Source organism: Manacus candei, unplaced genomic scaffold (genome assembly GCF_025592945.1).
Source record: "Manacus candei isolate 608988 ecotype Guabito, Panama unplaced genomic scaffold, ASM2559294v1 h1tg000008l, whole genome shotgun sequence".
NCBI classification, from domain to species: domain Eukaryota; kingdom Metazoa; phylum Chordata; class Aves; order Passeriformes; family Pipridae; genus Manacus; species Manacus candei.
This window is the reverse complement of record NW_026138056.1, coordinates 18762133-18906311: the sequence shown is the minus strand read 5'-3', so window position 1 is coordinate 18906311 and position 144179 is coordinate 18762133. Positions and strand designations below refer to the sequence as shown.

The following is a 144179-nucleotide window of genomic DNA, read 5'->3' as shown; positions in this document are numbered from 1 at the left end:
GAGAACTATCTCCTGTGGGAGAGACCCCATGCTGGAGCAGGGGAAGAGTGTGGAGTCCTCCTCCTGAAGAGGAAGGAGAGTCAGAGACAACATGTGATGAACTGACCGCAAACCCCATTTCCTGTTCCCCTGAAAAGCTGGATAGGAGAAGATGGAGAAAACTAGGAGTGAAGTTTAGCCCAGGAAGGAGAAGGGTAAGGTGTTTTTAGATCTGGTTTTGGTTCTCATTATCCTACTCTTATTTGACTGGTAATAAATTCAGCTAATTTCCCCAAGTCGAGTCTGTTTGGCCTGTGACAGTAATTCCTGAGTCTGTCTTATCTTAACCCACAAGTATTTTGTTGTGTTTTTTCTGTCCTGTCCAGCTGAGGAAGGGAATGATGAGTGGCCTAGATAGGCATCTGGCATCCAGCCAGGTTCAACCCAACACAAAGAGTTCTATGCTAAAAATTTATTCTTTCTTTGTTTCTTTCTCAGAAATCTCTTAATTCTCTCAGAATGGCATTAATAGACTGCTGAAACCCATCTATTTTTATGACAACTTTGCTAGCTTAAATAACACTTCTCCCTCCTTGATGTATAAACCACCATTAATTTTATAAATCATGACTGTGTCCATTTTGAGCATTTAATTTGTCACTCTGAATCTGTCAAGTTTTTTCAAGACTCTTTCACAACAAAGAATTGCCATATTCTCAGTTATCATAACCTCTTTAGAGCTATTCCAGCTTGAACCAGTCCTTCTGGACACAGATGGCCACAATTGCACATAGCATTCCTGGTGAAATATCATGGTTTCTCTCTAGAGGTAGTAAATCACTTAGATTTGAACTGATAATGCCTCCATATGTTACCGGGTGAGAGTAACCCCATTGCTGCATCATATTACTGCCTCAAAAATTATCCTGTGATCGTATAACAAGCCCAGATATTTCTTGTAGTCCTCCTGCTGAGGAACGTGTGTAGCAGAAATCATTACAAAACATGATGACACAGGTCAAATACAGTTTTTAGACTACAAGGTACTACTTATTTCCTCATTCAAAAAAACCCAACAACAACAATAACAGAAAAAAAAACATGCACACCACAATGGAAATTAGGAATGTGTATCAGAATTAAGAGTTGGGTTTACACCTAATTGTATACAAGCTTTTTGCCACAGAATTCAGTACCATTGTTTTCCTCCAGTTCTCAGTTTATCACACAACCTCTTTATCTCCTGATAGTACTGATAGCAGCTTTGTAGCACCAACAGATTTCATTAGCATATTCATTGTCTCTTCTCCAGGCCTTTACAATTCTTCCTTTACTACTACTTTTCACTTTCTTATGATTACCTAATAATTTCCCATAAAGCAAATAAAATTAAGTATTGAAATTTAGACAGATTAGATGTTATTACATTTGTCTTACTGCACAATATTTCTGGAGTATCATCTTGTTTTACATCCTATCTTTAGTAAAGTCATGGTTCATTCTTTCTCATTTCCTATTTGCATCTATTATCTTAACTATTCTTTTCTTTAAAGTGTGTTATAAAGCTTTTCATGTGAACAATTACTAATTCTGTATTCACCTACATTATGCTTTCCATGTTTTAGAGGGAGGTATTACCTTTATTATTGTCAAGTCATACCTTTTGTCTTCATCAAATTGTTTTAAATCCTTGCTATTAGTCCTGCTACTTCGTTTCCCAATTCCTTTAGTATTCTGGACTAATGACTGTTCTGGTTGTCACTGACTACATGAAACTGGAAGTTCTCTTTGCATTTCAGATTTGGTGATTGTCAATAACCTCATTCCCATTTGTAGTTATATTTTTGATCCTCTGGCCAACATTACAGTTCCCTAATGAAAAGAGAGATAAAGTACTCTATTTCTTTAGAGATTTTACCTACATCATCTTCAGTGTGAACTCTATTGTTCCTGTATATTTACACATCTTTCTAGGTTCTTTTCTTAAGTAAATGGTTGAAGAACTTTTATTATTTCTTTTAATTCTTTTATAAAATATTACTCAATTTGGAATTTAATAATTTTCTGATCCCTAAGGTCATTCTTTGCTGATCAGCCTTTTTTTTCTCCATTTCTCAGAGGCTCTCTGCTTACTTATCATATTATTTCTGGAGTTTTATACACCCAGATCAGAAATGATTTTCAATAGATACAGATCTGAGTATTGATAACCACAGACTTGAAATTATTAGCAAGTCTGCACTTAGATTATTGAGGAGTATGTGTATGTGGGAAACCAAGGAAAGAAAATGGTTTTACATTTAAGATAACAATTACATTCAGACACTAATCAAGGTGCATAAACAAGGATGCAAGATTTCTCTCACTTTTCACATTATCAGTGAAGAAAGATGTAGCAGACTTTGACCAACCTTGGGTTTCTGCTCTGAATTAGCCTCAGAAGACGCCTGCCTTGCTCTGTGGATTATGTAGGACACCTGTGGGATCTACTTATTAGGGACCTAGAGTACTTACAGTGGTGCAATACAGCTATTTCTTATTCTGTAGTTGACACTACTCTAACTGCTTATCCTATGCCTATATTTCCATGGTATCCTGTTCTGTTGTCTCAGTGACATCATTTTTCTGTTTCCTTAGCTGATATGAGATATTCACTAGTGGACTAACTACAGGTGGCTATATGTGAACTAATTTTGTCTGCAACTATGTGTAATATAAAACTCTCTGAACATAAAAAGAAATATCCAGGAGTACAGAAATTAATAAAGATCAGTTTAAAAAATGGCTGATACAGAATGCAAATTCACACCTTCAGATTAAACTTTACATAGCTTGGTCTACCAGTTCTGATTCAGACTTCATAAATGGACTCAAACCAACATTTTACACCTCTTCAAAAAAGACATGTGAGAGTGCTAAGAAATCCTATACTCTGGCAAAGCATAAAAGACTTATCATGTTTTCACCGTCTAATTTGTTTCTGAATTTTCATAGCTTTTTAAATAAACAATTAGAATAGGATATTGAGTTCAGGTCAACTAGCTGTTTGCAAGAACTTGTGCCACTGATATAAGTAAAAGAGAAAACTGCAAATAAAAGCAAATGCTTTCTGCAAATATAAGAACATACGGAAAAATCTCATTCTGCTAAAAGCATTTTTGTATCTCTTCTTCTGATTTCATCACTTGCAGGAGCCTTCTGCTCTGCATTGACTGCCATATGGAACAACCTACCTCTTTCTGCTTCAGCTTTTTTTCTAGCTTCAACTGAAAACATAGTTCCTTCATTGCCTCCACCACTTAATATCTCCCTTCTGCGTCTTTCTTCCCTGAATATTGTAATTGTATTTACCAGCTCAGGAAAGTGTTTAGAGAGACAATTTGTGTGAGAGATGCAATTCACATTCAAACTATATTGTTTCTGTAGTTTGGTTTTAGTCTCAAAAATAACCAAAATATATTATAAATTACAATTAAAACAAAAGTTGAAAGGAGTTTTGAGGATTTTGGACCTTACCATAAATCTTTCCTGTCAACATTCCATTCCCAACTTTTCCAAGTTTCAATGTTCTTTTCATCTGTGCATCACCAACTCCACTGTCTAACCATTGCTGGCAAAGAAATACATATTGGTCGTCAGTCTTGCCTGATTCATGGATGACAATTTGGTCCAGGTACCATCCAGCTCCATAACCCACATTATGGTGCTCAACAAGGACTTTGCTTAACTGTCCAAGGTCTACTGCTCTCATTTCAGAAATACAAACCTGAGAAAGTAGAGGTAAAAAGAATAGCAAACTGATTAAACCATATATTTTATCTTCCATCTTTGAGAAGATTGTGTTTGAAAAGGCAGACTTGTTTCAATGCTGAAGTATTTTTTCCTTTCTGAGAGTAAGGGAAGGCATTATAGGCTGACATTCATATTTGGAGACCTTGTTCGGAAACTATGTGGATGTTTGAATATGTACATTTTTAATTTTTCATGATCACTGCAGCCCAGGCTTTATTATGAAAAACATCCAACATTTTTGGGTGGAAAAAACTTACAGAAATCTCATGAAAATGGAAGTTCAACCACTTCCTCATAACTGAAACAAAGCAAGTGCTTCAAGTATCAGAAGAGACCTGGTAAATTAAATCTTGATTTAGATAACGCATTTTATTTTTAAATATTTCAAAGTATTTTACATTCTAAGACATCCTATTTTTCAAATGGGAAGCGTCGTATTATTCAACTCTGAACAGCAATACTGACACTGTTGATGACTGTGCAAACAAAGGAAGATACTGACAGTAGAAACTATAACTAAGGCTGTGCACGCATACAGGCAAGAATTGATGTGCTCTTCAGATGTAAATAGACATCTGTTTAAATATTGCTGCGGCTACCAGTAAACAAAAGCTAAATGGCAACTGCACTAGTGCATGTTGGGATGAATAAATTGTGTGAGTGAGAGAATGAATGTGTTCTGTGTGAGAGATAATATGAGTGGGTGGGTAGATACATGGGCATGTGTGTGGGTGACATTAAAAAAACCCAGATGGATAGTAGAAACAGACGCTATAATTTTTATTTGTTGCCAACCAGTTTGCCACCAGGCAGGAAAAAGCATGAGGACCAGAAAGCAACAAAGGAAGAGATGATTTTTAGAAAGAATTATGTCATCTGGTCCATTCTACTGCCTGTGTCAGACTATTCTCTACAATGTGATCAGAAAAAGAAAACATCGGAGTTATTATTCCTATCACAGTCTTAGGACTTCCAGCATTCTTACCTTGTTATATCTACAATCTCATCAAACAGTTACCATGGCAAGTTATACTCCTGCATGTAATGTATATGTAGACCAAAATAAGATCTATCTGTGAGGAACATCTTGCAAACAACTTTTTGGGTGCACTCATTGCTCTCTAATTTTATTCTTTGTAGTTCCAAGCCAAATATAATTTTCTTGTCAGTCTACATGACCCTTGACTTAGAGGAAATAGCCTGTATTGCTAATATTCATGTTCCTTCACAGCTAACTCTGTCCGAGAAAGGGACCTATCATTAGTTTCGTTCTTTGTGATAATAATTAACATTCATTAGACAACAGTGGTCATAATTGCCCATTGTTATCAATGAATTCTCATAATAATATATTAAATTGCCTACTCCCTCAGCATTAGCAAGAATGTACTTTTGGTTGATGTCATTGCATTTCTTTTTTTTCCTTCAGTATAAAGACATTACATTGAACACATTACTGGAAGTATAATTAATGAAAGTCAAAATGATTTCATTTAAACTGTTTCGCAAACCCACTTCACACTTTTTTCTTACACTGTGTTGCAATTTTCTGCCCTCTTAGCTTTTCCTTATATTCCTGTCCTTTATCAGTCAAGAAAGATCCTTTTTTTTTGATGTCTCAAGTTTCCTTAACTGTTTTCTTTGCCTGTCCATTCCGTATTTTCCAGGCATATTGCTGACATAATCTTGTCTTTCAAGACAGCTTGCCCTTTACATTCCTTCCTTTCACCTTCTATTCTTAGATACTCTCACTAAAACCTCATTCCAACTTTTTTATTGATGTACTTCTATGTATAAAGAACGTAAGACCAGCAGTAGTATTTTAGATTGCAGATCCATCTAATCCAATACAGTGTTGTCAACAGCTACCACTAACAGATTTCTTAGGAAGAGTTGAAAAACAGGGCAAATATATAGAGATGCTTCTTGAATATAAAGTCTCTCAGGCTTTAGCAATTTGTGATTCAGAGATTGCCTGAGCCAGAGATAGCGTCTTTGCACTTAACAGCCCTCAGTGGAAAGTTGTCTTCCATGACAATGTGCAACGGCTTTTTGCACCAATATGGATTTTATCATCTGCAACATCTTGTGCCAGAAAGTAAAATGTATTAATTACACACTGTGTAAAAAGCCACGTCCTTTTGTTTTGAGTCTGCCACCTGCAAGTGTCATTGAATGCTCTTGAGCCCTGGTATTTCATGAGAAAATAGAAATGCTCATTTTCTCTATGCCATTTTATATTTCTTATCCCCCTCATCCTTCCTCTCATCAGCTCTTTTCCAGGCCAAACAGTACTTGTTTGCTTCATTGTTCCTTGTATGGAAGATATTTCATATCACTTGACATTCTTCTTGCACTTTTTTAAGACAAGTGAATCAGAACAAAACACAGCATCTATTATACATCTGCACCAGAGAACTTACTTGGAGGCATGACTGTCTTTTCTGCCTTGAAGTGGCTGGGTTTTTCCTTTTTGTAATAATTTCTAAAAATTTTATCTGTTCTATTTTCCTTTTGTTTTGCTTCTACTGGGCACTGGGCTGACATAGTCACAAAGCTACCCTAATGGTAAGGTCACTTTCCTATTTCACAGCCCATCATTTTGCATGAAAATTTAAGGGGTTTTCCACTCACGGCCACTGCTTTTCATTTAGTTACAATGATTTAATCTACCATTTTATTACACATTCACTCTGCATGAGGTTCTTCTTCAATCTCTGCCACCAACTTTCATATTTATTAGCTTAGTATCATCAGAACATTTTGCCATCTCGCTGCTCAACTCTTTCCCAAGAACCTATCGCACAATGAAGAGCACGAATACACAAAATACCTAAGCTGAAGAGCACTTTCATTGTCTACAGCACAAAAACTGCTCCCCTAAAACAACGGATCTCTTTGTGAAGATACAGCACTCTGCTGCTTAACTCAATGCAGTGGCTCTGATTTCTTTAACACAAACAGCTGTGCCACTGACTCTGTATTAACGACCACCTTGAAAGTGCCGAGTAAATTATTTCTTTTTAGATCTCTTTTCCAGATTATGTCACCAGCTATATGTCTTTATGTCTTTTATTAACTCTTCTTATTGCCTCTAGACATTTGCCCTCAAAAATGCCAAGGATTATCCTATATTTTTAATTATATAATCCAGAAAATCAATATCACAAACCTTTTCCTATTTTTTTTGGACTAGGAGAACAGGATTCTGCAAAAATAACATCTTTAAAAAAAAAAAAAAAGGTTTCAAGAGACTATAAGAAAAGGAAAAGAAAAACATGCCTAAATATTTTGGGGGGGAAGACCATGGGCAAATTATTAAATATCTCCCAATGCAGAGTAATTTCACTAGACACCAGGATGCTAAATACTGCTATGAATCTAGCAGTAGGTTATTGCTATGAAAAGAGATTAAGCATATTTTTAAAAGATATATTTAATTTCCTCAGTAGTAAATGAAAGTGGAATTAAACTTCCTTGAAATATATATATGTTTCCCTCTTTTCATTCTTGCCTAAACTATTGACGATCTTCATTTTACAGTGAGAAATAAGGAATACAAGGAAAGTAAAATCATACATTCAGATCACCAGGTAAACTAGTGACTGAGCTTGGAAATGAATATAGGTGTTCTGCCTAGGTGTGCTTTGTACATTATATCACAGAGTCCACTTAGAACAAATGTCTGAAGATGGTACCTAGAGCTAAGCTCATAGAAATTAGACACAGAAAAAAAAAGAGAAGCAGAGAAGGTGATGGCAAACTTTTAAGGAGATTGTAAATGTATTATTGGAGTCAGAAAAACATGCAGGAATGTCTAAGTAGGATGATTAAAGAAACATACTTCTACACTAGGCACAATGCAGCAACAAGACAGTTGAGCAGAAGAGGGAGGTCTATAAAAGAAGGAGAGAAGCAAAGAGAAAAAAGGCTTACACCAATTCATGGAAAAAAATATCAACTACTCTGGAACACAAAGATGACATGTCTGGTTTCTAAGTTTCTAAGCTCAATAATATATTTTGACATTATAAAGGAAGTGAAGGAAGAATTGTTAAGGGTAAGGCAGTGGAACAACATTCCAAAACAGTGGAACATGTTGCCTAGGAAAGTTATGGCATCTCAGCCATGAGAGAGCATATGAAGTGGTATGAAATATAGAGGATCCTGCTTTGTTGTACAGGATAAATTGATCTTGAAATTCTATCTAGTCATACCTGATCTGAGTCCAGGGTATGTGTGAACATGTTGTATAGATGCAATCATTACTATGGTAATTAGCGAAGGTTGACCAGAAAATCTCTCCTAGGATATATCTTGACAAGACAAAGTATGTTTAAAAGCATCTTTATCTGTTTGCAATTCTATATATAAATGGATTAATTAACATATAGTAGCTAACACATTTAAAATCTTTCTTTCATCTCTGTCTGAACAGATCTTTTGAAAAAAATGCATTTTAAAGGAGCAGTCACGGGAAATAGCCCTGATATTTCTATATCATCTTCACAAAGAGCTGAAAATTAAGCCACAGAATTTTATATATCATTGGATTCAGTTCCAGATTCTAAGAACTGTTACTGATAGTTTTTGGATTTTAAATTTCTTGGTAATTAAACTATTCTTAAACTGTAATGCCAATTCAGGTTACTTAGTAAGCAACACATTCTTTCGACAGGTTACCAGAGTGTAACATAAATGCTTATATTTCATAATTAAAAAGAAATATGGTATTGGAAAAAAATAACATAAAAAACAAGTAAGGAAAATAACTTAGTACTAACCTGTCCTCTCTCAAACTTCGAGTGCCTTAGTCGCCTTTTACAGGTATCTCCCTGCTCTCCAAATACTGTAATAAATACATTTGCATCAGTCCCTGATGCGGGCAATGTTCCCGTATGAACACTGATCGAGTAAAGGACTTCTGCCATGAAAAAACAGTGATAAAAGACATTACCAAATCAGACTATTAGCAACATAATTATCAAACATTATAAACCAATTTATTTTAGGTACAAGATCAATTTCAAGACCAAGGAATTGACATCAATTTTCTGAGTTTCATATAGATTGCTAGCTACCTCACAGCACACAGCACAGCATCAGAGCTGAAATGTCCTTTATGAACCAATGCAGCAATCCATGCTTGCATGACAGAAGAAGATGTCCTAATTCTAGACTTATCCAGTGGTCACTGAAATCACCTGAAAGAATCACACTGATTCTATCAGGCATTGTAAAAAACCTAGAGTTCTTGTGGGAATTCAAGTTATTAAATTGAGTTAGGATTTATCAACTTTAACATTTTACCAAGAAAAAAAACACAGACATAAAAGATGAAATCCACTTTCTGTTCTGGATCAGTTGAATTATGTTTTGATCTCACATTTTGAGAATTATGGCCAATATCAGTTTAATATGTCCAGGAGAAATGGCTCAGTTATTTATACAAATATGCACTGTTATTATTATTCTTCACCACAAAGGATAGCTTGCCATGACTTTTGGCTGATGAGTTATACAGTACATATTCCTTGAGGCAGCATGACAGAGGACTTTTTATGGGTTCAGTGAAGAATTAAATGTTATAACAGATTCTTTAGATATATTTCCATTTGCAGTCTAGCCTTTGGTTAGATATTAGATGCGAAAAGTTTTAAATATTTTAACCAAGTCTTCTGTTCATAGAGTATAATAAATGAGAACTCTTTTCTAAATATTTTATAAAATGTAATCAGAACAAAGGAACATGTTATCATATTTTAAACACAATGATGAAATGAAACAGGGCTTCTGGGTCAGGAATGGGCCTTGAAGAAAACCTCAAAAAAGATTGTATTTTCTCTTTGTGATACATGCCATTATGACTTGGCATCTGCCTTTTTTTAATCTGTGATTTGGTCCCTCACCAAGTGTAAATCAGTCATTTTCTCAAAATTGCAACAGAAATATACTAATTCAGCTTTGTACATTTTTCAGACTTTCGAATTGGTACTTAGTCTGGTGAAAACAATATGTCAGTTGTTTTAAAACAAAAAAGTGCTTTGACTACACGCCTATATAGACCTCAACATGGTTTATGCCACTTTATTGAATGAATCTTCAAAAATGATTTTGATTGTTTTTTTAAAGTATATAAAATGCTTTGCAATCTGTCCATTGTGTTCATCCCATTAGGCAGTTTACAATTTTGTGTATGTGCATGCATTTGCTCATGTATTTACTTTTTATTTAAGCAGCATACCCTTGAGTGGTGGCTTGTCTGGCCTGACTGCTGCTAGCTCTGTCACAGTCTCAGATCCATCTTCTCCAAACAGATATGGGGCTTCAGTATGGAAGCCCAACTCTTGTTTAGTATCCAGGTCTTTTAGTCGAAGCTGCAGACAGAATCAGAGTAGGAAATTCATTTATCTGAATTGCTTAATTTTTTTATTTCTATCCCAATAGAAACTTACATTTCTTCCTATTTCTAACTCCTGCACACGTTTCATAAAAGCTACTGGATTTTGTATAAGAGTTACAGCAGCTGCTGCAAGCTGCTAATTCTGCAGCCTGATGTTTATAGGTGTATTCTTCATTGCATATTGACACAAGCATAAGACCCATTTGTAGAGAGCCAATGAAGGATACAGATTAAATTGACCTGTATGTGTTTGCAATTTAGAATGTCAAATGAATGAATACAGTTACATCAATCTTAATAGCATATGCTCATTTTGCAAAAACAGTTGCTTTGCTACTTTTTATTTATTTAAATGTGACTTGCTACATCTCAGTTAGGATTTTCAAAGTTGGAAGAAATTAGGTGTCCAGTGGCCTTCAGGGCTCCCTGTGGAAATGTGTTATCTGAAGAATGAATTTCAGTAGAAGGTGCAAGCCTTAGGTCCAGCTTCATTCTGCTTGGATTTAAATATTCATTGGAGACTGAACAAATTAGGCACCAATTCTGTGAACTTGGAGTCTCCAAACCAACTGAGGATGCATAGCCTTAGGAGCCTCCATATCCCAGCTACTAAGATGGTCAATGTGGAAATTAGATTAACAGGAGGACAACTCAGATCATAAACTCTATCCTACGTCAGGTTATAAAACACAGAATGAAAATCTATCAAGCATATGAAGAAACATTTCTGGTAATTATTACATGCAGTATTGAACTTTAATACATAGCTAATGACTGCAAGTTTACAGGAATGGTTTCTTCAGCCTTTAAAATCTCTATGTATAGAAATAGAAATCCAAGACATTTAAAACAAAACAAAATTAAACAAAAACTTAATTTCATCAAGACAGTAAGTAATTGACAGTAATTGAAATACTTAGGCAGGGATTCCCAAAATTAGTGAGGTGACTTGCCAGTACTGACACCAGTGACAAAAACAAAACTTTGAGCTCGTTGTACAGAACACACATACCAGTTTGGAAATCCTGAGTACAGATTTCCTCACATGGATTTCAATTGCAAGCTTTGAAATGCATAAATATTTATATAATTGAATTTTATAATTTAAATTATTGGGAATCTGACAGGTCCACTCAAAAATTTTGTCAGACTGTCTTGCTCTTGAGTTCCTAGAAATGTAATGACTGATCATTTTCATTATTGCTTATGCATTGTGTCCAGTGCTTCACAAGATCAGTCACAGGGCTTCAAGATGAAAATAAACAATTCTCCATGACCATTTCCAGAATTAAACCATTAATTAATCAAATAAGAGATGTTTTTATTTAGATAGCATCAAATTCCACTAAAAATGCAGCCCATTGTTTACTCATATTTTGTATTTGCAAAAACTGAATTTTCTTACACTAAATGTATAAATTCTTCTTATACAAAAATATTCCCCCTACACAACCCTAATTAAATATCAATTACATATCAAAACTCTTATGTGTATTAAAATTGCACTAAGGGTTACCTGCATATGGAGGCAGACAACCTGCTGAAACTGGACTCATAAAAATGAGGTGTGTAAATTTATGCAGACTTTGGCCTTAAAATGAAAGGAACCTGACAAATTCTTGTTAATTGTAAGATTACATTTAAGTGTGAACTTTGTCTCCAAATCATATAGTGTTTCTATATTCTATACAAAAGTGAAAAATAGTTTTGTATTTCATTTTGGAAAGGGCCAGAAAATATTTTTGCGCAAGAAAAAGCTACTCATTCTATAGTACATAAATCTTCAAAATTTACAGAAAATACATACATAAGGTTACATAATTTTCTACAGAAATGCTCAGAAGACTCTAGGACATAACAGGAAAAACTCTTAGTTTTTATAGTACCTCTGGAAAAACCAAAATAGGGAAAACAGAGACTGGCAAAAGGAACACAAGGATTTTGTCTCCTTTTTAGCCTTTGCAGTTTCATCTGTAATCCATGTTTCTGAGAAATTTCTGAAACTTTGGATATTACTTTTTTTCACTTAAGAAGAAATCAAGGATGGGTCTGCACATCAGTGAACCGCTATAGCTATGTGCACTTGAGCAGGTGCAAACAAGGTGGATCTGCCCACAAAGACATCTGGAAGTTGTAGGCAGTCATCTGTTGATACCAGGTAACAGAGACAAAAAATGACTGGCTTTGCTAGTGTGATGCAAAACATCACATGAAAGACCATCTGTCTTTCAACAAAAGTTATTTGTTGGTATGTTGAAGAATATTGCAAGTGTATATGTAGTGTATTTGGAATACCTTATGAAGTTTAATTCCTCTTCTCAGGGACGGACCGGACAATATAAAGGAAAGTTTTGTTATATCTCCAATATCACCAACAGTCAACTGTTAGGAAAAAAATAAACTAAACATTGTATGTAATAGTTTGCATTACTCTTAAACCCAGGTAAAAAGATAAATACAATAGGTAAAAACGCTAGTCAATTATATTAATATTGGAGTGAGGAAGTCCTATTAAGATAGCAAGTTAATTTGGACTTATATTTGTATCATAATTTATGTTTATTTTTAACTGAGAGAATTGGCTGCAGAGCCTAGACCAACACATCATAAGCAAGAAAATGCATGATCGATTCTGTATTTTCAAGCCAAATTCATATTACTATCCTTTTCTCCTGGTTTTCTTATTTACAACCTCTCCATCATATCTTTATTCTCAAATTTGAAATGAAATTTTGAACTCGTGATGATTCTTATCCTTGGGTATTGGTTCTGTTCTCAGCTATTCTAGTGCTCAAAAGAAAGGATGGCTGATATCCGTAAGTCCTATTATATGCTGCTGCTTGTATCTTTTCCTTTTGCATCAGTTAAGCAAGTGATGTTTATATTCCACAAAAGATGGGTAATGAGGTTTATTTCCTCATGTTTAAGAATAAAAACCTTTTGAAAGGGGTGACCCAGGTGTGTGGGTGTGCAGAAGCTGCCATTAACTTTGTATGCAAACTACAGATTTGACATTTGCCCAGGCACAAGCTCATTTTAAAAAGACACAGCTTCTAAGCAGTGAAAACAGATTAATTGAGGTTTGAGAAGCAGAATGTAAAGGAAGTGTGGAACAGCTTCATCATTCATTGCCTTACTTTTAAGGCCTACTAGTCTTAATTCAAAGTTAAAGAGTTTTCTCACATCAAATTTGGTTTTTGCTAAAGAGAGATTTAATAAGAAATATGTATTAGCCCACAAGTGATAAGTTCTCCAAGCACTTTTTATATAAGACATGGAGGTATAAACATTAACACTGACAAAAAAATCATTCCACACAACTTCACACGTATTGGTTGCAACTCTTATTTTACTGGAACTATTTGGTAAGACTTCTCTGAAATAAAAAAGAAACCAACCAAAAAAGGATTATCACTCAGATTTTGAACTTTCTGTGCAGGGGATTTCCCTTTTCTTCCAAATGCAACAACTTGAATGTCAGGAACATCTTCTGGTACTTGTGTACAGTGCACCCATGTTTGCCATCGTCCTCTGCTTTTCATATCAAAATTTTTCACAAGAAGAGACGTCACAGATGTTTCTGCAATGAAAAAAAAAAGTATGTTTAGAACCTGTGTCTAAGTTATAAGGTAGCATAAACCAAAAGATACAAGATTATATTGCCTGGTAGTGCTGGATTTAGCACAGGCAAGTTAGGCAACAAAGATGCAAAACCCTCATTATTCATGTGGAGTGGTAGAAAATCGGGCCAGCTGCTGCATAAATCCATGTCACACTCACATAGGAGCCACGCCTATTTTCTTTGTATCACTCCAAGGACAGGAAATGTACTTCCAGAGGAGATTCTTTCAATATAGCCATTTCCATATTCTAAATCCCAGACATAATTTCTTCCTTCTTGTTTACAGAAGGCATGATTCACCTTGGTCCAGGCCCACATCCCTCACCACTGGGGTTCCAATGTTCAGTTCTGCCTACAGTGTGAAGTAGCCTTGTACCCATTGTGTTCTGCTCTGCCACACAGGAGTGATTCATGCAAATAAAGGACACTTCTGTTAGCATTACCTTTGAGTGGAATTGCCACTTCTACAAAATCTTTCTTGGAGTGCTTATTTATCCAGTCATTGTGAACAAAAACATGCACAGAAAAAGGGTAGAAATCTTCTTTTATAACAATTTTTTCCAGGAACCACTCATCTGATGGAAAATAAATGGGACATTATTCATTTATACCTTTTAAGAACAAAATATTCTGTGTACACAGTTTCTATCTTTGGCAAATCAGCAAAGTGTGGTTTTTTGATGAACTTCTTAAGGAAATAAGACTTCTGAAAATATATGTCGGCAGTGTGTATATGTATTTCTGTCTGTTCCACTATGCTCCAAAATATTCAACAAAGTGAAGAAGTCTTTACATTTTTACAGATCTTGTGAAATTAAATGTAGGGGTAGATTTGTTTCTATTACCATCTCAAAGTATGGAAAGGCTTCTGTCTGAGATTTTTAGATACAAGAAGTCCCCCATAGGAAATTATATTATCAGTATCCTAAAGGAAAAAGGATCAGGATTTCTGTGACATAAGACATCAAAAAATTCACTCAACACACAACTTTCTTTCTGGTGAGGCACTAATAAGGCACAAACTTCAGCTTAAAGTTTTATCTTGATTGAGACCATTGTGTTGATTCTTTGGAAACAAAGCATTTGAAGAGTCATATCTCTGAGTAAATTTGGTTACACTCCAAGTCTTGGTGAAGTGAATGAAAGTTTTAATGTTACCATCTAGGAAATACATGGGAAATAGTCTCCCAATCAGTTTGTCTGAGTCTAACACACAGAGTCAGTTTATAATCTTGGGTTTTTTTAAAAATATGAAAGAACTAGAGATTCATTTTATCATACTCTGGAGGAATCTTGTCTCCATTATCAACATTATCTACACAACTAGAATATCTGTAGAATCTCTGTTCTGTTACCTGTAAAAACAATGGGCCTAAATTGTAGCCAAAGGATTGAATAAAATACCAATTCATGATGCTCCTTGCTGTTGCTATTCATTTTTAAGAAATAAGCTATTTTCTTTATCTCCAACAGCTGCCATGGAGTTGGAAGGAGAACGAGAAAAAATGCTGCAAAAATGCAGTCTTTTATCTGCCACTCAACCTCACATATGCAGTATCCCTTAAAAAAAAATATATATTTTGCATGGATTAGAAGAAAAAAAGCTATGAGACCAGAAGAGCCTTTCTTCCCTCTTCCACTTACCAATCTAATGAAGCAATTTTATCTTCTTATCTATATTAGAAGTATTTAGACCTGAAATTAATTTTTTTTTTTTTTAAATTATCCACAATGTAAAAATGGAGAGGAAGACAAAAATTACAAAAGCTGCAAAAGCATGGTGTCATATTGCTTCCTGGAAAAAAAAAAAAACCACTTTGTTGACTGTAATTCTTAAAACATAGTAACTATGGAGAAGAGTTTCACATATAATTTTACCATTTTGCATTTTCACAACATTTCCTAGGATGCCTTTGCACATTTTAGTAAAACCAATCTGGATCTGGATACTTGACATGTATAATCCACAGAAATAATGAACAGTAGAAAATGGAGTGCAATTTCATATTTTTAGAACTTTTTTTAGAAAAAAAACCACTTCTGATTTTTAATACTAAATTTAAGACATTTCTGAAGTTCTAGAATCTCCTAAATCTAACAATTTACATTATCATTACCTTACATTAACTGGAAAAATTGCTGACCTTTTTTTAGACTTTTAAATCCAACCAGAACTTGATTCAATTTGCCAAGGTATACTGATTTGATTTTGAAAATATCCACCTGCAATATGAAAATAATGAAAATTATATTTTAGTAAAACTCAATATGTATCTGCTTTTGAATATTTATCAGTTTAGCCTTGTGTCTGGTCACTGATTTGTATCTCAACAGAATAAAATTTATCTCGTTTATGCTGTTTCATTGCCTTTGAGCTCATAATTAAATATTACATGCTATAACTGATCTTTTCTGATCCAGTTAATACTATGAATTGTGCATTTCAGAATGCTGCCTTATTTGATAGGAAGCAATTTTGGAAACACTTTTTTCTAGTACCTTCATGGACTGAAATAACTGAATCAGATCAAGTACTAGTATGTTGAAAGTTACTTTGATCCAGAACCTAACTTGCAATAAAACTAATGAATAGGTGTCTAATAATTCTGAAAATCTGACGCAATTTCATCTTCACTAAAATTTAGTAGTTAATTTAGTAGGAATTAGGAATTAGGCAAGTAAATGAGAATTAAGTGAATGGTATCTGTGAAGGTTTCAACCACTGTGCTGTTAGGGTAAGGATTCCTCATTGAAATCATCTCTGTAACAGGTCAAATTTTCTGCATACAACAGGCTTGAATGATAAATAGACTTCATGGAAACTTTCCTTTTTTCCCTACTGTAAATCTTTATAGTGTATTCACCTTCTTGTATAAACATGTTAATCTACTTCCTTGTGCAGTCATCTTAATAATCAATGGGAAAGCTCACATAAGCATGCACACTGACACTGGGAACACATATTACTTAGTGTTTTTTGTTGAATCTTTTGAACTGGGCCTGGAGAAGTGAGGTTTGGAAACATTATTCATTAATGGATTCATCTACTCTTTTGGCAAACCAGTTGTGAAATTAAATCTCCGTAGCTAAGACTTTTATTTTGTGTGACTTTATGAGCTATTCTGCTGTAGACAGAAGTTGCCTTGGAAAGGTTGCGTTAAAAATGCAAGTTGAATACAACAATGGGGACTAGTTTGAAAACAAACAGTAAAACCCTTGTATTGTTCCCATAGTTGTATAGGCCCCAAAATTCACACTATCTGTGAGAATCATATTGATGACAAGAATCATCTAGGAAAAAAGAGCAATTACTAAGAATGTAGCATTAGTCATTTGAGGGAAAATTGGAGTAAAGAAAACTGTGACGGAATGAACCCAAACAGTTGTTACTTGAAATCTTTTCTATAAGAAAAAGACTAAGGTGCTATGGCCCAGGATATAGAAAAACCCTTTAAAGTTTCAGAGGAAGGATTTAGCCTCTTGAACAAGCCCGTTCAAAAACTGACACAGAATCTGGATTATACAGAAAAATCTATGTGAATTTGCAGATAAGTTGCACTTCCACAAAACTGAGTATTCACAGAAGTCAAGAACTATTGTCAAGAACTATTGTTCACATACTTTTCTCTACAAATTTTATTCTTGGCAAAAATGTAACACATTCTTACAAATGCAGAATTTTTTAAAAAGGTCAGGATAGTTTAGTTTTCTAAAAGAAACAGGAATCAGTCTTTCTTTCAGTCTATACTCATACCTTATCCATTGTAGCAGTCTTGTTGTTTAGATTTCTCTAAGGTACTATCCTTAGGACATATTATAAAGGACTATTATCTATATCACCAAAAAGAGTAATCTATAAAATTTCCTCCATTAAAAGCAAGATGAGCCCTACTATTCTGTCATCATTAATTTCAGATTTTTCTTGTGAAGTCTGAGCTACCAGTTTGATCAGTTCTTGATGAACATGACATTGGGCACACATATTCTCTTCCAGAACGGAGAAAGAAAATACAGGAATACAGAGGGTATAATGACTAAGGTTTGGTTTTGTTTTCATACAACAATACTGTATCTTCCAGAATCTTTCAAAATAGTAAGAAAAGTAGATAAAATAAACAGAGGCATGTATAAAGAATAAATGAAGCATATTGCAAGCAGTTTTCTCCAGATTTATGCACCAGAAAAGACACTACTCTAGACTGGCTGGCAACAGTGAAATACTCTCTCCTACCCTCCCCAAAAGAAGATTCCTATGAACTTCACAATGATTTTATGAATTCTTTAAAACAAAAAAATTTTCCAAGCTTAAATTCAAAACAAACAGTAGGGTCTCGAAAAGTATCAACTAGACATTTCCTTTTGATATGAAATAGATATTTCCTTTTGATCTGAAATTTTAGTTACTTTTTTCTTATGCCGATAATCACTCCAGGAATTACTCTTCTAGGAAAAGCCATTTAATCTCAAAAAGCAGCAATATGTTTACCATGTTGAAAGCAATAGGTGAGTAGATCAATTGGAAACATGAAATGATAAGACTCTACTTGAAATACTGACAGTGTTCAGGAAAGTTAACAAGAAAAGGTCATGGACTAGTTTAGATTGAGTGGTTACAAATGCAAGATATCCTAACAAATGGCATCAGTTCTACCAATCAGGTATGTTTTAACAAAGCAGTGATGCCTTCCTAGACTTAAAAGTCTGAAATATTAAAACAGAACTCTCAGAGAACCTTTAGTCCAACTCATTATTACTTCATCAATTGAACTGTTTTACTGTTGCACAATGCTGAAGATGCTTTAAAACAATGTCATCTATAGAAACAATCACCTCTAAGTTACAAGAGAAAGTTATGTCTATATGGAATATAAAACCTAAGTATTTTTGATACTCTGTCCATGAAAGGCTTTCCGTATACATAAGTTTTAACAAAAAGACACTCACAGATTCGGTTACATTTTCCCTCATTGTTTTACCTGCCCTCTTGCCAAAGTGATCAGGCTCTTTTTCGAGTTAAGCCATCGTTTCCCGGAGTAACTTTTTTCTCCTTGTATACAAAGATAAACCTCACCAGTGGTATCTGCTTTCTTCAAGTCTCCCGTGTGCAAATGGATTGTGTATTCCACAACTTCAATAAAAATAGACATAAAAACTCAAAAAGTCAGTAGGAGAAAATATTCATTCTCTTCTTGCCCAGAATCTGCATTATGTAACAATTCCCAGTAGAAAGCATTGCAAATTTTATCCAAATCCCATACTGTACCGCCAAACAAGGAGTACAGGTTTCTTCAGTCCTGGTAACACACATAACCCAAACATATTCCCCCTGTATATCTCCCTGTATGGCAATCTGCAGAATACAGATTGGTTCTGCTCTGATACCACTCCCAGAAAATCAGCACCCCTGGATGCTATTTGAGGCACAGGATCTCCTGTGTACTGTCTCTTTCCCCCAAGGTAAAAAATTCCTTTTTTAGAAAAATGTCTTGTTTACATCCTCTTTGGAAATCTGAGTTCTTCTTTCTAAGACTATTTACTGATTTTTCTTTGTAACTTCCTTCCCTGTCTTTATTTCTATTTATCACTAGTCAGACTATCACAATAATCTTAAATTAAAATCCATTAATGTGAAACAGAAATGATGACATAAAAATGCTTTCAATATCAGCTTTAGCACATAAATATAAAAGCCTCCCCATATTTTGTATCAGACTCCAAAGAACCTTCCATTTACTGCACAATAACACATAAATCCAGGTCGCTAAGTGAACTTTGAGTTTAAGGGAAAGCATTCATGATTTTCTCATCTGTGGTCATAGTACAGCGATTAGAAGAGACACCTATGACCCCTATAGGAAGCTTCTGCTTCCTTGCCTTTTTCTAACACAATACATAGGGAAGTGATGCAGATGAGACAAGATTGCATTAATACTAAAGAAACTTCATGGAAAACTCCTATGTCGCTTTTTAAATGACCTCTTTTACCTTCGGAGTTTTTCATGGAAACAAGGAACAAGAAAACACAGAAACAGGTCACAATCTCAATATTTATTGTTATTTGCATCATTTTAACAAGAAGGAGTCCAGGAAAAAACAAGAAGGGGTTTTTGGGGGTTGGTTTTTTTTTTTTCATCTGGTGTTGTGTGTTCTTATTCAAGTTATAATAAATCTCATTTGTATAGCGTGTTCATTTATGCTCATTTGTGTAATGAGCTGGTGCTGTCCATTTAGGAATCTAACTTTGGTGGCTATATTAGGAATAAGGTCCTTATGCAGTCAGCAGGGAAAGGCAGGTGCCATAGAAAACACCTATAATAAGTTCTCATATATTCTAGAGATAGACACTAGAAGTTAGGAGTCAGATGGTCTAAATGTTCATCTGCTTCCAAACACAAGCATCATTTCTTCAGCCTAAGAAAAAAAGCTATTATCTTGCAGCAACACAGGTTTGTAAAACACACCTTTCTAGTATTTTTAATAAGGAGGAAAACATTTTTATCCACTGTAAAATGCAAAGTCACATTCAGTATATGGGTAATGAGCAATGCATATGTACCAAGAATGTATTCAAGAATGCTTATATTACCTCCTGAACAAGCACCAAGACAGATTTTTTTTAAGGACTGAGCAGCCTTAAAATCCAACATTTTACAAGTAGAGCTATCTTTGACTACCACTATCAGCCCAAACTCCCACAACCTTCATCACTGGAGCAGTAAAGCATAGACAACATCTAGACTGTGTGACATTTACATGCAGCACAAAGTCTTCCAGCCTCACTCCACCACTTGTTCCTACCTGGAACCTGGCTGGCTCTACAACAGCTGCTTTCCCAGAAGAGTCATGTGTGCAAAGAAGGAGAGTGATGCTTTAGACAGACATGAAACCAAGGAGAAACTAAGAAGCACTTTCAGTTTCACAATTGACAGTACAAGCCAGAGAGCACTAAATACGCATTATTTAAGTCTGAAACACATATTTCAGTGTAAAGCACCTCATAGGATACATGAATATCTAAGTATACATCCTAGAAACATCTGATATTTTCAGGACATTTTGCTTCTTCAATCAAATTTATTCCAAGTTAGAAACGGCCCAATTTAACCAAAGCGCACATTCTTTAAAAAGATATAATTATAAGAAATTTCTAGTAGGTTTGAGAATGATTCCCTGCACCCAGAAGCTAAAGCTGTCATTTTTTTTCCTGCGTAGGTGATAGGAAAACAGGGAGAAAAAAAATGTTCTGAGGATATTTATTTTTAAGCTTTTCTTACAGCTCTTTTCACAAGTTGGTGCTATTCATATTGAGCGTTATAATCAAAAGGCCTGAATTCAAATATTGTGACATCTTATATAGGTATTTCTTTATACATCTAAAATGAAGAGATCACATAACTGGATTAAGCGTATTAAAGGGTGGGTTTGCATACTGACTGTAAAATAAATATCTAAAAGTATTCATTAAATAATAAGGGCTGTTATCAATCTGCTAATAAAAGTGTGCTCATTGCAATAAACTTCTGAAATATCTTTGTTTCTCTTTATCTTTTACTACATGGGGAAGAAGGTTGGGAAAATCTGTTTGCTGAAAAGTAGCTTTATTCCACTGCAGCACTATTCACTTCAGGGACTTCCCCTGGGATTTTTTTTTTTTAATAATTTAAACTAAGGGCTGGGAAAGTACTTATAATTGATAGTATCACTCATGTTTGATGACAAGAAGTAAAACAAGAGTTTTCTGAAACTGGGGCCCTAATGTATCTCATTCCTTTCTTTGAGGCAGTTAAATGTGCACTGCCAGGTGAGAGGCAACATAGCTGCATTAAAGTCAACGTAGCTACACAGACGTGCTCTTGCTGGAGTTCCAGATAATTGAAAGCACATGAGCTGTCCAGGTGACACCTTAGCATTTAGCCAATGGCATTTTTGCTTTCAGGGGAGTTAGGATATGAAGGTAGGATTCTGTATTATTCATTTAGAGTGTTGTCTTTTCTGTATAACTGGGCCATATGAGCACATTCATTGGAGTCAAAAGTATACTTGAGTGAATAAGATCAAAAGAATTTGGTCCACAGGTGTGATCACTCATTTGGGGTGGATTAGAAATCACAGCACTCACATTTTTACTGCTTTTGTCCAGAATCATTAATATATATATAACCACGAGCTTAGCATTAATCACACAAGTAATATTCAAATGAGATAGGCTCTGAAAATTAAGAATGTATCTCATGTTTTTCCTGAGTCAGTATTTTCAGCTGAATCTGCTGAATCTATTGATGCATAATTTAAAGCTCAGTGCAGTCATAACAAATATTTCCCATTAATTTTGTACTATATAAGTGAAATAACAGTATACAAAGTAACTCCTATGAAAGGAGTCATAACACAAAAGAGATGCTGGGAAATAGGGTAATAGTTTTTAGAATGAGTTTGGGACCATTCTGCCAGATGAACGACACACCCAAGCAACAAAGATCTATTAAGACAACTGCTTTGTTCAGCCTTGTCATCCTTTATCTCTTCCCAATCCTGTTGATAAAACTTCTGTTTCAGATGTGAGCCAACACAGAGTGAAAGTGATCACGTTATGCTCATTTAAAAAGGGAAAAAACACTCCATAAATTAAAGATAGGAGATTAAATACTTTTCTTTTATTTCTTTTTTTTTTCTTTTTTTTTTTTTTTTGGGTGGGGGTGTCTAGGAATGAAACTGAAATACAAGGAAGAAGCTGACATAAATTTTAGACTGAATTAGCATTGGGGTCGCAGAGAATAAAACTGATATTAACAACTCCAGTTGGAGACCTCTGGACTCCACAAAATAGTTTGTGAGAAACTTCCTAGGTTAGCAGATACTCCTCTGTGGAATAATTTTTGAGAGAAAGCATATACACATCTATTACCAGAAGTTTTCCAAGAAAAAATACCCTAACTTTCTAATATACTTCAAAAATTAATTGCTTTACACATCAGAATAATGTATCTCCATTTGGTTCTTAGCATAATAGAGGCTTTGAGGACTGTATTCTAGAATTATTTTTTTTTCTGGATTTTTTATATGTAGTTAAAAATTTAACAAGTTTGCATTCAGAAAATAATTGTCAATATTTATGATTTGTCCCATTTTTTCATAAATAAATTAAGGAAATAGAACTTTTTAACTATCTCTAGAATTACTATTACTTACAATTCATGATTGTACATCCAACACACAATACATTCAACATCCAATGGTTTTTGTTGTTTTATCTGATGGATCAAAACTCTAAAATTTTAAGGTTTTTCAGTAAATAAATACAATGTGGCTAACTTTTTTAAATCACGTAAACATACACTAAACCAGAAATTTAAAAGGTCTTCAGTGTTTGTGTTCAAGTTTCATCTTTTAATTTGATGAAATATTTAGGGAACATTCCTTAGAGAATGGTGCGCAAAAGTTCACGTGGTCTATCTTATTCCTTTTTCTGGGCTACTTCCACCTTTTTCTATTAGTTTCTGTTTAAGCAGAGCACTCTTTGTATTATAAACTCTAGCAATAAACCTCTTAGTGGCACTAAAAGCTTCAATATACCGTCTTTACTATCCTGATCAATCCTCTTTATTCTAATGAGCTGGATAGATGGGAGCCTGTTCCTAAGTACTAGTGATCAGGTTATCAGTATGCAGTTGGTTGTTCCTCAGCATATTCCAGGAGGGAGTGGCAGAAAGCACTTAATCATCTCTCTGGCATCATACCATTCAGATGGGGTACTAACATGTAACTTAATATATACTTTTGTAGAATATTACTTGATGTATTATGAATTTCTCATTGACATCAATAAAACACCAGTGCAATTGAAATGTTTGGATATCTCTTTGCTGGCTAATTGTAACACATTTTAAGAACTCTACCTTTGCTTTGTAGGGGATCTTTGCAATTCATTCATTCTTAAAAGATTTGCTATGTTTGTAGGTCCTATATATTTCTTTGTGAATAAGATACAGGTAATATCACAGAGTAGATGATATTTTGTACACACCTTCAGCTGACATAGTGTTAATATGAAGAGATAATAAATAATCAAGAGCCAAAACTGGAACATCATTTAACATGAAAGAAGCCAAATACTATGTTTGGTGTCAGCAGTTAGAGTGTCTGTCATAATCCTCCTACCAATGATTTCTGTTTTCTCAGCTTTCTTCTGTGATAAATGCATGTATAAAATCATTATATTCCTTAATATCAAATACTTATGGAAATCTTCACACAGTATTTTAGGCCCAAAAGAGATATACTGGTATTCCAGAGACAGATCCTGACCCCAGTAACAAAAAAGAACATAGCTTACCAGGCAAAGGCTCCTGATCTGCATAGAGAGCCGGCAGTTCCACACATTTATCTTCCTTAGGGTTGAACCAGCAGTCAAAAGCTAAATACATCTCTTCCTTTGTGCCCGTGTGTTTCATATGCAGTAAATCTAAGTGCCATGGCTGTTTTAGCTCGCTATGTGGGCCAGTTACCTGAACTTTGTGTATTGAGCCAATATTTGCCAGTTCATCCTATGTGAGGAGAAAGAGAAGATGAATGGATCTCATTTTAATTGTGCCAGAACAAATGTAGTTGGCAGCTATATGCAACAGTTGAAAAAACTTCAGTAGTTAAAGAATTGGGGCAGATTTATAACTAGTACTATTTTTCCCCTTTCTAGTCAATACAAAATTGATTTAATAATGTGAATGAGGAGACGGAATGCTTGAGGTTTGATATCAGGGAAAAAGCAATAGCAGTCACTGCTGAAATTTGTACTTAGAACAAGGCATAGTGTTCATATATATTGCATTGATTCAGTAAACTATTTTCAGGCATAGAAGCTTTGGTTGATTTTTAAAATTTTGAACATTATCGGAAATATTTCTTACAACTTTTAGTATAAAAATGGTGCAATTAACTATAAATTCAAAGGAGAGCTACTTTAATTTTCCTGGGGATAATGCAACATCTCTATGACATACCATTTCTTGTGGTAGGTAGAGGAGGCCTCAAATACTATAAATATTGGCTTAAAATTATTTTTTCCCTCTATGGGGGAAAAAAAGGGAAAAAACAGAATTTGTCTTTTCCTATTCCTATTCACTATTTCTCATATTATGTCCTCTGCTCTTTCCTTTCAAATACTGCCCAGATAGTAGAAGTGCGTGTGACCTGACTTCAGCCTTTCCTCTGACAGGGCACTTCCAGTTTCACACTATGTTTTGTATTTACCAGAGATTCTTGGAAAGAACTTAGGAAAACCTTCTGAGTACTTTTCATTTTGGATCATGTTGTGGCTAGTATAGTCTGCTAGTTCCTCTTTCATTAAAGAAAAGTGGATCTTCAAAACCCAACAATTATTTTTTTAGCTCAATCACCAAGAAGAAAAAGAAGGTGACAATAAATAACATGGGGAAAAAAAAGAGAGAGAGAGAAACCATTCTAGAAAAAGCAGTTTGTTCAGAGAAACGTGGTGGCAGGGATGAATAAGTTACATAAAAAAGAAAAATAAACTTTCTGTAGGCTTCATCCCATTTATCATAGAATCACAAAATCACAAAATATGCTGAGTTGGACAGGACCCACAAGATCATCTAGTTCAGCACTTAGCCCTGCGCAGGACCATCCCCAAGAGTCACACCATGTGCCCAACATCATTGTCCAAATACCTCTTGAACTCCGTTGGGCTTGGTGCTCTGACCATATCCCTGGGGAGCTTGTTCCAGTGCCCAACCACCCCCTGGGTGAAGAACCTTTTTCTAATATCCAACCTAAATCTTCCCTGATGCAACTTCAGGCCATTCCCTTGGATCCTGTCATTGTTCACCACAGAGAAGAGACCAGTGTCTGACCCTTCTCTTCCACTCATGAGGAAGTAGTGATTCTTCCTTCCCCATCATCAGCCCCAAAAGCTCTACAGTAACCCGTGGCATATTGCATGCTTACAAATTGCTTACTTTTGTGAGATCAACAAAGCCTGTAAATCAGTGCATGCAGCATGGTATATACTGTGATATCCACCAAGAGACCAATTCGCTTACTTAAACATTCTCAGTATGAGACACTGGGAGGATCTGCTCGTTCAAAAACCCTTGTTAAAACGTTGCTATCTACAAACAAAAATGATGACCTGTGCCAAACTACACAGAGGACTTAAAAATCAATTTGGTAGTTTAGTTTAAAGAAACAATTTATCTCAGAATTAAGTGGGTTATTGGCTACAAGATTCATGGGCTTTTCTTGCAATAGAGAAAGGTTGAAGTACTTTGATCTGCATTGCTTTCCCCGTGACTTGAAGTGGTAACTTTTTGCAACTCAGATTGCCGTAGAAGATAAAAGAAAGGCGTATTGGATCCTTCTCATTGCTCAAGTCAGACCCAGTGATAACCATTGTCCAGAGACCTGATGATTTCATGTTGATTTCAGGCGGTTCAGGACTAAAAGTCAATCTTCTACCTTTAAAAATTATCAAAGAGAAAGGAAAGATGACAACATGAGAGAATGGCATAATGTAGCGGGACCATAGCTTTTACAGAACACAAGTAAAGCTCCTTTTGCAGGTTTTGTTATATCTATAGCAACTGTTCACTAAGAATAACACATCAATAACTTTTTCCCCCCCCAAGAATTTAACTGCTTAATGTTCTTTCTGTGTTTAGAATTTAGTTTCAAATGCATTTTTTTGATGCCAATGAATTTTCCTTGTCATATATGGAAGTAATTTCTAGGGGAACATTCTGTTACCTTTTAGAGGTCTAAGCAATTGCTCTCAAAAAGAGCAATCAATATTACTAAAACTAATTTATCATTTAGGAGCACTAGCTATATGTAGCATGTAGGCACTTAATGCAAAATGAACAATTCTAATGAACTTCACTCATAACTGGATCTACCCTAGCAGTATAATATGTACTGTAATGGTGTGACTGAGAGATAGTCCATAAAAAACACACAAAATTATTTGCCAGATCCTCAGAAGATCAATATTACTATGTCCCTCTCTTTTTCTTCATTAATTACTGTTATTCTTCATTTTAATTCTGGGGGAAAGGAAAATTATTTAATGGAGAGGAATAGCTCAGAAAAATGTACTTTCTATAACCTGGAAAAACCACACAACTGAATACCTGCATATCTATCATGTATCGCGGACACCTTGTATTTTTAAGCTATCTTACTCCCTCTGGACAAATTTTTGTATCTCATTTCCTTTACACTGAATTGTTTTCACAGGATTGAAGGAAGAAATCTTTTAGTAGTTCTAAAAGACTAAAGGTCCTGCTATAAGTGTTCTTTTGCCAAGTACATCCAGGTTTAGATTTGCACAAATTGTGGTGTAGTAGTAATTTTGAAATGGGCAGAAACTGAGAATACCAGAACTACACCTTCATGCTATGGAATAATACGACAGGTAAAGACTAGGCTCATTTCACCAAAGTAACTTTTCTTTGGATTTCAAGTGAGATCCCAAGCTGAAAAGTGATGCATAAAATTTAAGCTATTTATCCCCACGAGGCGCACATCCCAAGCTCTGTTTTATATCTCTCTTTGCAACGTGCTATATTTAATTTGGAAAACAAGTGTTTCATACACAGCACACTGATAAGATGGAACTATATTAACTTTGACCTTACGAGATGTGGCTTTGCTATAACACTAAGATCAAACTGAAATTCACACTTTCAATAAAATGAGCACATTATAGAGGTCTGAAAGAGCTGTAGCCAAACATATGTATGTATATATGAACAGTCAAGTCAGTTTTGCAGAACTTACCAATTGTTACAACCTCACAAACAGTCTCACATAAGCCCAAATGAGTATCAAGCCAATTCCACAATGGAAAGACCCATTCTTTGTCTGAATCTTGTGATTCTTTGACTGTTACCATCTTGAGGTACATCCCTGCCCCATAGCCTTCTCCGTCATGTCCTATGACCACTTTTTGCAAATGACTCAGAGAAACAGCTTCCACCAAAAATGAATCCACCTGAAAAACAGGGAAATACTCAATAAAACAGAATTTTCAAATATTCAAATATTCTTGAACTTCAGGGAAAATATAGGTCTGGATTCAGCAAGGATTGAAAACTTATGACTGCTTTTTTGTAATGTTTAACATAACATCTCCCCTCTGAATCTAAAAAGGCTCACACTGATAATACCCATCATTGAATCCTACATTCATCAGTAATGGTGCATTGTAACTTCATTTGACCTTCGGACAATATGGATCATTGCATCAATCATTTCCTATTACATTAAAATGTAATATGAAACTGTCAATCTTCTGACAGTCAGACAGTTATGACAAGAGTTTGGTTCTTATCAAATTTCTATCTTTCAGGGTATTTCTAGTTTCTAAAACTTATCATACAAACATATATGTATATATCTAAAAGAGTGTATTCACTGCAAGATAGATGATAAATTCTTCTCCAATAGTCAGAAAAGCCTGTCTTTTTGTTTTCCTTACAGAATGAAGAAAAGAGTAAGGAATAGAGAGGAGGAAGTTAAGATGAAAGTGGAGAGTAAAAGACAAGAGATGGAAAGGGAAGCAGTATGGAGAAGGCAGAGGAAGACAAAAGAGAAGTAAACTCAATGAGCAGTGGATGAGAATGGGGACCACAAAAACAAGAAAAGGAAAAATGTGAAATGCAAAGAAACAAATTACATGCCCCACTAAATTTTTACTTGTTTTGTAAGAAAGCCATATAAGGCCCAGTATAGGGCCAGATGGACCTGATGGTAGCTGGCAAAAGTTAGAAAGTTATGAACAACTGGAGCTAAATAGCAATGTCTAGGATTATAATTAACACTATAATTCCAATAAAACATTAATTCAATAGTAGGAACTTACTAAACTGGATGTTAGAGCAATTGAAAAGAATATATTAGCAAACTGATCTCTAAAAAATACAGTAGTTGCCAGAGTCTTATGCTACTTTTTAAATAAAAGTATTGAAGTAGATTTTCTGCTACTAACATTAAAAGTACTTTCATATGACAAAAAAATTCTTTCTTTTTTTCTAATAACAGTTAGAACCCAACAGCAGATTGTGAGCAGAAATCATTAACTTTGATAATTAAGGTATTTTAGGAAATAAATCTGTACATGAATATAAATTAAAATAATTACAACAGAGTGATATCTTCTCTATACAAGCATAGTTCTAAGAAATACATAGGAATGAAATTTAGAAATGTTTTCAGTCCATTACTGATTCCACTTTTACCCTAACAAGTGCTGTAGTAATTGTCTAATAAAATAATTTCACAGAAATTTAAACCTCTCCTTGATAATGTACATTTTGGCAGTGAGTTTTTTTCAAACTTCAATGTTCAGTGAAGGAATCTCTAATAAGAAAGTCTAATTCACAAGAGAAGAATTCTGTTGCTTTTGGTCTGTTGCTTTTGTAGAAACAGTGTTTCTACACTGTTTTTATGTGCATTCTCTTCTCTAAGTGGAATTTTTTTCTCTTGTCTAAATTTACCGACGAGTAAGTCATGTGGGAATGTTCTTCCAGAAGAACTAAATAACACTGAAATTGGTCTGTTGTGAATATCTGGAAGGTAAATTCTGTGAATGTTTCAAAATTTTTGCCTATATGTAGCCAGATGTGTTCAGAGCAGGTATTAAGTGACACTTAAGGCAGTGCTAACCCCTGCACATGTAAGACCACATTTTTGTAACATTACCTTATTTCTTTGAAATTTTCTTCCTTTTGTTAAAGATGTATGAAGTTTCCTCACACCTGTGTCCCCTCTTTTGCCATAGAGAGTGATATAAACATTTGCAAAAGTCTCTGCTCCCCAGCAATCGCCAGTATGCACAGAGACAACATACTTACAGACTGTACAGAAAGAGAAAAATAAAAAGCTGATTAAGTACAAGGTATATTTAAAATAAAACAGCAACACAGAGTTAGACTACTGCTTGTTTTTATTTCTGCAGCTACCAAAAAATCTGCTAATCAGTGATTGCAATGCTGAGCTCAAAGAAAACTTTCTACTAATTTTCCTAGAAATTTGAAGGAAATTGGATAATTTAGACTTCTGTAGCTTAAGCTACTAAAATCTAGATAAATTCTGCCCAATTCTGTTTTATTGTGCAAGATCTGGAAAATAAGAACTCATCTGAGTTAGTTCGAGGTCTGTTAGAAACTGAATTATCTTTGCAGTAAATAGTGACTAACACAGGTAAAAGAAGAAGAAGAATAAGAAGGTGATGTTAGAATAAGAGAGATAGTTGTAACATAGCATCTGGATGCATGACATGACATACAAGTATAAAAATTTTACAAAATGCACTTATTAAATTAAGGAAGGAAACTATAAACTCTTTGTCTCTATATTGCTTCTGTATAAATGAACTTCTACAGTCAGATTGGATTTTCTTCTGATGAAGACGTGAGAGCCTAAAAAAAAAATTATTACCGGCTCAAAACAACTTAGGGGGAGGAGGGGAGCAGATCGGTTTTGCCAAGGTGGAATGGTGCTCTGACTCCATACCTCACCTCCTTGAGAGTCTCCAGTGCAGCTGTCAGTCACTGGCAAATCAGGAGCACTGTCCCACACCACACCCCCTGGAACCCCTAACCCAGATCCCACATGGTTGACAGACTGGAAGCTCCACCTGAGGAGGGGGTGGCCACAGTAGTCCAGAGTAAATAAAACCAACAAATGTCACGAGGCTTCCACGTGGTCATGGCCCTGTTGTCCTTGGATTTGTGGTAGTTGGTTCTACACTGGATTTAAGGCAGTAGATATAATTCTTTCTTTCTCTCTCAAATCTGGATTGGTTGGAATTTGCTAAGTTGATGTTTTGTCAAATACTTTATGTTGATTGAATGTTTTCTTTAAGCGCTTGCCAAGTTTCCTTATTTTCCAAAGTTGGTAAATGGAGGTGCATTATTTTGACCTCCTGAAAATATCGTCATGTTTTTCCCTCATGTGGCCCCAAGGTATAAAAGAACTTAAGGCCCCTCTAATGAATCCATCAGGTTGATTTTTGGGGCCTTACATCTTTTTGATGCAAAAGCCCTTCAATGAGCTCATGGGGTGAGCCTGGGGTCTTACAGAATATCATTAAGTTGCATATATATTCATGCTCACACAAAAAGAGTAACCAAAATTTTTCAAATGTCATTTTTAATGTACAATCTTCCTGAGTTAACATTTAACGAATGTAACACTATACTTTCTTTTAAGGTCGTGAATAGGTTTGAGGTTTTCAGTGACTGAAAATTCTGGAACTTTAGTTTAAAAAAGCAGTGAAGTCTCTAATTACTTTTATCTCGTGTAACTGCTAACTTTTCTGAACAAATGCAGTTCTTCTGTAAGTCTTCACATTCCAAGGGCATCTCTGAATATACCCTGAAACTCTCAGCATGGCAAAAAATTAATCCTTAGAAAAAAAAAAAGAACTTTTTTGTACAATGAGGGCTTCTTCTGGCACTTATGTTAGTAAGTAAATCTATTATAAGCTATTGAGTAGTAATTAAATAGTAACTCTACAACAAATCATTTCCATGGCTTTAAACATGTGCTTTTTTAAAAAAGTATAATTATACTGTTCAATTTTTCACAATGAGAATCAGGCAGAAGAGTTAGCAACTGTAAAACTCAATATGCAACTTAACTGGAAAATTAAAATTTTTTAAGTGGTCAGCATTCTTGCAGTGCATATATGAAGAAGGTTGCAATAGAGCCACTGAAGATATCAAATCCAGACAAAGCACTGTATTATATCTGTGGCATCGATTTATTTTTGAGCAGTTAATTTACAGTGTTTGTATCTTCTCAGTGGTTTTACCTGGTAAAGTTTTCTGGTCCTTGGTGACTGCAGGGAATTCTTTCACCAGCTCCTTATCTTCTCTGTTAAGAGTAAGCCAGCAGTTACAGTCAAAGTGCAGCTCTTGTTTTGTGTGTAACTCTTCTAAGCAAAAAGACTTCAGATGCCAACCCTGAAAGCCTGGCACATCATCACAGCTGACTCGAATCTTGTATATGTCTCCCAGATCTCCAGTCTCAAACTGCAACAAATAGCATAAGAATGTGCTGTCAAGCCTGGTTCACTTACAGAGATTTTCCCAAATTCCTGTGTAGAATTCCTAAATTTAACATTAACCAATGGAAAAGTTGAATCGGAAGCTGAGATATATGGGACAAGAGAATTAATCCTTTTTTTCATGGTATGATCATGGGTGAGATTTTCTCCCTTATAAGTGGGTCAAGGTTAAAATTAGAAAGACCTGTGCATTTAGGCACTTTAGACAAATCTAACATAAAGCTGTGACCCTACTGGATAGAGAGAGCATTAGCTTACAACTAAAGGTTCTAATATCAGCAAAGTGAGGTATTAGTTTAATAATGCTTACTATTAGCCTAGAATCACAGAATTATTTATGTTCCAAAAGACCTTTAAGATCATCAAGTGCAGTCATTAACTCAGCACTGCCAAGCCCACCATTATACTATGGCTCTGAGTGCCACATCTACACCTCTTTTAAGTACCTCTAGAGATGATGACTCAACCACTGCCCTGGGCAGCATGCTGCAATACTGGACAACTCCTTTGGTGAAGAAATTTTCAATGAATTTTAATTTTAGATGAAGAAATTTTAGAAAGTTTTAACTAAATTCCCATTTGCTAAATGGTTTGGTTTAGAACATGACACTACTTTACAACCAATTCTTTGTAAAAGAGAGGAGATATTGCTGAATAAAAAATAAATCATGAATGTCACAGAAATAACTCTGCAGGACAACAGAGTCCTGTTCCAATACTACCTATGGGAAATTCAATAACTAATTGATGACTGTGGGCTTCTTAAACCATCCAACCTAGAGCTGTGGGAACTGGGATGGTTAAACTGCATGAAGTGCTAATGATCTGCATGACATTAACCACTGCTTGATAAATTTTCTGAACAGTGGCAGCCTTTCACTGGGAAACTGCAAGAAGGACTGGGTGGAAAGTGATTTTTGAGTGAAACAACACAGAACTTATTTTTAAAAGGTAACAATTATTTTTAAGAAGGATCAAATTAGGAAATGTTGCCAATGGCCTTGTTCTCCTCCCATATTGTTTGGGGTTTTTTTCTCACACCAGTCACAACATAAGATTTGGTGACTTTCCAGAAAGTAAATCCTCTGTGCACCCTATAACATCACAGCAACAAATTGAAGTTAGTCTTGCACAGTCATGCCCTGGGATTAGCAGTATCAGCAGCAGATTGGCTCCTGATATAGAGCACAGACCTCCTAACAGATGATTTATTCTGCTTCTCAACAGACCTCTGAATTTAACAGCCCTTCACTGCTGACCTCGCTTGCTTAAAGGTAGTTCATGTGTATTTGCACAGTGGACATATACATGTAGGGAAGCATCAGCTACCTTATTCTTACTAGAGAGGAACCATATAAAAAATGTGGTTTTATAATTTTGGAAGACTTGGCCACCATCATTAATAACTGTAATGCAAATTCATCATCATCATCATCATCATCATCATCAGTATCATGGCCAGTCTTCGCGAATGAAGATTTGGGAAAGGTCTTTACCCTTCGAGCCTGCGCAGTGGATTTTTTAGGTGAGACACAGTGTGCGCTGAACTGAGCCCACCCTTTAATCCTGAGGTTCATCTGCCGGGGCCGAGCGAGCTCGGATGGTGGCAGCGAGGTCCTCAGGACATAGGTTTGTTTAGAGTGACCTTCTCTTAGATGGATGGCCTTACAGGGCTGACGAGCTCCATCTGCCTGGAGGAGTTCCCTGACCGGGAATCAAACCCAGGCCACATCCTAACCACTAGACCACCAGGGGGCCCCTTGTTATGCAAATAAGAAATAGTAAAACATCAAAGTATGAGGAGGAACTGAACTGAAAATAAAGCAACGTGCCCAAACCATTTTACAGGAACTTGAACTGTTTATGATGTAGAACTTATGAAGAGAGGCCTTTGGTAGGAAGGAACTGCACTTGTTGACTTAAAAGATCCCTTTCAGTCTGAATTTCTCAAGGTAAGTATTATAAGTGATTGGCATGCCACTCCTACAAATTTTCAATATTCAAGACATTGTTCTTTAAGGACCAGGGAAGAAATGCTTCCTGTTTTCTATGTAAGAGCCCCGAGGCTGCATGGAACCTCTCAGCTCCTGAACTGTACCTCCACAGCACTCATAGCAGTCACACAGCATTGGTTTTACACTGAAGAGGGCATTAGACTTGTCCTCCCTCCAAAACTAACCTGCCCTGACTGTCTGTACACATTCGTGCTTACAGAACTTAAGGCTGTTCCTGACTTGGTCTCCAGTGCTGCACTATGAAAACGGAAATACATGGGCAGAATTTCATGTCAAGATTTTTTCATTCATGCTGTCTGTGTTGCAAAGGATATCATTAGCTATGTACCATTAGTTATGGTGAACTAAGTGGACTAATCCCTTGTAAAATATGCATTCCACCTTATTAAGCTGAATGGGAATTATTTGGGTTCATTGAGAGGAGAGTGCACATCTAAACTATGGTCCTTTCACAGGCAACAAAATTATTGCTTCTTCTCTTTCAGAACCAGACTACAGACTTTTAAAATTACGGCCTGCAGATTTTCTTTGTTGTACTTGGACCCCCATGACTAACACACAGCTACTCTAAATGCTTGAACAACTTGTTTCACAAAGCTCTCTGTTTGGGAGTTGCAAAAGTACAGGACTTGGTTATTTTTATGTGACAAGGTACCTCACATTTTACTTTGCCTTCTGCTACCCAAATTTGATATTCTATTGGTTTCTAAGTTGCCATAAATACATGTGCTAAAATCCTTGTAGGAAATGCATAGATGAGATATATAGGAAAATAATCCCAGAATACAGGACAGGCTATTTAAAAGCCACAATTATCCCTTTTGTTTCTAGAATCACAACTTCATTTATTTCTGTGACTGCCTTTGAACCAGAAAGCACTAATTATCATACAGTTTACAATCTGTGGAATTAAAACAGCAACTATTTTCAACTGAGTTTATTAGATGTTTCCCTTTTTTTCAGGGATTTGTTTTTCCCCCACAGTTCTGGCCAGTACTAGTCTTTTTTTGTTCAGCTCCATCACTGTAACCCAGTGCTACCATTACATCATTTTTGAAATCCTTTTCTGAGCAATTTAATATGAACAGTTTTTCTTTGGAACATGATATATTGTCTTTGATCCCATAATTTGCTTTTCCCTCCATCAATGTCTATTAATTGATTTAACATGAACTTCGAAGCAGAGATAGACTTATAATCCATCACAAAGTATATCAGTGTATATCAAAGTATATCCAGTGAATATCTTTGTTTTAAATTTGTAGACTATTTGCAAGAGGACACTTTACCTTGTTCATTATTATAACTTCCTAATTAACGTTTCCATATTTATTTCTTCTGAGCAGCTTTATGTAATACTCAGAACTTGAAATTTTAGGTGAGTTGGATGTGATTTGTCATATACTAAACAACACTATTTTTTCTATCACATGACTGAAAGGATCATGTCTCATAATCAAGAGAAGGCTCTGACAAAGCCACTGGACTTTTGAATATCTCAGAGACAGGTAACTGATGAAGATGATTAGAGAATTTCATAATATTTTAAATCTTTTATTTTTGACTCACAGAGGGTTTCTCAAAAACATCATGCCTAATGTAATTAAAGCTTTGTAAATTTCACTGTTTGGGGGTACATTTAAATTAGATTCTTTTTAATTCTTTTCAATTCTTTTCCCTGCAAAAAAAAAAAAAGAAAGAAAAAAAAAAGGAAAAAAACCCATAAATTATTCTAGTTAATAAGGTTTGGTCAAAGCACTCTAAAATTCAGATGAAGAGCCTTCTGTCATATACTCTAGAAATCCTGCTGTTTGTTGTTTGGAACATCATCTCATACTGTGTAAAACACATGGAGTATCGTATTATGTGATTTGAAACTTTCTGTCACCTCATGGTTCTTAACACAAACTAAATTCCATATTTACTGTGTATTTACAAACAGTCCTACTTGCAGAGCTCTACTGCTCATTTTGTACTACCTGTGCTAGTGTTTTGAAGAGTAGTTTTAGGGATCCCAATCTCACAGTCTGCCAGTTATGTATCTTCACATTTTATGGTTCTCTGAATAAGAGAATGTGCACAATACATAGGACTCTCCAAAGGCATGTTCTGACAAGCTTACTCTGCATGCAATCAAGAAACATAGATGACTGGGAGAAAGATCTATATACTTTACAAATCTGCTTATTCCATGTGAGATCAACAATTGATTCTTACCATCACCAGACTATCAAGGACAAAAACTTTTACTCATTTCTTGCCATGCTATCTTCAATCAAATCTCATAACGTTGACACATTCGCATATTTCTAAATTTATTTTTTAAAATTAAGGTGTTCTAATTAAGTTTATTCTTATTTAAGCAGCTCAAACATTATGCTATAGGTTTCTGAGACCACTGAAACCCAACTGTACCTCATAGCACACTGCTATTTTCTCTTTTTCATTCCTTATGCTTGCTATGTGCAATTAAACTACACCTATTCTTTCATAGGATTTGGCTGGACATATTTTGGATTGAATAATCATTCTGAATATGATACACATCTGTGCATATACTTGTGTGAGAGCACCTGGAAAATTAGGAATTTAGATGTCTTTCTGTCTTCAGTGTTCAATAAATGTATCTCTGAGACCAAAATTTAGCTTACTGTTTCAAAACTATGTGAGCTGCTCATAGCACATAACCTGTTGTTCTTTTTACTGCACTATATTGTTAAGGATGTCCTAGTCTAGGACTAGGATCTTGGGGGGAGGTTGAAAGTTCATTTACTTCTGCTTGTTGAAAAGCTGAATTCACAGCTTGTCTTCTTTGTGATGTGTTCATGTCTCCAGCCTGCTGCTACAGTGAGAAAACATGAGCAAAGCTTCTGCGTTCTTTTGCATAGTCTTAGTAAGAACAAAGAAAGGGAGAGCAAAAAGAAACTGGGTTTATTAGCTCAACCACCTAAAGAAGATATGAAGGTATTTATGGAGATATCTGTGAATCCCCAAATGACCCTTTGTATCAGACCTGCTTATTCTGTAAGCTGTGCTATAAGCAATGTGACAAAGAGATAAAATTTCAGGTGTAGTAAATAATGCTCAAATAGTATTAACTCCTTCATACAAAGCAATAAAAACAAGGACACAAATATCTATGGGGAAAATATAAACACTAACCCAAAGCCAATCCAAAGTCTAAACAAGCATTCACAAAGGTGCTGGGGTGGAAGGGTACGATGGATAAAGTACTGTGGTGCCTAGGATAGTGGACTATGAGGGACAACCACGACTGACACACAGCATTACTAGTTTCTCCTAGTACCAGTCGTTGGTACTATCATTCTCCTGGTACCAATCATTGAAGTCAGGCAGCCTTAAAGAGGAATACACGCCATTTGAGAAATTACCAACTTGTTGGGTGCAGCAAAGGTCTACTTTATGAAATGATGCTTCCCAAAATTCAATCAGCTGGTGTGGTTGCTCCGCAGACAGATTCTGCCTCTACTGACCTCTTCAGTTCTGAAGCGTCTTTTGTTGCCCAGTGTGTTTCCTGTGTTTTTTGATAAGCAGTTGCTTTCTTGTCTTTAAGAAATGCTATTTATCTTCTCATTTACTCCCCATAAAGTTCCTAAATTGCTTTAGCTTGTTATTTAAACTAAAAATTCAGCCTGAATGGGGTCATTAAAACGAAGCTTTGGCATAATTTTCAAAATGTACTCTTGCCATTGTTTTCAGAATGTTTATTGCAGCCATTGAAAAGTCTTCCTGAGCTGTATAAAACTGACTTGAATTGCAAGCTATTTCTCTCATCTTGCTGGCTAGAAGCTGTACTTCATGCCAATCAACAGAATTTGCAGTGACTTAGCCTAGAAAGCCAGGACAGAATGTGAACATTAAAAAGATGTCTCAGATGAATCCTCTCAAAGCAGCAGCACGCGTGTCAGGTGTACAGGCAGTCAGGACTGTGTTAGGGTTGATTTTAATAGTGGCCATATATAATCTATTGCTGCAGAGTTCATCACACTTTTATATGCATGAATGCATTCTCCACTGATTTATTATTATCCAGAAAAATTCTCTGCCTGCTGGCCTGAGAGACAGAACTATCTTGGGGGAGAGTGGATACTACTTTACAAAGATGGAAAAAAAGGAAAACAAAGCCCATTGAACTCCCTTGGGAGTGCTGCCCAATCCTTCATCTTCTGCATTCACAAATAATTATATATGGCCTTTTGAATGAACTTTGGCTCAGGAATCTTTAGGGAATTAGAAAAAATTGCAAGATGAGCTGGTGAATGTAATAAATTACAAAAGAGGGTCCATTTTTCTGCCCTTGAAGGCACTGAAAAATTCAAAGAGAACATTGGAGCTTGCTATAGTAGAACAGGACTACCAACAGGAGGTGACCCAAGACCTAAACTTGTGTTATTCCATCTTTGTAAATAATTGCATCATTTTTTACCACAGTAATATTAAATATATATGACTCTAGTTTTGTAAACACACACACACACACACACACACACACACACACACACACACACACACATATATATATATATATATCGCCTAGACAGCAATGTCATGGTAAGGTCTGTGTAGTAGTGTATATTTATGACTTACAGTGAATTCATCAGTTGCTCTGGGCAGAAAGCACACATAGCCAGGGGTTTGTGGAGAAAGCAGAAGCTCATCACTTTTGCCCTTTGAACCATAAATCACAAGGGTCCTTTTACACTCCTGTGGCTCTGGGGAATCTCCATCTGTTTTAACCTGCACTCTCCACTGTTGTGCTAAATAAAATAAAGACATCTTTAATATCAATGTATCAATTAAACATTTTTAGTGTCAATGGTAGAGAGCAATGGATGCCTTTGTTACTATTGCAACAAAGAATTTAAAGATTACCGTCAACTTACATCCTATTTAATAAAAATAGACTGGTCGACATTCTTTTTCTTGACAATAAGTATAACTTAGACTTGATAAACACAAGACAATTGTTGAAGTGGATATGAAAGCAGAAATTAACACTAAGGAAGCAGGAAAAAGACTCTGCCTATGTTGTTGTTGAGGAGTTTTTTTGCATTCTTTATAACAAAATAGTTGCTTTAATAAAGTAATTATTCTAATACATTTCAATTCTTAGAATGTTCTTATGTAACATGAGAAAGAAAACTAACATTCTGAAAGACTTGTATGTGATCTTTTTGTAAGACATGCTGGCTAATACACTACTAGTTAAGCAATGAAACTTTTAACTTTTATTCTACAATTTTTCCAAGCTGATTTGTCATGTTTGGTCTGCTTATTTGTCAGATCAGATTATTCACTAGGGTTGAATACAAAATTTAGGTAGTTCTGAAGAGATGTTTGCACTGACCTCAGCTCATGGCTTAGGCCTTTCAGAGATCATTTTTTGGTAGATGACCTGCAGAATGCAACTGAGAAGCTGTGCCATGTGTGGGAAAAATACAGTGTTGTAGATGGACAGTATAGGTTAGGAAGTTACTTAGTGCTTGAAGGTAAATCATCCCCTGAATTCAAATGAATTATGTGTTGAAAAGATACTTGATTCTGCATAGCAAAAGGAACTTAACAGTAGAAGGAAATCAAAAACTTGTGTTTAGACTGTGGGGAGTACTATGAAAATACAATAATTCGTTAATGGCATTAATATAAAAGAGAACTATTTCATGTTTGTGTGTAAGCCTACAAAACAATATGTCAATAAAATAAATTTTAGAATAATTCAATTCAGAATTAAATTGGATGTGATTTTTTTTCTTACAGTACTGTGTGCTTGTTTCATACCTTTTTCTTCCTCTTCCTGCTTGGAGATGGAGACTGGATGAAAACCTGATCTGGTTTCCTTGATTTATAATTTTCCCTTTTTTTCACCTTTTTTCTTTAGCTAATTCTGTTTATCCCCTTTTTATAGAACATGTTTCTGCATTACATCTGACTGTTCCCTGACTCTTCTGGGCTCAACTATAAAACAGCAGGCAAATACACATCTCACAGTCAGTCTTCTGAGTTACACACTAGCTGAAAGGATCCTTCCATTTGAACTCTTTTTTTGAGGTCATTTCCAGGAATGAGTCAGATGTAGTGTGTGGAAGATCCACACTTTGCCTAATGAGGAACTTTTGCTGTTTGATATGTGTGCCAGCTTTGAATTTTATCTTCTTGTGCCAGGTTGGCATGTGGTACTCTTCAGGGTGTCACACTTGGTGAAGTCAAGCATGGTTTGAGCTTTTGCTGTTCCTGATCACTCTGAGGGTTTATAAGGAGCTTCAAATTTTTACAAAGACTCCCAACGTAGCCCTGAATCTCTTATCCTGTCCAACCATGCCCCCTTTTGAAGGCTGTCCCAGGAACACAGCAGAGAGAAAATTAAGATAATTTTGCATTTTTGTGTTTCCCAAATGAGCTTTTTTTCTCTCTTTGTAAGATCCCCTTGCTCCAGGAAATAGTAATTCCCAAGTTGAAAGAAAGTACAGATGCATAGCTGCCTGTTCCCTCCTCAAAGAGGTCACACATTCAGAGAAGGTATTTCGGGTAAGGTGATTTATTTTAATTAATAACGATGATTGTGTTTTTAATTATTATTTCAGAAGAAAAGCTAAGACACCAGTTGGGAGTTTTCCAGAAAATAAATCAGTGATTATAGATTTAAGGCCTCTTAGCATCTGCGACTCTTTTTTCTCCTACATTTACTTTTAATGCTTCTACAGTTTGGTAACTGAGCTAACCCAGACTGACTGCATTTTCTTTCAGTTCAGCAAATTCATTTAACCTGCTCATGCCAGAATAAGAAAAAAAAAATCATTGTCTAATATTCTATTCACTTAGACAGCTACTTGGCAAGGATGGATACACCAGCCGGAAGACTGATGCCAAATATTCATTGTGTTTAGTGGTTTCTCTAGGAGTGAAGTTCTGAAAATCAGATAGCTGGGCTTGAGAAGGTTATTTTCTGTGTTTCAGATGTGCGGTCACATATCATTAAAAAAGAGACTTTTCCCCTGCTATCACTGTGTTAGCTTCCTTTCAGAGTGATTAGTGTATTAGTGTGTTATTGTACTCTTGGTTAATGCGAAAAGCCAAGAGAATCAATGTGAGAATCAGTGTGAGAATCACTAAAATGAATAGTAGGGAAAACCAGAATTCTGTGAAAAGAATCTCACAATTGTCTCTTTTTATAATGATATAATGATATATAATGATTTGACATTACAGAGATCTATACAGGGATATGTTAGAAGCAGGGGTCATCTGTTGACTTTCAGAAATTAAATGGGATCAGTCATAACAATTTCCTTCCAGAAATTCTTTTAACCACTAGTCTGGAACCTGAAAGTTCCTTCAGTAAAAGTGTGAAAATCAAACCTGCAGTGACTTCTTGTCATGGTTTTAAAGCCCCAAAAAATCCAATTCCCTAGTCTAAGGCCCCTCCCACATCTCAACCCAGTGTGAGATGTTTTTTTCCAGACAACCACACAAGACTCAAAATGAGGGAAAGGGAATATATATTACAATGACTGTACAAATAAATACTACAATACATTATATACAATCTTAGCTATCTCTACCAGGACAGAATAGCATTTACAATGGATCAAATCTCTTCTCCCCTCCAAATAAAAGTCCAGGAGGGAAGAAGGAAAGATCCTTTTCACTCTCAGAGCAGCAATATCTCTAGGGCAGCAGGTCCATCTGTTTCACTCTTCTTCTCATGCAGCAGCTGGATCTCTGCCAGCACACACGAGGGGTATCCAAGCCCCTCGGCCACTCGTTTTCAAACGAGGGTCTTCCTCTGTGGGCTGCGTTTCCCAGGACAAAGGGCGCTATCACCACGTCATATCATGAAGCACAGGGGTCTTCGTGACGGTCCTTATCTTCAGGGGATTCAAGTTCCCTACAGAGCTCTGTGCTCTGTCTCAAGCAGCAGGGGGGGTCAAGGTCACCCCCTCCACATTCTTTCTCTGAGCTTTTCAGCTCCTCTCTGCAGTGTTGCTGCAGTTTTAGGACTTCCATTCAGTAGGAGTCCATCCTTTCCACTTAGGAAAGGTCACAAAAGGAGTTTGGGGTTTTTATTTCAGTTCTTACCCCAACTTCCTCTCTCTCTGCTGCTCGCTCTCTCTCTCTTTCTCTCTCTCTGCTCTCTCAGACAACTCTGTGTCTTCCTTGCTCAGCTGCATGCTGTTTCTGTTGCTTATCTTCTGCTGGCTCTTAGCCACAATCTCTGGACGCTGCTGCTGCTCTGTCTCTGCTCACTCACGGTGGAGAAAACTTCTTTAGCTTTCAGCTACAGGTACTTAGCCCAGTCTCATGCTGTTCCAAGTCCCTGCAGCCCCCCCCAGCTGGGGGCTGGGGGGGCCCCAGAGGCCCCAAGGGGCTCCGAGCCCCTTCCTCGTGGCCTCAGAACATGGCTACCACTTCTACCACAAAACTACAACTAACTTCTCTTCCGTTTGCTTGTGATATGTTTATATTTTGCAGAAGCGCTCATTGGGTAAAACTTCAAAACTTCAAGGGTCACCACCTGTTATTAACGCTTTACAACAACATAAAGCCGACTAATACCTGAGAGCTAGTAACCTTAGCTTGCTCCTTTAAGCTCTCAACCACCCCCTGGGGTTTTACCATTTTATAACTGCAGGGGGAAAAACTGTTTCCCCCCCCACACGCTTCTGCACATAGAAATCTGAGCATGGTAAAGCATAAAGTCAACATTTCAAAATATAATTCAGAAAACTGAAAAAGGATGGGTTATTTTCTAGTTTTTTAGATCTGAGTAATTTATGTATTTTTAGAGGATTGCCAAAATTTTTCTTAAAGTACATTATTCCAGTTTATTGGGTTTTTTACTCTGGTGTTTTTTGGTCTTAAGACCTAGGATGACATTCACACTTTGCTGGATGTAGGAGTAAGTTGCTTATTTCCTGGGGATTGTAGAAATTTGTATTGCCTTGAGGCAGAGCAGTCAGTCTGCTTAATTCTTTTTCTTAGGGATTTCTGCCTTCATCTGGCAATACATATTGTCTATGCTTTTTAGAAGCAGGACCATTCCACTTAAAATTTGGGAATTTTGTGATTAATCTTAGTCTATTAATGAGTGCTTGCAATGTGGGGAATAATTTTAAAACAGAATTAGTCATGGCAGTATTTACTAAATATTTTCTCTTTTCTTATGAATTTTCTATATGCCTTAATACCAAGAACTTTGCACGACGCAAGAAGAGCCAATCTAGAAATATTTATAAACTGAACCCTGTTCTAGGATGTTGAACCACACTTCACCACCCACAAAAGCCCAAAAAACCACAGGACACCCTACTGGAATCACATTACAAGAACCCAGTTCCTTTAAACTGACTGCAGTGGGGACAGTATCGGAATATATTGTGTCTTGACTTCTCTCTTTGAGAGAAAATCCTTTCCTATGTGTGAAAATCCACCTAATTTGAGGCAGAAAAAGAAAATAAATAGAGAAAATAGAAGGAGAAAGTAGTAAAATATCCCTACAATGTGGAAAACTTTTAGAGAGTGTTGCAAAGTTCCATTCTCCCTTGAATCAACTTCATCATTTGAGAGCTGAGAGCACCTATCTGCTTTCTCTTCCAGGGTAATACACTTTCTCTTTTTACCTTGCATAAAATATACAAGGAGGAATCAGAGGAATACAAATAAATCTATTCCTATTCCTGATTTGCCAGAGCCTCTCCATAGTCTACAAATGTATAAAGGTTATTGAGGAAACTTGATATGGGCATACTGCATTTTGGCAGAATCCATAGCCAGCAGCAGCAGTCACAGGGATCTGGGATTTATGCTTCATTAAAGCTGGCATAATGCCAGCCTGGCTGACAAAGGACAAAGAGCCCTCAAGTAATCTGTCTGGCAATGATGACTTTCAAAGTCTACTCTTTGGCTAGGTGGTTGAACAGGTTACCAGCCTTGTACAAAGTGAATGAGATTTCTGACCTTCAGTGACTTATAAAGTATTTTGTTCTATAACATTTGCTTTAGACTGGGCCTAAGGACATCGATCTAATCCTGAAAATCACCAAACAACACTGAATTACGCCAATCAACTTTTTATGACTTTCTTTGAAGCCCACTTGCGAAGTGCAGCTCATACAGAGTATGACTACAGGAATGCCTAAGATATTGGCTCCCTAACATCAGGACTGCTGCTTGCCTCTTATTCAGTAAAAATATATTATAACAAAAATTTTTGCTTTCACTCTGAATGGCTCTGCTTATCACTACTGTACCATGTGAAATATTCACTGCTACAGATGCTGAGAGAATCTAAGGCAATTATTTTTTTCTTCCAAGACACTCCATCTCTGGAGTTCTCATCTTCATTTATCAGCTCTGACTTAGTTCTGTGTCAATCTACCATGACACAGTGCCTGAGTACAAGACATCTTTCCAAACCTCTGGTGGTTTTTACCCTCTTATAAAGCTCAGTCATGCAAGGCCCGTGGCATCACCAGTATGACAACACAAATTAAATGGTGAAAATCCTGAGATCAGTCCTACTCATTATCTTTTTCACATAAGGCATAAAAGTCCAATCTCTCACCTATCTCAGTTCCTCACTGGAATGAGCCCCTGGGTGAAAGAAAGAAGGCTGAAGAGCAACTCAAGCTAAGCTGCATATAACTAAGCTGCATATAACTCAAACAGATACTTCCTAAAAATGTTCTTCTCCTTTATAATTTCATTTTTCAGAACCTCTGATCTCAACACTCTCTGGGTGCTACCAGACATCTTGACAGTGTGACGTATCAAAAGCTGATTAAGAAGAAGGCACTCCTTTCTTCTCATACCCAATATTTTGAGTCTAACCACTGTTGACACTCGAGGCACTGAGCAGCCTGTGCATCTGTGCCTGCTTATTATAACATAATGAAGAATGAAGCTGCTCTGGAAAAAATTTGAATTGGTAGTAAAATATAGTCTCTTATCTGAACATAAGGTGAAATAGATATCATGGTTGCCTCTCTGAACTGTGCACTTAGCAGAATGCAGAATCCAAAATCCAAGTCACTTGTGAAATTAATTTTCTATGTGGGAAAGCCTTTACTTACCTGAGTTCATCAGTCTCCTCTTGTCTAAGTTATGTTGCCATGGAACAATAAAACTGTTGGCTAAACTGTTTGACTGAATGCAAATAATTTGATTTTCACTGAAATTGAAATTAGATTGAGAGACTAGGACTCATTCTACAGAAGGCAAGTCACTGTTTTAAGAGACAAATGTAAATACTACATTTTGTAGTTTAGTTTCTCCCATAAAATGCCCAGGCATGGTTGCACAGAATAGTCATTTACAGTTAAGCGTTCATAAAAATATGTGTGTCAGTCTGTGCCTCTTTTCCGGTTAGGAAGAAATGAGGAGATGGTATCTCAAATTTTAAACACCTGGGAGGAACTAGTGTATTACAGTGATGAGATTGTCTTTGTAAGTATAAAACCAGAAAGCTAGGTGAGTAGGTTTTTTATTAATTTTTTTTATTAATTCAAACAGATTTAGTCAACTGAATGCATGTACTACATTTAGCTTCACTAGAGGATTGGGAGTGTAAGCTGCATTATTTCTGGCTACTTTGGGATTTTGACCTGAAAATGCTTCTACTGACATTTCACAACACATTTTTCAACTTGCTGATGTTTGCTAGGGGACCTGTCCCCAAGTATTAAATGACAGCGACATTGCGGTAAACAAAACAACACTTGACTCTCTTCTCAGAGGAATTCCTTGTTGATTTCAGGTCAGAAGAGTAGAAATATGAAGAAAACAAGAAATGGTTTATATTTTTCTCAATTGGTTATTGAGGTCTAGTCCTTTCTGTAGACTGTTGCCAGACAATTTGTCTTTTTGTGTAACAGCTGATATGCAGTATAAAACATATACAAATGAGGTCACTTGCTTACATATTTGTCACAATATTGATTTGCAGGTTAAATTCAAACAGCAAAAGCTATGATATAGAAAACACCGGTTAGAAAAAAACTCTTACCTTTGAGGAACGCCTTCATTGAACTGCCATCCTCTAAAATATGAACAGGAAAACTAATTGGAATGAGCTTTATTATCACTTTTCTTCTTAAATTATGGTCTTATCTGGAAGGGTTCTTCTTAATAACTGGATATTAAGCCTATAATATAGTGCTATAACACAATTTTTCTTTAACAAAATACTTACCATTGGCAGTTAGCTCCCTTTCAGTTTTCCCATCATCTTGGCATTCATCTAACCATCTTTCATTGCAAAAACAAAAATAATAAGATTAATAAAAACTATTAGTATATTATATGTGAGCTGATCATTACCTTCTGTCTCCAACAGTATTTTTATACTTTGTTTATCAAGTTATGCCTTGAAACCTAGATCAAAGTTTCTTTTATACATTCATCACAGTTAGTCTTATTCGTGTTAGAAGAATTTGGTTCAACCTGCTCCAGGCAGAGGAATTCTCGTTGTAGCTGTGCGAATACTTTAGTACTACATGAAGTACATTATATGAAATGCTAATTATTTACTGCTTCAGAGATTCAGCTGTATATTTGAAGGGGTATATAACCTGTAGTGACTAGTTATATTCATTGTACTGACTGATATATAAAATGATATATAAAACCTGCCAGTCTGGAAGTTTCTAAATCTTTTCCAGATCTGCAGCAATTAACTGAACTTCTCTTTTTACTTTTCTTTTAAATTCATGAATTTTAGCAGCTTTCCTGCAATATCGTTTTACTGCAATATCATTTTACTCCTTCAGTTGATCCTCCATGCTCAAATAATAACCCTTCATGGCCTTCAACAATATCACTTATTTAAAAACAAATAGATACATGTTTACTATCAGCTTCTATTCTATTGACTCCATATTAATGTTGCATTTGTTAAAACCCAAGGATCCACAATATATTTCACCTCTTATGCGTAACAAAACTCTATGAGTAAATATCTTATGCATGAAGTCTGAACTCCACTGTATTTCAACTATTGATGTAATAAATAGCTTGATTAACTTTTGGGACCAATCTCCTAATTCTGTCCTAAGAAAGAAAAGATCAGTAGTAGTTTCTAAAAATAGAAAGCAAACTTTGACACATTGGTAGCACACTTACACTGCAGGCAAACAATGACAAAATTCCTCTGGTTCTATGTGTAAAGTCTCTAATCTTTTTCTAAGATCTTTACAATTTCCTCTTGAAAAGGCAGCCCAATGTTTTTATTAAGAATTCCACTCTTCAGAGAAGTCTCATAAGTTCTCCTTGAATCTAAAGAATCAATTTTCTCATTCATCTCTCCTTCCAATAACCATCTTTAATGCACACCAAACCATTTTAAAAGCTTAATACCCAAAAAGAAAAGCTAAACCGATAACCTGATCATTCGAATGATAGTCCTAAGAAGAGTAAATGGTTCTTAGCTAGTCATTTCCAGGAACTTTGCAAAAGGAAACCCTGTGGTGTTTTTTTGTAAAGAGGTAGGATTCCTAGAAGAGGAGAGCTGTCTACTAAACCCCTGAAGATTTTCAAGACTTAAAGCACAGTTCCCAAAATAACATGAAAACTATTTTAGCTATGTAACCCAAACTTTTAAGTTCTGGAAACCACATACTACAGAATATAATTATCTGGATCTAAATTACAATTCTTCAACTTATTTCTATTGTATTAAAAATACTAATGCATAAATAACACACACAGATCCTTACTTTCCAAAATGGCCTCCAACCTTCACATCACTCACCAGTCCCTCTCTGTTCACAAACAGCAGATCCAGTGGACATCTTCCCTAGCTGGCTCCCTGACCAGCTGTGTCAGAAGGTTCACTTCTATAAACTCCAGTAATCTCCTAGACTGCTTCCCCTCTGCTGTGTTGTATTTGCAGCAGACACAAGTCCCTCAGGAGAACAAGGGCCAGTGATTGTGAGACTTTTCCCAGCTGCTTATAGTATGTCATCTGCCTCTTCATCCTGGTTGGGTGGTCTATAACAGACTTCTACCATGACACCTGCCTTGGCCATCTCCCTGATTCTTGCCCATATACACTCTACCTTATCATCACCATCATCAAGTTCTAGACAATCAAAACACTTCTTAGCATATAGGGCTACCCCATCACCTCTCCTTTCTTGCCTATCCCTGCTGAAGGATTTATAGCCATCCATTACAGCACTTCAGCTGTGTGAGTCATCCTGCCATGTTTGCATGACAGCAGCTGTGTAATTTCAGATCTTTATATACAATACTTCTTAAAAGACTGAGAACTAAAAGCTTAAGTAATTTCACATGGTTTCTGTATAATTTAGATTAAACAAAAAGATCAATGCACCTTTCCTCTTATGAAACATTTGGTTTGGGGCTTCTTTGCTTCAGGCTATGACTCCCTCCTATGTCAATACAGCAAATTTGTTTCTTGCCTTTGATCGCAAAATTTTGCATCCCTTGTATGTTGAAAAACTCTGGGACATTGCTCATACACCTACATTGTTTGCACAGATCCATTCTGCGATTTTTTGATTACGTTGCTGGCAGGTAACAAATTATTTTTCTCCATGAATGGCATACCTATTACAAGGAAATACAACCTCCTGAGCTTCCTCTCCTTCTTTATGTTTGATGACAATCTTATCCAGGAACCATCCATTGCCTGTGTTGAAATGACAAAAGTTTATCATGTGAAATCATGCTTTTTTCTTTCTTTTTAATAAATTTTAAGAAAAAAAGCCCAGATTATATTTTTTTAGCAAAAACACAGATCATATTAAGACATATCTCAGCAAAATAGATAAGATATATCAACAGAATGAAACTTTATTATTTTGTATCTCTTGTAAGAGATGCAATTCTTTTCTGCCTGTTTTAATTTTAAGTGGCAGGGATTTTTTCTCTTCAAGATAAATACATGCATGCATCTCTGAATTGTTCACACTGTTCACACCTCAGCCCATATCTTTTGATTCCTTGTAATCAGACACAAGGATGTTGAAATGAATCCATTTATTACAATAATCAAGATTTGTGTGAATGCTGGAAATTTTGGTCCTCTGTGAGTGAACACCTTATTGCATAAATAAAAATATTATATTAATTAACAAATCTTTAAAACTAATGCTGCCATGGAAATGGAGAGGGACTGCAGCCTTGGCAGGGCTTTGTATGTCCTGGTGCCAGAAACTGGCAAAACTGAGGATCCAAGGATCCAGGAACAGCACCCAGATAGACTGAGTGCCTAAGGCCAGTTACTGGAGGTCTTATACGCCCATACTGTATAAATTTTTTATATTTGACATTGATGGACTGTTATTCTGATCAGCTGGAGAGGGTAACAGGATAAGGCCATTGTTACTATTTGTGTATGGGATGAGTTCCTGTCTGTGTTGTCCTGCATGGCCGACCATGTACAGGCACACGTGTTTGTGTGTATGTCTGCTTGGAACACATGCTCAGCCTTGCTACCAGTGCAGTCGGCAGGCATGGAGCTGTGCAGCCTCACTTCTGTCAGGCTACTGAATTCATCCTCTGCCTAACAGCAGTAACCACTGGCACATCCATGCTGATGTTTCAGATCACTTCCAGTAACCATCTTAGTGACCAGTATAATTCTCCTTGCGACACCCTTCTCAAATATCCTGTTCTCACCCCTCCTGCACAACTCACAACTTGTCATATTGCTTACGAGGTTTTGCGTGACTCACACCATTACCTATCAGCACATTTTAGAAAAACAACATGAGGGATGTTTTGGTCAGAAGAAACAATTATCCTGTGTATTCTCATGCTCTGCCTCTCTGGTTGCATCTGAGTCTGGAAATCCCTAGAAGGCAGCAGTTTCTGTCACACAGGTAGGGCATGCTCAGGCAATGCATGGAACAAAATGGCATCTCCCTTTAGGATTTCAGGCCCAGGGCACATTAGGACACTTTGCAAGCTGCTTCTGTCACCCTCTTACACCTTACTACTCTTTCATTGGAAAAAGCCTATTAGGTTGGCCAAGATTAACTAGCGATCAGACAGGTCAATTTGAAAAAGGCCAAAAAAGATGAAAGGTACTGCCTGTGTAAATATACAGGTATATATGGAAGGTTTCTATGGAGGAAAAGCTTCTTTCAGCAGGTAAGACAAATCACCTAGTGACTTACACCAGACCAATGCCCAAACCCTGCTTCTAGGACAAAATTCCTTTACTTTCCTCATTCACGGTGTCTGTGGGAGAAGATCTGTACCCTGCAGTCTAGGAACTCTGAAGAAAACATATGTTACAGGATCCTTCCAATCTCTAAATCAAGACTAAGGACCTTCCTGTCCTGTCACTCAAGCAAATGATAGGATTAGAAAAAGGGGTAGTCCCATCTCTAAAAGTACTCTCTTTCCTCTCTCTCAACCCTCAAGTGGATGAGTCTCTTGGTGGTCTCTCTCCTGAGTCACTATCCTTTTCCAGCTCTCAACTCCCCAGTAATCTCAGGTCAGGTTTATGAGGGGCTAGTTTTGGATGCAGTTCAAAAGAGGTCTGTGAGATCTGTCTGTGATAAATACAATGAACAACCATCTGAATTACCGAGGCATAAATTTTGTTACAGGAAGAATTCAATCCATTGTCCTGTTTAGACAGTCCTCCAAACCCACAGATTTGAACTCAGGTGTCAAAGAACAGCTTAAGATAGCTGAATTGAGTAACAGATTTACAATTCTTATTCTGTGATAAGGCTGAACTGCCTATTAACGGAGAGGTGAGGGAAGAGAGCATCGTACGGGATTCTGGGGAATAGAGGGAAGGTGGGTTCCACTGCACTGTTTTCTGTGTTATGTCTTGGGCTACCAGGATGTGAAACTCTCATGTATACAATCACATATTTTGCTGAAGGCAGAAAACTCTAGAGAACTAGAATGCCCCATCCTAAGGCTGCACTATTAAGGCTATTTCTGTAGTAGTCACAGCTCTGCTCAGAGCCTTAGGCAGTACAGTCAGCAAGATGGGTGTTGCTTAAGGCCATTTCAGAACAGAATAGGGTAAAAGGTATTTTCTAATCTGTTATCAGTGTGGCCCCGAACTGCTTTAAAAATCCTTCTCCTCACTTAGCTTACTCCTAGATATTAATCTGCAAACGTATTTTGAGTATTTACATCTTCAGTGCTTTTAAATGCTAGTTTTCTCTTCATTTACATCATGCATACTTCAAGGGCCTGTACTGAAAATTCATCTCATCACCAAATTTTCTCTTTTTTCTGAAAAACCTACAAGCCAAATGTAATGTCACTCACTGGAGCAGCTCCACATTGACTCACACAGATTAAGTAAATAATCGAATCATCTGCTGTTCCCCAAAGCAGCAAGGACATTATGCTAGAGCTACTCAAAATTTTGTCTGGTAGAAAAGCAGTTGCTGAATATCTTTAATTCCATTCTGGCCAGTTTTCACTCTTTGTCTAATAAAGGATTGTCCTACCAGTGTGAGACACACTTTTGAAAGTTTTCTATATGCAAATAAATAATGCTTTCTTATAAATAATCTTGAAAACAGAGTGGAATGACAGCATTTGAGATTAAACTCATGTCAATTCTTCTGTCCATTACTATTGTTTTTCATCATCCCATCACAGTGATCAGCCTGCAGGAAAACTTTTTATCACTGCAAGACCTTCTGTCACATTTTATATGAAGGATGCAATATAAACAAAGTGCATTGGGTTTAAAAAGGGCTTGAAAACAGATTGGTCTCTAGGAAGTTAAATCCTACCTGGACCAGCTCCATCATGGCTAATCAGAACTTTCTCCAAGTCTCCCAGTGAGACAGCCTTTATGCAGAAAATATCCATCTGTGGAACCATACAAGGAAAATGATAAAGGTCTTGAACACAGCTATTGCTTTGACTATAACAGAGTAGAATAGCTCATTTTTCCTCTCTCTTTTTTTTTTCTTCTTTTTTCAAAATGAATATAGTTGTTTTATACTGGTCCTGGCCAGACAGTGAGGATCCTTTAAATCTTTCTGAGTTGAATAACACCTCAATTCCTTTGGCAAGATAAAATGATCAGGTGCAAATAATTATTTAGTCATCTCTATATCATATTTTCTAGTGCTATCTACCTCAGCAAGGCTAGAAAACCTGGGATATGGATTTAGAACTTGATTCTAAAATTCATGGTGATCTGTTCAGGAGAATAAAAACTATTGTTACCATTTTATCCATACAAGCAATACAAACAAGCAAGAATACTCAAATTCTACTATTTAATGCTCACAGTAAATGATTGATTGAGCAGATAAAAGTCATCCATATGATGTAATTATGTAAGTAATTTTGAATAAAGAAAATGGTAAATGCTTGAATAAATCTTATAAATAAAATATATTTACACTTGTTTGCTAGCCATAATTTACTCTTATTGACCAGAAGTAGCATTGTTTTTACTTCACCTGTCCACGTTGAAATTTTACATTATTATTCTTAGATCTGTGGAGCTTCCTTTTGCCAGCATCTCCTCTTATCCCAATGAGGTTGATATAAACGTTGGAATTTGTTTCAGCACCAAGTTCAGCACCTGTGTATACACGGACCTCGTACACCAACACTAGAAGAAGAAAAAATTTGAGATTATCCTTGTAGTTTTCACAATTCTAAAGTTTTCTTATCAAAATTTAGCCTGAAGATGGCACAGATTTTCAAGTTTACAAGTAGCAACAGCTATCTGTGAATTTTTCACTTCTAGCTTCAAATCCTTTCATTCTCTTCACAAAAATATGAAAACACCAAGCTTCAGAAACCACAGGATGTTGAGCAATGCTATGCATTGCTTGGCAAAGCAACTCATCAAGTAAGTGTTCCCTCGTACTCCGTTTCCTTCTCTCACTCATTGTCAATTATTCGTGATTTCAGGACCTAATTCACAAAGTCTTTCTTTCCAAGTTATCTGGAGACCACCTAACTGTGCCTAGTTGTCATCTCAAACAATAGTTAATTTTCACTGGCACCAAGGCATTTTCAACCTCCAGATTTGTGCAAAACAATTATCTGGGTTGTTAACCTTCATTTCATCTCTTAAAAGAAGAGTTAACAATCACAAATCCTAGCGATTTTAGATTTTCACCTCATATACAAAGGTTGGCAAGCAGATGAACAGGCTCCCTCACCTATGAAAAATGAACAGTCATCTTGCTTTTGAAGATTTCAACATTTGTCACTAGTGAATGATAACACTTTCAAAACCAGCTCTCAGCTAAAATATATTTACAACTTTTTAACGCCTCTCCTTCTAGTCTTAGTCTAGTGTTACACACAAAAAATATACATGTGTCTTCAAAGAATTCTGGAATACAATTCAGAATTACTGTATTAACATGTTTTCTACCACACTAATATTATCTTTATAATTATCCAGATATGAAAATTTATTTTAAAAATTATTTGTACTGATCATATAATATTATATTTTATCACAGTTTTTCTTATTGTGACTTTAAAAAAAAAAAAACAATCCTGTTTGAATCTTAATGGCAATTTTTCCATGCAGTGTTTCTATTCTAATCACAGCTGGCCATTTCTGCTGCTATGTAGTAGATCACAGAGGAGATTACTGTTTCATTAGTGTATAATTTTAATAGTTCTTGGGAGTGAAGAAAGGTAATTGAAGCCCTAACAAAAACAATTAAACACTACATTTAAGGAGGAACTAAGATGAAAACAGATATTAAAACAAAATGCTTGAAACTGGACAATATTATTCAAAAACTAATTAAAATACTATTACTCTTAAACCACCACATAGATAGTAGAATTGCCATAAATTTCTTATTCACTGGATCCCAAGACAGCTTATAAAACTCAGACATCACATCATCCACCATTACTCAAGAACAGCTACTTCTGATTCCCAGTGGAGAAGCTAAAAGAGTAATAAAATAATACTGCAAATACTTTAGGAAAAAAAAAATACCCCCACATCTATCAAAAGATAGATTTGGATGGATAGACTGTATGCTTAAGCAAATTAAGGTATTTCTTTTAATCTGTATTAAATCATCCTGAAGTGGCAAACACAATGTCTTAAACTCTTTATCACTGTTGCAACTGTGACCCAAAATATCAATGATGTTCCTGGATCAGTTTTGTTATTTTCTGTATCTTCAAGCACTCATTGCAGCTCTCACATCCATGCCTTAGTGTACCAACACCAACCATGACACACAATTGATCCCAATGACACACACACACATCAATTAAAAAATTTGACAGAACATAATAAAAATTAGTTTCAAGGTTTTCAACATTAAAAAATCATGATAAAACAAATAGTATATATGAATGGCAATTAACAAAGATAAATCGACCTGATAAGTAGCATAACTGAGCTATATATCCAAATTGCATTTTGTATCATAATTCCTAGTATAATCATAACTGGCCAAAGGGCAGAGGATAAGGGGTGTTTGGAAGTTTGGAAGGGGAGAGGTCACGTTTCCAAAAAAAAAATGCTAACAATTATATTAATCTGCGAACAGGCTTTTTAATAACAGGCCTATACTACCCATGGAGCAAGATTCTGCAGATAGATAGTAAAAGCAGGGCCATATTCATATGAAGTCTCCTCCATACTTTTACACACTCACATTCTTAGTTTTGAAATTGCAAAACATCTGTGAAAGTAAAGGAAAGAGTATAGACTGTTTATGTTATGACTGTTTATGTACAAAGACTGGTATTTGCATTACTTACACCTACAAAATCTTTGTCATGATCAAAAATAAAATTTTTAAGTAACTATAAGAATAATTTTAAAGTATATTCAAGGCTTTATTTTAAGAAGCCCTTTAGAAATAAATGTTTACAAAACCAAAATACCAACAAATACTTTCATTTCTGGAGGGAAGATACACAAGAACAGAACAAGAGGTAATTATAACACAACATGAAGATATTAACAGATAAATAAATTACAGTTCATTTTATAGCACTGTGCATCTCTGTGGTAACTAGAGAGATGATAATGATCTAATCAAATACTGCTTTCCATTTCTACAAGCCTAAATAAATCAGTCTGAAGTATAAAATATGCACATGCTGAATTTTAAAAAAACTGGAAAATATTTTTCAAAGCTCCTTGTGTCTATACATCTCTCACCATCTGTAAAATGTTAGGTCTGACATTTATTTAGTCTACACAATCTACATTGTTTATATATGAACCTTCTTAACAAAAAAGACCAGTTTGCACTTTAAATTTTTCTACAAATCAATAATACATGCTACTATATTAGAATAATAAAAAGAATGTTTATATCCCTCAACTCAGTATGTGCTGCAAAGCATTTCACAGGAATGTCACAGAAATTTAAGCAAGGAATATATTCTCCAAAACACACTGCTCATGCCTACTTACAACATACCACTATGGTGAAATGCTTGCACATTCATATAAACATTCATGAAATAGGCTGTGGAGGTTAAGCCTTTTCTGTACAAATGAAAACCTAGGCACAGACTAGACTGAGAGGATGTAATTTTTTCAAATTTTGTCAAGCAGTTCCTCTAGATTGCAGAACAGCTACAAAAGGTCCTAGGGTTAATGGCTCCTGAGCTACAGATTGCTTAAACATAAGAACAAGAAAGATGGTGCCATTCTGTAACAGATAAGACAAGGTACATCAATTGTTTGATGAGCACAGGGGACAATACAACCAAATCTGGATAACGAACCTACCTACAGAATGTACTGCTGAGACAGAAAGACTCACCATATGTGCAATTTTTCTGTTTGTACCTTTCTGTATATTGCTCACAAAACACAGTTTTTTGTGTAGAGAGTAAAATAAAAAGATCCTATAAAATGCGTTCAGACTCTGTGACTCCGGTTTAATTTCTTTTGAGTAACTGACCTATTCCAAGCCCCCTGCTGCAGGCACATCTGAAATGGAGACCTGCTTCACTGCAGGAAGAAAAACCCATCCCAAAAACTCTGAGAACTCTATGGCCCATCCCCTATTCTGTAGTAGTAATTTCATTTAACTATACGCTGATTCAGTGAAACTACACCAACTGAAAACTGGAGTGACAAAAAAGAGAGGTAGGTCCATAGCCAAAAAAAAAACAAAGGAAAGAGAAAGTTGGAAATTATATCATAAAACCAAGCACTCAACAAAAGTCAGGAAACAGTGTTTCAGCATTATGAGGGACCCGTAGGACTCACATCACATCTGCACATCTGTCCAATCTGGAGCACATCAAAGTAACACAGTAAGTTACTGTGGAAAACACAGTAACTTTGATAAAGGATATAAGAGGATTAATTAATACAGAATAGTAGGGGAAAATCTCAGATAGCACTCAGTATAAAAGAAAATGACCTTTCAGAAAATAAGTGACTGAAATCTTCAAATTGCCAACAGGGTAACTTTAGATAAGCACTATAACCAAACAGAAAACTCTGCAACATGAATGCATGGATGAAAGTTGAAAAAAGGGAAATAAATTTTTTTCAGGCAGAGGTGGGGAGTTTCTAAAAGGTAGACATTAAAGCAGTATAATAACTATGTTAAAAATAACAGAATAAAATATATTAAAAATACAATAAGAGTCACTGAGCAGTCAAGTGTAGAAGTACCAAATTTCTACTTGCTCAATCTATAAAAATGCTACTACTACTATCTCTTGACATACTATCATGAGGTTTCAGGTGTTTTTTAAATCCCAGCTCCAGATTCTGGTATCTATTGATAACATAAGAACATGAACTACCTTGGACAAAGAGGAGAGAGAAAGGAAGTTTCCTTGGTTATGAAGAAAAGTAATCTAAGGGCATACTAAAGGCAACTCAATGTGAGTTAGAGAACCTTTTTTCCAGACTTCTTATTCTGGGCACCTGAATCAGGGTTTCCAATATAGAAAGGTGATATATTCCTGATCATTTACCGATGGTAAGAAAGAGTTTGGTCCCAGTTTGCAGGCACAGTATATAACTACCAATTTCTTCTGAAGTAATGTACAGAATTCAATGACTTGTGACATTTTCTTTTGAAAAATATAAACTGTAAGCAAACATCACAGGCTGCTTTGCATTAAAGACTGACTTAATATTTTGATATGTTTTGGAAGAAGAAAACAAACCTAATAAAGAACAATTTATTTTTGAGAATGTGAAAATGAAAGTTTTCTTTGCAGAAATACTGGTCTTTTTTAGTATAAACTCCTTTCCCATTTTCAGCTCTTTTCAAAGTAATTCTACTAAAAGAGAAGTTGTTATTTTAGAATTCTGGTTAAAAGCAGATGAATTCAAGACAAATATATTTATCATTTATTACTCAAAGTATATTAGATAAGCATCCTCCATGTTACAGCTATCTGTGCCTAGTGACATGGGTGTGCCTGCAACTGCACCTTAGTTTGAATCGAGGAACTGAATCCCCTCTTTCCTTCTTTCTGGTGTGCAGCATGGAGTGGTTTTAGAGCAAAAAAACAGATTATTTTTGGATGAAAATAAACCAGATAATACATTCTAGGAACACAATGATGACAACCTTGCCAAGAATTGGCAGTCAGTCTGTGGGAGCTTTCCTCTAAACTCATATAAAGAGGACAATGGACACTTAACTAACTGGTTTTTTTAGCACTAAGCGCTTCACTAAGCAAATTCACTCCCACCAGGCTGCTAGTGTAAACACAAAAATTGCCCAAAGTGCACAAAAGCTAGAGAGATGTTAAATTATATACAACACTAAAATTGTCAAACTCTTTCTATTCAGTCCTCCCTTAATGATGGCATTCCAAGATAACAGAACAGCTCCAGGTTCGGTCTTTTTTCCATATGACATGCCCACTTGAATTAAATGGTCATTTTGGCTCAATCTGTCAAACAGCAAGACTGAATGTCTGTGGTTTTACTACTTGGTATTTACTACCCAGGTTTCACAAATAGCGTTTGGCATTTTGCCATGACAGAAGGGTAAAGGTTGGTGAGTGCTAAGGCTAAAAGACAGCAAAGTCTTAATGGCTGATTGTGGTTCAGAGGGACTATCTTCCTCAGAAGTGGTGCAGATATTATTTGAGAAGACACAAATATAAAAACAATATCAGGTGTAGACATTTAAATTAAAATTACAGTTCTCACTGTAATCTCCACTAAATGGTATCTATTGTCCACTATTACTCTTTGAAGCAGTAGTCTGAAAATATATATATTCTTCATAACATGTAAGAAAATTATCAGCTTTGAAAAAACACACTTACTAATGAATTTTACAATAGGAAAGAGAAGCTTGACTATTTACCTATGTAGTTGGTGCCTCCTGAGTGATAAAACAGGGATAAAAATTTTGTAGAGCTAACACTTGTGTCATTACTATTTGTTTCGGTCATCTTTTGCATTATTTTAGTCAGTAGGCATATCTAAATTTTCTATATTTGTCTGCACATTTCTCCAAGTGAAAAAGACTTCTAAATATTTTGAGCTGGAATTTTTCCTAATTCAGTCTCAATATTTGTCTTTTATCTCGTATCGGTACAATTATTCCTTCGATTATGTGAATAAGAACAGAATATATTTACCCATTTATATTCTCATTTGAAGTTTATGTTCATATAAACACAACAGTAGAGAAAATTCAACACTTCTTGTATCACGTATCCTTTCGGTTCAAAACTTCAGCCATATCTGAAGACAATCCATGTTAGAATGTGTGAAAATATTCTGCACATTCACAAAAGAACACAGGCAGATATTGGCAGGGGGCAGTCCAGCTAACACCCTGCTCTGGCTTCTCCCAGGCCTATCACAGGAGCTGTCAGCCCACAGTCTGATGTGGAGCCATCTCTACAATCACAGGGGCACCAGAACAGGTGGAAAACCAACTTAGAGAAAGGGCCACTCTCTTCCAGCCCCTTCAATGGTGTCCCAGGAGAGCCTCAGTCCCAGTGCCTGGGCATGAAACCCAGCACAGTGAGTCAATTTGGAGTATCTGCCATGCTTCTGGGGTTTGCTGTCTAAGGGTGTCTGACACAATATAGGGCCGAGAGGAAAAGAATTTTGTAATTACACAGAATTTATGAGATGTTTAGGGGAGGAACTAAAGACAGGGAAAGACATGGATCTCCTTCTCACTTGGGGAGGAACAGGTGTTAGAAAACAGAGGTTTCAGATCTGTGTGCACGTGTGGGTAGGGGGTCTAAGTGCCAGTGACTGGACTGAGACCCAGCTGGGGTCATGGATGACAGCAGCTGGAGATACTGAAGGGAGTAAAATTGTCAGCGAGTGAAATGGGACCAGGGGTCAAAAGCCCATGTCTCTAAGTGCAGGGCCACATGAGCAGCTGAATGCTAGAGGGACCATAGGAGTCCCAGTCAGCTGTCAGACACACCGTGAGGTGCAGGTATCTCTAGGGGTGAGACCTGCTCGGGTGCATGTGTGTCTCAAAGGGGCAGACAGCTCTGTGTGTGCATGCGTGTGTGCATGTGGGAGAGGGTCTGTACCAGCAGCTGCAGCAGGACTGCAGCTTCAGGGCCTCATATGTCCAGTTGCCAGCAACTGGGGAGACTGGGATTCAGGGGCAACTGCTGAGCAGAGAGAGTGTGTGAGCCCAACTGTTGGAAGCATCTACCATGTACACATCTATACACGTATATAGTCCCACTAGTGGATACCCATCCTGGTGAGCTAGAGAAGGGAGTGGGATGAGGTTGCTGGTGCAGTGTTTGTGCAACCATCTGTGCAGCTGGCCATTATATGTGGTGTATACATCTGCTCTCTCTCTGTGTGCTGACCAGAAGCACATGTTGAGCCTTGCTGCTGGTTGGACCTGGGGCCATGCAGCTGTGGCACCTTCACCTACACTGAGCTGTCATATCTGGTCTGATTCTCGGAATACTCCTGTGTTATAAAGCTAAGTCAAAAGCACTCAAAATAAGGTTTCTCTTTCATTTTCATTGAGTCACACTTAAGATTTAACCAGTTCAGGGCATGATTACTAGTTTCCAATACCTATGACTTAGAAAATAGTTGAACAATTTTTCTTTTATTTTGTGCATCGCAATGTAACTAGGCGATGAAACCCTATCAAAACAGCAACAAGTAAACAAACTTGTAAAGTTTGGTAAACTAAAAATATCTAGGACTACCAGAAAAAACAAAACAAAACAAAATGAGGCTGCATAGAAAAATCATATGAGAAAATCAGGTTGGAGCAGACCTCCAGGGATCATCCAGTTCAACAGCATGCTTAATTCAGGGACAACTTCAGAGATAGATCAGGTGAAGCTTTTTAAATCTCCAGGGCTGGAAAAGCAAAAGAGAGGATGTAATAGGAAGAGGAAAAGGAGCCACAGACCTATAAGCCTTGGCAATGTGAAAAAAATAAGAAAAGAGGGGAGCACAAATGCAGACATATATTGGAGAGTTAAGAAAACTAAGTTAGGAGAGGAAGCTGAGACTGGTGTGATGGAGAGATTGAGAAAGAAGTGAAATCATCACTAGGAGTAGGAGACCAGATTAGTATTAATTTTTTTAAGTGGTTGAGGGACGGTCAGAAAAACTAAGAGGGGTTACCATGGTGAGAAATTTGGATGGAAAAGAAAAATATTCAAAGAGGAAGGTGAAGAAAAACTAAAAGATTCAGGAAATAAATTCAGATCTTAAGAAGAGATGCTAGAAAAAGAGAAAGCCAAGGAATCAAAAATCAACTCCAAGGTTTTGGGTCCATATTGGTTGCATAGTAGACTTTTGCTGGGGAAAGGGAGAAAAAGAATAAGATGAAAATTACCCTTTCTTCTAAGAGGGAAGCTGAACAATAGGATAAATGTTAAAGAACAGCAGTTTAAAAAAAGTGCAAAAAGTGCCTTTTGTCCTTAGTTTACATTTGTTCCTTTTGTTTAAATTTTCTAGGACATCACTTTTATAGTTTAGCAAATCTAATATGACCAGAAGATAACAGATTGAATTGAAAGTACAGGATACAAATTACCAAATAATATCAGATCATCACTGAATAATTAGCAGTACATCATTTCTTCTGCTGGAGAAAGTGACTTGATGTGATTTGTACAGTACTTGTAAGCAATTAGCTTTTAAATGAAAAATGCGAATGGATAGTGTTTTATTTGCTTGTTCTTGAGAAAATAAGTAGGAAATCCTTTGGATTCCTTTCTGAGTTTATATTGATGTTCAATTTAAATATGCCTAAAATCAATAATTAATTAGTAAATCTTAAATTTTCAGGAAATTTCCAAATTTTTCTAATGTATCTTTTCTTACATACTTGAGACATATATTTTAATTAAGATAATGTTCCTGCAAGCATAAGGAAATATACAGTAATATAATAATTAAAGAGTAAATGAATGTGCTGTTTTAAATATATTCCCAGCCTTTGATAGAACTGACTTGATTTTTCATGTAGAAATACTTAATTGGAGTGCACCTACCAGAATATTAGTACTTCTCTATGAATGGGTATCTCAGACTACATAATGCAGATTTGAATTATTGATGTTGAATTGATTGTTTGTACAACTTAATTGGTTTCTGCACTATTTTCCTATTGCCCCAGTATACCACATATGTGCCACTGTGAGTGTATTATGGTACCGTGATACATGTTAATGGTCATAGGGCCTGATTCATCCAGGTCAGTCCTATTTTTTCAAATCTTTTTTTGAAGTCAGTAAATATTCTGCATAATAATTTTTAAAAAGTGAAGAAAATAAAAAAAGACCAGAGGGAAAATGTGAGCTAGCTCATACATGTTCCTCAGCATCTTCTGGCCGTTCTAATAATACATTCACACATCACAGTCTTAATGGGTTTTTTCAGAGAATTATATTCTTTTAACTTGAACGTTTTCACTTCTTTGGTATTTTCCTCTGAAATGATTTGTCACTAAGTGCATGATGATATTTTTTTATGTTCAAACACTGAAAATTCTTGCAAAATTCACTGCATCAGTTTGAATGCAATTCGCTGTATGGTAGCACATATCTATGTAATGTCAAACATTATTGGCCATCAGCTGCATTGTTGTCATTCTACACATAAAGAGAATTCTATTTTTAAAAAAAAGAAATCATGCTATATGATTATACCAAATCCCTATTCCTTCATAAAGGCCCAGGACTTTTTAAACAATAATCTTATATGATGGACTATTTCCTACTTCACTTGAAGAGAACAAAATATGTCGAAGCTATCCTAAACTTTGAAGTACCAAAGTGTCACCCTGCGGCTAACAATTCCTATGTGAATGGCTGTGACTCGAGCCTAATTTGAAAAACACGTGTGATGATTCAGATAATGGATTTCTGGTAAAGAATATTTTATGCAGTACAAGAAACGATGATATCAAACTTGACAAAAGGAACTGGATGTCACATAACACTATGTACCTTGATATGCCTTGATTTCCTGCCTGATTCCATTCTTTAAAGAGCAGAATTTCCCAGTGATGCACAGGTACTCTGAGAGATCAAAAACTGTATAGGGGTTACATGCACTGGCCACAGATATTATTCTGATTTTGGGAAGGAAAGAATTGAGGTTAAGTGATCACTTCCTGCTTCTGTGGAGCTAGAAAGTAACCGGAAGGGATTGCTTCGTGGTCACGCTGGCTTTTGGGCAGTCTGCCCTGGTAGAAACATGAAAAGCTGTCATAAATTCACAGGATATGGCTATGATCTAAAATACTAAGCACGTACATGGCAAAAGCTCCTTTGCAGGGTTTCTTATTGCCACTTCTCTCCACGTATCACCTTCATCCTTGTCTTCCGCAAGCCAGCACTCTATGGGGAGACAAATCTCTTCATCAGAACGAGGGACTACTCTTTCAAGTTTGACTTCCTTCAGGTACCAACTGGGATCATTTCCAGTGTTGTCATGGCCAATGCGGATTTTATATAGCTGCCCAAGATCTCCGAGATTAATCTGTAATGAAGAAAAAAAAATACAGATTTTAATAACAAATTACAGTGTTGTCTTTTAGCCATCCTTATACCGAGCATGCAAGCTAAATGTACAGCTAATGTGGACTAGAGTAATGGGTTTTTTTAGAAAACGAAGCCTTAATATACAATGAATCCCAGAGCAGTCAAGCAGAAGCCTATGGAGTAGTCTGCAAGTGTAATTTTACTGACTTCAGTACCATATTATTTAAAGTGACTAAAGGGCTCAGACATTCCAGTCTGTTTTTAGACCTCTTCACAGCATCCAGTTTCTAGTGTTATAATGTAAATCTCTATTTCTAGACAAATACTTTAACAAGCAGAAATAAGTTCAGTCATTGCTGCATGAAATAATATGTTTGGAATCCATACAGTTATCATCAGCAGAGTGCTATTAACTATTCCTACCACTTATCAGTTTGCTAGGTTTTTCTTTGACTTCTATTTTCACATGCACTGGTGTCAAGGTTAACTGTTTCTGTAAGTGCTGATGCCACACTACAGAAAATTTAAACAATAAAACATGACTATGTCACATTGAATACTGCAGCCTTGAAATAAGAGCAACTATGTTTTAGGTTGCAGAAGTTTTTTCAGCAATGTTGATGGCAAGAACCTAAGCACAAAAGCAGGGTTGACCACTTCAATTTTCGGTACTGTGTTTGAAAGATCATGGCATTTGGGAAAAAAATCAGTAAGAAAAAAACAGAAAAATAGTTGTTTCTTTTACCATTTTACCAATTTTGTACTTTCTCTCATCAAAACAAAAAACAAACAAACAAAAAAGCTTGACAAACAGTTAACACCAACATTGTCCCAGTAGTCCAAATCAACAAAAAAGATTAACTAAGGTCTGTGTTTGAAGGTCTGTTGTGTCTGTTCTGGTTGGTAATATTGATGTCTGCCCCAGAGTGAGAGTTTCCCCTTCAATTCTTTACAAAGGAAGACAACAAGGTAATGCTCCTTGTCTCTGTGGAGCCAGGAAATGTCAGAGACACTAGAGACATATCACTTTCACTCTTTTGTCAAAACGTTTTCCGAGGCAATGGCACAGGTTAGTGTAACACTGACATTTCTTGGTCACAATGACCATCACAGAAGAGAGTCTTGCAGCCCTAATTGAACACCATTTCCTTGAATCCTTGCGGTGAGCCTGGCACAATTCAGTCTCATAGGGTGAGATCATGACACCTATGCTAGTAGTATAAAGTCTGCACAGAGTCACACTTATGACCATAGTAGTAGGTTTTGCTATATTAAAACAGTATGTTAAAGTAAGATGTGCTAACTGAAGGTATAACTATGGCATTAATGCAATAAAACCACCTACATCAAAAATATGTCGCTGATATTCACACCAGAATTACAGCAACAGATAAAAAGCACTCTGAAACTAGCCAAAAATGTAGTCCGCACATAGGCTAAGTTGCCATAATAACCCTGTCACCCAGCTACAAAACAGAGACCACTGCAGTGGGCAAGAGACTGCTAAGGTTGCCTTGCAAATAAATAGAAAAATATATTAGAACTCTCACCCTTTATCTCACCCTTTATTGCAAACCGAATAAAGTGTGATGCTCTCCTGAAATCTAGGCACTGGCTGCTATTTGCAGTGCAGAAGTGTTAAAGGGCAATTTAGTAAATAAAACATTGAAACCTTGTGACCTCATCTCCATGATTAAATTCTGGCATAACCCTGTTGAAAGAGAAGCATTACAGCCATTTTTTGTACAGTATTCATTGCCATGATTCTTGGTCAGGACCAGGAAATTCTGTCAAAGAGCCTCTTTCAACTTCTGAAGCATCTAATTAGTCTTTTGTCTATGAAGAAAACTGAAACTATTGATAAAGCAAATTGTACATATCTATAGTACACATCATATGAGATGGCTCAAAAGTGAAGCTATAATTTTCTTAATTATATTTATTTATCATATTATGCTAAAGTGAATTTTTTTTTTTAGAAGAAAGTCTAAGATGGTAGGTATATTTCCAGGTGAATTCCCCTGCAATGACCAGGGACATCTTCCACTAGACCAGGTTTCTCAGAATCCCATCCAAACTGATCATCAATGATTCCAGGGATGAGGCATCCACCACCTCTCTGGGAGACCCGTTCCAGTGTTTCACCACCCTCATTGTAAAAAACTTCTTCCTTATATCTAGTCTAAAACTACTCTCTTTTAGTTAAAAGCCATTAGCTGTCACCCTATCACAACAGACCCTGCCAAAATCCATCCCCATCTTTCTTATAATCACAAAATCATCAAATCATCAAGGTTGGAAGAGACTTTCAAGATCATCTAGCACCACCATAATCACCCCTAAACCATATCCCCAAGTGCCACATCCAGACACCTCTAGAACACTTCCAGAGACAGTGACTACACAATGCCCCTGGATAAATTATTCTAATGTCTAACCACTCTGCCAGTGAAAAAAATTTTTTCTAATATATAATCTGAACCTCCCCTATCGCAATTTATGGCCTTTTCCTCTTGTCCTTTCACTTGAGACTGACCCCCATCTCACTACAACCTTCTTTCATGAAGCTGGTCCAGACAGACAATATCCATAGCCTTTCCCTCACACTGAGTCAGGTCGGTCAAGCAGGACTTGCCTTTCAATCAACACATGTTGATTGAGCCTGATCCCCTGATTGTCCTGCATACGTCATGCAATGGCACTCAGGGTGATCTGCTCCATGACCTTCCCTGGCACCAAGGTCATGCTGACAGGCCTGTAGTTCCCAAGATCATCCTTCCGACCCTTCTTGCAGATGGGTGTTACATTTGCTAGTTTCCAGTCCCTTTTAAAAGACTGGAAATAAGCCCCTTAAGTACTGAAATACTGAAATAAAGTCTCCCCAGAGCCTTCTCTTCTTCAGGCTGAACAGCCCTAACTCTCTCAGACTTTCTTCATAGGAGAGGTGCTATAGCCAGATGACCATTTTTGTGGTCCTCCTCCTCCTGCTGCTCTGCAGCAGACCTATTTCCTTCTTGTGCTAGGGACCCCAGAGCTGGATATAGTACTCCAGGTGGGGTCTCACCAGAGCAGAACAGAGGGGCAGAATCACCTCCCTTGTCCTGTCAGCTGCATAGCAGTGCATGTTTGGCAGACCACTGGTACAACTGAAGAAAAGAGATCACAAAAATAACCACATGTAGGAGACCTGACCAAAAAAAAAAAAAATAAAAATAAACCAAACAAAAAAAAAGGGAACAGAAAGCTCTGTCCAGACCATTAGGTTTTTGAAAAATCTCAAAAAAAATTAAAAACACAGAACACTGCCAAGCTGATAACATGTTTAGTAATACAGTTAACATTTTTGCTTAATATTCTGTTTCTGACTAATTGTTTATGGGTGTTCTTGGGGGGGAAAATTGTGTTTATTCTTGCATGGAAATTAATACAAGAATGTCAATGGCAGAGAGCAAATCAACTGTATATGATGTTCTGGAAGATGCATAATACAATTACAAATTTAGTTTCAGCACCAGTTTCATTTTTGGAACAATTTATCTTGCTGTCAGATCAGATATCACATTGGTCTCTCAGTGGTATTGACTTGCTAACATGTTAGTTTTTGTCAATTGGAATCCTGTCAAATGTATGTCAAATTTTGATTTTGCAGTGAAATGCAGAGGAAAACACTCTTATAACACAGTAGAGCTAATGATATTCTTTTGACAACATAAACACTGTGTCTTAAGGTTGTTTCTTCATTTCTAGTGTTGACTAAATTGCCTTAAACTTCTGCATGACTTGAATGCAACCTGGCATCTAGAAATCTGCTTTCACAGCCAGAACATTATGAAAAAAGTTGTAAAACAAAGTTGACTTTGTTGCCCTCATAAACAATCTGCTTACAGAAACCTTAGTCTAGCTGCTCTGTATTCCAGCACCACAGATGCAAAAGTAACATTCAATTTTATATGGAAATAGCCATTCTGATAAAAATGCAATAAAAGTCAGAGGAAAGAATGGGTCTCAGGACTAAAGCATTGTTCTGAAAATCAAGCAACTAGATTCTACTCCTGAATCTGCTTTAGGCTTTCTGAGAAACATTACATAGTTCACAAGCCCTCTTTGCTTCACTTTCTCAATTATACAACAAGAAAAACATGTACGTGTCTCCTACAGGGACATTGCAAAGCTCTCTTCATAAATGTTGAGATCCTCAGGAAAAGACACAAGTCGAAAATTCTGCATTTTTTCCTAAAATTTTCTGTTCATTTTAAGTTAGTTGCTGTTTTTCCATAACTCAATTGAGAGATCAAAAATTATCAATTGTAATTCTCTTGACTAACTTTGTAAAGTTCGTATTTTTGCTCAGGGATGATGTGATCTCATTTACAGTCACCTGGTCTCTCATATAATCATGCAATTTCTGTTGTGACTAGCAGAATTTGTGCAGACAGAATAAGAGAGGAATAGCAACAACCTTCTCAGCAAATATGCTGTAAATCTACTGAAGAATGTGGCGAATATAATAAAGACACTCCTCCACTGCACTGAGTGGATATTGCAGGAACTCAAACCTCCTAAATGACAACGGTACAGGGAGATAGACGGTTGATGTATTTTGGGATAGTTCTACACTGCCCTGAACAAACCTGTTAAGAGTCCTAGCCACTGTGCACCTGAGTTAGCACAGTAGTCACTCAGACTGACCAGTGTCCTACTTCTCATGGCACCCTGCTGCTGGTGAGCACTGACCAGCAGTGCTGCAGCACAAGTAGCAGCTTGAGATTAATCTTTGCTGTTCTCTGCAACAGAGCATTGTCAAAATCATCAGACATCAAGTCCTCAACCAAAGCACATGGTCAAAACATTGCAGAGTTTCAAACATCTGTTGATTAAACATATTAATAATTGGCTTGCAAAGTGTCTTCCTCTAGATTCTTCAGTTTGATGTAGTAGAGTTTGGACATGGATGGAAATTCAAAGTCAGGTTCAATTCTGATGTGGCTTACATCAGCCACATATAGAACGTAAATAAGACCTAAGCTGCAGAGATATCAAACAAGGGCATGGAAACACAGATATCTCACTGAGGTCAAGAAATACGACAAACATCAGGTATATTGATTTTCTTAGGGATGGTCTATTACAGAGATCTTCTAGAAATGCCAACCTTATGCTCTTCATAGCAAAAGTTTTTATAAAACATTTGAATAATCATCTACAGTTCATTTGTTGGTTGATTGTGAAACTCCTTCTGATGCATCAACCGATTTGCATCAAGTTCCGTGATAAGTTCTAAAGGGGATGGACCTCATACAGGCCTTGCTTATGTGACAGACTGCCAGTACTTAATAACCTCAATAATACCATTGTGGCTACAATGATAGTGGCAATTCTATTACCTTTGTAGCATTTTTCTTCACTGTTATAGGAAATAATACCAACACATCATATTTTATAGTATCAGTACCAGTACATATTATTGAAAAAACTGTCCACCACTTTCAAAAGGGCCACATTTTCAAACACAGCCACTTTGCTTCAGTCACAGTCATATTCTAAAAGTTTACAAGCAGTTAAACTAGATTGACCTGCTAATCCATACACCTATACACTTTGCACATTGCTACTATTTATTTTTGTACAAGCATAGGACTAAATTATCTTCTTACCAAAGGCAATGGGAACATTTTCATTAAATCATGCATTAGACAACTTTGCCTTATTTTTTGAAATTGAAGATTAACGAAACTCGTATTTTACAATTTGTCTCTCAGCATAAATTGAAATCCAGGTTTATCAGCAAGAAGTTCTTCCTAAAGAGGATGCAAGGACTAAATTTTAATTCCACTTCTAAATGAGCTATGCAAATACACTTTTCGGTCCCTAGCATACCTGTGATATTTTGAGTGGAGTCAGTATGACCTATTTTCATGTACTTAAGATGTTTAGCTAAGTGAAAAGTGAAGTAATTTCTTGTCTGACCAAAAAACTGTTCAGTGGATAGATACCTCCATAAAAGGATGGAAAGAATACATGTAATGACCCCATTTCTCTTTTATATACTGCAATAAGCAAAATAATGTCACTGCATTCATGTTGTACACAAAGTATCCTGCAATCTCTTTGTGATAAATTCAGGCTAGCATGAAAATCATTTGGATAAATCAACACTTCGGAGGCAGCTGCACCAAAGTCCCAATGCCTAACACATCCACTAGATAACATGTTCAACAGACAGTTATTAATTTCATGTAAGGCCACTTCATTAACAGAATTTTAGAAAAGTCATGCACAGCAACTGGATTCCCAAAAGAAAGAAAAATCATTGACTTCATTAGTTTAACTTCTACAGCATCTGCATATAATGAAGAAATCTTTGAAAGTAGAAGATATTTTTTAATTGTGAGCATTCAGCTAATAACTGTTGCCAAAAATATCATAACTAATATATCAGTGTAGTACCCATGATCTACCCACGGTGCTTGCTTTTTCCAGATGTCTGAATTCAGCCCACTTGTTAATTATGCCCAAGAAACTTGACACAGTTACATATTAACTAAAGAATTAGAGTATGTCACAGGTGTTCACACAGAAATTTAACAGTCTCATGAAAAAGGGTGGATATAGTCATGCAAGGAGTAGGATTAAAGGCCACACAAAAATGAGCATTATTTTTTCCCACTTCATAGTTGCTTTGGTCACAAAAATAAACTGGATAAACAAATACTTCTCATTGCACACTGACAGTTAAACACTTTCTTTTCCAGTCCACTCAAGCTCTGAAAGAACTTTTTTTTTTAGTGGGCGATTGATCAAATTATGCTAATACCAAGTACATAGGTATATATATATATATATATATATATATATATATATATATATATATATATATACAGTAAATACATACATATATCTATGCATCTTTATATATATCTATCTATATACACTCCATACTGCAGTACATACTGAATAATTACTGAACAAGTAGCACCACATTCCCCATTCCCTGTTCTTGAAGATGAGTTGTGTTTTTCTCCAAGATTGTTTGTGAGCTCTTTACAATCATTCTATGTTTTTTTATTGGAACAAGTTAAATTTTGCTTCATGCACAGACTATAGTTGATGGAGATAATTTTACATACTTCTCCTCTTTATCTCAGTAAGGAATGAGGTTCATCTTCTCATCATATGCATTTCACAGACAGACAGTTTCAAGTCGAGTTAAAGCTATGAGTATGATTGTTTTGTGCTGCCTTAAGCATCTCTGACTAAAGCCTGGGTTTCCCTAGGTTTTATTCCACTGTTTCTGGACCTAAATGGTTGTTATGGTAAACAGGGACAGCTGGAAAATAGCAGGACACAAGCTATGCCCAGCTTTTAGGCATCGTCAGTCTCATGGTTAAGAGAGTGGATAGCTATATCAGTGCTTGTGTTAACTTCTGCAATCTTCCCAGTTTGGAAGGATTCTCACTGAGCTCATTTCAGGCTCTTTTATTCAAACAATAGGAGGAAAAGCATGAAAATGGATTTGTTTCAACCTATTTTTACAACATTTAGTTTTCTCCTCACTGCTTCTCATTTTACTTTAGAGATCTCAGTTTTGACTCATGAATGAATAACTACAAATCCAGGGTAGAGGAACGAAAGACCTGCAATGAAACACAACAGATTCTTAGAGTCTGTAGGGTTGATTCTAAAGAAAGGAGTTTTAATTATTCGTGTATAGGTTATTTAAAATCACTGATGATTGTATTTAAACAGGAGGAAACCAAAATGAAAAACGACAGATAAACTTCTAAGAGTACCACCTTCATGTAATGCAGTACAGCCTAAGGTGCACCTGATGAACACAATTCTTTACAAACAAAGCACATTTAACTGGAAGGAAAAAGACTGGTTTTAGAGCTTTAACAATCTTATCACAGGAACACTGTTTATTAATTGTTATGATCAAGTACCTCTGCAAGTATTAGGAGGAGACCTGCTTTTCATGTACCCATATTATTTTCTGGTATTTGCCCTGATAGAGCATAGCAGTGTTTAAAGGATTCTTTATACAGATGACGAAACTTTAAATCATGTGACTGGATGTGGCATCGTCTTTACAAATTAGAGAAATGGGTTCGTGCAGCAAAATTCCCATCAGGGATAGATTCCAGTTTCCAATGCTCCTAAAATATAATGCATACTCGATGTTCTGTACTTGCAAACGTGGAACAACTACCTTCCTTAGAAAGACAGCCACCAACTACAAAATATAAAATAAGGTTAAAGCAAAGATTTTGAAAATCTATTAGGAAAAAATTCCAGCCTTTCTAGTAGTTTAATATAGTATTGTTTAAGATAAACTGGACAATGTGTCAAGATTGGTAAGAACAACACTGCCCTAAAGAGATTGCAGAGTTGATAATGAAGTAAACGTGAGCATGAAAACGTAAGCAAAGCATGAAAAAATTCTTGTTAAGGAAGTACTAAGTCCTGCCACTATCAACTAAGATAAGCAGTATTTTGAAAGCAGATCTGCAGAACCAGTCAGTGCGTTTACTAACTTCATTATTACTGGAGCAGCAGAACTTGTACCCGAAGGTATGGAATTATTATGTATTGAAGTAATAAAAATTGAGAGATTGCAGCTGACTTTTACTGAAGATAATAGGCTTACAGACTTCTGCTTAGTTCTCTTTGACACAGAAGGGAATATTTGGCATGACCAAACATTAAAAGAATACTTATAAAAAGAATTTCTTTATCAAACAGTGTGTACACTCATAAGAGATAATTCACCATGTTTCAAAGAATGATGATGCAGAATACAGGGCTACAGAGAATATAATTTACAATATAATTAAAGCTTCAATGTCTTGAGCAACTCAACATTCTGCCAAAATCAGTATTTTTGAAATACTGAGAAGTAATCAGGGACTGTGATGACACCAGAGGAAAATGCAGGAAACAGATCACACTTGTGATGAAAGCTGTAACTTATGGTAGATTGATATCCCTTTGCTGGAGGAGGAATGACTCTCAACAGAAAAATTTTGCCCTAAAAACTGTGCCTGAATAGTAAGAGAAGCAGAAAACTGTAGCCTAGAAGTAGTTTCTTGGAACACACAGGAACAATTGCAGAGCAGAAAGGGAAACCCACCAAAGTTCAACACTGTTTTTTTAATGTTCCTATATTGTTCATCCCTGACATACCCATCTGTAGGAAAAATTGCTAGGCCTCAAGGGCAAATATTGTGCAGTTTACACATGACTGTCTTGTGAGAACCTAGAACCCAAGCCTCCAGTCAGAAACAAGAACTCTCTCTGTCACACAATATCTGTAAATTACCTTCAATGAATACCATCATATAGAGATCTCCAAGGGTAATAGCCTTCTTACACTCTACCTACATTACACTGGAGTCTGGCCAGTTTTTAATTTAACTTACACAAACCTTAATCAGAAATAGCCAATGTGAATGAAGTTACACTGGTTTTATACAGCAATACAAGTAACATCAAAATCAAGTTCTAGATGAGCAATGAAATCTCAGGTGGATATAAAGAAGCACAAGTTGATTCACTCGAGTTTTAATAACTTTCTTTCTTTTTTTCATTATTTTTATCTTTACTGAATATTCATTATTTACTTTTAGGTTACTACGCAGTTGACTGTACTTTCTATCAGACTACTACTCTTGATTTTTATTCAGACAATCCAGTATGGTTTTGTCTCATTCTCTTTGTGTGGCCATTTCTCCATCATTTCTTATGGTTGTATTTTTGACCAGAGGGATTTTGAAATGATATGGTACTTTGATTGTTTTTGTGAGGCATGATTGAACTTTATTTTTTTCCATTATATTATGCTGAACTCTTGCAGCTCCTTGCATCAGCTAACACTTTGTTTTAAAAAAAGGTTACCTAGAGTTTAAATAGCCTTCGAATATGCAGCACATTTCTACACAAAGACTGCAAATCAAGGGCCATTTAGTCAAGATGGTTCCCAAACTTAATAGACTAAACTAGCGTAATCAAAAGTAAGAGGTGCTATCCAATTTTTCTGCAACTCCACAGGTTTTAGAATTACTGATGTTATTATATGATGCTCTTAATGTTGGAAAACTGTGGGAGTACAGGAGAGGTTTGACTAAGAGCAGTGGAAAAAGGACATAGAAATATGTGAAGAAATCTATGGAACTCCTGTGGAAAACACCTTCTTTACATTCGTCTAAGGAAAGTTAATACTCTTCATATTCATGTTCATGTTTAATGTTTGTTGTATTTCATCCTTCATTGTACCCTTACTCCTCAGTTTTTTATAAAACCCCTCAGTGTTCTGCACCCCAGTTTTCTCCCTTTCCCCTGATTGGTTAGGATTTGCTGCACTGCAGTACCTAATTAACTAGTAATCCCTTATGGTTATCTCCTCCCATTTTCCCTCTTCATTGGTTCATATTAGCATACTCCTCCCCAACTCCTCCCTAGTTCCGCCCACTTTTCCAGTACCTTCGGTTCCCTACCCTATTTAAGCAGAGTTCTCCCTCCAATAAAGTGCCATTTTACCCTCCATCTCCGAAGTGGCCAGACTCATTCCCTTGGGCTGCAACAGAAAACTGTGGCAATATGAAGTGCTGAAATAGTTGGAGAACACAGTTTTCTTTTGGGTTAACAAAAAACTCAGCTACCTTATTAAATTGAGACATTTAAGAGGGAAAGTGTGGGAAAAGGAAACCAAAACACTTTATCTTTCTTTTCTTTCTCTCCCCATTGATCAGCACTGACTGAAAGTTAAGTGCTTTTGAGAAACAATGGATGGACAGACATCTGGTCAACTTTGAAGCTCTGATGGTATGGTTACAGATTAATTTACAGGTTTGATTACACAGTTAGGTTTTATAAAAGGTTTAAGTTGTATTCCTCAGTACAATGGCATATCACCAAAGAAAAACATCAGGCACAAAACCAAGGTGCAGTATATCACACCTAAACATAAATGTTGATGTGAATAGAAATCATCAGAACTCCCGGAGCAGGTGTCAATCTTGCTTTGTTGCTGGGAGGATAAAAATTATGCTTTGGGATATATATTGCTCCTTCCAAAGAGAAAGCAAGCAAACAAATGTTCTTGGTTCTTCCCTCAGGGAACAGAATAAATGATTAAGAACTGGTGTCAGACAGCATTAACCAGCTCAAATATCCAAGATCATACAGCCAGAATGATTTGAAAAGGAATATTTAAATTTAGTTTTCAGGTAAACACTGATTTCACCTTCCTGTTTTGATATGAGATAATCTTAAAACACCATTATCTGCAAATTTAGCCAAGTTGCTTTCTACTTAAAAAATGTAAGGGGAAGATCACCACTGCCTTTCTTCTGCAAGGACTTACTTATACTTCAAACAGCAAAAAAAATTTAAAAAATCACAGATACTTCCTGTCCCATCTGTCACTGATTCTCTATCATCTGTTTATTATGCATAAATTATTTCAACCTAAAAGACATATCACAGTTTTAACTACCGCAACAGATACAATCCTGACTGAGGAACCGCATGAACTAGAGGAAATTGCAGGAATTATAAGATCTTGTAGAAGTCCTGAGAAATGCTATGTTTCTGAAGGACATCTCAGAGATTTTTTCATAGAGAGAAATCTCTCCATTTGCTTGGAGAAGCAGGACACCACTAATCTGAATCACGAGTTAACATACTCTGTGTGATTTTATTCTAGTCCCTATCCATCCCCCCTTTCCTTCTTACTTTCTCCAAGAAAAGGTTCACACAATAGTGTGCTTCAGTGGAAGTCCAAGGAAGTTCATGGAAGAATTTACAGTGGACACTTTCAAAGATGAACTTGCAACACAAGCCATAACCAAGACTATCTTATTTCATGAATGCAAATACCAGATAAAGAAAATTCTTTTTACCTCTTCAAATGAACAACATCTAGTGTAAACTAACACATTAAGCAGATGCAAGTATGAAGCAGATTCTGGGAGACATGTCTGCTTGATGCAGTTGTGAATACATTGGCTATTTAAAACTCACTATCATAAAAAATCAGCCACTCCCTCAGAAATACTTATGATCCTTACATATAGCTTTGAGTCCTTTTTATTACCTCTATTATCTTGTTTTGAGAAAAGCTATATTGCATATGGTTTCAATTCTCTGGAGTTTACATAACAACCATACTACACCTTAAATGTATCTTCACTGCTGGGATTAAACAGCTGGTGTTTCCCAGATCCCAAAATAATAGGACCAGAAGCTTTGTTTTCTCCATAAGCGTAAAGGGATATTGTTGCTGTTGTGCCAGCTGTTTCAAAATCTCCAGTGACTACAGTAATCTTCCAGTCTCCTTCTGTAAAGTAAAAAATAAAGTCAAAATGCTTGTATAACTGGTACTTAAATGTTGCAATTTACTTGAAAGATATAAACAAAAGCATAGTTTGGCTCAAGGACCATGACTACAATGTGCCTAAACGGTAATGAGGAAGAGGCAACAGAAGATAGGCTAAATAGTACATCATTCAAACTCGTCTTAAGCAAGTTGTGGATCAAGGATCTAGGATTGCAGAAAATAGGATAGCTGGAAATATGAACCCAGAACTCAGTGAAATTTCTAGTGATAACCCTGTTGCTCCACATGGAAGAAGACCAACATCCAGAATTTAGATTATGACAATACATATGACCAAGAAATGCATCAGGACAAATATCAAAACATCCCAATTAAGTAAAATTTCCTCTCATTTTATGTTGATGTGGCACATCAACAGAGCTCCGATTGCATGGCTGGAAGCATGACATTGAAATCAGCATGGAAAAAAAAGAGATTTTGTAGAAAATTCTGAACGAGACGAGGACTCATTAGAAAATCATTTTATATAAAGCTCCCTGACACTAAAATGTCATCTTTGCTCACATGCAATGTACACAAATTATTTATATATTCAAAAGCAGCTTAATATAAATCTTATTTTGGAAAAGAACAATTCATAATTGTAAAATGCATTTCTGCATCTGAAAAGCTGGGATTGCACGCTTCTCTGCCCCTCATTGATTGCAGCTTTTGTCTGTGTGAAACAAGTTCCACTTAGCAACTTAAATTCATTCTGTGCAAGACAAACAACAAAGGAAATACCAGCCCACAGTCATCTTATAAATAAATGCCATAGCATACACTGCAGTTTTATTAATAGAAAGCTGTCTGGTAATGCCTTCCTGATTAAAATCTGTTGTCTGACAGAAACATTTATCTTGGGCCAGCCCCATTATCACTCAGTAATTTGCCCTGCAAAGATTGAACTGGACCAGGAAGTTTGATCTCCTGTTTTCCAAGTTTTTTGATGTCTGACTAATGCCTGGTTTTGGAAGGTGGTAGATTTTTAAGCACACACAAATACACATCTGGGAATTCAGAAAGCAGCTGAAGCTTATTTGGTCCGACCAATCAAACCTGGCCAGCTGGTTGAGGGAAGGAATTCTCCCCCTGTACTCTACTGTGATGAGATCCCATTTGAGTACTGCAACCAGCTCTGGGGACCTTTATATAAGAAGGATGGGACCTGTTGAAACAGATCCAGAGAAGGGCCATGAAAATGCTCAGGAGGCTGGAGCACCTCTCCTGTGAAGGTTGTTCAGCTTGGTTCCAGGCAGAGCTTATTGCAGCCTTTATTAAAAGGACTTAAAAGAAAAGCAAAGAGTTTTTACAAGGATGTGTAGTGATATGACAAGGGAAAGTGGTTTTAAACTGAAAGAGGGTAGGTTTAGACAAGACATAAGGAAGAAATATTTTTACTACAAGGATGATAAGATACTGGAACAAGTTGCCCAAAGAAGCTGTGGGTTCCCCGTCTCTGGAAGTGTTCAGGGACAGGTTGGATGGGGCTTTGAGCAACCTGGTCTGGTGCAAGATGTCCTTTTCCATGTCAGAGGCATGTACTAGATATCTTTAAAGATCTCTTTCAACTCAAATTGTTCTACAATTCTATAAAGGAAGTGAACCATGCAAGTTCTGCCAAAAGTTGTTAAACTCCAACTTGTAAGAAATTCTTTTGTGCCTTTGAAAATCTGAATCCTCACAGCCTTCTCTATAGACCCACCTTCTTGAAAAAAGAACCATAGTGCCAGACAACAAAAGGATAAACATTAATTAGAAGAGTGAAAAGCCTCTATACGCTGAAACTGGAAACACAGAGCGTAAGGCAAGGGCTTCCTGCCCCATAGAAGAAGAGCTTGCTTATAAAAAAGTCAACCTCCTTAAAGGCAAAGTTCCTTTGGACCATTTGGTTGGAAAATAAGGACAATTCCATTTACAAAGGCTTATGAAGGGTGGTGCAGACAAAGGGTAAAATATGACCCACTACTCTGCCTAAAAATTAAAAAATCAGTCAGAAACAAATACTCATTTCAAAGCAGGTAAAATTTATTTTCTTTTGGACATGTTCATTGATTAATTGTGCCTTGAGTGTTTTTGATGGCCATTTCTCTTGTATTATCCCCTCAAAGTCTATCTTTTATTAAGCAATGGAGCTTCAAAATGATGCAGTTGCTACTCTTGAGACTGTATGTTCTACCTAGCTCATCTTCTACCTCCTACGGATAAGTTTAGTATCACTAAACTGTTTTGCACACAATTACCACTGTGAAGGTAAAATAAGGAATCAAATTTCACCAAAAAAATGATTAAAAAGAGTTTTGGCTTGAACTCCTCTATATTGATTTTGAGTCTTTTTCTTTTTTCTCGAAACAGAAAGGACTTGTGTTTGAAAGACAATGTGGGTATAGGAAAAGAATCCTAAAATTTCTAATCTGATGCCCAAAATTCTCATTGCATTGCATGCTTCCAAATGGAAGCTGGAAACAGTATTTCAAAAATGTAATTCTTGTTGGTATAAAAAGCTGGGGTTGTTCTGATGAGGTAGAATACCAAGAGTTCCTTTATGGCTGAAGAGGAATACACATTAAGGGGAAAATAATACAGAAAAATATGTAATGACATGGCATTCCTTTAGCATACATGGAGAAAAGGTGCAATCTAACACCATATACCTCCCTGGGGACATCAGAAAGTGGTACCTTGCCACAGATGACTTTCTAGATTTATTTTTTTTTCTTTTATAGAACAATACAACACACTAGAAAGTTCTAATTCTCAGAAAAATAATTCTGTTTAAAAAAAATTATGTAGAATGAAGATGAGATATAATTAAAAGCTTATGGGAAAAAAGTAGGTGAACAAAATCTCAGATGAACCACTGAAGCAGGAATTGATGTAGTCCCTCTAGGTGTAGGACACGCAATTTCAAGTCTCCCACTGTTCCACATTTTACCGACTGTCCCAAACAAGACTTTATTTGTTGCATATGCTTTTGGCTGCCTAACTCTGATTGAGACATTTGCACAGCTTAAACAACATAGCATAGAGACCCAGCTATAGGTGCAGAAACGACTAACCAGACCAATTTAAAAGGAGGATCTCCAGGTGCAGGCCATGAGAAAACAAGGTGTGCAGAACAGCTGAGGCACAAAGAGTGATGAACAGACCGAAAATGAATGCCTTCTGAAAAAAGCATAGGCAGGAAGAAAAGATACTTTTGGTTCAAAATAAAGCTTATAATAGTGGGATTCTAGTATAATTTATAAAATAACTGGGCACACATTTTACTGTTAAATGTTTGCCATAGGAACACTTTAGGACAAGTTATTTATGTCTTTGTGGATATCTTGATTGATACAAAAAATTTTGAATAAACATTTTCAAACTTTCTCCCAACACCTTCTAAATCATTGTTCAACCTACAGCATGAAGCACTTCTCACAGCTGAGAAATTCTAATGTGTTATTAAGAAATTTAATTTAATCTGCTCTGGTTGCAGGGACAGAAGAGGCAACCTGAACAAATATGAAATCAGAAGTAGAACAGAAAACAAAAAGTTAATGTTGAGAACAAAACTATATATAGCCCAGGAGAGCTAATCATGTATTAAAATATTAACTATAAAAAAATGAAATTAAGATAGATCACCAGTAAGTGTTAGAAGAATAAAAATTTTTCAAACAAGCAGAGAAAATTAATACTATGGAAAGAAAAATGACAGAATAAAAAGAAAGCATAAACAAAGTTATTTATTGTTTAAATTAAAATGTGAACCTCAGAGTTTACTAAAATGTATGAATAGTGTGCTGTAATTAATGTTTTAAAATAAATACAAATGGAAGCAAACATGTAAAGCAATTAGTTCTGAAACAGAAAGTCTTCATTAAAAGAAGAAAACTAGAGCAGCATTTACCATTTGCCTCTTGAATTTTCAGATGCTGATTTTTTTTAAACTCTGCCAAAAAAAAAAAATCTGTTAATAGAGGACCTATCCTTTAACACTAAAGAAAAGGTTTGAAAGAAGAGATGAAAAAGACATTCCGTGTTTTACCCGATACAAGAAAACCCTTTCTCATTCATTCCCTCCTTACTTTCTCACTATCACTTGTAGCAATTATACTATTTAACACAAATTGTGTTCTCTCAGAAATATAGCAAAGGAAGCAGCAAAATGGTTAATTTTGATATTTACAGTGTAACTTCAGCCCAGATTTCTTCAGAGGCAAAAAATTACAAATTATTGTCCTTATTTCCATAAAGTTACAATAAACCTTACCTTGAGGGTACAGCTCAATTTCTGATTGGATTATACCTTGGGACATAAATGGAATCCACCTAAGAATAAGAAAGAAAATAAGAAAGCAGGTAGGAATCAAATTTTTCTCCACTATATTACCATATAACTGAATGATCCACATCTGATTTTCCTACTGAATACATATAACAGCAAAGGGTCTCTACTTCTAAAATTTTAGTATTAGATTTGATAGATGTTAAAATAGAAATCATTTGCTCAACAAAGAATTTCATTTGTGCAAACATAAGATCTTTGTAACTGTAAAATTCACCTCTATCAGATTAGGAGACTCATGTGGCACTACTGTACTTGTTCCTATAGCTAAATAAAAGAATATGGCACAGAACATATCTTCGGTACTATGGATTTAGTAGTAAGTATAATTTGTATGTATCTATCACACTATTTCTTAAAATCACCGTTCAGTGTTAAAAACAAAGATGGAACCAAATATTGCTCTTCCTTATTCCTCCTACAAATTGGGGACAGGTAGATGAGTCTGAAAAAAGACAAATCAAGGCAAACATTTGTTAGGTTTCTTAGTCATGTTACTCCAGGCTATGGATAATTTTGAAACCTTGTTATTCAGAATATGGATAATCAACAGTTTAAGCTTCCTTTTGTTTGGTATAAGATCAGCTGTTTTTTACAGAAAAACAATGCAGCAAGCTTCTGGGCTGCTGTTTTTTATTTCCTCGGTACACTTCCATGGACTCTCCAGGAATGACCTAAAGCATTCAGTCTCCTATGAAGCCTGTTGGGATTCCAGTATAAGCTGGACAAGTTAAGTCCAGAGCAACTTTTGAAGGTTCCTTATTTTTAGTCTTGAAAATATTAGCTGGCCAATCCATAGAAGCACCAGTCCCTAAGAAATAATTTTTTTTTACTAGACAACTACTTATTTCTATCACTTCTGCTATAACCTGATCACACAGGCATTTTCTGCAATCCTAAATGCTAAAAGGTGTCAGTTACTAGTAAATACTATATAACTGAAATCAAGTAAGAGCTGTTGGATGTTCGGAAACTAATATCAGATTTTCAAGTTAGCTAAATGCTTATGTTTCCTTGGATAAATGAGAACAAAGACAGCACTTCGTTCGTATCCTGGATCATAAAACACCTATGTAAAATAAAACTGTGAGGCTGAACTAAATAAACTAATAAACTAAAGAGCTTTCTGAAGAGCCAAAGCTTTCCTCCCTCTTGAATAGAGCACAGTCTTTCAGCTTCACATTTTGCCAACATGGAAGCTACGCCTCACCCCACCACTGACCTATTTTAACCCCTTTTCAGTGGCAGTGTTTCCTTGTAGAAAAGTTAGAAAAAACCCCACAACTTTTGTTTCTTTTTGGCAGTGTCTATCACAGAATAATTTTTGCTGATCAACATCTGGTGTTAATTACCACAGAATTAATACAGCAAAGTGTCTGCCATTCATGGTTCCTAAGTCATGTTACCCACTGGAGGACAGCCATGACACAGAGTTGATTTTTTGTGTTTGAGGTAGGAAGCTGGCCTAACTTCTCTGTAGAACTTCCATTAGGAAATTTTACCTATTTTTTTTAGAAAGTTAGCAACTCCAGCTAGCAACAACAGCTGGTCTGCATCCAAATCTAGTCCAGAGAAATCCTCAGTCTCATACTACTATTTAAAAAATATGTTACTGATCGAAGAAAAATCTCAGTTTTAGAGTTTTACCAAGGTGACACAGCATCTTTATTCCTGTTTTTGAGGATGTGACACCAAGAGCTGCAAGAAACTGTTCAAGGTTATATCACAAATTCATTAAAATCCAGACAAAATAACTAGGCAACCTGCATTTATTAAATATTATTAATTAAATATTATTTACTCTAGTGCCTTGTCACATAGTCATATTGTTTCTCTACGCTTCCTTAATTTCTCTTGAATGATGCACATAGCCATGAAATAGACTGCAAAGTGGAAACTCTAAATGTGGGATTATCATATTTCTCCAAACATGCAAAATTCAGTATTTCTCAACTGACTTTTAAGATGCTCATTTAATAACCTAAATGGAACAACCACAAAATAATTCTGGGTATCACATTTCTCTCTCTAACTATGCTGTTGTTCATAAAGAAAGTGAATGCTACTTCTGCACTGCAAATCTGTTTTCTTTCCCATTTAGAAACACACTTAATTTAGAACCTTTTTGTGTGCTTTATCTTTCCTTCCTGAGAGGTAAGTCACACTTACAGCACTGATCCTGATAAGGCTGTACTCTGCAATCTAGTGACATAAACGCTGTATAAGCATTTAACCTTTGCTATGGACCATACAGCACATTAACTGAAGCAATCTGTTCTGGAACAACACATGTTATGGGTTTAATGAAACTGCAAAATAATCCAAATTTGTCTTTCCCCAAAAAACTCACATTTAATACAGTGACTGACATAACACTTTTAGTAATATGTGCTGAGGAGTATTTAAGATTATTATTGTAAACACTACCTTTCACAATTAAAAACATATTCTGAGTTGCTGGAGGCTTCTCTGACAACGATTTTATCACAGTACCAGTGCTGGGGCTTGGTATTGGCCTCACAGTGCAACAGCACCTTCTGCAGCTTCCCAAGAGACACAGCTTCCACTTCAAAAACATTGACCTGGAGGACAGAGGAGACAGCACTGTGCAATTTGCCACTACTAAGGCAGGCTGAAAACCGACATGTTTTAAAAGCCTGATTAGCTCTCACAATGTACAGATTCCCATTGGTTTTAATGACAGCTGGACTGTATCCAAGCATTTTGGATCTGAAAAGTTAAATGTCATTTAGTGACATATCAGAGTAAATGAGAAATCACAACTGAAGTCAAGCTGTAGTAATAATCCCAAATAAATTGTTTTTTTTCAGCCATCATCCAAAACACTGCACACACCCTTCAATATTGTTTCAATACCTTGCCATTTCCATTACTCTTCTCTAGGTAAGAATGAGTCGAAGCTGTTATTTCCCTTGCTGATATTTATTTGAAACACACTTTCTCATCCTTTTCTCTTTTTTTATCTCACCTCCTCTATTTACATTTTATTCTGCTGAAGGAAACTGAAATTTGACATGCCACTCTCCCCTTGTTATCCATTTAGGTTTGTGCTTACAGTTGGAAAAGATCGTTTTCATAGGAGCATGAAGCTGCTCAGGTTCAGGTTGATGATTTTCTGCCACAGTAAAAAGTGTACAGCTTTCTCTCTCTGAATGTAATGGTCCAGATCACTCTTCTCAGTAAAAAGAAAATGAAGGAAAGAAATACACTGGAAAATTCATACCTATAAAGTTCTCAGTCCTTGGCAAATGGCAGAATTGAGACTGCCTGTGCAACACTAGTTATCCCTTGTGTATAGGTAATATATGATCACAAGCTATTCTCTCTGAAAGACTCCTGCCTCAACGTGTGCACGGGAGGACTGCAGTTTTTCAGTATTTCTGTTTATCCTCATTATCTTTATGACTCTATGCATTATTTACAGCAATCACCCAAAGAGCTCAGTGAAGCAGAACTGATTTCCCCAATGACTTCACCTTTGAACTTCTTCCAAAGCACCCCAGTTTTCTATAAATGTTAAATCTGTGGTGGTTTTTTTTGAAAGGCCATCTTCGTATTAATTCAATTTACCTATATAGTTAAATCACAGAGTTTATTGCCAAAAGCTGCCAAAGATGCAAAGTGCTTTGGGTACTCAACTGAGAAACGGAGCGGTGAATTTATTGGCATTTCAAAAAGCTTCCTAGGTGCAGAGCAGAATTCTATTTGAACGAATCTCAGTTACAGCTATGGCTCTTCAGAAAAAATTAAACAGGTTATTCAGCAAAAGATAAGCATGAAAAAAGTGGTTGTTCAGCAAAGCTTTATTTTAGGTGATCTGTCCAATATAATGTAGAATATCTGTGGCAGGGATGAAATCAAGTTGTTCAAGTCAGCACTCAACTGCCTCTGCCATAAAATGATGTATCCCAGTCCCTGTTCTGCTGCTCTAAACAATCCAGTCTCATTCACCCATTTCCATAACAAAGTGCACTTTGAACCATTCCTCTTAGCCACTGTATAAATAATATGCTGAATTTACTATCAATCTGGCTAGAATAATGCCCCCCAGAAAATTCCACTTAAATTCTGAATTTTAATTTCAATAGAACTTTATCTCTCATACATTAGTAATGGCATAAAATATAGATTTTAAAATAATATAGATACATTTGAAGTTTCCCAGTGGGTTATTACTATTCTTAGAATTTTAGAGATTGCTTTTTGTTTTGTAAGTAAGTGTTCCAATAACAGCTTGATACTCTTGGTTATACATACAAATGTTAATCCTCAATAGCTCACAAAGGAAGAAACAGGCTTGATAGAAGGTCACAAGAAGGCTACTGGTAGAGTTAACATTAAATTTAGTAGCTCCTGAAATTCAACCATACTGCAGAAAATCAGGCTGATAAAAATATTTTATTTATGGAGGAGCTAGGACATAATTAATTGAAAGAAAAATTACTTCAGATCTCTCCTGTATTAAAGCTACACTATTAGACACTAAAAGAAATAAATAACAAACAGATCTACTAAGATCTGACATCATGGAACAATTTCTGTACACGTATTTGGAGCCAGCTGTAACTCATCATACCTTGAAAGGATATGTTTTAAATTCATAGGCAGCTCTTCTCATCATCCTGAGATGGAGCCTCAAATAATTTTTCTTTCCTTTTTCCTACCTGTGTTTTTATTCATTCTAATAATTCCTGGATCAGTAGAAGACTATTTTTCTTAGTTCTTTATTTTGATAAACCTCTGATCTTTTTTTTTTTAATAAGGAACCTGTTTAAGACCTGTATAAGTTATTAATTATGCTTTTATGGCTAAGCAAATTGTATTTCAGACTTACCATTCTTCTCTGAAATGTCACTGGCATACCAGTTTTATGCAGAAGTCGTAGACCAGAATCTCCTCTTTTTCCATAGATGCACAAATAAACTGCAGTATCTGTATCAGCATGCTCCAAGTCACCGGTGTAGACATAAACATGGTATAAAACAACTTCCAAAAATAACCAAAAGAAGAAAATGCAAGTTACATGTAATCACAATTAGTTTTACTCACTATTATAGCTTAGTGATAACAATGCCAGCAAGTCTGATTTGTAATTAATTTTCTGGAATATACTCCAGAAATCAGTCCAACTATCTGCTTTTAAGACTGCTAAGACCACAATTCAGACACCATTAATGTTGAAAACCAGATGATTAGTATATACATAACTGTACACACGTACTTGGATAGATAGGTTTTCCAGCTTCCACTACTGGAAGTTCACAGAGAAATCCTCTGCCATCACAATTCTTTGATAACCGTGTGTTTGCTGGAAAATTCAGTGTTTTCTTGCTCTTTAGATGTTGCAGCGTCACCTGGAGAAGAAGCAATTCCAGCTATGACTCAGTACACTCTTTTCAGTGCCATGCTTCTCAACAGCAAAACATGGGTTTGTACATCTTTTTTTTCTATCTCAGAAAACAATAACACAAATTGCAGTATCAAAATATATTTATTTTGGCTGCTACTTTGCAACAAACAAATCTGTAACTGAAATTTGTGGGTTTGCCATTAGAAATATTACCAAGTCTGATTTCTGTCCGTGAATCGTCTCTATGTAACACTGCCTGGAGTACTGAAGACTGAAAATCTTCTGATAGGTGATGTTAGGTCAGACTGAGCTTTTGGAAGATGTGGAAAGATTGACACATTTTTTATTTTAAAATGAAAACAGGATGAAACTCATCATCTACATCCTTCTGAAATTTGGCAAGTAGAGGATATGTTGAAATCTTAAATCAATTTGTATTATATTTGGCTCTTTCACAGCAGAAAAAAAGACAACCTGTGTATCACCACCCTCTATATATTCCTCTGAAGACGATTAGAATTCAAATTCTCAAGCTATTTGCCTATGTACATTTTGATAGCTGTCTTACTTGTTTCCTATAACTAAAAGTCATTACTATCTTCTATGAAAACAGTTTTCATTAGTCTTGAATTACAAGAATGTTTACTAAAGGTTTTTTCCATAGGCCTTGACTACCAAAAGGAAAGCAGTACCAAAAATTATCTTTCTGCAGTTGTACTTCGAGTGTGCGTATAATATGCATAAGCCTTGCAAACAAAATTATGAAAACAAGTATTTATATCCAAATTCTAAGACTTAGGAAATCAGAGCAAAAGATACCTTTTTCTCAGTTTTCCAATAAAATATTATTTCAAGTAAAATGAACACTGCTTTTAACACCAAAGCATGTATTTATTCTAATATGAAATACTTTGGCGGCACTGATTCCTAATCTCCAATATTTATTGGCAGAGCTCCCCCTGCTGATTCATAACAATTGCAAATATTAACTGCTTTGTCAGAAAAACACAGCTCTCAACATGATTTCTTTTTCTCTGTGAAAAGAAGTATTTGAAATCCCAGACTTACCCCATGAAATTTGGAACAAAATATTAAAGAAATATTTTGTAATCACCAGGCTGGAAAGTAGGACTCCTGCAATCATTTAAGCAACTGAAATATTTATACTTACATTCAATTTTGGTACAGTTACAGATGAGAGCTTTATGTTAATGTAAAAAAATCTGTTATTACTGTCTAATTCTGGTTGTCTAAACAGGCTTTTTAAGATTACTCAAATGACAAAGAATAAACTTGTTTCCTTTACAGATTCAAAGAAACAGAAGACAAATATTTATCCAGGCTCTGAAATAAATTTTATATGGGTGTCAGTGTTAACAAGAATTTCTCATAAATTAAATCTGGTGAGCATCCCTAAACAACACGAGAAAAATAGAGCTAAAACAAAACAAAGAAGAAGACTTAATTCACCCAATTGAAAAAAATTAGCAGGTTTTTTTTTCCCTTGAAAATGGTCATAATTGTGAGCTGTGGTGGGGCCCATTAGAAGTTACTTAGCCTACTCTTAAGCAAACCTTGTTCATTCCTTGCATGTAGTTGTCATGGAATAATTGCTGCATCATTTTCAATCTTTCAGAACTGGAATTTATAGCTAAAACAGACACTGAAGAGTACAAACAAGCTTTGAGAAAGTAAAACTTGGTTGAGCCCAGCAATAAAAGACACAATAAAATTGGTGTCTTCATGAATTAGGAATAATTGCAAAATAATCTTACATATTTCCATCTCTTAGGAGATGGTCTGTGTCAGTGTTTTTGTCATCTCTAAAGCAGTCTAAGAACACAAAGCAATAATAACTTATCCCAATCAGCATTTATTGATTCATGAAGCTATGGCTTTATGAAAAGATGGGTCTTTAATTCACATAAAAATTATTAAAATGGAAAAAAAATCAACATTAAAAAAATCTTACCCTTTGTAAGTTCCACTCTGATTGTTCATTTGGTAATCCATCAAATTCAATTCTTATCTTGTAGATTTTCCCAATGCTTTTTATTTCAACCTGAATAAAGTCAGAACAATACAATGTATAACTACATAAAATTACATATATTTCTTTGCATTGGTTTGAGATTTCTCTGAACCATGGTAGCATCTGAGTGTACAGGAACAGCACATAATATTTGATTGGCAGATTTTGGAGTACAGGATCCAGAAAAGAGACTGTTTATGTTTTGTCTGAGCAGATTTCTACCTGAGCCCCAGTTTGACCAGACATAGCCTAGTGGAACCACAATGCTTGCCAGGAAAATGATTTGGGAGATATTTGAACTCTTCAAAGTTTGAAGAGTACAAAAAGTTGGTGAGGGTCATTCATGAGAGCAACGAGGAATACAAAATTATATCCCCTAAACTACAGGTCACAAATCTTTCATAATGCAACACAGTAATATCACCATAAACCTTAGTATGTCAAAATGAAGGATATAAAAAGAGTAAGCTCCCAAAAACTGGCAGAACATCTGCAGAACTTTGGAAGTCACCAATACTACCTTTTCCTTCTGACTATGATTTGTATTCATTCACATTTTCTTTGTACTTTCAAGCATTATATGTGCTCTTATGAAAACTAACATAGAGTAGCAACTCTATCTTCAAAACTTCAAATGAACGCCCACTTTGAAGTTTAACCATTATTTAAAGCAAACATAAATAATTTTAGATCTTTTGTAAGGTACTGCTACGAAAGGAAAAGTGTGTTATCGTGCTGTTTCTCGAATAATAATTCTATTCGTAAAAAGTTGGTAACAGCCTATTCCTCTCCATCATTTACATCCTATTTACATTGTACAAAAATTGTTTTCATTCTCTTAGAAACACATACTAGCACATTATCAACCCAGTCTTTATCTTTACTAATGAAAAGTGCTCTTCTCTTTTTGGAGGTCAGAATTACCTCATTTCCTATATCAGCTTTTGGCTTTTTGCGCTTCTGTATAATAAATTTTTGCATTATAGTGACAGCATTGCCATGCTTTAGTCAAAGAGTTCTGAAATCAAACAATTTTAACTTTGATTTCCTGAACATTGAAATTCATATTGAAATCTCTCAGTGGTTGTTTGAGAAAGAATCTGTGGGTTTAACACCTGCTATTTGTATTGGTATAGTTGTTACATCAACTTGAATTTCGTTAACAAAATTTCATTAACAAAATAAATGCAACACTGATGTGACAATATATTCCCTCTCTTTACCTCTGGATTAAAAAATTAACTTTGCTTTACTCTGTCAAGACAGATTCTGATAGCCTTGCTTATGCTGCATAATATTTCTCTCTAAAAGTAATCTTATTAGAGGTGACCCGGAGACTTTGGGATTAAAGCAGTAGTAAAGTAAGGGTGTATATTCAGCTTGACTGAAAAAACAGCTATTGTCTTTTTCCCCATTTCACAAAAAAACTAACCCAGTTCTCAGTAATATGGGATGTGGTCTTTTAATTCATTGTATATTCACTGAATATACAATGTTATCATATTCTCTGTTTATTCTAATGAATCCCTCTTTAGACGTACATGACAACTTAGAGTTACATGATAATTTCATGTATCAACACAAAACAAAATGTAGCAGACTTTGACAGAATGAAATGAGTGATTTCTGCCTCAAACAAGTAGAGGTCTTCCAGAAGACACACTCTGGTAAGCTTGATTTTTCTCATGCACAATCCTAAGAAGGATTAGACAGGCAATGACTACTTACATGGGTAAGGTAAGAAAGGGAAGGTCATATATGAATGGTTTTCATTCCTCAAGATAGTTCTACTCAAATTTTTCATAGTTGGGCATATTACTGATAAAGTGAAATGTTAAAGATTTTTACACTGATTCCAAATTGTCTTATTACAGCTTTTCAGAAACTGCTTTCTTACTATAACTCCTGGCCAGAGCTACAATCAAGTTGACTATGTTGAAAAATAAAATTTGGTATCCTCTGCTCTAGAATATATCAGTGAAAACATACCAAGTTTATGGAAATGGTAAGAAGAAGAAGATGAAAATTTTTTTGTCTTACATTCCTATCCTCATTTCAAGACCTATTCTGTTAAACAAGTACAGGACAAAAAAAAAAAGCTTAAAGAGAAAAAATAGAAGAAAGAGCTCTTACTCATGGGCCTTTTCTTTCTTTCTTTATCTACTTCAGACTAAAGAGTGAAAAGCATTTCAGTGACATTTGCTATTTCCTGCCTGAAAGCAATAGTGTCAGGGTGATGTAAAGAATCATAGCAGTAGCTCCAGGTGCTGAGAGAAAAATTCTGCTCTCTCACAAGATCAATATCTGCAGCACACAGCCATAATGGACCATATCTATTTTAGAGAAGAGAAATTGGTCCATCTCTTCAGAATGTATGGACTAACTTTGCAAACATACCATTACCCAAAATTGCTTATAAATTATTTACTAATTAGGAGAGCAAGATTGACTGTGGTTCATAATATATAGCCTATATGCTCAGAAAATGAACTTTATGATAGGTTATCTTCCTGCCTATGCCCTATTCATAGAGAGCATTATTATTAATATTATTGACATTAACAATCTTGGGTTGTGCCAAGTTTTTATTAGAGGAGTTGAGGAGTGCAGAAAAAAAATGTGAAGAATGTAACTTATGCTTTAGTTAGCTGAGGACAGCAATGTTACATGCTTCTCAGACAGAAAGATCTAAGTAAAACATAAATTTTAATACCTTTGGTAATTTCCTCTCAGCCTACCTAGACACAATTTCCTCATTACAATAGAGGTGGGGTTATCCTTAAATTATAGCATAAACCCTGAGTTTTCTTGACATGATCAAATGTAGTTTTTATTGGACTCTTACTTGTTCCATGGGTAAATCTGGCCCTTTGGTCATTTATGATATGGCAGCTCTAAAAAGGGTTTTCTTCCTTAATTGAACCAGTTCCACAGCATACATTTTATAGTATGCTTTGAAAACTGTATACCTGAAGATTTAATTACTAAATGATATACTAGTCTTACATCAGGCACGGTTTGTCTAGAAATGAATAGTTTTTAAAGCTAGTTTCAAATTAATTGCCTTAAAGAAATCAATGTACTTCTGCAGTTATCTCCTTTGGTCAACTATATGAGAGAGGGGCTTTAAAAGAAAGCGTATTTCTTCAATGTTGCTTATGATATATAACAAGCTGATTTAATACACAATTCATGGAGATTAGATACAGATTTATTTTATACAGTATATATATATATAGGAGAAAAACATTTTTTCTTTTCACATGACAGAATAATCCTTGGAAAGGTCTACATTAAAATAATGTTCTTAGCCTTCATTAGCTACCTGAAATTCGGCTTCCTGCCTGGGAAGAAACAGCTGTTTCCTGTTGTCCTCGCCAAGAGTTATTGGTCCAGCTACTCCTCTGTCTCCATATATCCAGAGAGCAACATTTGCTTCAGTTCCTGCATTTCCTGTCAGTATTGACACTTTCCATTCATCATCTGAAGGAAGGGAACGCTCACCACCTTGGAAATTTCTCATGTCCTCTGTGAAATACAGAATATTTGTGGGAGACGACAATTGACATGAAACTTCCAGTCGCTGTTGTAACTTCAGTACATAAAGAGGCCATAACAGCAGGGGGATTGTATTTTTTCATGGCAAGTGAGACAGTCTGAAAAGATTGATTTATGTTTCTTGTCTAGACCAAAATGTGTTGATTAGCTGAGCAACAAGAATCAACTGGAAAATAACAAGTTATCTCTCACATGCATTATCATCATAGTCTTTATACATATTCTGGAGTAGAGTAAGGATGCTATGATGCAGAACTATGACCATTAAATTGACATTTCTGATTCCTTAGTCTGGCATTTAGAAATTAATAGAATTACTCCTCTAATGCCTTGTGTTGGGACACGATTAGCAGAGTCACATATCTGGGAATAGAGACAATTTGCATTTTGAATTTAAAAAAAAAAATCAGGAAATTAACTTTCTTCAAGTTAAATATTAACTAAATACTGTAAAATAAATCAAAAAGGAGCTCAATATATCCTTGCCTAACCATACTTATGCATACAGTGCTAACATTTGATCTAAGGCAGGCTGTACATGAATGAGACAATAACAGCACAGAACCACTTTATGAATAAATTTCACAGCTTTAACGGCTGAGCAAATATAATTTTGGAAAACATAGGCTTTCCTTTAGAATAGTACCTAGTGGTCTTCTATCTGCCTTTAAGAGAAATATATATATATGCAGAGATGTCAAATTATACCTCTGCGTATGAGATATGAAAAAACAGATTCTGTTAGACTAAAGGAATTGGGTTTGAGTATTCTAGTCAAAGCGGAGTTTACAAAGATCAGATGGCTGGAACAGTACTTTTGAATAACTAAACCACTGACCATGGAATGCTCTCCAAAAAAGGGAGTACTTGCTGACAAGAATTTATAGTCTATTCTGACATGGGAGGCAGGTATAAATCCTAAATTTGAAAAGATGAACTTACACATTGTCTATATACTGTGTCCTCCAGGGATTCCCAAACTGTTCAATTTGAGAACTCCTTTTCATGTGACTGTAAAGAGACTTTTTAATATGCCACCAACATAAATTTGTTGAAGAATTCCCAAAACATCACTGTGCATGTTTCTGCTGCACTACGTAAGTCATGTACTGCTATTAGAGTCTTTTTTTTTTTATTTACTTGATTAAAATACTGCACTGGGTTTCTCTGGGATGGAGTTTTTCCCTTGACTTATTAAACTGCCCTTACATCAAAGGAAAAAACAAGCAAATAAACAAACCTACAATCCAAAAAAAACCAAAAAAAAACCCAAAACCTGAAAACAACAACAAGAAAACAAAAACAAAAACAAAAACAAACAAACAAAAAAGGAAAAAACAAAAACAAACAAACAAACAAACAAAAAAAACCAAAAAAAACCCTCCCAAACTATGCAAAAGCTATCACTCACTAACAGTAGAATGATACCCAACTAGTCCCAGAGGAATGACTATTTTGAAAAAACTCTGCTCCAGTTCTATTTGTGAGCATGACAATATAAGGGACAATATCTCTGGTCAGTTGGGGTTAGCGCAGAGTGAGCAGAGATGGATGGACTCTGCTCTGCAAGTGATGCTCAGCAGCAGCTGAAACACTGGTGTGTTATCAACACTGCTTTGGTTACCAGTCTAAAACACAACATCAGACAGACTGCTAGGAAGAATATAAGGTTCATCCCAGCCAAGCCCAGTACAAATAATAAAAAAATAAAGCAATACCTATAATGGAAATTTGCAAAATTTATCTGATTCTGCTTTGTTGCTAGCATTAAAAAATAAGTTTGAATCCTTGAGACTTGCTTCTTAATAAACTTTTATGAGCAATAAATCCCACATCTTGATGAATCACTGCTGAAGCAAATTGGGTAAGTGAAGAAGCGTTGATTCAATACTTCATGTTCCCTTTAAATTTCCTCAAATGCACTTTTATGATATTAAGCAAATGCTTTTTTCCTTCTTCTTAAAAATTGAAATAACAGAACTACAACAAAGTAATTGCTTTAGTGTAACAAATATTTTTGAGAATTTGACTATACAACTTTCTATAACTTTAGTTACCTAACTTCTTACTTGTAACTCAGAAAGCTAGAGTTCCTTCCAGCTATCTAAAACCACATCTTTCTTACAGCAAAGAGATTAAAATGTTCATAAAATGCACAGATATTCAAGAAACATAAGGAATCCCAGGCTACTCCACGTGCTTAGGACAAGAATTCCATACTCTGGTGACTGCTACCCAAAGCAGTTACTGCAACCTCAAACTACTACCACTTGGAATAATTTTAATGCATAAACAGTTCACAGACTTAGAATGCTTTTTGCCTCATAATTTACTGGCTCTTCTTACAAATGGAAATCGGTTGCATTGATTTGCTACAGGCTAAAAATATTGCTGTCTGAAAAGAGGATTTGATGGTTACCCTGCATTAGTCATGAGAGTTTACACACTTCATGACACCATGCTGTAAATCTATTGCAATAAAAATTCATTCTGATAGGCCTGCATGAGAATGATGAAGTCACAACCCTTCACACATTATTTCATAAAAATAACCTTTTTTTAAAATTTACTTATCCTAAATCTAACATAAAAAGAAAATTATTTTGTCTCAGAATACCATTTGATTGAGTGACACTTTTAAAATGAACCATCAGAAAAATTAATCTCTAGAGCAAAAATTTGGGCAATAAAGTTGATGTATTTTTATTATACCTGTGTATCATTCTTTCCAGAGTTAACTGAGTGGAAATGGGATCAGATTTTATTTGATTCTTATTTGTTCTGGTAAGTAAAATATATTAAAAAATTAACAGCATCTAATAGTACACCAGGCATACAGGAAAGGAACACAGAGGATATAGAGAGCATTTCTCAGAGGTACATTTTGTTAATACCAAACCACAGAGATGTTCTCGAGGTCACAGACTGCTTTTGTGCCATGGAAGCTAATGACACCTGAGCTGTTAAGTAGAAGCTGTGACCTGACATCCTCTCTATACAGTGAAAGAAGTTTCTTGAGGAGCATTGCACTCATACTGCAACAGGAGAAGCCCCAACTGCTGTAGCACAGTTTCCAGTTCAATTAATCCTAAATCAATTATTATTCGTGAAAACAGAAACCAAAACACAGGTTAGCAGACACAGACATAAAAATGATGGATTTAATTTACCCTGAGTTCAACTGCTAAGCCTTCTGCTGGACTGTATACTCAGTACAAACATCACCCTTTTTCAAATGCTAACTGGGAGTAAAAAAAGCAAATGAGAATTTAATGAATATGAGTTTAAAAAGCAAGGTTCAGCTGTACATATCAAAAGATAGTTACCTTTAAAGTATTTTGAGTGAAAATATCTTACTAAAAATGACCATTTTCTTGGAAGGGCAGAGTACCTTTGATATTTCTATTTATTTAGCACAAGCAGAGTCCACATTTATGAATGCCAGAAAAACTACTTACAAAGTGCTATAGACTCTATGTAACCAATTTCACTGCAGATATTGCTTTTATAAAAGGATCCTTTGTATCCAACCCTAAAAACATCCAGCTGCTTTGAAAAGAGGTTAAATGGCTTGTGTATTGTTGCCATGTGTTTCGGACACAGCATATCTCACCACTGGCTGACAACCCACAACACTTTGGGAAGGCTTAGTGACACAGTGATACAACATGAAGTCTGATAGATTAGAAAGTGGGTGGTTTTGAGCTAAAAATGGAAACAACATTACCAGAAATAAATAACAGTAATTGATCATGATTCACACCTATGTCTGGAATTTAACCATCCTCTCTCTTCAAGAGATTTATCATTCCCTGTTTTGTTTAGTTGTGTAGTTCCTTAATCACGTTTTGTTTTGTTACTAGGATGATGAATATTTCTAAAACTCGTCTTAGACCTTTTATGCTACTTCTAAACCACAATATGTAGCTAAAGAAGAAAGCAGTTTATTCTAGAAAAACACCACTCCAGAAGGATGACCAGAACTTTGTTTATCTGTTCCTACCTGCCAAAACATAGGTATAAAGCTAGAATGCAATGAACCAAAGTCTTCTTTCCTCCAGTGAACCAAAAAGCTGAAAACATGAGTGTGCGAGACAGTATAAATAAGAAATATTCCATTACTTTCAGCAAGCTTTAAATTGGCCTCTGCACCATAACAACCCCTTAATTTCCACGGAAATAGTCCTCAGATAGATAACTAGTTCCTTGAAAAAAAAGTAATGCAAAGTTATTCAATTTACTGATTGCTGCCTTTTCAATAAACCACATTCAAATATCCTCTTAAAAAACAATGACTGGCAATGTGTTTTATGTTGCATGAATGCCTGCATGATTCAACAATCTAGAAAAGTCATTCATTGTCCTTCTTGAGATAAGTGTCTGCAAGCATGTACAGAAAGCAGGCTTAACACCACGCTGTATCACGACTAGTTTGTAACCTGTCACTTACTGGAGGATGGGGGAGTTGAAGGGCTTTGAGATACCAGCTTCTGGGCTTTTCCTGGTTGGAGCTGAGATTCTCTGAAGTCTTTCTTCTCTTGATTGGGTGCTGCAGAGGTTCCCATAGGTTCTTCCCGGCCAACTAAAACAATGAAATATAAATTCTGTCACTAGCTACAAGCCGTTTGCTTTTTCTTGCTCAGAAACTACTAAAAGATCTCATTATTATTCAACAGAGTAGATATCAAAATCTTTTCTCTACATATTGCACAGCTAGAAGCAATAGGATTTTATTGTTAGCAGAATGCCACAAGAAGTGGAAAAAAAATCAGGCGTGCCAATTAAAGTCCATTCCATGCTTTGGAGATCTAAGTAAAAATTTAACAATGATGTATGAATAAAATGACTTGTTAAAATGTAGTTTTCCTCAGAATAAACTTCTCCACCTCCACAATGTTTCCTTTCTTAAGAGTGGGAATGCTGAAATGAAAACTGCTGGAGGCCATTTGAATAATATGAAGCAAATTGATATTGTTAAGATGAAGCAAACAGAAAATATTTATTGCTCTCATAGAAAATATTAGCTCCTTTTTATATTCCTTTTACTGAACAACAAGGATTCAGAAGAGCTGAAGCCTGTAACAAAGTAACATTTAGCTTTATTTTGTGACATTTCTATCAAAAACACTGCTCTTCCAAAATCTAACAAGGGAGAATAATTTCCTAATTTCTACGAGGACACAGTGATCAAAATATTTTTTTCACCTCGCAGCAAATAGGGACTGAACAGTAGGAGTGCCATTGCAGTGACTTTCATAAGGCTTCTCTGTGTCTTGATCACAATACACATAGAGCAACTAGTAAGACTAGCTGTATGTTTTGATACTTTCTCTTTGCATTCAGGATAAGCTTGTTCCACTCGTGTTTGGAAAAAATCTGACCAGCTTCTCAGTTTCAAACTGATGTCCAGTTTAGCCTTTCCATGAGATGTTTAATTTCTTGATCTCTGTAGTCATGTCCACCAGATAAGAATATGTTTTATGTAGAATAGCACTCCCTGCAGTTATAATCTCAGTTAGCTGGTTATCTTTGGTAACCAATTTTTCACCAAGTTAGAAACTTCATTCTCTTGAAGGAGAGAAGACAAGCAGGCAATCCAGGGACAGTGACCCAGAGTGTGCTGAGAGATAATTTCTGAGTCTTAGCTAGTTGACTAGAAAAGGTGAGCTCCCCAGTGAGGAAGCATTTTGACCACGATAACTCTCAAATCTGACTATGGGACAGAAGAATGGCATAATGAATATACTAGTGTGGGGGACTACAATATATTTCACATCATTAAAAAAGAAACTGAACATTGCCAAGTAGGTCCTCTTGAAAGACTACTAATTCCCCTATAAAATCAGGAAAGACTATGGTACACCTGGCAGCAAGACAACATCCCCCAGGCTTCCATAATCTGTGGGTAGAATGGGGAATACACGTAACAAATCAACTCCATCTCTATCTTTTCACTTATTTCGATTCTCATTTTCAAAAATCTACTAGTAAAACTATTGATATCTTCTGCATAATTTATTATTATAAAAAGAAAGTAAAGATAACTAAATACATGGCAGAAATTAAGTGTACATACAGTAAAATTTTAAAATTACTGAAACACAACAAGGAAAATTGTTCCCACATAACTTTTACACTTTTGCTTTGAATTTTGTTAGAAAATTAGAAAGACTAATCTCTAAATCAAACTACAAACCATTGAGAAATCACATACATTTGATGACCTGTGGGTAGAAAAAAATATTTCTCTCTCCAGTGTTAACAACTGGTTTAGTTTGGCCATCTGGCAGGAGACCAACATATATCCCTTTATTTTGCACTGATTCTAGACTTATAGATCCAGTTTCCAAATTCTTCTCAATTTTAAAGTGACAGTATTCATCACCTGTGCCCTAAGAAGTTGAAAACAAAAACATAAATAAAACAATCGAATTCATGTGGCTACAGGAGCTGGATGTTTCTTAAGTCTTAATTATTACTTCTTTCTAATAACATTTCAGATTAACTTTACATTCCTCACAACATGCTACATTATTACATGCATACCTGCACCTTATTCTTGTTTATTCCTTTGTGACCAGAAAGACTAATCACATAAGTTAGGTAAGTGAAAGACCAAGTGAAAGCATTCTGATTTATGTTAGAATTTAGGCAAATTCTAGGATATATTAAAAGGAGTTTCCCACTTCAACAACTTTCAGAGGATTAAGGAATGTGAAAATATCTATTTCAGAAAACATATGGTATTTATATACAGATTTTATAGATAGCACAGATTTGGTAATGCTACATAATATAACATCCATTAAATAGATGTAACTTTTTTTTCAGGTTCATGGCACTTACAAGTTTAATTTCAAAACCTTTACCCAAACCCTCTTTTTATCCAGACCTCCTGATCCATTGGTGAAAGCATTGCTGAAAAATAAGATACTTGCAAAGCCTACATTCAAAATATGGATCAAATATTTCAATCTCTGAACAAAGTGTACTGGAGTCAATGACAAAACTCTCATGGACCTCACATTTGAGTACTTACACAGCTCTGTTTCATACTCACTTATCTTAAACTCCCAAAAAATGATGCGAGAATACTTCTCACAGAAATATGAGAATTTTAACTTAGATGAATGGAATCACACTTTAAAAGTCAGTACAGTATGCATTTACTTACATCTTAATTATTCTTTAATAGGTTTTATCTTCATCATCTATCTTGCAGCACATAAGTTTTAACTACATCCACATCCTCAATAGTTTAAAAATATAATCAGATCTTTACAATCAACTGCCATATTGACACCGACAGCTTCTCTTGCTATATTTTTCTATCTTTTCTTGGGCAAATGAAGGAAAATATCTGAAACATTTTAAATCTGAAAAAAGTTTTATCCCATTTTTATCCAACCAAGTAAAAAAAGATTCTCTCCTATCACTAACAATTTACTCAAACTATCTGCAGAGGGAAATACAAACAAGAACTGCTTACTGTTCCATCACATTGGTCATCTTTGATCTTCAGATACATTCTTGGTTTTCTCACACTTTCAAACATACAGAGTCCAGAGCCAATTTTATGCACCTTCCAGTAGGATTCCTGCTGCTTCTGACCTGCTCCACTGCAGCTCCCATCAGGTCTAAGGGACAGAGCCTGGCAGAGACTTGTGTTGAGCAGAATGATGGCACCATGATGAAACACACCCTTTAGATCAGAGGCAAGAAGTCCTTTGTGAATAGCACAGCCTTTCTCCATACTAAACTGTGATACTGATATTGCTCCTACTGTTTTATTTTAAGCACTTACTCATGCATGTTCTTGTATAAAACATAAAAGAGTTAGTCTCAAGTAACTCAAGTATACCTCCAGTCTTTGAACATTTGCTGCTTTCTGTGCAGGCACTAACCAGAATAGTGGAAATCCTTTCCTACTCAGCAGCTTCCCTGCTTTTTCTTGCTCAGCAGCGCAGCACAACACCCAGAGCACAAGAAGTGCAGTAAATTAAGGAACTTGTCTCTTCTCAACAGCAGCTCTCCTGCGTGTACCTACATTCCTATTTTTCGAAGCTCTACTAGGAAGTTTATAATATCATCTTTCCTGTGTTACAGCCCACTCTATTTGCATGTACCAGCTGCAGTATCGGCATCACTCGTCCCAGGAGAGCAGTGAAGGAGAACTTGTCAAGTGCTGCCTACCTGTTAAGCTGTAGTTGAGCTCCACCTCGTGGAAGAGGATCACTCTTTTAGCTTGCAAACCTCTGACACTTGGCTAGATACAGTCTGCTTTATAATAGCAAATTTAAGAAGCGTCTTCTTAATTTCCCTCTGCCCACCTTACCTTGACATGCACAACAAACTCTTTGGAAATCCCAGCATATCCTGTTGTTTCATCAGCTACTTCGCCTTGAAGATTGAATGTCACAGTGTGACCTGGGTAGCTGGCTGACTCAAGAATGGCACAACCATTTGGTTGAAGGTGAACACGGAGGTTACAGCATGCCTTGTCTTTGCTCTAGCATAGTCAAAGGAGGAGTAATAAATTAGATGAACTAATCCAAAATAGAGAGTATAGCAATGTAGTTTTTATATTGAGTTCCAACCATTCTACCAGTCTAGTACACAAATTTTTATATTTCTCAGGTTTGCAATCCTAATGCTTAAGGCCTAAATTGTGGACTCTGTGAAATTTCACAGAAACAGCTCATTGTGAGAGGACACAGATCTGATGATAACACGAAAGATACCTGGGTGCCTCAATTAGAGAGAGTTAGAGTCACAGTGGATAAACATGGCAAAGAAGTATAAAACTGACATAGACAGGAAATGAACCACAGTAACTCTTGGCCACCATCCCACCTTCTCTTGCCTCTGAGTCCTCATTCATCTGTATTGTTCTCACAGAAAACCCTTAGAGAGTCAGAAGTTTTACACGAAAAAGTAAAGGAACACAGTCTCCATGCTTGTCTGTTCAGGTTTGAAGACTCTATGATCCCATTGTATAAAATACATAATAGAAAAAATACATATTTAAATATTTTATCAACTCCAACATCATTCTCATATTTAAATAAAACTAGGATTTTAATCTATGTAAAGTGTTAATAATAACTCCAATAACTGAAAGTACTTCTGACTAACATCATCTAATAATTTTTCAGCATTTTTAAGACTTCAAAGAATAAATATTCCTAGGAAAATTTTTATTTTCCAAGGCACTACCTTCTGAAGAAAAAGTTTCATATTCAAAAAACTGTCTACTTAAAAGCAAAGGAAAAATTGTATGGATTTTGGAAGTAGTCCTGAAATAAGTGAGCCAGAATGTCCTCAAAGTATTTATTATAAGGCAAATCGCAATTTTTGTGTTGCCATTTTGTTTTACATTTATCTATCTTCATTAAAGGACCTCAGAAAGTTTTTCATACTCCCTGGGAAAAGGAACAACTTGCACAACTAAAAATGAGAACATGGAGATCCAAATTCCCCATTGGTTGCTCAAAATTATAAAGCACTCTAGTAGCAAAACAGAAAACAGAAAGTTCAAATTTAAGTACCCAGTTAATAACCTCTCTGTAGTAAGATATACTGGAATATGATGGCCTGCAACACTGACAGACTGGAGCTCTCTATATTAGAATTATAGTAATGAACATGAACAAGACCTGCAAGGAGGTCTTGACACTTTGCCTGGCAGCCTGATGCTATCCCCACTGAGGAACCTAACTCTACTGAGAATACTGTATTCCACCTAATGTCAGTGTACATCATGTAAAAGAGGAATGGGACCAGCTTCCACCATGAAATTATTCACTGCATAGATAAAGGGAAGAAATTGAAAAAGAGAAAGGAAAACAGCTTCTTCCCTCATCAGTAGGAGAGTTTTGTTTGCTATTAGAAAGTGTCCAGATGGTGAAGGGTCTAGAGAGGAAGCCATACAAGGAGCAGCTGATGTAACTTGTTTTTTTCAGCCTAGAGAAGAGACTGAGGGGAGACTTCATGGTCATGAGAGGAAGCATAGGGGTAGGCACTGATTGCCTCTCTCTGGGGACCAGTGACAGGACCCAGGGCAGTGGTATGAAGTTGTGTCGGGGAAGGTTTAGGTTGGATATTAGGGAAAGGTTCTTTACCCAGAGGGTGGTTGAGCACTGGAACAGGCCCCCCAGGGAAGTGGTCACAGTACCAAGCCTGATAGAGTTCAAGAAGCATTTGGACAGTGCTCTCAGGCACATGGTGTGACTCTTGGGGCTGTCCTGTGTATGGCCAGGAGCTGGACTTTGATGATCCTTGTGGGTCTCTTCCAACTCAGGATGTTCTATGATTCTATGATCATAAGGAAGGAACTAAATCCTACAACTCCATTTACCTACTTGTATACTGCAAGTGATGAGAAAAAAGGCTTGGAAGATGGGATGAAACAAATCAAAATGGACCAAAACAAACCCTGGACTGTATCAATTGCTTTATGACTGGCATGTTAGTTAGAAAAGACACAAAGAAAAAACGAACATTTTAAATCAAGCTGTAGATTTTATGCTTATGCAAATAATAGGATATATTAGGGCATTCCAAGTAGCTTGTCAGTATGTGGCAAGCCAATAAAAATGACAGCTTGGAATGGTTTGGTATTCCTGAAGCAAATCATTTAGTTAATATACCCTACAAAAGAGTAAAAAGTAAACTGTGAGAAAACAAAGCCTTATGTCTAAATTCACCTATTCATTGTCGATTTCCTGGATTTAATTCTGCAATCTTTCACTCCTTATCTGATTGGAAGTACAATTATTTACTAGACAGATTTAAAAAAACTTTATTTTTAATCGGACAATGACATGTAACTATGAAACAGAAATCAGTAGCAGCATTTCCTACCTTTCCAGTTACATGTCCATTGACAAGAGTGAGAGCAAGATGTGGCATCTGATGACTGCTGAACACATAGATATTTTTCCTTTTGACATTTACATCAAAAAAACCTAAGAGTTAAATGAAAAAAAAAAAGGTTAGAAGTATGAAAGTATATTAATTCATACTTGCATTTAATTACAATCAATGGTTTATCATTTTCAAGGGAAAAGAATTAATTAAGTGTTTAACTCCACAGTTTGACCTCTCTGATCAATAAATTCTCTCATTCATTCAGGAAAGGGCATCTAGGGACTGCTGTCTATTTTGCTGCCTTGAGGAGGAAAACCCTGATGGCTAATGATAAGGAACAAATTTCTTTTTATCATCGTATATGTTTAAAAAAAAATCCATAAAAAGGAGCTGAGAACTCCAGCATAGTGAACTGGGCTATAGCAATGAATTTAGTTGATAAATAACAGATGATGTAGGGAACATAAAGCTCTCAAGTAAGAAAAGAGAATTCATTTTCTCAATATCCATATTATAATTTGTAAAGCAAATCCTGTAGTGTAGCTCAAGGCTTCTAAAATTTTAAATCTGGCCAATTTTCCAAACAATTACCTCTTATAGCTACAAAATACTGATGAAAGGTGAAGCAGTGCCATTTTTATTGTTCCCAGCAACAACAGATGATCTTTTAAGTAACTACCAGTACATTATGTTGCCTATTTGTTGGATGCAGCTGTCTCTAGAGGACTCCTGTGGTGTCCTGATGCCCTCTTTGGCATGTCCTGAAAGATTCTATTCTTTCCCAAAAGATCTGTGTAAGGACCCTGGGAAGACATGAGAAAGGCTGAACAGCTCCATCACTAAAAAGGTAGCAAAATACGTGTGCCTAATATATGTTTTACAAGTTAGTAACGCAGTAGGATGAAAGCTGATAAAGGGGAGGAACTGGTAGACTACCATTAAAATCAATTACAGGAATAGAATAAAATGAATTTACATATATATGTAACCACACACACACACACAAATATATATATATATACTCCTTGTTAATGAACCATACCTAGAATTTCGAATTTGTTAGCTTAGATAGATCTAGGTGCAAAAGACAGTAACTGTTCTTGCCATGTGAGTTCTGTGGGAGCGCTAAACTGCAGACGACAAAAAGTTTCTCTTTAGGAAGAGAAAGCCAGTGACAAGACACTATATGAGAATTTTTATGTGTGTGTCATCTTTATGTAAAATAGACATGTAATTTCTGAGTTCTTATAGCCATTAATACACAGATTAATACATGTATTAATATTTTGAGTAAGGAAAATTTTGAGTTTTATAATTATCTACTCCTATTCATTATAGTAATATCTATATTAAAGTCCTCCTTTCTTGTTTCTTTTATGCACAAATCCACATGAAAAATACTTTACCATATTTGTTTTTCTTGTGACCAAGAGCATCCACTCTGCTATCTGAGTTGAGGCAAATGAAGCCATGGGTGAGCCTGTTGTAAAATTGAAGTGTATTTCCTTTCTGAAATTTCCACTTCTCAGCAGCCCACTAGTTTTGTAAACAACAAACAGAAAAGACTTACGAGAAGATGATACACAGAAATTTGTCATACAAAGCATTCAACTGACCTGATTCACTCAAAGCATAATTTGAATGTTTTAAATCAAAATAAAAAAGTACATTCTTACAGTTTCTTCTCTCTTGAGTTCCAGCTCTTGTCCTGTGCAGACAAAAACAGTGTAATTAATTTACAGAGTTTCTTCATTCCATTTGACACAGTCACAGTGAGGCTGAGTTCCCCTCACCAGTTTTCACTTACTTCCTGGAAATGTGCTGGCATCTGTCACAGCCAGTTCTCTAGCAATATTGCCATCATCCTGCCCCTGATCCAGCCACCTAAAAAACAGAACCTGTTTCAGTAGTAAGCTTGATTGCCTAATTCCACAGTAATGTATACATGGCACTTGGATGCTGATACTCGCTGTTCAATGTACTAAAGTCTCAAGGCTGACAAACAGCAATACAAAACTCCAGCTTTAGTGAAAAGAGATTACCATCGACAAAAAAATTATTTTGCTTACTTGCTCTTGATGAAATACAAGTAAGTGCTTTCCTGGACTGAGGGCCTAACCCATTTAATACAAATCAGAGAACTCATATCAATAAAACCAGATCAATAACATAATGTGCAGTGGTCACGATGTTTGCTCTTCCTGTCTGCAAGAAGGCTACAGCAGGATGCAAATTGTTCCGTGCCCTGAAAATCCCGATATAAGGAGGCAAATCCAACACTGGCATCACTTTTACCACGTCTGAAAGATATTTTTACAATGCCATCGTACACATCTACTTACGTCAGTTAAGTCTAACTCCGTTAGAGTCAAAAGCATTCACACACTCCAGTATAGTAGCAAGCACGGCATCAGGCTCTAACAATAAATAGCACATACTCTCTATTTTTCTGCCTGAAATGGATTTGAACTCTCCCTAAATTATGTATGAAGCTAGCATTATAGATCTCTTCATAGTAGTTCATCTCATCTAGAATACAGAATCAAAATTAGGTCAGGCAAGGATGAGGTGCTGTATCTGATAGGCAGAAAGTCCTTACTCACACATAAATCAGATTCAGTGTGCACATCGCTCACTCCGAGCTGTCTCAGGCAGTTATTTATTCACTCAGAGAAGTGAGAGGAGGAAATAGAATTGGGGTGCCACTGGCAAGCTGCAGCTAGAATCTTACGTGACTGGACTTTACCATTCCTAATATTTGCACTGATCTTTATCGATTAAAATTTTTCTGCAAGGTGTTGAGAATTAATCAGGCATAGATAAAATTGGAAATGAGTTATAGAACAGAAGATTCAGAGCAGAAGCATCTCCAGGGAGAAAGGAAGGGAAGTTAATACTGCTTCAAATTAAGTGGCAGCTCAGTGAAAGGCTGCAAAGCAAATGAGCAAAAGAGATGTGGTCAGGTGGCTGCATTTGTGATTACCATTTCACAGGATCTTAAAGTCTGATCCTGAGCTCACTGAACCCCATGTTAATCTCCATATAACTTCAGTAAACCAGGAACAGTTTGCTAGAGGGACAGCAACCCACTCTTCTGCCTTGCATAGCATGACATGGAAGAACAGATGGACCTGCTGGTGTCAGATACAAAGTGTTGAATATGAGGAATATGTGAAAAAAACATGCCTTAAATAGTTCAAAAGGTGCAAGAATGGAAAGTTTCCAGGCAGAATATTTTATTGCTTTTTCATTAGTTCAAATTCACCAGAGGTTTGGGGCAGGTACAACTCAGAGAGCCATAATAAGAATCAGACCATTTCAGCTTACCTTTTACAAAACACATATTTACCTTCACAGGACATTTCAGGAGAAAAACTGAGAGTAGTTACAAATTTATTAAGAATCTAACCCAAATTAAACAACACCAACCTGTGACATAGAAAAGTATAATCCAAATCTGTTATGGGATCCTTGATTACAACTTTTTCCAGAAACCATCCATTTCCTTAGAACAAATAAAGTAAAAAGAAAAAAAGTTTGTTTGTGAGAAACAGGTTGATGGATTTAATGATGTTAGACTTCCTATACCTTGCTGTCTTCTACTAGAATTGCAAAATCTGTAGCTCCACTGACAGGTTGCTAGAGTCACAGCTACCCTGATGTCTGGAGAGAAGACAGTACCTGCTCTAGGTACTGTAGGGCTTGGTTATGTGCCTGCAGGCTGCTAGGTCTCTCCCTGGCTACATCCCTCCCTCCTTAACAAGTCATTGTATGACTTGTATTGCCAATAAAAATATCAACAAAATTAGATAGCAGGTTATCATGGTTCAAAATAAATTGCTATGATTTACAATATTTAGGCTCAAGTGTTTGAAAAATACAACTTGTGGCTGCAAGCCATTTAAGTTTCACCATTAATTGGAAGTCTAATGACTTTAGTGTAGCAAAAATCTTCAACTGCATCTTTACAATGCAACTGATAATAACAATCAATTTAAAATTTTAATAGCCCATTTTAGCTTTAATACAAGACACAATCAATGTCTTAACAGGCAGACATTCTCCCTCTTCATAGTTTTTTCATAGGGATTAGTAAAAAAATTACTAGCAGATGATGCCCTTAACATATTGGTCGAGAGTATTTTGAAAATGAACACAAAATATTTGAAATCTATGATGATACAATAAGGTAACTATGTCATTTGAACAGTTTTCTTAGAAGCCTTTGTCTTTCACTTCAAAAATGCTATCACATATTCAGTTTTAGAAATACATATTGTATTTCCAATAAAAGATTAATAAATTTGCAGGCAGTATTCAGTGACTAGAGAGAGAGATTTCTGACCTGATCCAAGACCATTGTGTCCTATAACAATCTTGTACAAATGTCCAAGGTGCACAGCTTCAACAGCAAAGATGTCAGTCTGTAATCAATCAATGAAATTTCAGTAAAATCTAAAAAAGCAGAGAATTCCTCAGCCATGAAATTCTGAAGACCCATAAACCCTTATAACTCTCTTGTCAAGGTCATTTAAAATATCAGCTAATGATAAAGTGAGAACAAACCGTGAAGGTCAGATTAGCTGAAATAGAAGTAGTAAGTAAGCCTGATCACTTGCTAATGGCAGTAGTTCCATTCAAATGAATGTGATCAGTCAGGAAAGAGAAACCTGCTGCAAGTTTCACAGTCTAAACCATTACAAATTACAGCAGATTTCAACATTAGAAATTCAGATATAAAATGCAATTTCATTTATTATTCGATATTAAATCAAATTTTTAGAAGAATGAAAAACAAAAGTACACAGTTTACTTATGTTATAAATTAAAATTTGACTTCCAAAAGCACTGGCATACCTTGAGAAAGTATTTTGGGCTTAATTATGGAATTTTGGGAAGCCATTGGAATGCTTCCCAAATGAAGTAATTATCTCCTTTCTAATTGCACCTTTTTTGGAATAACCACCCACCTGAGAGATAAAAGCCAGCCAAAGATATCAAAAAATTCCCTGTCTTTCACTTACTTGTCCTTTTAAAAATTTCTTGGATTTCTGTGACTTGAGCAGCTGTCTTGATCCTGTATCACCTCTTTCTCCAAAGACAGAAATATAGACATCAGCCTCAGTTCCAGCATTCCACAGGTCTCCTGTTGTCACACGCACTTCATAGACAGTCACTGACAATAAAAGATGACAACTTTTCTTATCACAAACACTATTACAGTTACAATAACATCTAGCTGGGAATGTGTCTGTAGAGTCCAAATACATCTGTGTCAAAGACAGGCTACAAAACCTTAAAAATCCTATTCAGTAAAATAATATACAACTTGCTTTGGTGTTACATTTATGGGTTTTGTCCTAGAATGTCACTGTGGGGAACACACAAACAGAATTAAACTTCACAATGGTATGTCTTTGTCCTGCAGCATCTTTTGAAATCATCATAAAACTGAAAAGTAAATAATATAAATCCAAGATTAGCTTCATCATAAGTGGTGAGATCAAAACTATAAAAAGCAACAGAACCATTAACATTTTCAAAGCACTAGTTAACCAGACAAAAATGTAGCACCATAATTTTAGTTTTCTAGGGCCTTGGAACTCAGAAAGCTGCATTGTTTTATTATTTTAGTAATTCATGCAATATGATAGAATCATAGAATGGTTTGATTGGAAGAGACTGTTCAAGACTGTCTAGTCCACATCCCCTGCCATGATCATGGACATCTTCAATTACTGCAGGTTGTGCAGAGCCCTGTCCAACCTGACCTTGAATGTGTCCAGGGATGAGGTAACTACCATCTCTCTACATTCCATATGTAAATTCTTTAAAGGATGTAAATTTTTAAAGGATATAAATTCAGAGGGAAAAAACTAGGACTTAAATTCCATAAATCATTTATTTAATGGAAATGGATAATGCAAATAAAACTAAATTTGAGTCAAAATCTAATGAAACTGAAGTAAAGACTATGATACATAAAAATATGTATCAATATAAAACTGTGCTCACTAAAATGCAAATGTAGGAACTCCAAAAATCTCAGAATTAAGATAAAAACTTGCAATCATAATCCTCAGTATAAATATGGCAAAGGCAAAATTTATGCCCACATAGGGTAAGAATGATTTGTTAGACAAAGAGAATGAAAGGGTGAGAGAAAAACCCTCATTTTCTGCCACACAAGCTCTTCTTCCAGGTGTAGATGTCCTTGTGCTTCTCTGTCTTGCAAGTAGAAAAGAATTTCTGAACCACTGGGTCCAAAACAACATCAACATTATCATCATTCAATTGTCAGTTTCCGTTTGAAACATGCTATAAAGCTTGACTGTAATTCTCTGAAGGAGGTTACTTCCACATTTCAGTCTTCTGATGGACAAACATCTTCATAAGTAGTGAAAATTCATTCACGATCAGTCCATATCCGCAATTATGCTAAGCGACTGGTCAGTGTTTACAATTTCTCCTTTTATCATATTTTTCTTATGATTATCTCTCATTTACTTACATGGTGTTTTTTGTGCATGTTACTATACAAGCCATCTTTGAAGAATTTGGTTTGGATAATGGTAGCAATATGGCTAAAAGGGCAAACTGTCTGCACAGGTTATTTTAAAGTGCCCACAGAACACTAGTGGTAGTTTTCTTCTGGCATGAGAGATAGCTTATTTTGAGATGAGCTCTGTAGCTCCTCTGAAGTATTGTGCCATAGACATATGCTATTACTAAATCCAGCAGAGAGGCTTAAAATTGCTAACTTAAAATTTCAAGCAACGTTCACATTTTTTTTACATTTCCCTTCACCTCTCATAAGCCTCGGGATCATCCCAGCTTTATAATAAGTATTTATAATGCTTACAGTTTTCATCCTAGGAAATTGTGGTTCTCTTAACGGAATGAAGCCGCGTCAGGGGAATTTCAGACTGAACCTTAGGACAAAAGTTCTTCACTACAGAATGGTTGGTCTCTGGAACAGACTCCCTGGGGAAATGGTCATTGCATTGAGCCTGTCAGAGTTCAAGGAATGTCTGGATGTTTTAGACATGTGGTTTAGCCTTAGGTACTACTGAGATGAGCAGGGAGTTGGATTAGATGATCCTCATGGGTCCCTTCCAACTTGAAATATTCTATGATTCTATGATTCTTTCCTTTAGGTATTTCATGGAAAAGTGTGCAGAATAAAGATTAAGAGAAGGAACTGTGTTTTTTACGTCTAATTTTCTCTGTAACTGTAGAACATTACATTTGCAAACATATAATTTCTGAAATTAGAAAGTGTAAGGGTTAAGATTATTTACAGTTAAGATTATTCAGTTCTTTCACCCACACCTATGAATTATGAAAGATAGAAGAAGGAGGTAAAACAAATATTGTTTTCAGATCAGCTATTGTTATTTGGGTAAAAGACAGCCACATTTAAGATACAGAAGCTTTTGGCAGTCTTTAGTTTTCAGCATAATCAGGTCCTATTTTTCCCAGAGTATGCCTGTCTCAATATTCAAAATAGTTTTCATGTAGGAACCGTTAGTTTATACCGCATTTTACCCATATCATTTCACGGGTCACCACATGATCTATTTACTTGCCCAAATTTTTCTTTGCAGCACTCACATGAACAGATTCCCCATGAACAGACCATGACAGAGGCAGAGAATTCATTTCTCCACACCAACAAGCCCATGTCTAGGACCACAACAATCCTCTCTATTGCTACAATAGCCTCCTTCAATAACTACCTACTTTCCAGTTTCTACAAGAAGAAAAGCAAAGGTCCGCCAGCTACCAACACTGTGTAACTCTGATTCATTCCCAGCATATAATTAAAACTCATGTTATAAACCAGAGCAGAAGGGGACAAAAGCAGAATGGTAGATGATAAAATGTCAAATGAACGGTGCTCAGTCCTCCAGCATTACAGCTACAAAGTCTCTATGTAATACTTCTTAACAGTTTAACTCCCATGTTTTTCCTTTGAATAAAAAGAGAATGTTAAATCAGAGAGTGTTTCAGCCTCTTTTTATTCAGAAATTGGTTTTAAAGTGCCTCTTATCATCTCTGTTTCACATTGAATCCAGACCTCTTTACTGTTCTGTTATCAAACTATCTTCTCTGAAGTTAAAACCTATGTTCCCTCTTCACTGACTCATGCAGAAATATAATATTGGCAAAAAGACACAGAGGCTGCCTTTCAATTACTAAGTCAGAGATGAAACTGTCTTCTCCAAAGGCTTCAGCATGACTCCTCTTACACTGAAGCTGATAGAAATGCAGAGAAGTCCTTTTCTTCCTCTCTTGTGTGAGGGAGAAATTGTTAACTACAAATTGCAGATTGAGAGGATGGTTTTAAGTGTGCCTTTGAGCTTGTTATGCACAAAGATTACTGAATAGTAAAAATCTTCCATTGTATCTCTATCTCAGAAACAAGGAAACTAGCTACTCAGAAGGAGCCTGAAAATTAGGATGTTGTTGAGGTCAGTGTCCCAGAATATCTAAACAAGAGAACATTTGGGGAAGAAGAGATATTGCAAATAGGGAAACTGAGCATATTCAACATAATATGTTAATTATAATTAATTAACTTTTATTTAAAGGGATGGGTTAGGAGGTGCTTGACCTTTACACCAGCGTGCTTGTATGTCCCCCTGCAATAATAATACCAAAATCTCCTAACCCAAGAGACCAAAACTGTGAGGAAGCAGGCTGGCTGAGGCTTTTCATACCCTCAAGGGTATGAAGATCATGACCATTCAAGATCAAAAGTCATTGTGGCTAATGTGGGTGGGTCTCTCTCTACAGTGCTTCATGAGCCATTTGCAGATGTTAAGTACATCATTGGAGGAAATCTCTCCTGCAATTTTGTTTCTCTTAAAGCATACTAATGAAACACAAACCTGTGTTTTCTGCTCTTCTTGTCGGGTTCTTAATCTGAGAGTTCATTCATCACAGAGAGGCATAAATTCAACTCCAGGTCACCCACCTTTTTATTATAAGAGTAACTGTACCATGGTAAGCTTCTCCACGTTTGTGGGCCATTTTCTGGACTTCTGCCCCTCGAATTTATTTACATCCTCTTCCTCTAGCTGCACCCACAACAGCTGCTACCACTGAAATACCTGTTACAATTTCTGTTTCACAAGTTAAACACAAAGGGCCATATGCATACCACCAATCATTGCTATAACATTAAACATTCTGGAAAAGGGGTTCTGGAATTTCTAGAGAACTTGGAATGGAAGTTTCTCACATCCCATTAATTTTGTCTACTGCAGCTGATATGATTTTTTGGGGGAAGAGGAGAAGGTATGTTCCAGGTGGATCTTATTCTGGTGATAATCCTAGCACAAATAATACCAGTGGTATTACGGCTCTTCCCCCTCTAGCATCAGACCATATAGGATGGAATCTGACCCAGCATTCTTATTTCCTCACCCATATCTCTCCTAGGGCACACTGATCTTGCTGTGCCCTTGTAATTTTCTTAGGCCAGAGAGGATCGATGCCATTTGGAGAGAAGGGAAGAAAAAGCACAGACTTTCCACCCCCTTCCCATTGCTCAAGCATAGAGATCCTATAGCAATAACATCCAGCATGGTGACAGAGATTGGCGTAGTAGAGAAAGACATTAAAAGAGGGTAACGGCAGCAACACCCAATAATTTTTGTACCATTTGGCATCATTCACTTTTAGAATTACAATACAGTCTTCATGTGAGTAATGGAAATTTTAATACTTATAGCCTTCCAAAATATTTTTAAAGTTTTGTTACACATCCAGAAATTAAAAAGCACAATGGCACACTTACACTTTTAATTTCTTACCAGAAAGAAACTAAAACAGCAGCTACAATAGTCATACTGGAGCTATAATCCTCAATTATTGAAAATAGAGTTTGCTATTTGACTCATATGTGCTGGCTTCATGGTAGTTACATATATGTGAGGTGTCTTTACCATTGCCTTTGTATTAAACCAACACACATGCTGAAAATCTCACAAAGAATTAGTCCTCTTGAGGAATCTGTGAAATTCAAAGCATTAAAGACTCTCCCATCTTCTTTCCAGTGCTTCTTAACTTTTTATCTGAGTATGCCCAGTAACCACAGGAAAACAGCACAGAAAAAGTGTTGTAGCAGCCAGAAAGTAATAGAGGGCCTGATGAAAAACAATTAACTCACCTCTATCAACAGCTGTCTGTAGTCTGACTTAGCTGATGTGGTACTATGCTTACCTGGAAGGATAGGCTGACCCTGCTGTAAAACAGGAAGCTCCACAGGTATCTCCCCATCAGACTGGTCCTGGGCCAGCCATCGATGTGCAGGGAAAGAAAACTGCTCCCCTGAGGAAAGGTTCAGCAGCTGCACCTAAGTAGCACAAAAAATTCCAATTTAACTTGCTGATCTGACACCAGATGGTACAGAACAGAAACGAGTGGGATGCTGTTGAAATCTGTGCAGGTAGAGCTCTGTGTATGATAAAAAATCAGTCTGACTTTTCACTCAGTAAGATTTGAAAGCACAGGGCAGAGTAACTCAAGTTACTCTGTGCAGGGTTTATCAGCTCAGGTTCACTCCCACAAAATACAGCTGTTGTTCCAGCTGGTACATCCACGTGGGCTGGCACTAGGTGGCATGGCTTACCAAAGACGGAACTTCTCGAACTTTGGCAATGCTTGCAGCTCTATTTCTTACTTTCTTATCAGAACAGGAATTAAGGGAACAGGTTTTGATTCTTCAACACTGCTTGTGACATAAACAAACCATGAAAGTGCTAGCCCCAACACCAGTCGAGGCCTGCACAGTGCCCTACAAAATTTTCTTTCATGTCCAACTTCTAGCATGCAGCAGCAAAAGGACCATATGCATACCAGCTGAAGGAGGGAAGGAGGTTATTTTGTACTTCAAAGTAAGCAGAAGAAACCCAGAATCACTGGAAACATTTTTCTCTCTTTTGCTTCTTGAATATTAAAATTTTAAGGCAGAGATTCATCTTGTCTGAAAAACTTGACACATCTTGGCCTGCCAGCATCTACTGATGAAACTTGAAAAGGGATTTTAGATTAGCAAAGCAGCACCTTCGTGGACGTTTTCTGGCCTGATATCATCTCAATACAGTAACAGACATAGAAACTGCAGAACACTGAGGGAGGTCTAGTGCGTCTAACTACCAGAAAAGCTCTGCAGTTGCAGATCACTCTCTTTTAATTGCAGTTCTTCCTGAAAAAAAAAAAAAAAAAGTAGATTTCCCGAGGAACAATGATGTTAAATGTCTGTAGGTTGTTTCTATTCTATGAAGTGTAGAAATCAATGGCTGTACTCCTTTGGCTCTCTGCTACACCTGCTACAGATTACCTGTATGGTCTGTTCAGCTGAATGCACTTCTTTTCTTTGACCTTCTGCCCAAAGTTGTAAAGAGGGAATGATCTGGCTGATGAATCATGCCCTAAAAACTGTGCCTGATTGACTGAGATTCCATAAGGAGACAACTAAAATTTATAAGCTAATAACTAATGGAACACAGTGAAGTGTTGATTTTTTTTTTATTTTTAATTTTATTGTTCATTTCATTTAATATACCCCAGGTGGAAAGAGGGAGAATAATAAGTTCTCATTTTTCATTTTCCTTTTGTTTTTTCATACTTCCTCAGTTTCCAAGTTTAAATGTCCGTCTTATACAAAGCAGGCAGCACACCTCTATTAACAGATGGTGACATACAACAAACCTGCAAAGGTTTATTTGTTGAGTCAGATTTTACAATAACGAAAACTTCTAATATGAAGATTATGTATACAAATGAGCCTTTTCCATAAGAGAAAATCCATTGTTCTTTTCTAGCTTCTTAACTCAGATGCACTGTAGAAATTGCAGGTAACCTGTCCCATTGTCTCATGTGACAAAGCTATGAGGTATTTTTCACCCTTTTACTGCTTCCACACACATATTTATGAAAACAAAAATAGCTTGAAACAGAAGAAAACAGTATCTTAAATGATATTCTGGCTACATCATTCTACTTTTTCAGGAAAAACAAATACCTATGTTTTCTAATCAGGCAATCCTCACCTGAATTGAAAGAGATACAATCCCTAGAATTCTATCATGAAAGCTCTTAGAGGGATACTACCAGTGACATGATATTTCAGAATAGGCAGCCACTGGCTAGAGGTATGAACTCACAACCTGATGTTACCTTCAGTTAACATCATCCAGATCTTAGTCTTCTTTCTGAGATGCAGTCGCAGATAAAAACAAGCATCAAATAGCCAGAGAGTTTGAGCACCTATCAATGAATATTTTACTCCAGTGGACACTTTACATTGCATAGATATACATATACCTTGAAATATAATTTTAACATTGAGTTTACCAGCTGTTTCTAAAGCTCTTTATAAACTGCTGCCTCTTAACTGAAAGATAAGAAACTTTTGGCCTAAAGATGGATATGTTTCAGGCATGCATAGCACAGAACTGGCATACATAGTACATCATGGACTCTAAGGATAAAAGTTACCTACTTTAATTTCCAGACCGAAAACATATATTATGCTTCACAGTTGAGGCTTGAAACAGAACTAGCTGATTCTCTTTGCTTTATTATATTTGCTATACCTGCATCAAGGTATAATTTCTGCATAAGGAAAGAGAAGAACCTGTTATTGTCTTTTTGTCCTCAGAGACACAGAATTAGAAACATTTGCAATGTAGCTCTGAGGTATTTATGCTGTGCATAAGGACCCAGCATCAGCCATGGGTTTGGAGATGACTTAGCCAGACTGGATTCAATGACTTTCTGGGTTTCAACAAACTCTAGGCACTCTGTAGCACAGAAAGACTGTAGAAACTGCAGCTAACTTAAGCAGTATTCCTTGCTGCCCAGCCACACATTTTTAAAGAAAAGTACTGTACAGCTGTCACTAAATTGTAAACAGCCAACCAATACATATCATCATAAGCTGCCTTTAGTTCCACACAAAAACACTCCTTCATAAATAATCCCTTAAATGAAGGTGCAAGCATTTGATGATGCTAATATATTTATCCCAGGGATTTTTTCTTACTCATATTTTGACTCCACTGTCCTAGTGACTGCCTTTGGAAAGATAAACTTCTTTCTCACTGCTTTTACCTTTTCACAGTGCCAGGCAGGGGAATTTCCTGCATTCGTATGTCCTATGCGTATTTTGTAGAGATGTCCTATATTTCTAGTATTAATCTGTAAAAGAAGTACAACTAATGAAACACAAAACATTTTTCAAACAGAAAAGACGTGCAACAGAAATTCACTTAGTAACTCTGAGAATTTTGTTTGGAGGAATTAAATACTCTGATATTTAAACAAGTGCTTCCAAACTATTTTGCTTCAAAAAATCATTAGAACCTTGAGCCTTCTAAAGGACAACCCTCAAAAAACCCATTGGCCTGACAATTCCATTTAAATGAATGCTGCTGTAGCTGTTCCCCTCCGAATATTAGCCTCAGTGGGAGATGAATATACTCTGTATGACTAAAACGCAGAACTGTCTTGACCCTAAAACCTGGCTCAGTTTAGCATTTATACCACTGACCTTCTACAAAATAATTTTTGCCACCCACCTACCTCTGAGTTTTTCCCTACCCCTCCAGAAGTGTATACCTTACAATTTGGAAACAATTGTGTTCAGCTTTGATGTTTCGTTTTACAAATCATTTCAATTAAACCAACTTTAAAAGCTGTATTTGAAAGATTAGCTCTAGGGCAGGCAGGATGAGTGTGTCCAGTGCAGATAGCAGGGTGCTGAGGGAATAACTTTGTGTGAAGGTTATTAAACTACTAGTATAAACCTAAGTGTAGAAATAGAAAGCTTATCTTCAAGGAACTGGAAGCATGCCATGAGTGTCTTCCCTCCTCACTGTATAATTTATTTCATTATAATGTAGGCTTGATTTTCTGTCCTTCTGTTGTTTTCTGTACAACTCATTTTCGTGTTTTCATTGACAGTGTATAAGTGGGTGTGAACTGAGTTCCCTGTATCATGAACTTCCCTGAACTCAGTGTTATAAACAGTAAAGAGACAGAGCAGGGAGGACAGACCACAGCTGAGATCTAGCATACAGTGCACTCGGAGAGACTTTTCTCTTTCTATACATTTCAGAGTAGGCTCTCTTTAACTGTGTTCAGTGCTATGCATATTTGCCTGAGAGGGGAATCCTAAATCCCAAACAATGTGACTGCCTCCATATTTTGCATTTAAAAGTCATTGGAGGTAAAATTAATTGCAATAATTACAACAGTAAAGAGCCAACGATATCTGTTGTGAAGAGGGTCTTTTTATATGTCAAGAGAACTGGTTACTTGTTTTATCTACTTCTTTCAACCTGGGATTTTTTGATATCACAGGTGGACAATGACATACTATAGCAGGAGTGCTTCTTCTGAGAAACTCCATCAGGCTGAAGAGGGCAAAGAATTGCATTTTCTGCATCCCAAACATCCATGAGGCTATTGTGGAAAAGGCGAGCTCTTAATCAATGCTGCCATTAAACACCTTTTCTCAGAGAGGGGACTTGCTATGCTGGATACTAATAATGGAAGCAATTGTTTGTCATATGGCCCTATAGTGGACACCTCCCAGAGACAATCTCTAACAATTCCATATATACACTCAAGCTATGCAGATTGTGATGAGGGACCTATTCTGGATCACTTAAATCACTATGCCACAAGACTGATGAGGAAGGAATTTGTTTGTGGCACTGGGGGCAGAAGCAGCTGCAGATAGTAGATTTATTACAGGTATAAAATTTGGCACTACTTCAAGAAAGCAGCAGGTATTTAACAAAATTAAAAATTTGCTCCATATCATAATTCTTCACCTCCTTACTTAATTTTTAATATTGTAGCCCTGTTTCAAATTTGTAAACTAAACAATTATCTGTTGTGTTATATTTCTTGGTATTTTTTTGGGGCACTATGTAAATTAAACAGTAGTTCTTCTTAAACAGATAATAAATATGTTGGATCAAATCAGATTTGGATGAGTGAGTGAGAAAGGATACTAAATTTAGCTCTACATTTAAGTCCCATTTACTTTTCTAGATATGTGTACCACGCAAAAAGCTGTCTTTTCATCACATAGATTTTGAAATGTCATATGATCTGGCAGAATGCAAGAGGGCAATACAATGAATATATATTACTTACTGTGAAGATGTCTTCATTGCCTCTCTGAAATAATTTTCCCTTGTCTCCATCAAGAAAAATAGGACCCGAACTGCCTTGATCCCCATACAATGTAATATAAACCTTTGAGCTTGTTCCTGCAGATGGCATATCACTGGTGAGGACTGACACATTCCATTTCCTAGCTACCAAAAGATAAAAAAGACTCGCTGAATTACTTAAACTCAAGATTCTCAAACAAAATGCATTTCAGTAATCAAAATTCTAAATAATATCATGCCAATGAATACAGAAATATGCGTTTCACGAAATTACACCAGGCAAATATTGTTTGCTGCGTTGGGCATGTCAAGAAATGTCAGGTTGCATTCACATCTTTTATTCCATGTGTCCTGTATGACTATGTCAGATTTGCATGAATGTAGATCACTTTTCAAACGCAGTTTTGAAATTTTTTATTAAATTGTATTGAATATGGTTTTCTGTTTACTTAGGATCTATCACCTCTTCTCAGTGCAGTGCTGTGTAATGACAGTCTTGACACTACTCACATCAAGCATTAGGGTCTCAAAGCAAATTAGCTCTGCTAAAAAAGACCTCCAAGAAAGGGTCTGTATCTCTGCAAAGGTGTGATTGGCTGCATAGATGTAACAACTTGTTTGGAATCCACTGAAGTTTACCAGCACACGAAGGACTTTGACCTGTTGGAGTAAGTCCAGAGGGGGGCCAGCAAGCTGATTAGAGGGATGGAGCACCTCTCCCATGAGGAAAGGCTTATAGAATCAAGTTTGTTCAGCCTGGAAAAGTGAAGGCTTCAAGGTGACCTAATTGTGGCTCTTTAGTACCTGCAGGGAGCCTACGAGCAAGATGGAGAAAGAATATTTACAAGAGCATGTAGTGACAGGACAAGGGGTAATGGCTTCATACTGAAAGAGGGTATGTTTAGAAAATATATTAGGGAAAAATTGTTCACTATGAGGGTGGTGAGGCACCAGAACAGGTTGCCCAGAGAAGCTGTGGATGCCCTGTCCCTGGAAGAGTTTAAGACCAGGTTGGATGGAGTTCTGAATAACCTGGTCTAATGAAAGGCATTCCTGCCTATGGCCTGGGGGTTGGAACTAGTTGGTCTTTAAGGCCCCTTCCAACCCAAACCATTCACCCTGTGGAAGCTGTGTATCAATGGCATGGAATTAAGGGAAATGGTATCACTGAGGGATACTCTTATCAAGAAGTTAAACTTGATCATTACAGGAATTGTTGTAGTTTGAACACATTAAACTGAAAAAATAAGTATAAGCATAAGTATAAAATATAAGTAAGCATACGTATAGGTAAACATAAGTATAAAACATTTAAGTTACTCTAGGTGGGTGTACCTAACCTCTTGTATTAATTTAGTTCATTAAGGTATGCTGGTTTTTGGTGGGGTACACTTAAATGTCTTTATAGTAGCTAGTATGGGGCTAGGTTTTGGATTTCTTCTGAAAACAGGGTTAATAATACAGGATGGTTTTGGTATTGCTGAGCAGCACTTGCACAGCATTAAGGCTTTTTGTTGTTCTCATACTGCCCTGCCAGCAAGGAGGCTAGGAGCTTCAAGGGAACACAGCTGGGACAGCCACCCCCAACTGACTAAATGGCTATTCCATACCATATGGCATCACACTCAGCATATAGAGCTGGAAGGAGAAGAAAGAGGAAGGGGGGATGTTTGGAGTGGTGGTGTTTGTCTTCCCAAGTCACTGCTATGCCTGATGAAGCCTGCCTTTCCTGGTGATTGCTGAACACCTGCCTGCCCATGGGAAGTGATGATTTAATTCCTTGTTTTGCTTTGCCTGTGTGTGTGACTTTTGCTTTCCCTATTAAACTGTCTTTAACTCAACCCACGAATTTTCTCAGTTTTACTCTTCCAGTTCTCTCCCCCATCCCACTGGTGGGGGGAAGTAAGCAAGTGGCTGAGTGGGTCTGAGTTGCCAGCTGGGGTTCAATCCATGACATAAGGTAAGAAAATAGCATTAAATATTCCGCATAATTCTCACTGCGGATTAACATGGTGATTAACTATCATTAACTAATGATATTTGATATCACTAGGGCTATAAAAGACAAGTTCCTTGTTTAATAGAGATACATTAAACAATTAAAGTCTTCCTTTCCTCTGACATCCTTCCAAGTAAGAAAAATATGTCTTATACATTTCAGAAATTACAACCATGATGATTAGAGGAAATGGATAAAATATTTATGTAGGACAAAAAGTTAAGAGAATGTCTGATTTTGTTGACAGATATCAAGGAGGAAAAGGCATATCTAAGTATGGCTTTCAATAACGACTTTGGGATATGTATACACAAATTAACTAGGCTGAGGATGTATAGGGATAGGTATAATTTCAGAAGAATTTGTGGTGGAAAACTAGAACTCAATTTCACTCAGAAAGACTGTAAAATGCCTTCTCAAATGGGTTAGATATTTTTTTTCTTCCTTCTGCATTTCAGAGAAAGTTGCATGGAGACGCTGTGAGCAAGCTCTCTCTGTCCCTGGTATGCACAGAGATAACATGTTTGCAGACATGTGCAAGGCCTCCTCGGGCTAGAGAGGGTGGGGAAGGAGAGAGAGAAGATACAAAAAGCCTTGGAGAAGGAGAGGCATTGCCTTTTTCCCCTAGAGTCCTTGCGTCTGAAATAAACCTTTTTTTATTCATTCCACTGCCTTGCAATTCTTGGCAAGAATACCTGCGTGTGTTTTACCCTACAGGATGGAAACTAGAAAACAGTTAAGACAGATATCAAAAAAAGGATTCAAGCTCTAGAACATCCATCTAGTGGAACCTGTAGTTACTATAGAGAAAAAGTTTTAAGATGAGATTTTGTAATTATATGTATTTACTAACCTAATTCTATGATTTCTTCCTAGCAAGGCACTAAACTAGATTAACTGAAACTTCCTGGGACTGTGATCTATGTTATGTTGGCTGGTTTTTTTTGAACAATGGCAAGACAAAAACTGAATTTCTTCTCAAAGAATGGCATACTATATATAAATCCCTTGAATGTTTGCTGAATGGTTTTCTATCCTATATAAAGTAGCTCATGTTACTCCTCACGGTGTTTTTCCCTCTGTCAATCAGTATGTTGCTCTAGTCACCAACATTGTGAGATTCTCTCTTCAGCCTTCTCCATCTTACCTAATGAAAGCAATTTTATTTTATGTGTATATCTCAGACATTCGATATTCTTTATCTTTGTATATAGAATATATATACACAGGTGTATAGGCTGTAGCACACTGGAGGTCAGTCTCTTCTACCAAGTAACCAGCAATAGGACCAGAGAAAATGGCTTCAAGTTGCACCAGGGAATGTTTAGATGGGATGTTAGGAAAAATTTTTTCACCAAAAGGGTTGTCAAGCATTGGAATAGACTGTCTGGGAAGTGGTTGAGTCACCATCCCTGGAGGCATTTAAAAGACATGTAGATGTGGCACTTGGGGACATGGTTTAGTGGTGGACTTGGCAGTGCTGGGTTAACAGTTGGACTCAGTCTTTTCTAACCTAAATAATTCTGTGATTCTGTGATCTTCCCTGAACCATTAATGAATATATAAACCCTATGACAGTATGGTACATCTCACTGTCAATCTTTTTTCCAGCTCCGAGGTCACCATTGTATTTTGTCTTCCAGTTAGCATCCTGAAATCAGAACAAAGTCCCTCAGTTAGTATAACAATCTTTTCACTGCTTGCTGTGGTCTGGTAATTGTAACCTCAGGGAGTACCTCACATCTCACCTTTTGAGTGCTTAGTTTGCTCAGTAACTCTCAGTAACTCAGTAATAAGCATCTGATTAAAGGTTCTTAAACCTTGATCTGATAAAGTTAAGGTGCCGTGAATGCAGTACAGGGTGCTGTGAATCAGAAAGACTGTGAGTGATGGAGGCATACCTGTTAATTTGTCTGTCTACACATTTAGATATTATTTACAGCATAGAAGCTTGGTACTCAGAATGCTATATGACATTCAGTTGGATTCCAGTAATTTTGAGCTTCATTTTCCAAACATACATTTTATTTCTGTATCAACATGTAAAAGGATGAAAAATACCATTGAGATTCTTCACTTGGAGCAGGAGGATGCAAAAAATATTGGAGATGAACAGAAGAACATCAGAACCAAGGACAGCATACAAAATAACACACAGCTATTTGGTATGAAATGTATTAGACAATATATCTTGCTTTAGTGTTGCAACATCAGTTTATTACACGGAATACACTGCTTCAAACAGCAGAAACATAACAGTTATTTATGGGGAAATATATGGGCCATTGGACTCCTAAAAAGAACTCCTAAAAAGAATGCTTCTAGGTTTCCTACCTGTACTGCAAACACCTTTTGCTTCAATTCCAACTTCTTTCCTCCACGTGCTTTCTGTCCCACATGGAGACAGTCAAAGCCTCTGGGCCAAAGGAATTTGCATCAGCCTTTTATTAGGTCCCCAATCTGGATAATCAAAGGATCATGACCCACGGCTTATCACAGCATGTATGTGCCAGTTATTCTAGGCACAGCCTCCAAGAGTACAGAATGGCCAAATTCTCATCGTCTAGCTGAAAAGTAACACTTTTCTTCAGGTACATCTCTGACTTCATTGACATTGAAGCAAGGTACCATGCAGTATTAGGAATTAAAATCTAACTGAAAAACTGAAACATTCTGCCTAATCACAATATACATTAAATATTTTCCAATTTTATATTTAAAGTCATTTACTGAAAATTGTAAACCATATATGAGTGCTTACGATGCACATGTAATGTTAAAAAAATTCTGTAAACAGGTATCCAAAATAATTCTAATAACAGACGGAAAGATCCTGGAACATATTGCATATGCCCTGATTCTCACAATACAACATATTTACAAACAAAACAAAACAAAAGCTAAAAACACATGGACTGTGTTTAAAGTACAGAGGTTACAGACGAATGCACAACTAAAACTTGTAATGTATTTAGAACAATTTTAAGTAAGTGGTGCTGCCTCAGAAGGAAATATGGCAAGAGGAGCCAGGAAGTCCATTGACAAACAGTCTCTCTTCTCAGTTCCTAAATACACCCCTTTTCTAGTGCCCTCTGGGTAAAAGAGGCAAATTTCATTTGGTGTCTGGATGATCCTAGACACAGACTGAAAAATTTCTTTCCTCCCATAATTATTCTGCAGTTGGCCCTTAAAAACTCAAATAGCAATTTAATAATGTACATCTATGTAAAATTAACACGACTTCTGTTTCCTACTTGCTATTGTGTTACAGCATTTGAATAGTATTTCCTACTTTTCATTTGAAATTAAACATATCAGTTGATTTCTTCCAGGGAAAGCATTTCTACTGAAAGATAATTTTCAAACTCCTTCTCAAATGTCATGAAATATAGAAATCTTATCTTAAAAGTCAGGTAGGTATTTCAAATCACAGTCCTCTGTTCTAACAAGCAGTAGTTATTTCTCTAAAATTAGATGATTAGTATGTAACTATCTCTTAACATGTAATATTTCAGAGGAAAACTGTCTATTAACCAAGAAATCGTTGTCTTAGAACAGCTTTTCTTCTTATGTTGGTTCCCATAAAATTTTAAGTAATATTTGTATTTCAGCAATGATATACAATTGTGATTTATATTTATCTAGGTATTCATATTGGGAGTCTTATTGGGTGTGGCATTCAGCAGTTTATTATGTGATTTTTTTTTTCTGAAGATGTTTTCACTAATCTAATGTTATAGAAATTCCAAGATCTTCATTACAAGTCTTTCTCATCTTTACTGTTTCCATTGTTTATTGTACAAAAGCAAACTTCTTCTTCTTTGTCTTCTTCCTCTTCATCTTCTTCTTCTTTTTCTTTTGTAGGAAAGGCATTTTCATTTTTCTTAGCTTCAGAGGCTTTATGTTCAATGCTATTTAAGGAAGCATCACACTTCAGAAATGTTTCAGAATGACAGGCTGCTGCTGGATCTGCCAACATGGGAGAAATTTTTTCTCCAACAATAGGAATTAGACTTATTCTTAAGGTTTGATACATTGTTTTCTTTCCATTGGGTAGCTCAGTTGTGCCTATTACAAGATCACTGGGTATGTGTTTGGATACATAATTTTGACAGTTTCTGAATTCCATGGATTTTACATTGATATCCTCTGTAGTATGTAACTTCCCTAAATTACTTGTGTCTTTCAGAGTTGCAGATGTAAGTATTCCGAAGTTACTAATAAAATCTAAGGTGTTATCAGCGTAAAACCTATTAAAAATGTTATTGGCAATCTTATTGATAGACTTATTCTTCAGAGTCACAAGATTAATTTTGTCTGTTAAATCTTCACCTGACCATTCTAAATCTTTGCTCTTTTTGGCCAGCAAATTTGGACCCAGCTGGTTTTCAATATCAGATGCCTTTTGGTAGGCATATCCTCTCTGTTCCTCATTAATTGGTATTACTGTTACCATCAGTATTGGACAATGTTGGCCACATATAGCATGGAGTCTATCCAGAGAGTCTTCTTCCTGAAGAGCACTTCTGTTAGCATTACTAACATCAGTTGGCTGAGACTGTATGGGTTCAGCATTTAAAGGCTTTTCCAATGGATGCACTTTGTTATCAGGCATTCTAAATTCTACAGATGAAAAAGCTGGAAAATTGGTATCAGGCTGCGTGGAAGTAGAAGCTGCCATGACTGACGATTTGACCTTTTCTTTGTTTTCTGCAGGAAGGATCTTACCATTCCGGCTAGGCTTGCTTTTTGTATTTAACTCATCCTGTAATGGGTCTGAATCACTATTATGAGGCATATTGAAGTAGTTGCAAAGATTTTCAGGGGGTTTAACCATGTCTTCAAGTTCTGAAGAAGAGATTTCATCAAGGGCTGGGTAGTGATTCAGATTTCCAAAGTGAGAGTATGGAACTTCATCACTGTTAGTGTCATTTGAGGTTGTATCCAAATTGCCATACATTCCAATCCGCTCAGGTGGTGATCTTCTTATCAAGTGATTTTCTTTGAGAAGCCATTTGCCTTTATCTATCAATATTCCTTCATCTTCACTAGCTTGTATGCTAGGTTGACAGTGTTGCTTTGGAGATTCCCTTACACAGTCATTAGCATAATTTATCTCCTCTCTGTTAAAAGTAGATTGTGATGTTGGTAAAGTATTTTCTCTTCTCGATATACTGCCATCTTTGTTTGTGTTTACTGGATATTCTTGTAATGGTAGCGAAGAATGTGATGATTTCTCTGCAGAACAAGACATAGATTCTTGAGAAAAATAAACTATTTTTTCTCCCACTGCAGAGTGGAATCCTTCCGTATCTGTTTTAAATACTTTTGACATATAAGGAAATCCTTTGTGATAGTCAGGCTTAAATGAAGCTTCTGTTTTGCCGTAAAGCCGTTCAATAGTTCTTTTCACATAGCCAGTATTATATTGTTTTTCAAGTGCTGCTTCCTCCCCACTTTCATTGGTCAAGTCACTGGATGCTTGACAGTTATATTCACTCTCTTCAGTATCTGGTCTGTAATCTGACCAGTCTGACGTAGCAGGACTTTTAAAGCATTTTTTTAATTGAGAAGTGTCTGAACACATTTTGTTCCCCAGTTCTTCTACTTGCAATTTCTGTTCTCCTTCGCTCGTGTCACATTCTGTAATTTGCTTTGATTCATAACGAAATGATAATGGAGAGACTGTAGATAATCTCTCAGAGCTTTCCTCAGAAGTTTCTGCATCTTCCTTTTCATCCAGTGCAGAATAATCCTCATTATTATATTCTGCAGAGGTATCGGCTGCAAGTTTAAGTTGTTTTTTGGAGGTTTTGTCATCACCTGATGACTTCAGATCAACATCCTCATCTTCACTTTTATCAGTAGTAACATGTAGAATATCTTTTTCACCTTCTAATTCAGAGATATCCTGATCTAAAATACAATTTTTATCATTAGAAGTTACACTATGAACTGTCGAGTTAGGTTCTACTGAAGTTTCTGACTCTTCATTAGTAAATGATGCATCAGTGGGTTTAACTTGTGGTGTTTCATATAGGCTATACAGCATTTCTTCATTTCTTTCAGGAGTCTCTAAAGCTGATGCAAGGCTATAGGTATTTGAATCAGGATTGGAATATTGACCATCTAGCTGTGTTTTGGGAGCAGTCAAGTCTAAGATCTCTGTTTCTCTGCAAAGATCATTCTGTATATCAAAGCAGCTTTCTAATTCCCCAGATAATTTTAGAGCTTCTCCAGAATTGACACTGTCCATTGGAACACAAGGCTCAACTGATTCTTCATGTTCATGCAAATGTATACAACTATGAATTTCAGATATGGGTATATTCTCATGGTAATGTGAGGAGTCCTCCTTGTCAAGTTCCCTCTTGAAGTGTAATAACTTATTTTCTGTTGATTGTTGAAAATGTGAGAAGACAGCCTTCAATTCATCAGTTTTTTCTGTAACTGTAGTTTGTTTCAGATGTTGTAACTGTGTAAATATTTCAGAACAGCTACAGGCAGTTTTTTGCATATCATCTGTGGTTGTCCCAATCAAACTCTCTCTCAGATTCAGTACCAGTAGCCAAGCTAGGAGCATGTTGGAGGAAGAACCGAAACCTGAAGGAGAAAGACTTGAAAGGCTGCAAGCTTTTCCTATACATCCACTATGCTCTTTCTGGACACCAAGTAAAGTTGACTGTAGTTCATTCAGCAGCATGCTAGACATGCAATTATTCTGAACATCAGTTCCAATTTTCTCATTAACAATTGTGCTATTAACTTGAACAGCAACTTCAGATTTTTTTCTTTGACATAGGTTGGTATCTTGAATATCAGCTTCTGCCATCTTTTCATCATTGTCGTGTGTTTCATGAAACAAGTGTAGCTTACTGTCCTGATGAAATTCTGACTTTAGTGAGTACTCGGCTGCTTCTACTATAGTTGTATTAGCATGAATTAAAGACGCAGTTTGTGTTTCACCTGAATTCTTTGCTGATTCTTCTGAAGTTCTCAATTCACCAATAGGCTTTAAAGTTTTTTTGGTTAGGTTATGTTCAATCAGATGGTTTTTTCCAGTCATATGCACTTCATTTGTGATAAATCTTGTTTCTTTATCTATAGAAGTATTGATATTTTCTTCAGGAAAAAAACACGCATTGCTATTCTCAACGATCCCTTCTTTTTTCTTTATAGGGGGTAAGACAGAATTCGATAATGATTTTTTCAGCCAAGACTGGACATAGTTTTCTAGTGAATGTTCACCAGCCTCCTCTTGAAAACTGTCCTCTAGTGTAATGGCACTCTCTGACATATATAACTTCTTTGCACTTTTACTTAGATTTTTCTTGGTTGCCTTTTGCTTTTTCTCTTTCTTTGATGGCGAATTTTCCAAATTATTCTTTTCTTTTTCAAAGCTAAGATTCTTTGGCACTTCTGACAATGGCTTTAAAGTCACTAATGTGTTAGGTGTCTGTTTGAAAGATTTGGTTATAAGATATGTTCCTTCTTTCTCAGTATTCAATGTGTCCTGACTGTGCTCAGATTCATTGTTTGAATTAACTGTCATTAGACCATCTTCACTCTTTTCAGATGAAATGATACTACTTTTTTTGCCTGACTTCGATTTTACCTTGGCCAACTTCTTGTTATTACTTCTTTTTTTTTTATTTGATAATGATCCATTTTGTTCCACTGGATGCTGATGATACAACTCATCTTCAGGACATATCTTTTTGTCTGAATTGACAGATCCATCATTGGTTTTCACTAAAAATTCAGATTCTTTTTTCTGAGGCATTTCAGAATAATTATCCATAGCCTCTGTTGTGGAATCCTGTGTGGTTTTTCTTGTGATATGCATTCCCTCACTTCTAGTTATCCCTGAAATTTCTTGGTCTTTTTGATTTTCATATGTACCTTGCTCTAAAAAACCAGATGATTTTCTCTTCTTCTTCTTTTTAGTGAGGGATGACGCAGATTGGCTGTTATCAACGAGCTGTGTTGTCATCACAGATTCAGTCTGGACACTGATTTGATTCTCACTTTCAGTAACAGTAGGAAAGAATTCAGTTGTAGGATTTATTTTCTCAGTAGGACCCTTATTACATGGAGGTACTGTCACCTTCATCTGGCTATGTCCAGGACAGGCTGAATGCACTGAATCTTGAGAAATAGGTATAAAATCAGCAGCTTTGCAGTTTATTTCTTCTTTTGACTGACGTAATTCTGAATATGTAATGAAAGAACTCAGCGATCTTTTTATTTGTTTAATATCACATGACTTATAGATGTGATCTGCTGAACCTGGTCTAGCTGTCTGGCAAATTTTTGATGCTGGTATGAAACCACTGATGTTAGCTTTGGAGGTTGACACTAAGCTACTATATGCACCTTGTCCCACAACTGATTTCTCCAATATATTCTGTACCAATTCCTCCTCGTCAGGCACTTCTAATGTCTTCCTATTTGTGGTTTCTATTAAATCACTGCTTTTATGGCTTATTTTAAAAAGCATTTCTTCTTTTATATTCTCTGAAGAAAGCTTTAATAAACCATTGCCATTCATGTCACTAAACTTTGGATTACTGACGCTTGACTTTTTTCTGCTTGAATGAGCTACCATGCAATACTCAGATGTTTTTTCTCCATTCTCTATTTCTTCACTGTAGGAAAACTGTCCTATCGTCTTCTCTTGAACCTCTTTCTCAGATACCAAGGTGACACTTTCAACTACTGCTTTCTTTTGTCTAACACGCCTTGGCCCAGGGGTGGGAGGCCTGTAAAAGCGAGGCCTGATATTTTCCTCAGATACATTGCTTGTGTCTAGATCTGCAGAATTGTTCTGATCAGAGACATTACAATCAGCAGTTTTTAAATCAGAGTCTGATTCTTTGTCTGACACTTCTGCATTGGATTGCTGTAATGAGTCTTCCTCTTCTTTATTGTAGCTGTTCAAAAACGGAGTATCTTGTGGATTTATACATTCTGATGTATTTACATTGGATAAACAGTCTTCCGCATTCATTGCAGAATTGCAAATTGAGATATTTTTGTCATCAGAAAGGCCAGCACGACTTACAGTGGTTGTCCATTTAATGGTTTCTTGCTCTTTAATTTTGAATCGAACTTTCATTTCCACTGTGACACTGCCATCTTGATTAAGGTGAACGGACTTCTCAATGTCATCTTGATACTGTGCCACAGATAAGTCTTCACCAGTAACTGACTGATTTCCTTCTATCCCATTATGACTGTCAAGAACATATGAAGAATCTGAGTTGTTATCATTGGAATTGTTATTGTTGCTGGATCCTTTATCGGAAGAAACTGAGAATATCTGAGATCTTGAGCTAGAGTCCATTTCACCTCTCACTACCAATAATTATATTGAAAGAACACAAATTCATTCAGTAGTTGGAAAGCAGAGCAGACAAATATCATGGATAAGGATCCAGATGATGAGACAGCAGACAGGCAACAAAGAAAGAGAAAAGAAGAAAGGAGAAAAATTAGTACCAAAGTTGCTAATGAAGTGTGTTTATTTTACATACTTTTCTATTTATTTTGCATTAGCAAGTACAGAGGAAAACATGATTAATCTTGCTGTTCATTTAAGAAATTGTTTGGAGAGAGAAATATAAGAAATTTTTAATAAATAATTAAGCATTTAAATACTTCACTTAATTTTATTTTACAGTAGGTTCTTTCTAATGAGTGAACTCTAGTCTTATTTGAAGCTCCAAAGCCTAAGGCATTCACAGGCCCTCATTTTTTTGGACTTCGAGCTACCGGCTTTGCTTCCTCTTCATGCTTTAGTGATCATTAATATATCATTTCCTATTAGTTCTTATAGTTGTACTAAAACATGTCAGTCAAGGTGAATGTATCTCTCCTTGGCTTAACCCAACAATCTACAGTATATGATTAACTACCCTGTGTACTATCACATGAATAAAGGGTTCAGATCCAGTCCCCTGGACTGACCTTCTACAAAGAAGTAAACATTGAAGTTCTTGAACTCCTTATAAAATCTGATCTTAAATTATGACATTCTGAAACACATTTATGCATAAGTGCTGCAGACAATGGTGCAAAACTCAGCAAAACCAATGAGAATACTTCCAGACTTCAGTGAATTTTGAATGTGGCCCAAATATGTGTTAGCATACTGACCTTATCAGTGGCACAACTCTGTGAGTAATCAAAGGGAAAGTACGTATTTGTGTATCTTTTCCCAAACTTATCCAAAAAACATACATCGTAGCCATGAGGATATAGGAACAGATGACACACTGTTTAGACAAAAGCAGCTTCAAAAACATGATTAATTTATGAGTGGATGGATTAAGAGGCAGGTTTTCCTGTCTATGTGGAACATGGAACAAGGGAAGAAGTGAAAGTCATGACAAGCCAAAACTCCACTTGTTAAGGTAAGTTCTGAAAACATGCTTGGCCAAGAAATTCAGTCAGTTAAGAGTCTGAAGTAGCCTGTGGTTTCTCTCCTACCAGTGTCATTATTAACCATGACACCAAAAAATTAATAACAATAACAGTCAAGTGAATTAAAATAAAAGATAGATTTGCATCCATGTTCCAAGTAAGTCTGTCAGAAACAAAATATTCATACTAGTTGAGTACTTTGCAGAAACTTACATTTTAAAAAGAAAATTAACAGTTTGATCTTAAGCTTATAGAGGAGTCATACCAGATATAAGCAGTTTCAAGTGGCCTTTTTGAACATTCTTGATCCTAGTAAGATTGTCACTGTTTATGTCTTATGCCAAGAGAGATAAACAAATTAATAAAATGCAAATTAGTTTCAAAGTACTTACTCTTTTCACTTTCTGACTTGGCATTGGCTTTTGGGTACACACGATTTCCAATTCCAAGCAATTTAGCAGGCCGTAAATACCCAAGAGTTTCATAATTGCTTGGCTTAAAAGGCTCTCTTCCTGCTGCAACTACAGCTCCAGAGCACAATATCAGGGCCTGAAGATTAGGAACCTGGGAAAAAAAAAGTAACATTAAATTTTCTGCCTGGATAGTAACAAAAAAATAATGTAAGAGATTTATCCCTTTCAAGCTTTAATATCTTCACTTCTTAGTCTCTACATTCATTTGCAGCAGACTCTTACATATGTATCATTGCAAGGAATTGATTTTTCAATTCCTATAAAGCAATTCCTATATCTGTGGGGGCATATCTTGTTATATAAATATATTGGAAAATGACTTCAAGAAGCAACTTGAATCCAGATCAGAATTTTCTCAGAATTTAAGTGTTTGCACATGTAATTTGATTTCATTGTTGCACAGTGACTGTTCATAGCCATGAAATACAAATATGTATTTGGAGGTAGGTAAACATATGAAGACATATTTGGAGGAAAAAATTCAGAATACACCGCAAGCAGTCGACACATACTTCCACCACTGAATAGGACACAGAACAATATACATTGGAAAAGACCTCTGAAGGTCATATAGTCTAACTCTCTACTCAAAGCAGGTCTGACTAGATCAAGGTGCTCAGAGCATTGTCTAACTGGTTTGAATTTATGTTCCAAAATATATTGCAAGATAATCCTTACAAACTGCACTTCACTAACTTGTAGGTAATATGGACAGTTTTCCAACCTAATACACAATTTCACCAAATGGAGGATAAACAGGAGATTGCCCTTGAACTCTTGGAGCTCTGCAGGGAATTCTTTTGCTAAATATTGGCTAAGTGTAATCATAAATGTTATTCTATGATTTAACAACACTCAGAAAAAACACTAAGTGAGATAAAATTATATAAAGTACTATGTGAGATTAAAATCTGCATTATTAGTGCTGCATCATCTGAGTTTAGTGGTATAAAACCTGGTCCATGTTTTGAAAACTATGATAGGCAATCAGGTGCCAGAGTTCCAAGTCATTAATGACAAACCACTCTGCGTTTGTGCAATGATAAAAATATGCCTGGCTATTAGATGCTTCTGTTCACATTTCTAAAAGATTAAAAACCACAGATAAACAGCACTAAGCCTAAAGAAAGTTTCTGTGTGAGTGGGTAAAAGTATAGAATCAAGACCATGCCTGAAAGAGGCCTCAGTAAGAGAAAAACAATGTTTTTTCTTTTTGCTTAAAATAAAATACCCTCTCTGACTGCAAGATTCCAGTATATTTCCTCCAAGTTAGTAGGTCTTCTGAAGGGGGAAAAGGCACGGAAAGGAAACATGAAATTCAGCACACCAGATCTTACACCAGGCCCATGTTCAAAGCTTATAATGGATAAAATCACCTCTTTAATTTAAAATAATCTAGAAGCAATCATAAAAAAATTGTCAGTACTCATCTTTGTTCTCACCTTTTTGCCATCAGTGGTATATAGTTTTGCAACTGGATATTGCATTAACTCGCTCATATGATCCAGAAAGGCCTCAAATGTTTGGGTATTTTTCTTTCCCAAAACTATGGTGCGCCTAAGTCTTACGTCTCCATTTTTGAAAACAAGCATCTTTTTGGGAGTCATTATTTTTCTTTCTCGATGGCCAAATCCATCTTCATTCCCCCTTGCTAATTGCACAGCTCGACGACGAGCACTGACAGGCCTGCTGATCTGCCAGGGCAGTGGCTTTTTGCTGGCCTGTTCCAAGTTGATGGGCTTCATTTTTCTCTGATGGGAACAAATATAAGATTTTCCGTCTTCAAGATCCTCCAAATTGGTGATGCTGTGTCTCCCTCTTGGTGTACTAATGTTCCTCACTCCAAAAGGTAATGGGACCCGTTTGGATAAACTATCCAGCAAGGAATCAAACGTTTTGTAAGACCGGCTATTAACGACCATTTTGATCCCATTAAACTGGGGATCTCCACTCTTATAGAAGCAAATCCGTTTTGCCACAACAGGTTCAGTAACATTGAAATGGCGCGTGGATAAACTCTGTTCACTATCAGAGGAGTTTGGCTGATTCACTGAGTAACTAGTTGAAGGTGTTTCGCTCATTTTGACAGCAATCTGCAAGAAAGAGGGGATGGGTGTAAAACCTTTCCTATAACTAGTAATAATACAATCTTTATTTTGAAAGGTGTAGAAAGAAGATTTATAAGAAACCAACAGCAGAAAGTTGTGCCAAAAATCATTGCATTTATATGAATCCAAGCTGTTATCTTTAAATTCCACAAAGACTCCAATACTGTCAGATTAAGTTAGCATAGCCCTACTTGCAAATATTCCCAAAACTCTCCAGTGTAATTTCAAATCTCTTATCATTTTGCAACAAGAGATCTGTCCTTAGAAGAAGTTGCTTTGACAGTCCATCCTTTCTTGAGGATGAAGACAACTAATGACAACTTTTCATATTTCAGATATTAGAAAATTCCTTATTAGGAGGGAGCAATTTGCTCATGCATTGGCATGAGCCTTTTTCAGTCCAAAACAACAAAAATGAAAGACAATGCAATTCATTCTGATCTTACATGCTAGTTTCATACCAAAGCAAATCCACCAGATTCAGAGAAAAGTCTCTTGATTTACTTACACTTGTCACAAAAAAACACGCTGTAGAGTGAAATTGCATCATGAATTGACAGATCATTTGTTTTTCTATTCATGATACATATCCACTACAATATTTGCATTTATACTGAGGAAAAAAACACTGACCAAATAAGATATCTTAAGTACAAGAAAAGTCCAATCTAAATATAGATTCTGTAATAAAAACCCTTTAAATGGCTAACTTATCAATGATTGGCTTGTTTTGATTGGAACACAGGGTAGAAATGGTTAGTCAACTAATCAGCGTCAAGAAAGGAGTTTTAGTGGAGTTTTACTGAAAAGCTACATAGCAGTCTCAGGAAACATGTTTGTCAGCAAAATGATATAAATTAAATTATTTGATGATGTTACCTTGATATAGTGGACATATCGACCAATGGAACAATCTCCTCTGGCTACTATATATTTTTCTTAATCAAGCTATGGAAAACAGTATTTTGACTATTTTACTACTACATACATCAGTTCTGAAACTGATAAGAAAAAGTTGTTATTTTTCAAGATAGTCAAGGTCAAACAGCCAGATTTGATAAGATTTTACCTTACTCTGTTCTTACAGCTTTTCCAATAATGCAGTGCTTCAGTACAGGTGCATTACCTTTACTAGGAGTCAATAACTTTTAAAATTATTTTTATTTTGAACAATGATCAGAACATAGGAAGAAATGTCTCCCTTTAAGACATTATTTATACTGTAAATGGTACTCATTCTAAGTGCTAAAATGAAAAAATGACCAAACAGGTCTCCACTAGAATTGTGTACTCCAAGATTGATTTAGGTAATCACAATTCCACTTAAAATAAATAATTTTTAAAAAAAAAATTAAAAAGTAATTATTTACTTAAGGAATATGCAAGAAGAAATTTTCGAGTTTGGCTACAGCAACTTATACAACTCAGTCCATGATAGCTAGTGAAATGGCTTACTTTTATTGTAGTAGGGAGGAGCTCCACTCCAAATGAAATCACTGAAGTTGTTCATCTTTTTTGACACATCTATTCATTAGCTGCCTAAATTTTCACTACACTTCTAAACTGAGAGGTTGACAGGTGAGTTAAGACTAGGGACCCAATTTGAAGCAGTCATTTTATGCTTCATGCGTCATTCCATTTAGACTGCCTAGAGGAAATACATAGGGGCATTTTTGTTGCTTGCTGCAACACAAACTTTCCTACTCTCTTTGAAGAGCAGATGTTCTTCTACAGTGAAAGCAGCAATGGGGTAAAGTTCTTGAGTGAACTGAACATAATGTTGCTCCATTTTAACTGGGCAAGGAGACTTGAGCTTTAGAGTGCAGTTCAGGATCTCTGGGGACAAAAGTGTTATCATCAACAATGGCCAGAGATAGAAATAAATATAGCTTCTCAGATACTCTATACTGTATTTCTCACCCTTTATGAAAATGGAGTGGAGTTTCATCTAACTGTATGATTTGATTACTCGCTCTTACCAGAGATAAAATAGGTGGATTTTCTCATGAGACTACTGATATTAATCACTTTTGAATTAGCTTCTCAGAAGCTGATCTGGATATTTGTAATTGTGTAAAACATTCAGCTACATAAGCATCAACATTTGGAAGAGAAATAAATATATTTTACATAAAGATAATTGTTAAACTTAGTCTTGACACTGTGAAAGTACTGAAATCCAAAACAAACAAAGAGAGAATACACATATCAATAGTGGAAATTGCTTATGCATCTTTCAGATACCTTATAATTGCATCCTACAAATAGAAAACATTTCAACAATGAACAATTGTTCAACCTATGGACAATGAACAATTTTTCTTTAATGTATTATAGAAGTTACTTTTTCGTACTACAGGTAATCACACTGTAATAGCTTCATTTCATCTTAAACATACTAATGATTTTCATACTTAAATGATATTATTATAAAAATAGCTGATATTACATAATACAGAATGTCTATTAAGATATTTTGACAACTATATTGTTAAGAAATTTATTCTCAAAAAAACCCAAACAGAAATCAGAATTTAATCCCTTTCCCTGTGTTCTCATAAACAAAACCACTCATTCAAAGTTTATGCATAAAGATGCCAAATTTAATAAAGACATAAAGTGGAGCACTTTGTTCTAAATACATAAGAATACGCCTAATGCCATAGAGCTGGTAAGCATTGCATATAATTTTATCATACTCACCCACAGTCGTACGTAAATAAAAGAGAGTATAGCTTGTTTTCAGAGATTTATGAATTGTACATGTAGTTGTCTATACCATATGAAACAACATCCTTAGTCTTATTCTAAGTACGCTCAGCTAGAAAAAACATCATAATCCATTTGCTTAATCTCAGCTAATGTGAATCACCAGATCAGGTTCATCTCAGGCAGCCATTGTTCAGAGTAGAATGTCCAACAGCTCATTCAGCAAGTCCTCTCATATGGTTTTGAAACTCTATTTATCTTCTAAAATCTCATTTATATAATTTTCTGTTCACTTAAATTGCTCAAGAGATGCATAGAAACACATAAAATAAAAATGGGGGGGAATGTAGGTCACCTAATCCGTCTTCTTGTCAGAGTAGGGTTATCCTCCAAAACTAAATCCTTTAGTGATATGAATTTTTAATATGTTAAGATATAACACAATATAACTCACCTTCTGAGACTATTTACTAATTTTCTCTACTTATTAGCTAGCATTAATTCTTGCTTTTGTTCGTTCATTTCATCAAGTTGATCCTCCTTGTGCTAAAAGATTCTCATATATTGTCTATAATCAGATGTCAAAATGAAAATAGTTCCACAGTTTCTTTCCCAACATTCAGTAAAACATGACAGTCTGAAGGAGTTTTGTCATCCATGAGGCACTCTTTATTTCAACATGTTGGAAAAAGGGCAAAGATTGTAAATGTATGTGAATACAGTTTATGAAGAGACAGGAGGATTACATTTAACTATATTTTAACTATACCACTGACTGTGGGGGTTTTGTGGGGTATTTTTTCTTTTTTTCCAGTGGAAATACTATGTTCCCAGATGGTAACTGTTCCATCCAATTGCTACCAGATGTATAATCTGATTTGGAGCTTCTTTGCTTAATCAGGATTACATCAAGCTCTCAAAACTAGCTGTGTAGAAGAGTAACAAAAACACTGCTCAGTAGACGCCACCATTGCATGCAGTAACGAGTTTCCTTGGAGGAGAATGCAAAATTTATAGAAGTTTTAAAATACCACTTCAGTTCCACTTTCATGAGATGCATAGATACAAACATTAAATGATAATCTTGCACAGATATTTTGCTAAAAATATGATTTTTTAATAATATATTAATATTATTATTTAGGCTCTTAAGTTATCTTAGCTAATGTACTACAGTCAGTATTTTGTTGTTTACACTTGTTCAGAAGATGAACAAGTGCTAATTATATTCTAGTGTCTTATAACTTAACCATTAGTAATATGAATTTATATTGCAGGATTTAAAATATCATTGCTACCCTCATTAGCTTTCCAGGGCATGCAAAGCCACTTTCAATAACCAGCTAATCCATCAGTAGCTTCTGTGTATCACTAGACTTTGAGACCCAAAAGATAATACTTCTGGAACCTGGTGAAAATTATAATCAAGTGTCACCATTTGATAATGTGAATGCTCCTTCTTTCTCTAAGACTTCAAAAGGCTTACAAAGTTCTGTCCAGACATATGTAACTTTAAAGCTCCACTGCATTCATTCTTGTACTGCAAACACTCCACATACTCTGAAAAGATAGGAGAAATCAACTTTATAGTAAAAATAGCATCAATAGAATTATTCTTAATTCAGGCTTAAAACTAACAAGCCACAAAAAATTTTAATTGTCCCATAACAATCATTACCAACACAAAAACACTTTTCACCCATTCATGTGGGCAGCTTGACTGATGCCTATGGAATTATATAAATGATGTGATAAGAATTTAGCCCTAATATTTAGAGAGCAGTTTTATTTATATATAAACCATTCACAAATACAGATTGAGTAATATATAACTAGTTTAGAAAATTTAAGCAAGAAAAATGAGGTCACATGAGAAACATACTAGTAATTAAAATTGTAACTGCAAACAGATTTACAATTTTTCTGATTTGCTGTCACTCTCATATTTAAATTACAAGCCTGTCTATCTCTCACATCTTCAATTCTAAGTACTGATACTAAATATAGCACTTAATCTGTACTCAGTATCCTTCTTAGTCTTGTTTTTTGTAAGGGTTATTGACTGGTCAATAACTGAAATTATGACCATATCACTGTGAGGCTGTCACTAACTTTGGTTCTTACCTCTCAGTGAAAAAAAAAAATAGGAAAGCTCACATTTGGATCTTTGTGAACACAGCATCAGATAAGTACAAAGGATCTACTCTAATGACCACAGGCATCAGTGGAACTTTTCCTCTAGGAAGATAGTGGCACAGAGATGCCCAGCTGAAGGTCCAGTGCCTAAAGTTAACCTGTAATTCAGTTCTATGAGGCAAAAGGTCTAAGTCCAGCACCTTGAGCACACTTGGCCTGCAGACCCCCTAACTGACTCCAAAATTCATTGTATAAGATCAGAAAAGTACAGTATCAAAATAATTGTAAAAATTATTTTAATCAGAACTCTTTGTGATTTTGATTAATTAGTCTTCCTTTTCTATGGACTTCGCTTTAGTAACTGAACTAATTAAATGCTACAAGTACCTAAATATAACCTAACACTTTCCACCTCCATCTACAAGTCTTCAGTGTTTTTCAAGACCATCATATCAAGGAAACTGAAAAAAATTGTTAGCAATTACATTAGCTTGTTTGATGACAAATTCTTTTTTCCTTAGTAGATAACCACCATCTCAGGTTGAGAAACATAAAAAACCTTTTCTGCAGCATTATCCTAAGTGTGAGCAGGGCCAGAGCTCTGTGTGATGTGGCCTTCCCTGCCTAGCAATCCTATGGCCCTTGAATGACATCCTTTGTTTAAGTCAGAGCCATATGGAGCAGCAGTTAACACTTGAGTATTTTTATCATTCAAGTGTGAGTCACTTCTTTAGAAAGGGCAGTTGCTACACCGGTTAAACTATTACTGTTTATCTTATGGCCCGAGAAAATGCTGATAACGTACTTTACATTTCCAGGTCCCTTCAACCTCTTATATTTTGAAAGGGTTTTATTTTTTAATGAACTTGCTCAGTAAGGTATAGAACTAGGAAATTGCTATCAAGCTAAAAAGGAAATTATCACATTAGAAGCAGGGGGCCGGGTCAAGTTCCCTTCAGTGTGCCCAGCCTGTTTACATCCTTTCCAGCAAAGCCTTCCAAAAAATGTGCCACTGTTAATATGTTACCACTGATAAGGTTTTGGACCATTGCATTACAACAGCATTTTACTGTTTGATACATGTGAACTTCTTATCAAGTTAATCCCCATAGACTTTTATTTATTAAATTCTCCGACAGAGATTTGATAACCAATAGCTGAGGATGCAGAATGAGAAAAAAAAAAAAGGATGCCTCTCGGGAGGGAAACAAAACAAAACCAAACCAGGGCTCTGCTTTCAAGAGAGCTCTGCCTGGATGGTTAACTGAACTGTAAAAGTCCTCATTGAGCTGTTCTGGGTTTTGACCACCACTAAATTTAACTCAAATCTAAACACTAAACTGTCTTCAGAAGACAGATTCCTATGAAAATTCTCTGGCCTTGCAGAAGTATGAATTGACCCATCACCTTTAATTGGGTTAGAATTTAATTCTGGAGTGTACAGCCTATCTCAAATTTAAAGGTATAACCATTTTCAGATTAGTTTTTCTTGTTTTCTTGCCTCAGATGTATTTAACCATCTACACTTACCTTCTGTTCTGTAATATATACTAACTAAAGAGAATGGTCAACCACGTTCTCATTTTTTCTGAGTATGGGCATCTGAAAAAAGAGCCATCCTAGAGTACATTTTTATTTGTTTGTATTATATCTACATAATCTCCTGCAGTGATAGGTGGATGCTTACAGAGCACCTCAAAATCTTTAAACTAGCAAAAGAGTGACTAGAAATTTTTCCATATTCCTAGTTTTCTTCTTCTACAACATTTCAAAAATTCCTTTTCTCCCTTGAATTTGCCTTCCTGACCCTCCCAGCCCTTTCATCAAATGCAGTCACCTGTGTACTGACCTTAACACATCACCATTTATAAAAACATTGCTACAACTAACTGCACATCTAGTTGGTTCTGTCAGTATACTTAAGATTGACTTCTTCCTGTATTGGTTAGAAAAATCCTATGTGATCCTTAATGTTTTACTGAAAATTTCACTCATTAAGACATCTAGGGTTGTCACACATTCTAGGGGGTTTTTTTATGATCTTTTAACTTCCTTGTATTTCTTACCAATCTGTTAATTTATAACTATTATTCTTTACATTTCCCAAAGAGCATGGTCAAAGAAAAGGCTTAAGAAGGCAGCACATGAGTTTCCTGGTCAAGATGTTATCAGCTTACCTTGAAATTTTACCGCATGTGCCTCAGTTTGTCTAGCTGGAATTGCACGCAATGGCCTTGCATGCAATTTCCTATTTCATAGAGACATTGTGAAGCATAAGCTGAAGAAGCCTCCTGAAGGTCCAGCAGCTTTAGTGACTATGAGGGACATATCTTTTGATTCCTTCTGGAGGACATAATGAAATCTTTTGCTTATTTCCTTGATGGAGTTCAGAAATTGTTTTTAGAGTGAGTGAGTTCATAAAGTGAGGCCAAAAAGATAAAAAAGCTAGGCTTAAATGTATTGTACACTTTTGCCTCCTACAAACAATTTAAAGTAAAAATTTACATCTTCAAACCCCTGTTCTGATCTGCTGCCCACTCCTGTGCAGCCCAGGCTCCTGAGGCTCCCAAATTGCTAATAGCACAGCTTTGCTGTTGGGCACGTGTACAACTACTCCAGCTCTGACAACACTAAGCTGCTTAATGTCTTAGCTGTGGTGCAATGCACAGCTCATCGCTGCTTTGCAGATCTTGCCTGAAGAAACCTGACCAACCCCTTTTACAGCCCAGGCAGCCAGCTGCTGCTGTCCTTCATGACTGTCTAGTAGTTAAAGAGCTCTCTTACTGCTCCAGAGATCCAGTTCACTGCCTGATTTAGAGCAAGGATTTGAGTCTGTATATCTTAACCTTCAACAGTGAACTAGCTCAACGCTCCTCCTCCTGTCTAGGTTCTGCATAAGAAAAGACTGCCTAGTGTAGAACATCTAATTCCACAACAGATTTCAAAATGCCCAGTGGCAAGACACTCCTAATTTTAAGCCTGGGTTTAGATACCCATTTCTTTGACAGACATGGAAATAGTATCAAATACAGACCTGACCTAAAGGCTTTTTATCTGCCTGCGATTCAGGGGACAAAATACCTAACTCAGACCTGAGGGTGCCCAGAGGAAACAACCTGACCACCTCCAGTGCTCTATCACTGTGCCTGAATCCCCAGGAAAAGTCTAGCTCACTCAGTTGTGTTAAATGTAGGGAGAAGCAAGAAGATCTGGGAAAATATATATACTACTGAATTATATTTGACTGTCATGCTTGGAAAACTACATGTGAAAAACTGAGCTGAATGTGTGTTCCTACAATCAATCCAGGGTTCCCACAATGAGTTTTAAATCTGAAGACAGTCACCACTTCTGTTATTGTAGTTCTCCAGGATGCTTGGTTTTGCCGTTTCTGCATTTACTCTCACTTACACTTATATACAAACATTAAAAGTAGCTATTTCTGCATATGTATGTTTATATTTAAGTATATGTACATACACAAACACACACACACACACACACACACACACAGAGGAACTCTACTCAAATATCTGTAGCTACTTTTATATCCTTTGGATTAAATTGTCATTTTCCAGTGTCTTGCTTGCATATTCCCAGGCCTGTTGTTTCCCTTTCATTTTATTTTCGTTTGGAAGTACATTCCTCTAAACTCCCTCACACGCAGAACTGGTATTTTACACTTATATTGAATTTTGAACCAATTAGATGCACGAATTATTTTTTTTGTATGAAGACATCCAGCCTGTATTTCTGTACTGTACTTTTGTCATAGCGCCAGTTTCTAACCTCAATTAGTGTTAAAAGGTATCATTAGATGAATAAAGATTTTTTGACATATGATCAATAAAAAATAGAAAGGCAATGTCCACCTCCTTCAAAAATAATCAAACTGTATTAGCTGTTATCACCAGCAAATTTCCATATGTCAGTCTTTACCTAAATGAAGCCTCAGATCTTGCCAACACAGATTTTTCTACACACAGTAATACTGACTAAAAACTATGTATGAACAAAATGGTACTTACTACTTCCTTTTAATTAAATGTTCAATAGTAAGATTTGGGGTGGGAGGTGTTAATTTAATAAAATACTTTTCATATTTATGTTATTAATTTTTAATGAAGTTATAATTAAATTAGGAAAAGTCATAAAAATATTTGTAAGTAGGAAGTCTGTGAGATGAATACATGATCAAACAGAATGGTAAAAAGTATCGCTGCTGTTTTCAAGAAGTCCTCTCAGTAAAATAAGAGAAAGTAATTCAGTTTCATTATGTGAGGTACTGAAATTAAACTAGATAAAATATTAAAATTTAAATTAAAAAAAATTAAAAGCATACATCGGCAAGGCTACAGAATAAGAGACACCCTAGTATTTTTTTCTATCTCTTAAGCACATTAAGTCAAATTATTTACTTTGTGCTTAAGACAGATAAAATCCAATACACATAACTTGTAATGGAAAAGATCTGTTCATTTCCTCACTTATTCAGACTGAACCCCACACACTGATCCTTGTGGTCTTTCTCCAGGGAAATAACAATACAAAGCCAAGAAAGAGCAGATGATATGTCATCTACTATCATCTACTATTCATCTACTATTAAAAACTAAGGAGAGGTCAGTGATGAAAAGGCCTGACTGTCAACAAAAATTTATAATGTTTCTGCTTCTGCTGCTCCACTGCGGCAGAAAGTTGATGCATTTTCAAGCTTCCTCCCTCTTACTACTATTATCCCTCCCTTAAGACAAACAAAAAATTCTTTTTCTCCCATCAACTGCTAGTTTCTGAGTTAGGCTCCTCTCAGTTGTGCCAAGCAGTAGGGCAAGAGGCAACAGGCAGAAACTGAGCCACAGGAATTTCTGCCTGAATATGAGGAAGAACTTATTTACTGTGCAGGTGACTGGAACAGATTGCCCAGAAAGGGTGTGGAGTCGCTCTCACTGGAGATATTCAAGAAGTGTCTGCACACAATCCTGTGCAGTGTGCTCTAGGATAAACCCGCCTGAGCAGGGAGGTTGGACCAGATGACCCACTGTGGTCCCTTCCACCCTGAACCATTCTGTGATTCTGTGATTCTGTGAATGTGACTGCATCTCAAAAGGAGGTATGTTCAGATGCTCCACTCCCCTTCAGGATACAGCTGCATTATATTGTGTTATTCTGTGAAGTGCATTCATGCTCTTATCTTCACTTATCTTCGCTATACTGAATATTGAACAGTATCTATTTTCAATTTATTTTCTAAGTTAAAAAATTACAAGTTTGAATTATTTAATTTTTGCGTTATTGTACCTTTATTTCTTGACAATTTCAAACACTGATCAAGAAAAGATGTTTAGTATTTCAGACCATACTGAAGGAAAATAATATTCTTATAGAGATCTAGAACTGTCTAAAGGGATGCTAAATTGAAGAGATATATTCAGGTGAACTCTTGAAATCTTTTGGTAATGATGACATAAAGGCTTTTATTATAGTGACAAAGAAGGTATGATTTATAATCAAATATTGGCCATGCCTCTATAAGATTCTAAAGGCAAATTATGCAGTTATACTTTTCTTCAGAAAAGCAGTAGCTGACATTCTCTTTTTGCAGGCACAGCAGAAGACAGCACAAGGCCTTGGAGAATGAAAAAAATCTGCAGAAATACAAAACCCCGCTCCAGAGCAACCTCTACTTGGAATCACAATCCTCATAGCTTTCTCTTGGAACATGTAAAGAAAAAAGCAACTTGCAAAAAGTTATTTGAATGTTACTGCAAAATCACCTCTGATAAGGTCACTAGCCAAGGTCAACCTACGGCAATCTCTCCAGGTGCTGTGACAGAACAATAGACCCTCCACACGGAGCAAGCGGGCAGGCGCGGGCTCTGCAGCTCTATCTCGGCAGATAAGCAATTCTTGTGACTTCAAATAAATCACGGGGAACAGCTAGCGGAAAGAGCGATGTCAGATAGGCCTCTTCTCGTGTTTTTCTTAGAAGACTGCCACAGGGGAATACTCAGATGCTGAAGGATGTCTGTTTACTTAGAAGAGACTGATCTAAAAAGAAGTGACATACTATAATCTGGTCACGCGAACTGACTCTAAGCAATTAGACTGTCTTATTGCTTTAATGCTATTTCAGGCTTATTTTGCTTATGGAAATAAGACTTCCTCCTTGGAAAACACAGTACATGTTACACCACATCATCCGTGCACTTATGATGGTATCAGAGGCTACTGTAGTCATTGTATCATTTTTGTGAAATGTATAACCTCAACCTGAACTGAGCTACTCTTTTACCTTTTTGAACTATGGAGAAAAAGAAAATGTAGTAGGCTTTGTTCAGAGAGTTTTCTGGATACTAATCCTTAACTTTTATCTCCTTTCAGAAACACTGAAAGGAATGGAGGTGAAAAGTAATTTTTGTGTGACCCCTATTTAAAGGTTAAAATACAAATTTTCATTTAGATACTTTCTTTTTATTGCTATTGCTATTCCTTAAATTACAAATTTTCCTAGAATTTTCTCAGAGTAAAAATATAAATTGAGAGATAATTCCTAACATATTTGGAATTGTTTATCTTGCAATAAATAATAAACTTGTTATTTACTGAAAAAAGCTCCCTTTGAAGATGTAATCTAAAATAGCTGCTGCAAGAAGGTAAGACGAGAGTGCTAATTAATAACATTATATTTGTATACTACAAAAGGAGTTGATTTAAAATAGGCTCTTTTTTTTTTTTTTGTGAGAACCATTTCTATCTGCTTGCAAACTAATGTGTTAAACAAGAACCATAACTGAGTCCCCTCAACAAATGGACAAATCCTTGCATGAAAAAAGTACAGTTGGAAGTATATTCCTGCAAGGCAGAAATAAAAAGCATTATTCTTGAGACTGATGCATCTCTTAGTCACATCACAATTATTTCTTACAGCAGAATCCAGATAATTTTCTTTAGACTGTGTTCAAGTGATCCTCGTGATGTATTTCTCTGAGACCGAGTTAATGTGAATGCAGCTCAGTTACAAAGTTCTTCTCACAGTCATTGGAAATTTGTCTTTGTTGCCTTTCCAAATATTACCTGTATACTATTAACTTAGGAGATTCATCAAATAAGTAAATCCTTCATTATTCAGAAGAATCATTACACATAGGTCTAGCACAAATGCTGCACAAATATAGATCTCTATGCTACCTGCAGCAGTCAGAAATACCTGTAGCAATGGTTTATTTGTTATGCTAGCTGAAAATTGAGGGTCTGTAAGGTCACCCTATTTTTGGATCAATGTTTGTAAACTTTGAAGATCAAGTGAGAAATTCAAAATATTTCTTTGGAAGGAAGAAAGGAAGATTTTTCCCACACACACACTTTTTCAAAAAGAGATATGGTTTAACTTTAAAACTCTCCTAATCTTATTCTTCATCTGTGCGCTTAGGTCCTTAATTCCCTTAGTTTTGCTTGAATTTTACCACTTTTATTTACCCTTCCCCAGTGCAGCTGTGCATTTTCTTAATTTGAAATACATCAGAGTTTTGTTGAACTGATATATTTTTATTTATCTTTTATCTATTATCAATAATTCAATTTTATTCTGTATTGCATATGCTCGCAATCACATTACAGGTACTATATGAATATGCAAGACATATTATGATACAAATGTTTCTGTGATCAGTCCAAGCGAGAACAGAAGTACAAATCTCAAATTTGGAGAACAGGATCAGGGAAAGTGTAGTAATAATGACTCATAATTGATCTGCTTTCAAAAAGCATGTTTAAC

At 36.1% G+C, this 144179-nt stretch overlaps 1 protein-coding gene across 1 annotated transcript; it reads right to left on the bottom strand.

The window, feature by feature from the left end:
• Positions 1-31576: 31576 nt before the first annotated feature.
• Positions 31577-135907, bottom strand: RP1 (RP1 axonemal microtubule associated). The gene is made up of 34 exons (XM_051771815.1): positions 135756-135907; positions 131125-131545; positions 130895-131088; positions 129368-129543; positions 116536-116695; positions 114481-114567; positions 111586-111718; positions 106380-106531; positions 105701-105779; positions 104785-104860; positions 103163-103239; positions 103032-103063; positions 102762-102891; positions 101350-101453; positions 98822-98995; positions 97976-98188; positions 96701-96878; positions 94937-95068; positions 90254-90456; positions 86869-86958; positions 84768-84900; positions 84381-84532; positions 81953-82107; positions 79451-79509; positions 79088-79129; positions 74990-75153; positions 62589-62814; positions 52334-52488; positions 51653-51731; positions 48483-48564; positions 46105-46160; positions 45919-45951; positions 38505-38674; positions 31577-31846 (listed from the first exon to the last, which is right to left on the bottom strand). The coding sequence occupies exons 1-34, from the start codon at positions 135771-135773 to the stop codon at positions 31595-31597; spliced, it is 4587 nt and encodes a 1528-aa protein (XP_051627775.1). The 5' UTR covers positions 135774-135907; the 3' UTR covers positions 31577-31594.
• Between the last annotated feature and the right edge of the window lie 8272 nt (positions 135908-144179).

Coding starts and splice junctions, on each gene's coding strand:
- RP1 (XM_051771815.1), bottom strand. Junction 98,996..101,349: donor ATGGACATGTAACTGGAAAG/GTAGGAAATGCT, acceptor TGACTATGCTAG/AGCAAAGACAAGGCATGCTG. Junction 51,732..52,333: donor TAAAATTTCAACGTGGACAG/GTGAAGTAAAAA, acceptor ATGGTTCCACAG/ATGGATATTTTCTGCATAAA.